General features: G+C 37.4%; 1 protein-coding gene across 1 annotated transcript; it reads left to right on the plus strand.

Moving 5' to 3' along the window:
* Positions 1-330: 330 nt before the first annotated feature.
* IL13RA2 (interleukin 13 receptor subunit alpha 2) lies at positions 331-76251 on the plus strand. The gene is made up of 11 exons (XM_065916254.1): positions 331-376; positions 3526-3575; positions 60791-60917; positions 63149-63300; positions 64336-64489; positions 65075-65195; positions 68475-68659; positions 69810-69955; positions 71098-71242; positions 75344-75459; positions 76177-76251. The coding sequence occupies exons 3-11, from the start codon at positions 60824-60826 to the stop codon at positions 76225-76227; spliced, it is 1164 nt and encodes a 387-aa protein (XP_065772326.1). The 5' UTR covers positions 331-376; positions 3526-3575; positions 60791-60823; the 3' UTR covers positions 76228-76251.
* Positions 76252-144179: the final 67928 nt, after the last annotated feature.

The raw sequence follows: 144179 nt of genomic DNA on the forward strand, positions 1-144179 counted from the left end.
AATGACAGAGGATAAAGTGTTAACTACATCCTGATAATTAAAATAAATGCCTTTTAGTGTGTTTTGCTTTTAGAATGCTGACACTTTCCTCCAGTTGTTAAAACAAATTGTTCAAATGAACATGTTGTAAATGTTACAGGGGTTTTTCTGGAAAGGAGAAAGAAGGAAATGTAGGCATTGTTTCACATTTCCAAATGCTTCCTGTAGTCCAAGTGGTGTCAGCATTCCCTTTGTTCTTGATTTAGTCAATTCTCCTTAAAAAGAAATCATTTAGAGATAAGTGGAAAGCACAAAAGGGAAGTCATTGGGACAACTTCCCCCATTTAGTTTCAGACTCATTACCAGAGAATGTGAAGGCTTATAGTCACATGAGAAGGTAAGTCTAAAGGTTACCTTTCTAATACTTAACTTTCTATAAATAAAATGTTCATTTTCCAAGATCACATGACAAAAATTTTTCTATTTAGTAATAGAAATCAGGCTGCCTTTTAATGTTGTCTATACTCCTATATTTTTCTTTTTTCATTTAGCAGATATTAATTGATCACCTACCACTGCAAAACCAAGAGCTAAATACTTATCATTTCTATTTTGTTAACTAAGGTAACCAAATACCTTTGTGTGTGGTTTTTTTTTTTTTTGAATGTGAGGAAACAACCTACAGGAGTTTAATGAAACCAGGGAGATGTAGCACCTTGGGAGAAAGGAATTTGGTATTAAAATCTCAGGTTTTTAATAGGTAGAGTTCCCAGGAGCTCCAAAAAAGTGAGGTTTATGTGGAGTGAGGCTGACCAAGTGTGCCCAATCAAAGTTAAGTTTCATGAGCAATCCAGGTGAGATATTTTCTGATTATGCTTTAATCATATTTTTTTCTGGAACATTTTAATACTCTTTTCAGCTACCCCAAAACCACTTACTATCCTCCCACTTCTCAAATCAATCTATGATTGCCTCCATTTTATTTTCACTTTTCTTGTATTATTCTCCTTTACTCCTTTTGCTTCTTCCATGTGTGCCCTAAGTGTTTACAGGTAATACATATGTGACTATGTATATGAATACATTTATCTATATAAATGATGGAGTACAACTTGTAACCACTGAATAGATATTTTAAAATAAATAAATGAAAGTAACATCCAATAATATTTTGCAATTGAATGAATAGTACTTGTCATTCCTGTTTTCAACTTCATGATTTACATTTTTATGAATTAATAATTTATTCATTCATTCATCAAGTATTGACAAATTACCTACTCTAACCCTGATGCTGGGAATATACAGCTGATCTCACAAAGCTTGCACATTTTACACAAGTATATATGTAAATAAACCAATAATATAACCTCAAGTAGTGGCAAGTATGGCCGAAAAGTTCATTTAGTTTTTTTCATAAGATGTTACAAGGTAATGAAGGAACTAAAACAGTGACTGGCATTGTGATAGTGACTGGCAATCACTTTCTCAGACTGTGTTTGTGTCTAATTGACATCAGGTGGTGAGGGAAGGACTTTCAGAGGTGGTGACAGTTTAGTTATGAATAATGAGCTGATGTGACAGAAGAGCATTCCTGACAGAGAAAATAGTGCGTTAGTACTGGGGTGGGATGATTGTGAGCTTTCAACTTAATGAGTTAACTGATGTTTGATGTCTTCAATAATATATAAAAAGCAGAGCATGTCATAGTGCCAATCTGTATACTCACTATCCCTCAAGGATTATTCAACTCATTCATTCATTTAGGACAGATTTATTGAGCACATAATGTGTGTCAGGTACTAGTTATAGGCACTTGGTCATCATGAGGAACAAAACAGACAAAAATATCTGCTGCATAGAGCTCACAGTCTAGAGGAGGGAAACAAGCAATAAATGACAATTCACTAAATGATGTTTTATATTAAAAGGAAATGCATGCTTTGAAATATAGAAATAGTAGGTGTGGTGTGTGTGCGTGCATGAGTGTGTGTGAAAGTAATTAGTACAGATTGCAAATCAAAATAGAGTGGACATAGTGTAGGTCTTACTGAGAAGATGTTTGAGAACCCAACAGAGTAAGTCAGGTACTGAACCAGACCTTAGAGAGGCATTAGTTATTGTGTAATATACAGGTAATAATAATAATGAGGTAATAATACAGCTTTTAGATTGACAATATCTTCATACACTCCAAAAATTCAAATTCCAAATATATAACATATGGCAATTAGACCATAAAAATGCATGGGATGCATTATACAATTCTCTAACTTCACAAAATGAAATGGTCTGGAAATGAGGACGAGTATTCAGTGCTAAGCCAAAATATTTCTCTGGTGACATAAGAATTAGGGAGCCAAGAACCACATCACCCATTCCAGATTTCTGGCTTCCTCCCAAGAGTCTAAACATTTGTTTCCTGAGAAAACCACTTGAATAATTTCTTGGCCTCTGGACAGGATATCACAAAGCTAAAACTATATTGCCTTATTTTGTGAGGTTAAATTAGGACTTTTACATTTTTTTAATTTATGTTTTGTGCACTGTGGTTATACAGCTATATTTTGGATAATATCGGCAATTGCTTAATATTATTCTGAGAGAGAAAATCTTAGGTAAGGAGTAGATACTATAGACTCCATGTAAATTCAAGAGTTTTAGAGTGTAAAACATAAAAAAAGAAACTCAAATCCAGGCAGGCCTTACCAAAATTCTGAAGCAAGGCATTTACTTAGAGTAACAGGTCATGGGACATAGGAGATGTGTTCTGAGGGGAATGTTGAAGGAACAGTGTTCATCAACTCAGAGAAGAGAGGCCTGAGGGATAATTTAATAATTATTTTAAAATATCAGTTACTTAGGTGCAGAGGATAGTCAATGGTCTCTTTATTCTTAGATGATTAAATAAACTTAAGAAAGCATGGCAGATTTTTGTTAGACGCTTAAGGAGGAAATGATTGTGAAATATTGGAAATGGATCCTGAGGAAAGTTGTGGAATCTTCTCTCTAAAGAGTTTTATAAATAGGAGAAAGTTTCATCTGTCTATGATTCTTTGAGTGTAGCAGGAAGACCTAGTGACTCCAAGGATTCTTCTGTAGTACTACATTTGGTGCACTAGCTCTTTTGGAATCATGTTGTCTTCAAATAATGTTGGAGTGTACTGGCATGATTTGCATTTAAACTATTGGTTAAGTGATTTTTAAAAAAAAAATCTTCTGTAAGCAAATTGAGACCTTTAATAGTTTCCTCTCATTTCAAAACATAATGATTGTCTGAATAATATTTCAGTATGTTTCCTTACAGTGTCAGTAATAATTATTTCATTGGTGGTGATTAGTATTAATATCACTCATTAGAAGGAGGGAAAATAATATGAACTATGCCAGTCCACACAAGTTCTGTTACCTTAAGCATTTTGTAAAAGCAAACAGTGTTTATTTGAATAATTTCCTTTCTACATATATCAACAAGAGGTTACCACATTTAATATCTTTTGTCTATGAGTTCATTTGCTTTTAACTCATAGTACTTTTCTTTCATAGGCCTTGTGGAAACAATTCACAAGAAGTGACTGGATCTCACATTTGAAAAGGTAAGTTTTAATTTTCTTAAAATTTATAGTAAAATTGTATAAAGTAAATGTATTTATAACAAAATAAATTTTATTTTAAAGAATTTTTGGAGAATAATTAGAGCTAAATATGACTTTGTAGGTGATCAAGCTTATTTTACTGTTGAAGAAATGGAGGTCCTGAGAAAATAAATTTGTATCCAATGTAACCAATGGTAGAATTAGGGCCAAAATTCAGGCTCCCTAACTCACGGTCTAGTGCTCTTAATACACACCACTAAATCTTTCTCTATTTTGGTGGTTGTTTGGGGAGGTCCCATGAGTGTGTGTATGTCTGTGAGTGATAAGAACCTGTAGGTCCACAGAAGTTTGACAGGCTTATGAGAGAGAGAGGATTTAGAAGAATATGTTCTCTAAAATTGAAGGACACAGGAAGAGTACCACGGCAGAGGGAGACTCATAGAGAAGATATTTCTTATAATTTTAGAAATGACCTTTTTCTTTTGGGTCTCATAATGGGCTAAGGAGGAGAAGGGAGAGATACTGATTTACTATGCATGGAAATAAAATAAAGTTGATATCATAGGAATTTGACTCATTAAATATCACAGATGATAGTTAAGAAATTAAATGTGGCATATATTGGCCACAACAAATCTCACCAAACCTTATGAAAAAGAATGTTCACAGCTACTGAAGTTATTTTCTAAGGCGTCCATAGTAAGGGAGCATCTATGTAGTGTGGAATTAGAATCTGTGTCATCAAGTATTTGGATAACATAGCAGATGAAAATTGTCAAATAGTGTGTCATTCTAAAAGATTCATGGTAATGTGGAAGGCCAATGTTAAAATGAAAGAAAAAGCATATGGCCCAAATTTACACACAGTCAAGGTGCTGCTGCTGCTGCTGCTAAGTCGCTTCAGTCGTGTCCGACTCTGTGCGACCCCATAGACGGCAACCCACCAGGATCCCCCGTCCCTGGGATTCTCCAGGCAAGAACACTGGAGTGGGCTGCCATTTCCTTCTCCAATGCACAAAAGTGAAAAGTGAAAGTGAAGTCTCTCAGTCGTGTCCGACTCAGCGAGCCCATGGACTGCAGCCTACCAGGCTCCTCAGTCCATGGGATTTTCCAGGCAAGAGTACTGGAGTGGGGTGCCATTGCCTTTTCCGACACAGTCAAGCTACTTTGTTCTAAATAAAAACTATGTTTGCTGGACCCATCTCAAGTTCTCCTGCCCTAGACAAGTCAAGTCCTCTTTCATATTTTTCTTGTGTGCCAGAGAGGGTGGGTCAGCCGAAGATAGGGAATGCTTCCAGTAATCCAAGGAGAAGATAGGGAGACTTCCTGTTTATCATTTATCTCCTATTTCTCATTTAAAACTCCATGCAGACATCATCCCCTCACTGAAACTCACTGCCTGGATGTCCATAGAGCCATATAGAAAAAACGCTTCTCTCTATCAGTTAGTGTTTAGTGGATTGCATTCCATTTGTCTTGTCACCTCTCTGCCTTTCCTGGACTAGACTATCAGCTTCTTGAGGGAAGGAAATATATCTTTATGCTTTTCTCCTAAATTAGGTTTTTCAACCTTTATGAAGAAGTGGAAATGATAGCTGCTTTTTCACACTGGCTTCCTTACAATCCTTTATTCTATCTTTTGGGTCTCAGAGATTCTGCAGTCCACTCAGGCATATGGAATTGATAAACTAAGGAAGGAATCTGGTTATTGTTATTTAATGTTTGGGAACTTATAATGATCTATGAATGTTATATCTTGAGATACTCTTTGCTACATTTTCTCCAAAGGAGGGGTCTCTTTTGTATCACTAGTGGAACTTAAAGGATTTTATTAAGCATTTGCAGAAAATTGTTCCTCTTACTTAAGAAAAAAAATACAGACAGCTTAGGCATAGTTGCCAAGTGTGGGAATGAGGTCTTTGATGGTTTAGCAATTCTTGCTCTCCAATCTCCTTCCCTTTTCATATTTTCTTGTTATGTTTATCTTCCCTCTTCTAGGATTTTTTAAAAATTTTGTTCATATGTGCATGTATATATTTATACCTTCATTCCTTACAAATCACTTTAATCAGCAGTCCTACTTTGTACTTTGCAAAATACTCAAGATAAGAATGAGTCATACTGTGCAAATGTGAAATATTTAACACATACCTGCTTCTTTCCCATATGGGACTTGTAACCCCAATAGGTTGCAAGGGGTAAATCTTGACAAGTAAATGGACAGATGGAGCTTTGTTTTATTCAACCCCTGCCCAACCTTCTATTCAAAATCTTCTATCACCCAATTCACACAGGCTTACTGTGTGCCAAGCACATAATAGATGCTTTATAAGTATTCATTTAATTCTCGCTACAATTCTGTGAAGGGCTTCCCTGATAGCTCAGTTGATAAAGAATCCACCTGCAATGCAGGAGACCCCAGTTTGATTCCTGGGTCAGGAAGATCCACTGGAGAAGGGATAGCCTATCCACTCCAGTATTCTTGGGCTTCCATCATAGCTCAGCTGGTAAAGAATCCGCCTGCAATGTGGGAGACCTGGATTCGATACCTGGGTTGGGAAGATTCTCCTGGAGAAGGGAAAGGCTACCCACTCCAGTATTCTGGCCTGGAGATCTCCATGGGCTACAGTCCATGGGGTCACAAAGAGTCAGACACAAGTGAGCGACTTTCGCTTTCACAATTCTGTGAAGCGAGACCTATTCCCATCTCCATTTTAAAGATGAGGAAAGTGAGGCATAAAGATATTTTAGTACATTCTCTAGAGTTACACAACTAGTAAATAATGGTGCTGAAATTCAAACCCGGGCAGTATGACTCCAGAATTAATGTTCTTAGATACTATATGAAGATCTGAAGCTGCTGTGATTAATTTCCTAGGTATATCTGCATTTCTCTTGGCTATTCTATGTCTTCTTCTAAATGTGTGTCACCTATATATGCTAGAGAGCAGCTCAGAACCAAGGAATATGGTATATAATTCGTTCTCAGCATTTGAATACACAAGAATTAATGGGAATCTACCAGAGAGATGAGTTGAAACTAGTACTAACAGAAAGTCAGCACAACAATCCAGTGATACAGAATGAAAGATTTAAAAAATAATTTTAACAGCTTAGTGAAGTATAATTGATATGCAAAGAACTGTACATATTTACTGTGTACAACTTGATGAATTTGGAGGATTTTTTTAAAGGTATCTTTTGAGTCCTGAAATTATGAGTCTTTGAACAACTTTCTCTTCAGGGAAATTTTAATTTTTGCCTCCTAGTTGTCACAAGAACACAAAAATTTTTAATTGGTCTGCAAACTTAAATAGAAGAGAATGAAAATGAGGTGTCTAAAAGTAAGAAAGTTTCATATTTTAATGTGGTAATACCACTAGCTAGTCAAGGAAAAGTTCTAGAAAAGAGCTTTGTAAGAACGAGTCTTATAAAATGAATAAGACTGTGGCTTTTAGAAGCTTAGTGATTAGCAGTGGAGTGCTAATAGTGCTGAAACTTTGACTATTTAAAATAGAATAAGTTAAAAGTAAGAGGACTGAATATACTTTTGTACTTGAGAATAAAGGACATAAAAATTAAAACCAGTGAACATCATTTAGTTTATCTAGTGATATTAGATAGTTGTTTCAATCACCAAATGTTTATTTTTTGCAATTGTGTGGTAATTCTCTAGAATGACCCATGCCTCAACCTGCTACACAATCCAAACATATGATCACCAGACAGTCTCATTCTCAGTCTCAGAACTTTAAGGACCATGTATATATCATTAAGGCTTCCCAGGTGGCTCAGTGGTAAAGAATCCACCTGCCAATGCAGGAGACATGGGTCCAATCCCTGGTCAGGGAAGATCCCCTGGAGAAGGAAATAGCAACTCACTCTAGCATTCTTGCCTGGGAAATCCCATGGACGGAGGAGCCTGGTGGGCTATAATCCATGGAGTTGCAAAAGAGTCAGACATAACTTAATGACTAAAACAAAAACAGCAATGTATCATTAACTCTAGTTCTGAACTCTCCCCTATACTCTAGACTTGTGTATCCAACTGTCCACTCTGTATCTCCACTTGGAAGTTTAATGAACTGCTCAAATTTACCATGTCCAAAATTGAATTCTTTATTCCTATGCCTAGCCTGCTTCTCCCCTAGTGTGCTTCCTTTCAATAAATGGCATCACCATTTACCTAATTGCTTAGATTAGAATCCTTGGTATCATTTTAGATTACCCTCTTGCTCACATACCCCACATCTAATCTTTTAGAAGATCACAGCCGACCTACCTTCAAAATATATTCAGAATATGGCACTTTCCACCATTATAGTACAAACTGCCATTATCTCTTGGCTAGAAAATTCAAAAATTTTTTGTGTAGAAAATTACTAGAAAACTATTTCCTTTTCCAGTTTATTATCTATTCAGCAGCTGGAATTATATCAAAGATAAAACTAATTTCGTGTACTCCCTGATTAAAAGCTTTCAGTGACTCCCATCTCACTCAGAACAAAAGCCAAAGTCTAAAATGACCTAGGAGGCACCACACAAACTGCACCTCTACCTCTCTGACCTTTCCTCTTCTTACTTTCTTCCTTGCTTACTCTGCTCCCAACCCACAAACACAGTCCCTCATTAGGGTCATTGCATTTGTTGTTCCATCTGCATGAAACACTCTCTACTGTTATCTTCATGACTCCCTCCACCTTTTTATTCAGATTCTTCCTCAGAGAGGCCTTCCTAATCATCCTTTCTAAAATGGCCTTGTTCATGTCAATGTATGACAAAACCCACTGAAGTGTTGTGAAGTGGTTAGCCTCCAACTAATAAAATTAAAAAAAAAAAAAAAATAGCCTTGTTCCCTCACTCCACCGATCACTATTTAGCCTCTTAACCTGCCTCTTGTGTTTTGTATGGCATTTATCATTATCTAACCTATTTTTGCTTGTTTGTTTTATGGTTTATCTCTAACACTGGAATATAAGTTCAGTGAGGGCAGAAATTTGTTCATTCATCGTTGTATCCTGCTTTCCTAACACAGAACTCAATGTTTGCTAAGTAAATGAGTGACTGAATGAATGAATGGTGGTAACCTAAGGAGACAGAGAAGGCAATGGCAACCCACTCCAGTTCTCTTGCCTGGAAAATCCCATGGATTGAGGAGCCTGGTAGGCTGCAGTTCCTGGGGTCGCTGAGAGTTGGACACGACTGAGCGACTTCACTTTCACTTTTCACTTTCCTGCGTTGAAGAAGGAAATGGCAACCCACTCCAGTGTTCTTGCCTGGAGAATCCCAGGGACGGGGGAGCCTGGTGGGTTGCCTTCTATGGGATAGCGCAGAGTCGGACACGACTGAAGTGACTTAGCAGCAGCAGCAGCAGCAGCAACCTAAGGAGAAAGTAGGTCACAGTCTGAGGAAAGAAATGAAGCATTTCTTCAAAGATATGTTGGCAATCTAAAATATAATTCACAACATCATCTCAATATTAGTTAAAATAATCTAGCTGTTCTCTTTTCAAGCGATATAACCACTTTGAAGCCAACTGTTAAATATGCAATAAATATGAACCATAAAACCTGTGGTTTTCTTCTAAGTGAAATGCAAAGATTAATAGGTGAAATGGTTTTGAAACCCAGTTTAGGAATTGTTTAAGCATTTTAAAACCCCTGTGCCAGTATTAGAATGACCACATGAGAAAGTTAATATCTATTGTTGATCTTTATTTTTTCTAAAATTATGCTGTGCCCTGGCTGTTAGGAATTTTCTGCTGGTTGTCCGGTCTCCAGCTGGGACTTAACTTCCTAATTTTATTGAGACTCCATCCAAGGATACACATGTTGTATACTCTGGTTTCCTGTTAGTAGTTCATTAACAAGTTCATCATGTGTTTATTCCTGTCTTAGCATTATCAAGAGACAAATCTGGAAAGGTCATGATTTTACGGTAAAATTCTATATGATTATTTCTCTGAACTCTTGATTGATGAACTATTTCTGTTATAATACATTTAGATGTAAAAGGGGATAAGTGGAAGAGTTGTTTTGTAACTTGTATTCTTAGGAAAAAAATTTAGGTAGCAAAGACTCATCTGGAGAATAGTCTGTTTTAGTGAATTTATGGGAAAAAGGCTTTACCATGTTTCATCAGTTATTTTGAAAAGATTCAAATAAATTAAACAGTATTTAATATTAAATAGCAGTATGATAAAGTGAAAACTGATTCTTATACCAGCTGTTGCTAACTAAATGGCTTTGACTAGGTCATCTCTATATTCAGGGCTTTGGTTTACTTGGTTGTAAAAAAGAGGGTGTTAGACCATGATTTTTAGATTAGTTTCAGCATTTCAGCAGTGTCTCTGAACATGATAGTTTCTTACCCTTGAAAGTAGGGATATCAGTTTCATGACATGATTAATAAAAATGTTATCTTGATAATTGTTGAATCTAAATAATGGGTACATGCAGCTTCATTATACTATTTTTATTTATCTTTCAATATTCTTAAACAATAGCAAATTTAGAAATATGAAAAAATGCTTGATAGCAGATAATATACTATGTTCAAACTAATATTGTGAAGTCTATTTCATGTCTATGTTTTTCCTCTTATCATTCCAGGGCATATTTTTTTTTGGAATTTATGCATTCTTTGATTTTTAGATTCCATGTACAAATACTGTTGGGAAGAGTAACACATTAATATCAATTGTATTTTGAAAAATTGAAGTATTGTTGATTTACAATATTGTATTAGTTTCAGGTGTACAGCATAGTGGTTCTTTTTTTTTTTTTCTATAGGTTATTATAAAATAAGGTTATAAAACCTTGTGCTATACAGTAAATCCTTATTGTTTATCTATTTTATGTTTAGTAGTTTGTATCTGTTAATTCCATACCCTAAATTTGTCTTTCCCTCCCTTCTTCTCCTCTTTCATAACCATAAATTTGTTTTCTATGTCTGTGAGTTTGTTTCTGTTATGTACATAGATTCATTTGTATTATTTTCCAGATTCTACATATAAGTGATTTCATATAGTGTTTGTCTTTCTCTGAGTTATTTCACTAAGCATAATATTCTCTAGATCCATCTGTGCTTCTGCAAATGGCATTATTTCACTCTTTTTTTTTTATGGCTAATATTCCATTGTTTATACATACGACATCTTCTTAAGCCAATCCTTTTGTTGATGGGCACTTGGCTTGCTCCCATGTGTTGGCTATTGTAAATAGTGCAGCTGTGAATTTAATTGTACGTTAATAAAGATTTATCCCTATGTTGTTTAGGGTTACACAGTAATTTTTGCTAATCAAAAGACATTGAAATATTATGGCTCAAGCAACAGACCAAAGGTGGGCATGCAATACTGCTGCAGGAGGTTATCCAAGCCTGAGGGTCCTTCTGCCTGTTGCTTTGCTGTCTTCTAGTATGGTGACTCTGTCTATGTGGTCAAATTGGCTCCCATTATCATGTCTGTGCTATAGCCTACTGGTTGAGTGAGGAGAGAGAAAGAAGAGGACAAGAATTTTTCTGTCAAAATATGACCAAAGATCACTCACATACATCACTGCTGCTTGCATATCATTGTCTAAATTTCTTTCATACCTAACTGCAAAGGAGTATGGAAATGTAGTCTCTGGCTCAGAAGCCTTGCGCACAGATAAAGCTCATAAGATTCTATTACTAACAGGAAGAATATGAAAATGGACACTGACAAACAGTCTTTGCTACAGTTTATCAAACAACATTATCTTGATAAGTTTCCTGAAAGGCCTAGGCCTTTGCAAATAGTGGGCTGTATGACTCAAGCTGGAAGCAAGATTGCCAGGAGAAATATCAATAACCTCAGATATACAGATGATACCACCCTTATGGCAGAAAGTGAAGAAGAACTAAAGAGCCTCTTGATGAAAGTGAAAGAGGAGAGTGAAAAAGTTGGCTTAAAGCTCAAAATTCAGAAAACTAAGAACATGGCATCTGGTCACATCACTTCATGGCAAATAGATGGGGAAACAATGGAAACAGTGACAGATTTTATTTTGGGGGGCTCCAATATCACTGCAGATGGTGATTGCAGCCATGAAATTAAAAGATGCTTACTCCTTGGAAGAAAAGTTATGACCAAGATAGACAGCATATTAAAAAGCAGAGACATTACTTTGTCCACAAAGGTCCGTCTAGTCAAGGCTATGGTTTTTCCAGTAGTCATGTATGGATGTGAGGGTTGGACTATAAAGAAAGCTGAGTGCCAGAGAATTGATGCTTTTGAACTGTGGTGTTGGAGAAGACTCTTGAGAGAGTTCGTTGGATTGCAAGGAGATACAACCAGTCCATCCTAAAGCAGATCAGTCCTGGGTGTTCATTGGAAGGACTGATGTTGAAGCTGAAACTCCAATACATTGGCCACCTGATGCGAAGAGCTGACTCATTTGAAAAGACCCTGATGCTGGGAAAGATTGAGGGCAGAAGGAGAAGGGGACGTCAGAGAATGAGATGGCTGGATGGCATCACCAACTCTATGGACATGGGTTTGCGTGGACTCCGGGAGTTGGTGATGGACAGGGAGGCCTGTCATGCTGCGGTTCATGGGGTTGCAAAGGGTCAGACACAACTGAGCGACTGAACTGAACTGAACTGATGACTCATAAAGAAATGGTTAAAAAGACAGCTGACTTGTTTGTAGTGCTTTCTAACATGAACTGATTGTTCAGTCTCAGATTCTCTGACCCCGACTGATATCCTACTTTTCAATTCAATGCTGATACTATCTATAGTTAGCAAAGACCCCACTTTGAGGGATTGAGGTCAATCCCTCAAGACTGTCCCCACTTCAGATGCCAGTCAAAAGTCCCAGTACTTCTGACCAACAAGCTGTAAATTCAGGAAGTCCTGATGACTCATTTTAGGTTTGATAGTTCATTAGAATGACTCAAGGAACTTGGGAAAACACTTTACTGTCTATTAATGGTTTATTATAAGAGCAGCCAAGTGGGAGACATGCAAAAGGGCAAGGTATTGGTGGGGGGAGGTGTACTTCAGTTCACAGAGCTTTTATTCTCTCTCCAAGCATGTCAATTTCCTTGTATCTTGATGTGCTAACCCACCTTGAAACTCTCCACACCAAGTTGTTTAAGAGTTTTTATTGAAGTCTCATTAGTTAGACATAGCTGACTAAATCTTTGGTGATGGAACTCAACTTCCAGCCCCCTCTCATCTCCCAGGAGCTCAGGTGGTGGGGATGATAGTTCCAACTTCTAATCTTAAGGTTGGTTCCTCTGACAACCAACCCTCATCCTGAGCTAAGTGGGGGCTCACCAGTCATCACCTCATTAGCATAAGCTCAAATTTGGCTGAAAGGAGATCATTAAAAATACAGAAGACACTCCTTTCACTCAGGAAATTCCAAGAGTATTAGGAACTTTGTGCCAGGAACTGGGGACAAAGAGCAAATATATCAGGAGCATCAGTCTCCCACCTACTCGCTAACCCCTCTACTCCCCACTCCCAAACCATCTCTTCTTAAAGACACTCACCTTTTCCACAACACACATAGAATGAGTTGTTCTTTCCTCTTAGCTTCCTTAGCTACCAATGATTCTGTCATAGTGTACTGTTCTTATCACACAGAACTATAATTATCAATACTTTTTAGTTTCTATGCCTCTAACGAGAATGTGAACTACATGAGATAGTATCTAACTCACATCTGTACCCTAAACATCTAGAGTAGTGCTTGACACATCATTGCTCTATGAACCATTGAATAAAGGTGAGTGACTTGAAAACAGAATCTGGTACTACTGACTTTTGGCAGTCTATGTGTCTGTGTTTAAGTGTGTTTGGTGTTAATCCAGGGACTGCATCATGATGGTGCTAATTGTATTTCCCAGCTTTTGTGGGTTTCCTGAGAATTTTAGCTCTGGTATCTTAATGTTAAGTCTGTGGTAGTCTGTAGAGGAATTCAGAGTTCATAAATTATAAATAATAGCTGGTTTTAGAGTATTAAAAACTGAATTTAAGGGAATGCAGGCAGTCTAGATGTCGTCTATCTCACAGAGTATGTTCTTTATAGCACACTGCATTTCTGTAGACATGTCAACTATACCAAATAACTTTTCAAGTCAGTTTTCTGGGGTGTTATGATTTTTTAAAAAAAATTCCCACAGAACCTGAGAAGTTTGATATTTGCCTGAAAGTTTAAAAACTGTTCTCAAATTCAAAGAATTTTTTTTAGGAAGTGTGTGTGTTTGTACATATCAACTAAATATTCAATGGTTATTTTAATTATTTTTTAAATACTTATTTTTCTTGTTCATGCTTATTTAATGTCTTTTATCATTACAAAGAAAATAATACTATGGCACATTAAATAATGTCTTTGCTAATTGCCTTATTTTATCAGCAGTTCAAGAATTCCCATTTCCTGTTTTGGTGGGAGTTGCAGAACTTTACACAATGAAAGAGATATCATGACCCCTGCCAGTAAGCTATTTTAGCTGCTGAGGTATCAGGAAGAATCCCAGCAGTAGTTTTACAGGAAAAGCCCTGGACTAGTTGTGAGGTGTACCCAAGTTTTATTTTTCTTGAATGTTGATTTCTGGAAGTAATTTAACCTATTGAAACTTGAGTGATATTAATTTTTAAAACTGAAATATTATCTCCTTAACTATCTCAGGGTGCTAATTGATAATATAAGGTAATAAATATGTTAAAGGAAATCAACCCTGAATATTCATTGGAAGGACTGATGCTGAAGCTGAAGCTCCAATACTTTGACCACCTGATGCAAAGAGCCTACTCACTAGAAAAGACCCTGATGCTGGGAAAGATTGAGGACAGGATGAGAAGGGGGTGACAGAGGATGAGATGATTGGATGGCATCACTGACTGAATGGACATGAGTTTGAGCAAACTCTGGGAGATAGTGAAGGACAGGGAAGCCTGGCATGATGCAGTCCATAGGGTTGCAAAGAGTTGAACTCAACTTAGCAACTGAACAACAACAAAAAATACATTCCTGCTAAAGAGCTCATGGATAGTACTTGTCTATCCTAGTGATATCAGCCTACGAAGTCTCAGTTCTGACATACTCTTGACTCAATAAGAACCATTCTGTTTTAGCAGGTGGAGGTTTGGAAAAACCTAATGTGTGCTATGCCGCTGAAATTGATCTGGGCCCCTGGGACACTTTGTAAGCTCATGCTTTAGATTTTCTCTCTTACCCCACAATCTGCTACTGGCTGTTTAATTGGACTTTGGTTCCGATCTGAAGTTCAGTTCTTATTCTGTGTCTCTGTTGAAATTGGGATCCAGACCTAAATCTTTGGCCTAGTTTTTGCTGACCACTTTTCAGGGATTGACTGTTGACTGCTTGCAGAATCATTTGTATCATCTTGACCAATTCTCTCAGAAGAATGACCTTACCCCAACTGTTCTTAGAAACTTCCCTGCTCTGAGGCTTTGATGTACTTCTTCATTTCATGTCCCTTGGGTTACACTGACCCTGGCCTTCATCAAATGTGGATTTATACCCTTTTTTGGTTTTGGTATAGACTAACTTTCAGCTAGTGGGGGACTGCTCCAACTAGTCTCGTTCCACATCCTTTCTCTACACCAATTAGGCTTATTCCCAAATTCTCTCTCTCTCTCTCTTTTTTTTCCCAGGAATTGTAACATGCTTTGTGTCTGGGTCAGAGTAATGAGTGTTAAAGTATAAGCATACAAAGTATCATTGGCAACTTCTATGGATGTCACTAGAAAGCCATCAAGTAGGACTTTTAGTATATTAAAATGAGTTGTAACAAACACATGAAAAGATGCTCAACATCACTCATTATAAGAGAAATGCAAATCAAAACCACAATGAGGTATCATTACATGCCAGTCAGGATGGCTACTATCCAAAAGTCTACAAGCAATAAATGCTGGAGAGGGTGTGGAGAAAAGGGAACCCTCTTACACTGTTGGTGGGCGTGCAAACTAGTACAGCCGCTATGGAGAACAGTGTGGAGATTCCTTAAAAAACTGGAAATAGAACTGCCATATGACCCAGCAATCCCACTCCTGGGCATACACACCAAGGAAACCAGGTCTGAAAGAGACATGTGCACCCCAATGTTCATCGCAGCACTGTTTATAATAGCCAGGACATGGAAGCAACCTAGATGCCCATCAGCAGATGAATGGATAAGGAAGCTATGGTACATATATACAATGGAATATTACTTAGCCATTAAAAAGAATTCATTTGAATCAGTTCTAATGAGATGGGTGAAACTGGAGCCCATTATACAGAGTGAAGTAAGCCAGAAAGATAAAGACCAATACAGTATACTATCTCATATATATGGAATTTAAAAAGATGGTAACGATAACCCTATATGCAAAACAGAAAAAGAGACACAGATGTACAGAACAGACTTTTGGACTCTATGGGAGAAGGCGAGGGTGGGATGTTCTGAGAGAATAGCATTGAAACAAGGGTGAAACAGATCACCAGCCCAGTTTGGATGCATGAGACAAATGCTCAAGGCTGGTGACTGGGAAGACCCAGAAGGATGGGATGGGGAGGGAGGCGGAGGGGGGTTTCGGGATGGTGAAGACATGTAAATCCATGGCTTATTCATGTCAATGTATGGCAAAAACCACTACAATATTGTAAAGTAATTAGCCTCCAACTAGTAAAAATAAATGAAAAAAAAATTAAAAAATAAAATAAATGTCATGAGGAAAAATAAATTAAAATGAGTTGTCTTTTTAGTGTCTTTCCCTTCACACCAAAAAGCAAAGCTAAGCCTATGCTTTCACTGACTAAGCTATCAAATCAAAGTAGAAGTTCAAATCTAATTAACTTTAATTTTGAGGCATGGTGCATTATTGTTTCCAACTTCATTTTATCAACTATACAGTCAGTCCTCCAGATATGGGTATTCTGCATCCACAGATAAGGAGGGCCAGTTGTACTATACCGTTTTATATAAGGGACTTGAACATCCATGGTTTTTGGTATCCGTGTGGGGATCATGGGACTAATCCCCCATGGGCACCAAGGTATGACATTTAATTTGTGGTTTTACCAACAAAAACACACAGTGTGAGAATTATGGGTCAACTTTTATTTCAGGCAAAATGAGGACTATAGCCTCATTTTAGCTTCAGATAGCTCTGAGAAACTGCTCCAAAGAGGTAGAGGGGAAGGTCTAAAATATGTGATTTTGATGAAGGGGAACTACATGCAATCAAGCACATATTTTTTGTGAAAGTTTCTGCTAGTCTCTTGTAGGTGACTGCTAGTCATGAGAAACAGGTGTCACCATGAAGGATTTTAGTGCTTTTCTAGATATGAGGAGATACAAGATTTGGGCTCATAAAATCAGCTCCTAAAAATATCTATCTGAAGACTTGTCCTGCCAATTTTTCCCAGAATGCAGGGTGCATAATTTCTGTTCTCCACCCTGAGCTCCTTTCAGGTGTTTTTGAAAGTGAGCAGCTGTAGTAGTGCATGATTTAATCCTTGTAGAGGTAGATGACAAGTGCCAATTTGTAGCTGACAGTTTGCTTGTCTATAAATAAATGTGCTGTGTTATTCCAAGATATTATTATACTTCTATTTCTTTAATTGTACCTCTCCATTATACTACATAATATAATAAAATATTTGCAAGGGCCAGAAGATTTGGTGGAAACAGGAAGCTTGAAAACTTTCTAGAGAGTTTTTTGTTTTAAGTAGAAGATAAATTAATTAATTGGAATTGTGATCACAGGGAAAGGAAAGAAGATTTTGAATCTAGGTCTCTATTTCCTTATCATCTTTTCAGCAAATTCTGATTATAAAATTCCTCACTTAGGCCTGATAAGTAATTTCTGACAAAAATGAGTGTGAAAGAGCCAAACCAGCTGCCATCTGAAAAGCAAATACCAAACTCCCTGAACAATTCTGTTTCTTTCCACCTTCAACTTCAATTTAAGGGGAAGCATTAACTATGCAAATGAGTAAAGAAGAAAAAAAAAAACTTAGGTAAAATAAAGCTAGTAACGGAGTGAAGGCTGTAACCCATCACCCCCTCTTCAGTCAGATTCTTTGCTTTCTATTTGTTTATTCATATATTTAATGTAAAATATATCTTTGATGTCTGAGAGAAGTTATCAAGTCTGAACCTGTGTTCCAAAGCAAGAAAGATACTTTTTATCCATTGGAATATTAGATGGTATATAAACTGAATCGAATTCCAGTTCATTCCTATTTTGGAATAAATCACTGTCACCACTTCATCTGCTTTCGAAAAACATCAAAAGTATCCAGCTTCTTATAGTTTTGCATAGTTCCTGGTCATGGAGATAAAATCAGAAGTGGATTAAAAACTGTGGAGACTTGAAGGATGAGGGACAACTTGATGGTGATCTGAGTTTCTTAATTTTATCTGGGCTAACATAAAATCTTGTTTGGTTATGTAAAGGGTTATTTGATAAACTTTCAATGGAAAAAATATACATGACACTTACTGAGTTTTAATTACAACACCAGAAATTTTAGAAATCAGGGAAAACCTTAGTCATCATCTAGTTCTAACTGCTAATTTTACATATGAGAAACTGACTGTTTCTTAGGGGGAATGCAGAGGCAATTTTTGCTTGGAATTGAAAGTTAGACTAGATGAGTTTTGAGGTTCCATTCAATAAATTATTTTTGAAACTAAGGCCAAAGAAGTTAAAGAACTTGCCCAAGATCACCTAGCTGACTGTGGGAAGGAGAGTCTAGAGTTGAATCCAGGTTTCCTGATTCTTTGTCCACTTATGACTCTTTTCATACTTAAAGATATTTGAAACTCAACACAGTAAAGTACTTTATAGATATTGCACTCTGAGGAAACAACAAAGTCCTGGCAATCACGTACTTACCTTTAGTCAGTTACTTATCTTTTAATTCCCAGTGTGGTGAGTCACATAGTAAAATAACATTGGCATACTGCAATGCCATATAAGGAACTAATTAAAAGGGAAAAAAATCATTCAGATGAACTTTATGATTTCCTCTGAATCTTTTGACAGATATAACCTTGAATGCTGACTTGTTTGAATTCATATATTCTCATGACAGTACATTTGGTGGATAAAGCAGAGCTCCTCCTCCATAAAGATTTCAGTTCTAAGGTCATTAAAAATCCGTTAAGCTAAGAAACTGTTCATTGAGACAGATTTCAGTGACATTGCAGAAGAATTCGATTATAACTGGACACATTATTCACTTGTAGTAAGTCTGGAACTTAAATTTGAGAGAGGAAGTGTGGGGATTAGAGGTAAGCTATTTTGAATAATTTTTTGTTTCACTTTCTTCACTTCTTTTAAAAGGTGCTCATAATTCTTTTTTGTGGCAAAGTTGACTTGACAATATTAATCTGGGGAAATATTGTAATATTTTGCATGAAGTTGATTTTAATTTTTATTATTAGCTTTTATTTTCTATAAAAAATCATACCTTTTATAAGCAAACCTGGTCCATTAGAAATGATAAAGATAGCTGCATTTTAAAGTTAAGAAGTTTTCTGAGATTTCTGTGATTTTTTTTCTATAAATGTAAATGTTCCACTTCACTGTAACTTTCTCTCTTAAGCTTAGAAATAACCATAGAGCTCCTTTAAAATGAATGATTTATCTTTATATGACAGTTTAATTTAATGTATGGAGCATACATACCTCTACATATGATGATTTCATTTATTTGAATATTATGATTATATATATAGTAAGTTATTAAAATAAAACTTCTGATTTTCACTGTTTTTGCTCTGAAGCCAACTAGCATTTTATGCATTTGATGCTGTCTTCCTTTGAAAGAATATATAGTTAATACTTAAATGTGACTATCACTTTTATACATTGCACTCATTTTGGGTGCTTCCAGATTATCTTTTTTTTTGAATATGTAAAAAGATATATAAAATTAGGACATGAATACAGGGTGTCTATCAGCTGTCTTTGGTCAAAATTTTATTGATACACAGAATTTTTAGAGTGTTTATGAGTTAATCTCATAGATGACTTCTTATTGTTATTAAATAATAAACAAAGAACTAAGAGATCTAGTTTTCAGTTCTAGATCCTCCCATATAGTCCTGTGACATTGGAATGGACATCCTACCACCTCTCTGTCTTTATTTCTTCATCTGTAAGATGAATCAGATGTCCTGACTCTGCCTAATGTTGTGAAAGGTAGTAGAAATTATTTGAAATGATTATTCAAACAATAAGATTAAACAAAGGAGAGACAGAACAACTATTGGATTCTTAATTTTTTTGATGCTATGATGTTACCTGTAAATGAAAAACTTGCCTTCAGGCTTTTTTTTTTTTTTTTTGACAATCGGAGAATTATCACCTATAATTTTTTAGAACTTGGAGAAGTGGGGATGAGATAGATTGCTTGTTCCCTTTGATGTATTTTTCAGAGTGTCTCCAAAGAATTGATAGGAGGTGGCTCCTAGATATGGGAGAAACTGAAGACAACTAATAGCAATTGGGTTTTTATGCTCAATATGCTGGGCTTCCCTGGTGGCTCAGACGGTAAAGAATCCACTTGCAATGAGAGATATTGGGTTTGATCCCTGAGTTGGGAAGATCCTCTGGATAAGGGAAAGGCAACCGACTCCAGTATTCTTGCCTGGAGAATTCCATGAACAGAGAAGCCTGGAAGGCTACAGTCCATGGGGTTGCAAAGAGTCAGACTTGACTGAGTGACTTTCACTTTCACTCTACTTTCATCCCATTTAAGTATTTCCTAAACCCCCAGTATTACTGCCTTCATGTTATAGGTAAAAAAATAATTAGGTACAGAAAGCTGAAGTGTGTTGTTTAGATTTGCGTGGCTTCTGTGTCTGGGTTCTTCCCATTATTTCAGGCTTCTTCTATAGTCTCATGGAGACAATATTGAGAAGATTTGGAATTATGTCTTTCATTCTGTCTGTTGGATCAAGATTTATACTGGGGAGATGGATAACATAGAGTCACAGAGTAGGTGGGCAGGTGCCTACATGATATGATTTGCAAAGCTATTGACAGGTGCCTGTCCAAAAATATCATCTTCATTGACTCGTCACATTCACTTTCCCTGAGATTTTACCACTAAATGATTACTTTGCTTGTTTTGTTTATCTTTGCCAGTGGAGATGTTGGGAGGACTTCCAGATGCACATACCCCTGGGAGAGTTCATGTATTAAGTCTTTCATCATTTAATATCTTAGCAGCAGTGTGAAATTATAGAAAGAACTCAGATTTAGGATACAGGAAGAACTGGAACTGAATTCTGATTCTGTATGCTAATTAGCTGTTTAAATTTCATGGGATAATTAATCTCTCAGAACTTCACTTTCTTCTTGAATAAAACAAAAATAATAATATATATGCATATATATTAATTATAACATATTAAACATTTGGTGTTGGTAGTTGTGGTAGAGTGGGAAAAGCACTGGAATGGAAGTCAGGAGATTTGGTGTCCTGCCATATTGGTTTTACTTGTCTAGGCAAATATTTATTGACCATCCACTGTGTCACGCACTGTGCTAGGTACTGAGGATACAACAGGGAACAATTTGAAGTTCCTGCTTTCTTATATCTGAAATTCTAGTTTGATGCTAAGCTAACTATATCTATATCATACACATGTAGAAAAGGATTAATGTTCTTCACTGTTTAGAGATGGGAAACTAAGGGTTAAATGGTAACATAGTGAGCAAAGTAAACATATTCCCTAATCCTCATTGGAAAATCTCATGGACAGAGGAGCCTGGTGGGCTGCAGTCCATGGGGTCACAAAGAGGCGGGCACGACTGAGCGACTAACACTTACTTAATCCTCATTGACTTTATTGTCTAATGAAGTAGAAGTTAATTAGATAAATATAAGGTTAAAACCATTATAAATCTTTAAAGGAAAAGTAGTCAGTGCTCTAAAAGCATGTAACAGAGGCTGCACTTCAGCTTCTCTAAGTGACATCTGAGCTGAGATCTAAAAAAATGAATAGGAGCTAACCAGGTCATTCTTCTACATGTCATTATTCAGATGGATTTCCTTCAGCTCTTTTATGCCCTCTTTGTTGTCTGTTGCAAACGGTCACTTCTCTTAAGTCTCCTATTCAGCTACTGCACATTTATTCTCAAGAGGTGGATTTGGGTCTTATTTAACATAGAAAATAAGAGCCACCAGGTGTGTCTGAACCTCTCTTCCACCTACCTTATCGTCTTTTATACATACATTGATTTGCATATTCATCCATGCTTTTGTCTGAGGAAACACTAGCCCTCTATCAATCCAAGTTCAATCTCTTTGCCTTTGTTTTAGATACCGTATCTTCCACTTGCCATTTCAGGGATCTTTTTATATAATTATCACCTTTCTCTTCTGTATTTTTAACCTTTTCCTCTCTGTGAGTTCCTTTCTTAGCGAAAGGGGGGAAAAGGCCATTTCTTGACCCTTCTTTGTACAACCAAACTTCAATAATGGGTCCACACATATAACTGCCTTTACCATGGTCGCTAATTACTTCTTATTTCCAAGTACAGCAGACCCATTTCAGTTCTTGTCTTGCTTCCCCCATGTCTTTCCTTCATTGACTTGTGAGACTCTTGGCTTTTGAATGCTTTTTCCTTGGAATCTTCTGCTTCACTAATGTCAATGATGATCAGTTTCTCCTGTCAGTACCATTTATTACCACCAGATTAAGTCCAAAATCTTAACAAGACTCAGAAGTGTGTGCTCAATTATGTCTAACTCTTTGCAAACCCATGGACTGCAGTCTGCCAGGCTCCTCTGTTCATGGAATTTCCCAGGCAAGAATACTGGAGTGGGTTGCCATTTCCTGCTCCAGGGTATCTTCCCAACCCAGGGATTGAACCCGAGTCTCTTGCATCTGCATTGGAAGGCAGATTCTTTACCACTGCACCACTTGGGAATGTACCAGTACACTGCAGCCAAGGCAAACCGCTTGTGTAATCCATGAATTCATTAAGATTTCTCACTTCCTTGCTTTTGCTTCATCAATTAGCATTGAAGAGAAATCCTTTCCTCAAATTCCCCAGGCACACACCTACTCCTTATCTATGAGGATGTTTAGATACATATTCCTCTAGGACACTTACTTGACTCCACCACTCCCAAGAGTAGATTATGTGCCATTCCTCTGTGCTTCTAAGTGCTTGCCTCTCTCTTCAAACTTACCACATCTTATTGGGGCTTCCCTGGTGGCTTAGTTGGTGAAGAATTCACCTGCAATTCAGGAGACTTAGGTTTGATCCCTTGGTTGGGAATATCCCCTGGAGAAGGGAATGGCTACCCACTGCAGTATTTTGGCCTGGAGAATCCCATGGACAGAAGAGCCTGGCAGGTTACAGTCCATGGGGTCTCAAAGAGTCAGACATGACTGAGCGACTTTAACTTCACTTCATTATAATTGAAGTTCAGTTTAGTTCAGTTCAGTCGCTCAGTCGTGTCTAACTCTTTGTGACCCCATGGCCATGGCAGGCCTTCCTCTCCATCACCAACTCCCGGAGTCTACTCAAATTCATGTCCATTGAGTCAGTGATGCCATCCAACCATCTCATCCTCTCCCTTCTCCTCCCGACTTCAATCTTTCCTGGCATCAGGGTCTTTTCCAATGAGTCAGTTCTTCCCATGAGGAGGTCAAAGTATGACAGTTTCAGCTTCAGCATCAGTCCTTCCAATGAATATTCAGAACTGATTTACTTTAGGATGGACTGGTTGGATCTCCTTGCAGTCCAAGGGACTCCCAAGAGTCTTCTCCAACACCACAGTTCAAAAGCATCAATTCTTCGGCGCTCAGCTTTCTTTATATTCCAACTCTCACATCCATGTATGACTACTGGAAAAACCATAGCTTTGACTAGACGAACCTTTGTCAGCAAAGTAATGTTTCTGCTTTTTAATATGCTGTCTAGGTTGGTCAGAACTTTTCTTCCAAGGAGCAAGCATCTTTTAATTTCATGGCAGCAGTCACCATCTGCAGTGATTTTGGAGCCCACAAAAATAAAGTCTGTCACTGTTTCCCCATCTAGTTGCCATGAAGTGATGTGGCCAAATGCCATGATCTTAGTTCTCTGAATATTGAGTTTTAAGCCAACTTTTTCACTCTCCTCTTTCACTTTCCTCAAGAGGATCCTTAGTTCTTCTTCACTTTCTGCCATAAGGGTGGTGCCATCTGCATATCTGTGGTTATTGATATTTCTCCCAGCAATCTTGAGTCCAGCTTATGCTTCCTCCAGCTCAGCATTTCTCATGATGTACTCTACATATAAGTTAAATAAGCAGGTTGACAATATACAGCCTTGACACACTCTTTTCCCAGTTATGAACCAGTCTGTTGTTCCATGTCCAGTTCTAACTGTTGCTTCCTGACCTGCATGCAGATTTCTCAGGAGGCAGGTCAAGTGATCTGGTAGTCCCATCTCTTTAAGAATTTTCCACAGTTTATTGTGATCCACACAGTCAAAGGCTTTGGCATAGTCAGTAAAGCAGAAATAAATGTGTGTCTAGAACTCTCTTGCATTTTTGATGATCCAACAGGTGTTGGCAATTTGATCTCTGGTTCCTCTGCCTTTTCTAAAGCCAACTTGAACATCTGGAAGTTCACGGTTCATGTACTGTTGCAGCCTGGCTTAGAGAATTTTGAGTATTACTTTACTAGCGTGTGAAATGAGTGCAATTGTGTGGTAGTTTGAGCATTCTTTGGCATCGCCTTTCTTTGGGACTGGAATGAAAACTGACCTTTTCCAGTCTAGTGGCCACTGCTGAGTTTCCCAAATTTGCAGGCATATTGAGTGCAGCACTTCCACAGCATCATCTTTTAGGATTTGAAATAGCTCAACTGGAATTCCATCACATCCACTAACTTAGTTCGTAGTGATGCTTCCTAAGGCCCACTTGACTTCACATTCCAGGATGTCTGGCTCTAAGGGGGTGATCACACCATCATGATTATCTGGGTAATGAAGATCTTTTTTGTACAGTTTTTCTGTGTATTCTTGCCACCTCTTCTTAATATCTTCTGCTTCTGTTAGGTCCATACCATTTCTGTCTTTTATTGAGCCCATCTTTGCATGAAAATTTCCCTTGGTATCTCTGATTTTTTTGAAGAGTTTGCTAGTCTTTCCCATTCTATTGTTTTCCTCTATTTCTTTGCATTGATCACTGAGAAATGCTTTTATGTCTCTCCTTGCTATTCTTTGGAACTCTGCATTCAAATGGGTATATCTTTACTTTTAATTGAAGTTAGCATCATGAAATAGTCCACAAATGTGGGTATGTAAGAAATTTCACATTTAAATATGTTCAGTTCCCTTGTATTCAACATTCTTCCAGAAAATAAAATATGCAAGTTCAGTCAATACTTGAACCTAGTACTGGCTCAAGCAAATATGCTGAAACCTTAGGCAACACCACACTACCAGGGAGGCCCTTTTGGTCACTGATCATTAACTTTCTGTCAATTCTATGATATAGTCTCTGGTATACCATTTTGTCTCTGTCAGGGATGTTCCTTTTTGGTTTGCTGCTGCTTCTTCTGTATCATGCTTAGGGAACTGGATGATTGCTGGGATTGAGTCCCCTGTATCTAGAGCCCAACACACTCATTATAATTTCTCTGAGCTTTTGCCCTTCCTTGGCTGCCACTATCATACGTTGAATTCTCCTGCTCTCCTTGCCACCTCTAACCCCTATCAGAGCCCTGACTTCTTTTTGTTTAAAGCGTATGTCCCTTTCTATCTTGAATATCCTAAAAGAAATTCTATCTGTCTTCCAGAGACCTGCATTGGTACCCCCAAGCATGATCTCTCCAGTGAGCTTGGGTTTTGGGAATACAGAAGCCAGGAAGGAAAGTCTGTGTGGAAAACTTCAAATTTCAGTCCTGGCAAGCGGGGAGTAGGGATCTCCTTGGGTGAGGTAAGGAAGAATAAAAAGGATCAACTGTCTTCTTGAAATGGTAGGGAGAAGTGAAAAAACTTAGACCAAAATACAAAGAATTATCCCAAAATATACTGACAATACTTGTCTGTTTATGAGATTCTCCCTTCACTAAATTGTGAGTGCCTTTCAACATACTGCAGAATTTCATTCCCTAATATTTCAGTAGAGAGTACAGTGGAGACTTACAAAATTCATTCTGGGAAGAAGGAGTGAGAAAGCTTATAGAAGTTAAGTGCTATGCATGCCTGCATATTCAGTTACTTCAGTCATGTCCGAATCTTTGCAATCCTATGGACCCCATGGAGCCCACCAGGCTCCTCTGTCCCATTGTGTTCTCCAAGCAAGAATACTGGAGTGGATTACCATGCTCTCCTCCAGGGGATCTTCCTGACCCAGGGGTCAAACCTGTATCTCCTACATTGCTGGCAGATTCTTAAACAACTGAGCCACGTGGGAAGCCCAGAAGTAAGTGCTACTTGAACTAAATCTCAGTGACTAAGGAGAATCAATGATTAGGCTAGGTAAAACAGGATTGGTATCAGGGGACCTGCATAACCAACAGCTTACAGATACAAGACTCTACTTTTCAAGATCTATAGGTAGGAGATGAGACTGAAAGTGTTAATAAGGTCCGGATAATAAGAAGTATTGATTACTATGTTAAAGAGTTTATATATTATTTTATGAGAGACAATGCTGCATAGAGATTAAGGCACAAACTCTAGAACGACACTTGCTTGCCTTTGAATCTGTCTCCATTCGTTACTACCTATGGGACCTTGGGATAATCATTTAGCTTTTCTGTGCCTCAGTTTCCTTATTGATAAAATGGGATGAAATCACTACCTATTTCATAATGCCATGGTCAGGATTAAGTGAATTAATACAGTGAAGTGCTTACAAAAGCACTTAGCACACTGTAAGTAGCATTGAATTGTGAGCTATTATAAACTGACCTGTAGAGCAAATAGGAAGCCAGTGAAGGAGTTTGAATGGATGTATTTGTGTTTTGAAAAGGTCACACTGGCTACAGCATTGAAGATTGCTTGAATCTGACTTATTGTATGGGTAAAATGTATCAGAAAGTAATTGTACTTCATCAGTCAAGGAATGATGATGGTTAGAATTAGGGTCATGACAGTGAAGATGGAGTGATATGGATGGGTCACAAAGGTATAATAATTAGAGAAGGGATCTGTGGGGGTGAAATGATGGTTGAGATAAATGAAAGAAAGGAATCTAGGATGATTCCTATGTTTCTGGTTTAGGACACTGCTTGGGAAGTCATACTGTCATTTGGTACTGGAAATAGAGGAAAGGAAATTGATGATAAGTTGCATTAGTGTTTTGAATATCTATAATCCCAGTGTGTATTCACATTCTTTGAGACAGAGACAACTGAATTACATCATCTATCTGTGTTTTGAAATCATGTACTGAAGGGTTATTTGGCTATTTTAAGAAAATCTTCATAAATGGAATTTATCAGTGTACTAGGAAAAATATACTTTCTTCTCCATGCCTTTCTTTGATAAGTACAGGTTTGTTATTTACACAAGTTAAAAATATTATTGGTGACTGTTGTAGAAGTATCAAGGCACTATGATAGAGCATGGTAACTTTGTTTTGGATCAGGAGTCTGTCAGTTTTCCAAAATGAGAGTGTCTCTGGAAATAACTAATTCATAGTCAAAGTCATATTAGTTAATTTACACATTCAGCAGACATTTATTGCCTACCATGTGACAGGCCTCATACAAATACAAAAGCAGAAGCAGTTTCTGCTCTCGTGGACTTTACAATAACCAGAGTTATGGACCCTACTCAAACAGTCACAATGATAAATGTATAATTTTAAACTCTAACTACTTTGAAGGAAAGTTTCCAGTGTCAGTGTTTTATGAATTAAAAGGATTTTTCCTAGAATCAGACTGATTAGGCTGTAATACTGCTTCTTCCTACTTAAGTAAGTAAGTGTTAGTCACTTAGTCTTGCACGATTCTTTGCAACCCCATGGACTGCAGCCCACCAGGCTCCTCTGTCCATGAGATTTTCCAGGCAAGGATACTGGAGTGGGTTGCCATTTCCTTCTCCAGGGGATCTTCCCAACCAAGGGCTTGATCCCGGGTCTCCTGCACTGCAGGCAGATTCTTTACCGACTGAGATACAAGGGAAGCCCACTTCGCTTGTACTTACTATCTTTCCTACTTACTATCTATGTAATCTTGGATCAGTAATTTAACCCTTCTGTGTCTCATTTTCTCATGTAAAATGGAGAAAATAATATGAGTAGAAGTGAACTAGTCCAAGGGGGATAGAAAGAGATATGAATATTCCAGGAAGATGGAATAACAAGTGCACAGGCCCTGTAGTGACAGCCCAGAACACAATATAGAAGAATGTTTTAAAAGGCATCTGCAAAAGTAGTCAGATGTCACAATACTTAGGACCTTGAGAATCAAGTCAAAAATTTTTATCTTTATTCCAAAAGGAAACTGTGAAGAATTTTTAGTAAGGAAATTGCATAATCATATTTACATTTGGAAAACAGAAGAAAGGCACTTAGCCTGCAGTGTGGAAATAGGGTGGTGCCACAGTAAATTCAGGGGCATGTATTAATAAGTTATTGTAAGAGTCCAAGCAAATTATGATGATGATTTGAATTAGTATGGGAGGGAGACAGATTCAAGCAATTTCACAGGATGTTTGAAAAATGGATTAAATGATAATGGGTTAGATGTGAGATATATATATATGTATATATATATATGTATATATATATATATATATATATATTAGGTGTTTATCCTTTGATTAGGTGTCTGTGCTTTGATTTCTGGTTTATAATGTTGAATAGATTCTAATGCCAATCAGTGATATGGGACCACTACGCCTTGACACTTTGAAACTACGACACCTGTGGCAAAAGGACCCCTTTTCAGTTGGAATATTGTAATTTTGATATTTTGCATTTGTGTTGTGTTTGAGACTTCTAAGTGTACAGTTTTGAGAAAATGATTAGATATACAGGTCTGGAGCTCAGAACCGGAACAGTAGCTTGAGTGAGAGAGAAATGTTTGAAAGTCATTGGCATATAGATGATAATGGAAGCTAGGGAGTGGATAAATTTTCCTAGGGAGAACATAGAGTCAAAAAAGATGAGGGCTTCAAAGAACTTTATTTAATATTAGGATAAGTAAAGTGTGAACCTTTATGAAATGAAAAGTGTAGCCAGAGAGGTAGAAGGAAAACTGGGACACTGCTGTGAGAAAAGCCAAGGGAACACTGTTTCAAGAAGGATGGTGGTTAACAGGTGAATTCCACTAAGGTTGGGCTAAAAAAGATTGATTGAATTCAGTCACATGGAGGCCACTAGTTATTCTTAGGAGGACCTGTTTCAGGAAAGTCATGGATTGGTGGAAGAAGCCGGAAGGAAATGGAGTGGTGAAGAGTGAGTGGGAGGTGTAAAAATAACAAAGATAGACAACTCTTCCTAGAAATTTGACTGTGAAGAAGATGGGAGAATTAGAGCAGTAGGTGGAGACAAATATATGGGCAAGATAGTTTTTTTTTTTTTTAAGTTTGGGGAGACATGAGGATATTCAAATGCTAATGGATATATCCAACTGATATTTATGTATCTGTACACACATCTCATATATTGAAGATATATATAGCTGCTGTTCAGCTGCTAAGTCATGTCTTGCTCTTTTGACACCATGGACTGCAGCACACCAGGCTCCTCTGTCCTCCACTATCTCCTGGAATTTGCTCAAACTCATATCCATTGAGTTGATGATGCCATCCAACCTCTGTTGCCCCCTTCTTCTCCTGCCTGCAATCTTTCCCAGCATGAGTCTTTTCCAATGAGTTAGATCTTCATGTAATGTGGCCAAAGTATTGGAGCTTCAGCTTCAGCATCAGTCCTTCCAATGAATATTCAGGGGTGGCTTTTTTAGAAATGACTGGCTGGATCACCTTCTCTTGTGGCTCAGCTGGTAAAGAATCTGCCTTCAATGGGGGAGACCTGGATTTGATACCTGGGTTGGGAAGATCCCCTAGAGAAGGCAAAGGCTACCCACTCCAGTATTCTGGCCTAGAGAATTCCATGGACTGTATAGTATATGGGATCGCAAAGAATCAGACATGACTCCTGCTGTCCAAGGGACTCTCAAGAGTCTTCTCTAGCACCACAGTTCAAAAACATTAATTCTTCAGCGCTCAATCTTCTTTATGGTCCAAACTCATACCTGTACTGGAAAAACCATAGTTTTAACTATATGGAGCTTTGTTGCCAAAGTGATGTCTCTGCTTTTAATACGCTGTCTAGGTGTGTCATAGCTTTTGTTTTAAGGAGCAAGCGTCTTTTATATTCATGGCTGCATCAAGTGTCCACAGTGATTTTGGAGCCCAGGAAAATAAAATCTGCCATTGTTTCCACTTTTCCCCCATCCATTTGCCATGAAATGATGGGACAAGCTGCCATGATCTTAGTTTTTTGAATGCTGAATTTTAAGCCAGCTTTTTCTCTCCCCTCATTCATCTTCATCAAGAGGCTCTTTAGTTCCTCTTCACTATCTGCCATTAGAGTGGTGTCATCTGCATATCTGAAGTTCTTGATATTTCTCCCAGCAATCTTGATTCCAGCTAGCGATTCATCCAGCTTGGCATTTTGCATGATGTACTCTGCATATAAGTTAAATAAGCAGGGTGGCTATATACAGCCTTGACGTATTTCTTCCCCAATTATGAACCAGTTCATTATTCTATGTCCGGTTCTTACTGCTGCTTCTTGTCTTGCATACAGGTTTCTCAGCAGACAGGTAAGATGGTCTGGTGTTCTCATTTCTTTAAGAATTTTCCACAATTTGTTGTGATCAACCCAGTCAAAGGCTTTAGTTGTCAATGAAGTAGAAGAAGATGTTTGTCTGGAATTCCCTTACTTTTTTGATGATCCACCAGCTGTTGGCAATTTGATCTCTGGTTCCTCTGCCTTTTCTAAATCCAACTTGAATATCTGAAAGTTCTCAGGTCACTGTCGAAGCCTAGCTTGAAGGATTTTGAGCATTATCTTGCTAGCATGTGAAATGAGCTCAACAGCACAATAGTTTGAACATTCTTTGGCATTGTTTTCTTTGGGATTTGAATGACCTTTTCCAGTCCTGTGGCCACTGCTGAGTTTTCCAAATTTGCTGGCATTTTGAATGCAGCACTTTCACAGCATCATCTTTTAGAATTTGAAATAGCTCAGCTGGAATTTCACCTCCACTAGCTTTGTTCATAGTGATGTTTCCTAAGATCCCCTTGACTTTGCACTCCAGGATATCTGACTCTAGGTGACTAACCAACCTATCGTGGTTAACTGGGTCATTAAGACCTTTTTTTGTACAGTTCTTCTGTGTATTCTTGTCACATCTTAATCTCTTTTTTTGTTGTTGTTCAGTCCATTCCATTTCTGTCCTTATTGTGCCCATCTTTGCATGAAATTTTCCCTTAGTGTCTCTAATTTTCTTGAAGAGATCTCTAGTCTTTCCCATTCTTTTGTTTTCCTCTATTTCCTTGCATTATTCACTTAAGAAGACTTTCTTATCTCTCCCTGCTATTCTCAAACTCTGCATTCAGTTGGGTTTGGGTTTATCTTTCCCTTTCTCCTTAGCCTTTTACTTCTCTTCTTTTCTCAGGTATTTGTAAGGCCTCCTCAGACAAACATTTTGCCTTCTTGCATTTATTTTTCTTGGGGATGGTTTTGGTCATCACCTCCTGTACAATGTTATGAACCTCTGTCCATAGTTCTTCAATCACTCTGTCTACCAGATCTAATATCTTAAATTGATTTGTCACCTCCACTGTGTAATCGTAAAGGATTTGATACCTGAATGGTTTAGTGGTTTTCCCTACTTTCTTCATTTTAAGCCTGGATTTTGCAATAAGGAGCTGATGATATGAGCCACAGTCAGCCCCAAGTCTTGCTTTTGCTGTATAGAGCTTCTCCATCTTTGACTGCAAAGGATATAATCCATTTGGTTTCGATATTGACCATCTCATGATGTCCATGTGTAGAGTGGTCTCTTGTGTTGTTGGAAGAGGGTGTTTACTATGACCAATGTGTTCTCTTGACAAAACTCTTAGCCTTTGCCCTGCTTCATTTTGTACTCCAAAGCCAAACTTGCCTGTTACTCTGGGTATCTCTTGACCTCCTACTTTTGCATTCCAGTCCTCTATGATGAAAAGGACATCTTTATTTGGTGTTAGTTCTAGAAAGTCTTGTAGATCTTCGTAGAACTACTCGACTTCAGCTTCTTTGGCATTAGTGATTGCGACATAGACTTGGATTATTGTGATGTTGAATGATTTGCCTTGAAAACTAACTGAGATCATTCTGTCGTTTTTGAGATTACCCAAGTACTGCAGTTTGGACTCTGTTGTTGACTATGAGGACTATTCCATTTCTTCTAAGGGATTCTTACCCACAGTCATAGATATAATAATCATCTTATTTAAATTCACTCACCCATCCATTTTAGTTCACTGATTCCTAAAACGTCTATGTTTACGCTTGCCATCTCTTGCTTGACCACATCAAATTCCTTTTTCATGGAGCTAACTTGTTAGGTTCCAATGCAATATTCTTCTTTACAGCATCAGACTTTACTTTCACCACCAGTTCAGTTCAGTCGCTCAGTCATATCCGACTCTTTGTGACCCCATGGACTGCAGCACACCAGGCTTCCCTGTCCCTCACCAACTTCCGGAGCTTGTTCAAATTAATGCCCGTTGAGTCTGTGATGCCATCCAACCATCTCATCCTCTGTCATCTCCTTCTCCTCCTTCCTTCAATCGCTCCCAGCAGGAGGATCTTTTCCAGTGAGTCAGTTCTTAACATCAAGTGGCAAAGTATTGGAGTTTCAGCTTCAACATCAGTCCTTCCAATGAGTATCCAGGACTAATTTCCTTTAGGATGGACTGGTTGGATTTCCTTGCTGTCCAAGAGACTCTCAAGAGTCTTCTCCAACACCACAGTTCAAAAGCATCAATTCTTCAGTGCTCAGCCTTCTTTATGGTTCAACTCTCATACCCATATATGACTACTAGAAAAGTCATAGCTTTTAACTATACAGACCTTTGTCGACAAAGTAATGCCTCTGCTTTTTAATATGTTGTCTAGGTTGGTCATCACTTCCCTGGTGGCTCAAATGGTAAAGGGTCTGCCTACAGTGTGGGAGACCTGGGAGAGGAACTGGCAACTCACTCCAGTACTCTTGCCTGGAAAATCCCATGGATGGAGGAGCCTGGTAGGCTACAGTACGTGGGGTCACAAGGAGTTGGACACGACTGAGTTACTTCACTTTCTTTCTTTCTTTCACTTTCTAGGTTGGTCATAGCTTTTCTCCAAGAAGCAAGCGTCTTTTAATTTCATGGTTGTAGTTACCATCTGCAGTGATTTTGGAGCACCCAAAATAAAGTCTTTCACTGTTTCCACTGTTCCCCATCTATTTGCCATGAAGTGATGGGACTAGTTGCTATGATTTTAGTTTTTAGAATGCTGAGTTTTAAGCCAGCTTTTTCACTCTACTCTTTCACTTTTATCAAGAGGCTCTTCAGTTCTTCTTTGCTTTCTGCCATAAGGGTGGTGTCATCCGTATATCTGAGGTTATTGATATTTCTCCCGGCAACCTTGATTCCAGCTTGTGCTTCATCCAACCCAGCATTTCTCATGATGTACACTGCATATAAGTTAAATAAGCAAGAGGACAATATACAGCCTTGACGTCCCCCTTTTCCTATTTGGAACCATTCTGTTGTTCCATGTCCAATTCTAACGTTGCTTCTTGTCCTGCATACAGGTTTCTCAGGAGACAGGTAAGGTGGTCTGGTGTTTCCATCTCTTTAAAAATTTTCCACAGTTTGTTGTGATCTACACAAAGACTTTGGCATAGTCAATAAAGCAGAAGTAGATGTTTTTCTGGAATTCTCTTGCTTTTTCTATGATCCAACAGATGTTGGCAATTTGATCTCTGGTTCCTCTGCCTTTTCTAAATCCAGCTTGAACATTTGGAAGTTCATGGTTCACGTATTGTTGAACCCTGGCTTGGAGAATTTTGAGCATTACTTTGCTAGTGTGTGAGATGAGTGCAGATGTGCAGTAGGTTGAATATTCTTTGACATTGCCTTTCTTTGAGATTGGAATGAAAACTGACCTTTTCCAGTCCTGTGGCCACTGCCGAGTGTTCCAAATTTGCTAACATATTGAGTGCAGCCCTTTCACAGCATCATCTTTTAGCATTTGAATTAGCTCAGTTGGAATTCCATCACTTCCTCTAGGTTTGTTTGTAGTGATGTTTCCTAAGGCCCCCTTGACTTCGCATTCTAGGATCTGGCTCTAGGTGAGTGATCACACCATCATTGCTATCTGGGTCATGAAGATATTTTTGTATAGTTCTTCTGTGTATTCTTATCACCTCTTCTTAATATCTTCTGCTTCTGTTAGGACCATACCATTTCTGTCCTTTATTGTGCCTGTCTTTGCATCAAATGTTCACCACCAGGCACATCTATAGCTGAGCATCATTTCTACGTTGACCCAGCCTCTTCATTATTTCTGGAGCCATTTCTCTGCTCTTCCCCAATGGCTTATTTTACACCTACCCACGTACAGTGCTCATCTTCTGGTGTCATATCCTTTTGACTTTTCATACTATTCATGGGATTCTCGAGTCAAGAATACTGAAGCTGTTTGCTATCCCTTCTCTGAAGATATAGGAGAAAAGAAAATATTAAATTATAAGGACCCTGATAATGTGATCAAAGTTGGAATTCAAAACACACATGAAAAGTTTTACCTTAGTGGGGAATATACTCCTTTTTTTATAACAGCAGGGAAGGAAGAGAGGATATGTGGGAAATGTGGAATCAAGAAAATGAGGAAATTTCTGTACAATAGTCTCAATTTTTTAAATTTATTTGTTAAAATTTTTATTAGAGTATAGTTGATTAAAAATGTTGTGTTGCGTGCACCCCAATGTTCATCGCAGCACTGTTTATAATAGCCAGGACATGGAAGCAACCTAGATGCCCATCAGCAGATGAATGGATAAGGAAGCTGTGGTACATATACACCATGGAATATTACTCAGCCGTTAAAAAGAATTCATTTGAATCAGTTCTAATGAGATGGATGAAACTGGAGCCCATTATACAGAGTGAAGTAAGTCAGAAAGATAAAGAACATTACAGTATACTAACACATATATACGGAATTTAGATAGATGGTGGCGATAACCCTATATGCAAAACAGAAAAAGAGACACAGAAATACAGAACAGACTTTTGAACTCTGGGGGAGAACGTGAGGGTGGGATGTTTTGAAAGAACAGCATGTATATTATCTATGGTGAAACGGACCACCAGCCCAGGTGGGATACATGAGTCAGGTGCTCGGGCCTGGTGCACTGGGAGGACCCTGAGGAGTCGGGTGGGGAGGGAGGTGGGAGGGGGGATCGGGATGGGGAAAACATGTAACTATATGGCTGATTCATGTCAATGTATGACAAAACCCACTGAAATGTTGTGGGGTGATTGGCCTCCAACTAATAAAATAATATTAAAAAAAAAAAAAAAAAAAAAAAAAAAAAAAAAAAATGTTGTGTTGGTTTCAGGTATACAGCAAAGTGTATCAGTTATACATATACATATATTCACTTTTTAAGATTTTTTTCCCATATAGATCATTATAGAGCATTGAGAAGGATTCCCTGTGCTATTCAATAGGTCCTTATTCAATTTTGATTTTAGAGAGATAAAGTCATGTGCTGAGATCAAGGGAGAAGAAATGAGAGGATGGAAGGTACTGGAAGAAGTTTATAATTATTGTCAAGAATGGAATAAAGCTAAACAGAGGCATATAATAGTGTTTCTGAGCTGTATTGTGGGTTCCTTTAAAATTGAATATTATAACTTTATCATGGAGCTAATCTATGTGAGACTTATTCCTTCAACACTCACCTTCTCAGGTATGGGCCCAGAGAAAGCCTGAAAGTTGGACTCATTTTATTGGTTGGGATTTTCTTAGGAAGTTAGGACAAACAAGCAGAGGGACAGTTTTAGTTTGGGAGTATGGGAGATAATCTAGATTTAACAAAGAAAGGAAGAAGGCAAAGTCTGCCAGATAGATTTGGAAAAAACAATCAAATCATTGCAAAGCTGAAAAATCATCACAGTGACAGTACTTAAAATGTAAGCTAGAGTGAAAGGGGATTATGGGAAAATCGGTTAACTTATCTGGCCTGTTTTCTCATCTGCATATAAGCCATGGTGATAGACGGTGGAAGCCAAGTATGTTTTTTTGTGATTGAATTTATTATATATATATATATATTTCTTTTGTTAGTAAGTATCTAGAGAATTGGGGCTTCCCTGGTGGTTCATTGATAAAGAATCTGTCTGCCAGTGCAAGAGACCCGGGTTCACTCCCTTGGTCAGGAAGATCCCCTGGAGTAGGAAATGACAACCCACTCCAGTATTCTTGCCTGGAGAATTCCATGGAAAGAGGAGCCTGGTGGGCTACAGTCCATGGTGTCACAAAGCATCAAATATGACTGAGCAACTAAACAACAACCAAGAGAATCAAGAGGGCCTAGGGATTCCTGAAGAGCAAACTGCCTATTTCTAAGGAATGAAACAGGGTTGGGGGGTAGAAGGAATTGGTCATTTTAGCTTTCCCGTGGATGGCCCATCAAAGGAAGGCAAAGCCATGCTTTTCTAGGTTTGATTCTACTACAAATCGTTCTTTTCTCTAGGTATGTCTGACTTTACTCATCCAGCAGTGATTACTCTCTGTCTTTGGAATCAGTCATTTTATTTATCTGGCACTTTGGCAGGAAGAACAGTGTACGTTATTACTGGAATTAGTACTGATTCATTGAGAATTTGAACTCCAGGGCATTTTGAGAATAAACAAAGCATATGGATGAGCTGTCAACATATATATGAAAAAGGTGAAACAGCACTGGATTGAAAATATGTGCATACACTATCAGAACATCATTCAGAAAACCGTGGCAACAGCAGTTCATGGTGGTGGGGAGAGGGCTGTGGTACCTGCAAGTTTCTCATAGTGGCAGAAACTCCAGATGGCCATAGAGCATTCTCTGGCACTTATTTAGAACAATAAAATCTTTGAAGGCCTCAAGGAGGAATAATGAAATGTTGTCACATTGTATTTTTTTACTGTGAAAAGTTTCTATTTCACCATTTTGTGATTATAATATTTATGGGTGGGATGGATCAGTATGATGTTTTCCCCAGATATCTGGTTGGAGACTCCAGCCAAGGGAAGTGCTACATCATTTAAACTTTGCCCTGTGCATGAATGAATTGAGTGACATCGTGGTTGCTTCCAAACCAGAAGTTTTTGCAATTGTGAATAAAGCTGCTATGCATATTTCTATGCAGGTTTTTGTGTGCACATAAATTTTTAACTCCTTTTGGTAAATAACCAAGGGGAATGACTGCTGAATCATATGGTAGTAATTTGTTTAGTTTTGTGAGAAATCGCCAAATTATCTTCCAAAGTGGCTGTACCATTTTGCATTCCTACCAGCAATGAATGAGAGTTCTTGTTGCTCCACACCCTTATCAGCATTTATTATTGTCATCAGTGTCCTGAATTTTGGCCATTCTGATAAGTGTGTTTTGACTTACTGTGTTGTTTTTCTTTTTTGCTCTCCTTCAGTAAACTTGATGGCAGGGAATTCTGTATCTAGATCATTTTCATATCTGTAGACTTGAGCACAAAGATGAATGCTCAGGAAATGTCTGTGAAATGAAGATCTGGATGGATGCCTATGACCATGTCAGCACCAATACAGCAACCAAAGGCACAGGCCATAAAAATAGACACTCTGAGGTTCTATTTTGATGAGAAGATTCTGAAGTCATTTAGGAAACATTGTCTAATCCATGCTCAAAAGCAACTATCAAAAGCAGTGAGTGGGTGAGTAGGCAGATTTACCACTTAAAATTATGAAGTGGATTTAGAGCTTTTAAGCAGATAAAGAACCAGTCCTCTTAAACCAGGAAATTCTTTTTTATGAAGGGCAGTCAGCCCAGTGAAAAGCAATAAAGGTCTGCCCACATACAAGTTAAAAAGAACTTTTTTGGTCATAAACACTTTTAAAAAGTAAACTTACAAGATTACAAAACTGGCCTAATCTTCAAGTAATGCTTGGAAATTATTCTGAAGCCAAAGAATTACAGAAAATATATTGAGAAAAGAGAATGTGCTGTGCTTAGTCACTTAGTCTGACTCTTTGCAACCAAATGGACTGTAGCCTGCCAGGCACCTCTGTCCATGGGGATTCTGCAGGCAGGAATTCTTGAGTGGGTTGCCATGCCCTCCTCCAGGGGATCTTGCCAACCCAGAGATCAAACCCAGGTCTCCTGCACTGCAGGTGGATTCTTTACCATCTGAGTCACGAGGGAAGCCCAGGAATTTTTGAGTGGGTAGCTTATCCCTTCTCCAGGGGATCTTCCTGACCCAGGGATCGAACTGGGGTCTCCTGCATTGCAGGTGGATTCTTTACCAGCTGAGCTACCAGGGAAGCCCCCCAAAGAGAAGGCTCTAGTATTATAAAAATAAGGACAGCCAGAAATAAAAAAATATATTTATTTCCACCTAATGGAAAAGAAAAACACATCAATAAGAGAGAGGAAAAGAGGGAGAAAGTAGAAAAGGAAGAATATAAGGAAAGAAGATGAGAGGTCTGTGGGAGAAGAAACAAACAGCAAGAGCGTGAATGATGAAATAGGACCCTCTATGCTGAGTTTCAAATAGACTGCCAATCTAAGCCAGAATACAAATCCTCTTGCTTAAAGATACATACTTACTGGAACCCTCTGGGAGTTTGTATAGTTATATTATTTGATCTCTTTGTTTCAAAGTTTTCAAAATACCATGTAGGTTTTATGTTCCCTAGAGCCAGAATTTCTGATATTCCTTCAGTCTGATCTTCAGTCATATTTCTAGACCAATAGTCAAACTTTTAAAGTGCCTTATAAAAATATAAAGTTGTTTCTTTTGTTGTTACTTTTGCTGCAGAAGACAAATTTAGAAGAAAAATAATGAAATCCCAGATTGCACATAGATGGAAAGTAAAGATGTTCAATAGTCTGGAAAAATTGCAGGCTTTTAAAAATAATATTTCATTGGAAATGTGAGAAGATGCAGATACCTTAGTAAAGCAATTTGAGCAGATGGGAAGTATTTGTTAAAATAATCACTGGTGAAACTATCTTCGTTTCTAATTGTCTTAGAAAAATGTTCTGCCTTGGTATGGCATGCTTTGATAACGATCAATACAATCCTAAAATACTCTGGCTTGCATCCTTCAAATAAGAACATTCACTTTTACTAAACAGGTATGATCAAAATCCAAGTAACAACAGGATCAAGCCTTTATGTAAGATGTTCTCCATTCATGTCTTCAAAGGGAAGAAATGAGTGACTTCCTCTTAGCAAGAGCACCTTATGTTCCTTCATTGCAAAAGTTTCAAGAGAATTATCCATACTTATTGTTTCTAATTTTTACCCTTCCATTTTTTTTTCCTGAACCCACTTTAATCTGTTTTGCTCCAGACATTCCACTTATTCCCTTATCAATGTTACCAGTTATCTTCAGTTTGCCAAACTTATTAGATCATTCTCTGGCCTCATCTTACTTGGCTTATTGACATCTTATTTTTTTAATTTAAATTATTTTTTTAAGGATAATTGCTTTACAATATTGTGTTGGTTTCTGCCATACATCAACATGAATCAGCCTTAGGTATACATATGTCTCCTTCCTCTTGAACCTCCCTCCCACCTCCCACCCAATTTCACCCCTCTAGGTTGTCACAGAGCACCAGATTTGAGCCCCTTGCATCATAGAGCAAATTCCCACCAGCTATCTATTTTATGTATGGTAATGTATGTTTCCACGCTACTCTCTCAATTCGTCCCACCCTCTCCTTCCCCAGCTGTGTCCACAAGTCAGACTTATTGACAGCTTTTGATATTGTCTATCACTTTGTCCTTGAAGCATTTTCCTTACTTGGTTTCTGAGACACCACAAATTTTGGGTTTCCTTCTCTTTTCCTTGGCATCCTTTTTGTGTGCTTTGTTGGTACCTTCTCATCGCTTTGGCCTCTATATACTGGAGGGTCCCATATATCTCAGTCCTTGCTCCTCCTCTCTTTATCTTATCTACACTCTATCCTGTGTGGGTGTGTGTGCTCAGTGGCTCAGTTGTGTCAGATTCTTTGTTACCTATGGGCTTTAGCCTGCCAGACTCCTTTGTCCATGAGATTTTTTTCTGGCAAAAATACTGGAATGGGCTGCAATTTTCTTCTCCAAGGTATCTTCCTAACCCGGGGACTGAACCTGCTTCTCCTACATTGGCAGGCAGATCTTTACCACTGAGCAACCAGGGAAGCCACACACTATACCTTAGGTGATTTTAATTAATCCCATGTCTTTAGATACTACATGCATACTGATGACTAGAGACCTCAAGAAAATTAGAGATACCAAGGGAAAATTTCATGCAATGATGGGCGCAATAAAGGACAGAAACGGTATGGATCAAACTGAAGCAAAAGGTAATAGGAAGAGGTGGCAAGATTACACAGAATTTTGCAAAAATGATCTTAATGACCCAGATAACCATGATGGTATAATCACTCAACTAGAGTCAGAAATCCTGGAGTGCAAGTCAAGTGGGCCTTAGGCAGCATCTCTACGAACAAAGCTAGTGGAGGTGATGTGAACAGAGCTGGTGCAGGTGTTGGAACTCCAGCTGAGCTATTTCAAATCCTAAAAGATGATGCTGTGAAAATGCTGCACTTAATATGCTAGCAGATTTGGAAAGCTCAGCAGTGGCCACAGGACTAGAAAAGGTCAGTTTTCATTCCAATCCCAAAGAAAGGTAATGCCAAAGAATGTTCAAACTGCACAATTGCACTCATCTCACATGCTAGCAAAATAATGCTCAAAATTCTCCAAGCCAGGCTCCAAGAGTACATGAACCAAGAACTTCCAGATGTGCAAGCTGGATTTAGAAAAGGCAGAGGAACCAGAGAACAAATTGCCAACATCTGTTGGATCATCTAAAAAGCAAGATAATTCCAGAAAAAAACATCTACTTATGCTTCAATGACTACTCTAAAGCCTTTGACTGTGTGGATCACAACAAACTGTGGAAAATTCTTAAGGAGATGGGAATACCAGACCACCTTACCTGCTTCCTGAGAAACCTGTATGCAGGTCAAGAAGCAACAGTTAGAACTGGACATGGAACAAAGGACTGGTTCCAAATTGGGAAAGGAGTACATCAAGACTGTATGTTGTCACCTGCTTATTTAACTTAGATGCAGAGTACATAATGCAAAATACCGGGCTGGATGAAGCACAAGCTGGAATCAAGATTGCAGGAAGAAATATCTGTAACCTCAGATATGCAGATGACACCAACCACCCTTATGGCAGAAAGCTAAGAAATAAAGAACCTCTCGATTAAGGTGAAAGAGGAGAGTGAAAAAGCTGGCTTCAAACTCAGCATTCAAAAAAGAAAGATCATGGCATCCAGTCCCATCAATTCATGGCAAATGGATGAGGAAACAATGGAAACAGTGACAGACTTTATTTTCTTGGGCTCAAAAATCACGCAGATGGTGACTTCAGCCATAAAATTAGAAAATGCTTGCTCCTTGGAAGAAAAACTATGACAAACCTAGACAGCATATTAAAAAGCAGAGACATTACTTTGTCCACAAAGGTCCATGTAGTTAAAGCTATGGTTTTTCTAGTAGTCATGTATGAGTGTGAGAGTTGAACCATAAAGAAGGCTGAGCACTGAAGAATTGATGCTTCTGAACTGTGGTGTTGGAGAAGACTCTTGAGAGTCCCTTGGACTGAAAGATCAAACCAGTCAATCCTATAGAAAGTCAGTTCTGATTATTCATTGGAAGAACTGATGCTGAAGTTGAAGCCCCAATAATTTGGCCACCTGATGCAAAGAACCTACTCATTGGAAAAGACCCTGATTCTGGGGAAAATTAAAGGCAGGAGGAAAAGGAGGAGACAGAGGACAAGGTGGTTGGATGGTATCACCAACTCAATGGACATGAGATTGAGCAAGCTCTGGGTATTGGCGATGGACAGGGAAACCTAGTGTGCTGCAGTCCATGGGGTCGTAAAGAGTTGGACACCACTGAGTGAACAACAGCAACTGATGACTCTCAAAAATATATCTATAGCTCCAATCTTTCCCCTAATTTCCAGAACCAAGTCCAACTGCCTACTCACTTTCTCCCTTTAGATGTTTAATTGATCTGGTGGTGGTGAAAGTTCCTCAGTTGTGTCCAACTCTTTGTGACTCCATGGAATTCTCCAGGCCAGAATACTGGAGTGGGTAGCCTTTCTCTTTTCCAGGAGATCTTCCCAACCCAGGGATTCAACTCAGGTCTCCCGCATTACAGGCAGATTTTTTACCAGCTGAGCCACAAGGGAAGCCCCAAAATACTGGATTGGGTAGCCTATCCCATCTCCAGCAGATCTTCTTGACCCAGGGATCAAATTGGGGTCTCCTGTATTGCAGGTGGATCTTTACCAACTGAGCTATCAGGAAGTCATACGATGTTTAGTTAGGCAGCTCAAACTGAACCATATAAAGCTGAACCTTTGTCCATCATCCCCACGCCCCATAAATAATTATCCAGTTTCCCATTACAAAAATAGAGGCATCATCTTCTGATACTCCACAGTCAATGGATCAGTAAAATCCTATCAGCTTCTCCACTGCTGGCAGGTTTGTGCAAGTCACTGTCAGCTCTAGCCTGGATTATTGCTTCTACCCTTCCCTTCCATATAGAGTAGACTTTTCAACTGTAACTGACAACTATCCAACTGCTTCCCGTTTTACTAACTATAAATAGGAAATTCAGTACCATTCCCATAGTCAGCCTATCTTTGTGAGATCGTCTAACTTTATCTGTTTCCTATCCTACCAGTCTTGCTAGAACTACTAAGCTGATTCCATCCCCAGGGCCTCTGAATGTGCTATTCCTTCAACGTGGGTTCCATCCCTGGTCTGGGAAGATTACATGGAGTAGGAAATGGCCAACCACTCCAATATTCTTGCCTGAAGAATCCCACGGACAGATGAGCCTGGTGGGCTACAATCCATGGGGTCATGGCGTCAGACACGAGTTAGTGACTAAACAATAACTTTCCTTCTCCCTGGAAATGTCCTTCCCTGTATCTTCACCTGGTTCATACCCTCACTTCACTGAGGTCCTTAATGTTATTTTTTTTTCAGAGAGGCATTTCCTGATCACCCTATCTAAAATGAACTCTCTTTCATAGTATCCTGCTTTATTTTTCTTTATGAAACTTATGATTATCTGATATGTTTATTGTCTGTCTCCCACTCCAGAAAGTTAGTTCTGAGAAAGCAGGTTCTTTGCTTTGTGCACTGCTGTAACGCAATCGGCTGGAACAGATCCTGGTATGTAGTAGGCTTCCAGAAATAATTGATGAATAATGAATACATGCTAGAAATATCTGTGTGTTCTTAATTAACATTCTTTCTGTTACTGACGGCATGATATATTACATAACACCATATTTTCATACATTTACATGCTCATGAGAAGACATGTATTTTACTGTCATGAAAGAGTATACTGATAGAATAAGCTTGAAACAATATAAAATCTGTTATTTTACATTCTCTCTAGCATTTTTACTTAGAATGGAGCAGATGGGGCATGCTCTATTACTGACATTTTTTTCCACCTTATAAAATTTAATTCAGATTTCAAATGTATTTCTAATAGTTTTTAGGTTACATTCACTTTAAATTCTTCTCCTTAAATAAGTCATCCAAATTTAACCCTTTTGAAATTGTTGACACCTCACAATTTTGTTGAAGACATGATAGTCATTTTTGCTTTATAATTATTAATACAGAATATTTTCATTTTCAGATTTAGAAATGCTAGTTAGAATGGTTAATATTTTTTGTTGTTTCCTTTTTGAAATAACATTCTTTATTGAAGGATAATTGCTTTACAGAATTAGAATAGTTAATATGTTTTAAATGTCTACACTTTTTAAAATTTTAATTGAAGGCTAATTACTTTACAATATTGCGGTGGTTTTTGCCATACATTCACATGAATCAGTCATGGGTGTACTTGTGCTCCCCATCCTGAAACCCCCTCCCACTTCCCTCCCCATCCCATCCCTCATGGTCATCCCAGTGCACCAGCCCTGAGTACCCTGTCTCATGCATTGAACCAGGGCTGACTGGTGATCTATTTCACATATGAAAATATACATGTTTCAATGTTATTCTCTCAAATCATCCCACACTCGCCTTCTCCCACAGAGTCCAAAAGTCTGTTCTTTACATTTGTGTCTCATTCACTGTCTTGCATATAGGGTCATCCTTACCATCTTTCTAAATTCCATATACATGCACTAAGATCTGATAGACAGAGTGCCTGATGAACTATAGACAGAGGTTCGTGACATTGTACAGTAGACAGGGAGCAAGACGATCCCCAAGAAAAAGAAATGCAAACAAGCAAAATGGCTGTCTGAGGAGGCCTTACAAATAGCTGTGAAAAGAAGAGAAATGAAAAGCAAAGGAGAAGAGGAAAGATATACCCATTTGAATGCAGAGTTCCAAAGAATAGCAAGGAGAGATATGAGAGACTTTCTCAGCAATCAGTGCAAAGAAATAGAGAAAAACAGTAGAATGGGAAAGACTAGAGATCACTTCAAGAAAATTAGAGATTCCAAGGGAATATTTCATGCAAAGATAGGCTCAATAAAGGGCAGAAATGGTATGGAACTAACAGAAGCGGAAGATATTAAGAAGAGGTGGCAAGAATACACAGAACCATACAAAAAAACAAAACAAAACCCTCATTACCCAGATAATCATGATGGTGTGATCACTCCCCTAGAGCCAGACATCCTGGAATGCAAAATCAAGCGGGCCTTAGAAGGATCATTATGAACAAAGATAGTGAAGGTGGTGGAATTCCAGTTGAGATATTTCAAATCCTAAAAGATGATGCTGTGAAAGTGCTGCACTCAATATGACAGAAAATTTGGAAAACTCAACAGTGGTCTCGGGATTGGAAAAGGTCAGTTTTCATTCCAATCCCAAAGAAAGGCAATGCCAAAGAATGCTCAAACCACTGCACAATTGCACTCATCTCACACGGTAGTAAACTAATGTGCAAAATTATCCAAGCCAGGCTTCAGCAATACATGAACCGTGAAGTTCCAGATGTTCAAGCTGGTTTTAGAAAAGGCAGAGGGACCAGAGATCAAATTGCTAACATTCACTGGATCATCAAAAAAGCAAGAGAGTTCCAGAAAAACATCTATTTCTGCTTTATTGACTATGCCAAAGCCTTTGACTGTGTGGATCACAACAAACTGTGGAAAATTCTGAAAGAGATGGGAATACCAGAGCACCTGATCTGCCTCTTGAGAAACCTATGTGCAGGTCAGGAAGCAACAGTTAGAACTGGACATGGGACAACAGAATGGTTCCAAATAGGAAAAGGGGGACATCAAGGCTGTATATTCTCACCCTACTTATTTAACTTATATGCAGAGTACATCATGAGAAATGCTGGGTTGGATGAAGCACAAGCTGGAATCAAGGTTGCCAGGAGAAATATCAATAACCTCAGATATACAGATGACACCACCCTTGTGGCAGAACTTGAAGAAGAACTAAAGAGCCTCTTGATGAAAGTGAAAGAGTAGAGTGAAAAAGTTGGCTTAAAGCTCAACATTCAGAAAACTAAGATCATGGCATCTGGTACCATCACTTCATGGGAAATAGATGGGGAAACAGTGGAAACAGTGGCTGACTTAATTTTTTGGGGCTCCAAAATCACTGCAGATGGGGATTGCAGCCATGAGATTAAAAGACACTTGCTCCTTGAAAGGAAAGTTATGACTAACCTAGACAGCATATTAAAAAGCAGAGACATTGCTTTGCCAACAAAGGTCCGTCTAGTCTAGGCTATGGTTCTTCCAGTGGTTATGTATGGATGTGAGAGTCCAAATATAAAGAGAGCTGAGCAAAGAAGAATCGATGCTTTTGAACTGTGGTGTTGGAGAAGACTTGAGAGAACCTTGGACTGCAAGGAGATCCAACCAGTCCATCCTAAGGGAAATCGGTCCTGGGTGTTCATTGGAAGGACTACTGTTAAACCTGAAACTCCAGTACTTTGGCCACCTGATGTGAAGAACTGAAAAAGTGAAAGTGAAGTCGCTCAGTCGTGTCCAACTCCTTGTGACCCCATGAACTGTAGCCTACCAGGCTCTAACGTTCATGGGATTTTCCAGGCAAGAATACTGGAGTGGGTTGTCATTTCCTTCTCCAGGAGATCTCCCTGACTCAGGAATCAGACCCGGGTCTCCCGCATTGTAAGCAGTCGTTTTACCATCTGAACCACCAGGGAAGTCACCTGATGCAAAGAAACTGACTCATTGGAAAAGACCCTGATGTTGGGAAAGATTGAAGGCAGGAGGAGAAGGGGACGACAGAGGATGAGATGGCTGGATGGCATCACCGACTCAATGAACATGACTTTGAGTAAGCTCCGGGAGTTGGCGATGGACAGGGAGGCCTGGTGTGCTGCGGTTCATGGAATCACAAAGAGTTGGACACGACTGAGCGACTGAACTGAACTGAATACTGTATTGGTGATTTTTTTTTCTGAATCACTTTGCTCTGTATAATAGGTTCCAGTTTCATCCACCTCATCAGAACTGATTCAAATGCATTCTTTTTAATAGCTGAGTGATATTCCATTGTGTATATGTGCCACAGCTTTCTTATCCATTTGTTTGCCAATGGACATCCTGGTTGCTTCCGTGTCCTGGCTATTGTAAACAGTGCTGTGATGAATATTGGGGTACACATGTCTCTTTCAATTCTGTTTTCCTCAGTGTGTATGCCCACCAGTGATATTGCTGGGTCATATGGCAGTTTTATTTCCAGTTTGTTAAGGAATTTACACACTGCTCTCCATAGCGGCTGTACTAGTTTGCATTCCCACCAACGGTGAAAGAGGGTTCCTTTTTCTGCACACCCTCTCCAGCATTTATTGTTTGTAGACTTTTGGATAGCAGCCATTCTGAGCAGCATGAGATGGTACCTCATTGTGGTTTTGATTTGCATTTCTCTGATAATGAGTGATGTTGAGCATCTTTTCATGTGTTTGTTAGCCATCTGTATGTCTTCTTTGGAGAAATGTCTGTTTAGTTCTTTGGCCCACTTTTTGATTGGGTCTTTTATTTTTCTGGAATTGAGCTGCAAGAGTTGCTTCTATGTTTTTGAGACTCATTCTTTGTCTGTTGCTTCACTTGCTATTATTTTCTCCCATTCTGAAGGCTGTCTTTTCACCTTGCTTATGGTTTCCTTTGTTGTCCAGAAGGTTTTAATTTTAATTAGGTCCCATTTGTTTATTTTTGCTTTTATTTCCATTATTCTGGGAGGTGGGTCATAGAGGATTCTGTTGTGGTTTATGTTGGAGAGTATTTTGCCTATGTTTTCCTCTAGGAGTTTTATAGTTTCTGGTCTTACATTTAGATGGTAGCTTGATAGGGTGTGCATTTAATCTATAGATTGCTTTGGATAGTATACTCATTTGCACTATATTGATTCTTCTGATCCATGAACACGGTATATTTCTCCATCTATGTGTCTTCTTTGATTTCTTTCATTAGTGTTTTTTAGTTTTCTATATATAGGTCTTTTGTTCCTTTAGGTAGATTTATTCCTAAGTATTTTATTATTTTCGTTGCAATGGTGAATGAAATTGTTTCCTTAATTTCTATTTCTGTTTTCTCATTGTTACTGTATAGGAATGCAAGGGATTTCTGTGTGCTAATTTATATCTTGAAACTTTACTATATTCATTGATTAGCTCTAGTAATTTTCTGGTGGAGTCTTTAGGGTTTTCTATTTAGAGGATCATGTCATCTGCAAACGGTGAGAGTTTCACTTCTTTTCCAGTCTGTATTCCTTTAATATCTTTTTCTTCTCTGATTGCTCTGGTTAAAACTTTCAAACCTATGTTGAATAGTAGTGGTGAGAGTTGGCATCCTTGTCTTGTTCCTGACTTGAGGGGAAATCCTTCCAATTTTTCACCATTGAGGATATTGTATACTGTTGGTTTATCATATATGGCTTTTATTATATTGAGGTATGTTACTTCTATGCTTGCTTTCTGGAGGATTTTTATCATAAATAGATGTTGAATTTTGTCAAAGGCTTTCTCTACATCTATTGAGATAATCATTGGATTTTATCTTTCAATTTGTTAATGTGCTGTTTCACATTGATTGATTTGCAAATATTGAAGAATCCTTGCATCCCTGGGATAAAAGCCCACTTGGCCATGATGTATGATCTTTTTAATATGTTGTTGGATTCTGTTTGCTATAATTTTGTAAAAGCTTTTTGTGTCTATGTTCATCAGTTATATTGGCCTGCAGTTTTCTTTTTTTGTGTCATCTTTGTCAGGTTTTGGTATTAGGGTGATGGTGGCCTCATAGAATGAGTTTGGAAGTTTACCTTCCTCTGAAATTTCCTGGAAGAGTTTGAGTAGCATAGGTGTTAGCTCTTCTCTAAATTTATGGTAGAATTCAGCTGTGAAGCCATCTGGTTCTGGGTTTTTGTTTGTTGGAAAATTTCTGATTACAGTTTCGATTTCTGTGCTTTGTGATGGATCTGTTAAGATTTTCTATTTCTTCCTGGTTCAGTTTTGGAAAGTTATACTTTTCTAAGAATTTTTCAATTTCTTCCGAATTGTCCATTTTATTGGCCTATACCTGCTTATAGTAGTCTCTTATGATCCTTTGTATTTCTGTGTTGTCTGTTGTGATTTCTCCAGTTTCTTTTCTAATTTTGTTGATTTGATTCTTCTCCCGTTTTTTCTTGACGAATCTGGATAATGGTTTGTCTATTTTATTTACCTTCTCAGAGAACCAGCTTTTAACTTTGTTGATTTTTGCTATGGTCTCTTTTGTTTCTTTTGCATTTATTTCTGCCCTAATTTTTATGATTTCTTTCCTTCTACTAACCCTGGGGTGATTCGTTTCTTCTTTTCTAGTTGCTTTAGGTGGAGAGTTAGATTATTTAATTGATTTTTCTCCTGTTTATTGAGGCAGGTTTGCTTTGCTATGAACCTTCACCTTAGCACTGCTTTTACAGTGTCCCATAGGTTTTGGGTTGTTTTGTTTTCATTTTTACTTGCTGTTATGCATATTTTGATTTCTTTTTTGATTTCTTCTGTGATTTGTTGGTTATTCAGAAGTTTGTTGTTTAGTCTTCATATGTTTGTATTTTTAATAATTTTTTTTCCTGTAGTTGACATCTGATCTTACTGTATTGTGATCAGAAAATATGCTTGAGATGATTTCAATTTTTTTGAATTTACCAAGGCTAGATTTATGGCCCTCCTGGAGAAGGTTCTGTGTGCACTCGAGAGAAAGGTGAAATTCATTGTTTTAGGTTGAAATGTCCTATAGATATTGACTAGATCTAACTGGTCCATTGTATCATTTTAAAGTTTGTGTTTCTTTGCTAATTTTCTGTGTAGTTGATCTATCCATAGGTGTGAGTGGGCTATTAAAATCTCCCACTATTATTGTGTTACTGTTAATTTCCTCTTTCATACTTGTTAGCATTTACCTTACATATTGTGGTGCTCCTATGTTGGGTGCATATTATTTATAATTGTTATATCTTCTTTTTGGATTGATCCTTTGATCATTATGCAGTGTCTTTCTCTGACTCTTTTCATAGCCTTTATTTCAAAGTCTATTTTATCTGATATGAGTATTGCTACTCCTGCTTTCCTTTGGTCTCCATTTGCATGAAATACCTTTTTCCAACCCTTCACGTTCAGTCTGTACTTGTCCCTTGTTTTGAGGTGGGTTTCTTGCAGACAGCATATATAGGGGTCTTTTTTTAAAAAATCCATTTAGCCAGTCTTTTTCTTTTGGTTGGGGTATTCAACCCATTTACATTTAAGGTAATTATTGATAAATATGATCCCGTTGCCATTAACTTTGTTGTTTTGGGTTTGAGTTTATAAACCTTTTCTGTGTTTCCTGTCAAGAGAAGATCCTTTAGCATTTGTTGGAGAGCTGGTTTGGTGGTGCTGAATTCTCTCAGCTTTTGCTTGTCTGTAAAGCTTTTGAATTCTCCTTCATATTTCATTGAGATCCTTGTTGGGTACAGTAATCTGGACTGTAGGTTTTTCTTTCATCACTTTAAGTTTGTCCTTCCATTCCCTTCTGGCTTGAAGAGTTTCTATTTAAAGATCAGTTGTTATCCTTATGAGACGCCCCTTCTCAGTTATTTGCTGTTTCTCCCTTGCTGCTTTTAATATTTGTTCTTTGTGTTTGACCTTTTTAATTTGATTAATGTGTGTCTTGGAGTGTATTGCCTTGGGTTTATCCTGTTTGGGACTCTCTGGGTTTTTTGGGTTTGGGCGGCTATTTCCTTCCCCATTTTAGGGCATTTTCAACTATTATCTCCTCAAGTATTTTCTCATGGCCTTTCTTTTTGTCTTCTTCTTCTGGGACTCCTATATTTGAATGTTGGGGCATTTGACATTGTCCCAAAAGTCTCTGAGGTTGTCCTCATTTCTTTTAATTCTTTTTCTCCTCTCTGCTTCATTTATTTCCACAATTTTATCTTCCACCTCACTTATCCTATCTTCTGCCTCACTTATCCAGTTATTCCACTGTTTGTTCCCTCCAGAGTGCTTTTGACCTCAGTTATTGCATTATTCATTATATTTTGACTCTTTTTTTATTTCTTCTAGGTCTTTGTTAATCTTTTATTGCATCTTCTCAATCCTTGTCTCCAGACCAGTTATCTGTAACTCCATTTTGTTTTGAAGACTTTGGATCATTTTTACTATCATTATTCTTAACTCTTTTTCAGGTAGACTCCCTGTCCCCTCCTCTTTTGTTTGGTTGCTGGGCTTTTATCATGTTCCTCTGCTGAATATTTCTCTGCCTTTTCATGTTGTTTAGGTTGCTGTGTTTGGGGTGGCCTTTCTGTATGCTGGACATTTGTGGTTCCTCTTTATTGTGGAAATTGCTCCCTATGGGTGAGGTCGGAGGAGTGGCTTGTTAAGGTTTCCTGGTTAGGGAAGCTTGCATCAGTGTTCTGGTGGGTGGAGTTGGATCCCTTCTCTCTGGAGTGCAATCAAGTGTCCAGTAGTGAATTTTGAGGTGTCTATGGGTTTGCTGTGACGTTTCATTTCCTGTGTTTTAATGCTCAGGGCTATGTTCCTGCATTGTTGGAGAATTAGCTTGGTATGTCTTGCTCTGAAACTTGTTGGCTCTTGGGTGGAGCTTGGTTTCAGTGTAGGTATGGAGGTTTTTGGATGAGCTCTTGTCAATTAATGTTCCTTGGAGTCAGGAATTTTCTGCTGTTCTCAAGTTTTGGATTTAATCCTCCTGCCTCTGGCTTTCAGTCTTATTCCTGCAGTAGCCTCAAGACTTGTCCATTCATACAGCACTGATGACAAAACATCTAGATTGATGGTGAAAAGATTCTCCACAGTGAGGGACACCCAGAGAGGTTCACAGAGTTACACGGAGAAGAGAAGAGAGAGGAGGGAGATTAGAGGTGACCAGGAGGAGAAGAGGTAGAATCAAGAAGAGAGAGACCAATCTAGCCAGTGATCAGTTCTCTAAGTGTTCTCCGCAGCCTGGAACACCCAAATAGATTCACAGAGTTAGATGGAGAAGAGAAAGGGGAGGGAAGAGATAGAGGTAACCTGGGAGAGAAAAAGGAGGGTCAAAAGGGGAGAGAGCAATCAAGTCAGTAATCACACTGCTAAGTAAAAATGGGTACTTAAAATTGGATTCTTAAATGTAAAAAATTGATAACAAATGCCAAAAATCAAATATTAAAAATCTAGAGTAGAGGTTAAACTCTCAAAAATACAATATTAAGAAAACAAAGCAAAATCACAAAAGTTATAAAAAATATATGAAATTTGCTTTAAAAATAGGGTCTTTTTTGCAAGTTAATAATAGGTTTTAAAAAGGAACATTAAAAGACTAATAAAAAACTTAAAAATTAAAAAAATGATAATAGTTAAATATATCTAGGAATTTCTCTGGAGATGTTGAGGGGAGTGTTGGGTCAGTTCAGTTTCAGATAGTTCCTTGTTACAGCTAATATGTCTTCTCAAGGTCTATAGGTCCCTTCCAATGTAGTCAATGCTAGCTACAGTGTTTTAATCTGTTACACCTGTCACTTCCAAAGTGGTTCCCTCTTCTTTGTATATTTTGGCTTCCTCTATTTTCAAGTCCCTTCAGTATCTAACTTCTGCCCTGACACAAGGGGTTGAAGGTGGTCATTTATTTAGGCTCACTAAAGGTGTGGCTCTAAAGGTGTGGCTAATGGATGTTCTTAGTCAGCTCTGTTCCCTATACAGTAAGTAACCTAGATGGGAGAACTAGGTGGCCCAACTCCATGATCACCATGGAGAGAGGACCAGGATTATGATCACTTTTTTTTGCATCCCTGATAACTTTTTATTGAATGCCACATGCTGTTTATGAAAAATTGTGGAGATAAACTGAGGCTATGGGTATTATCTTCTTTCAAATATAATTTCCTTTTGTTTCTGAAGACCAAGTAGGATAAAAGTAGGGACAAATAAACTTTTATTTTCCCACTTACGTAATTACTTGTAGTTTATTCTTTTCCTCTTTTCTCTGTGCATTTTTAAAAAATTATTTATTTATTTTATGTTTTTATTTACAATATTGTGGTGGTTTTTGCCATACATTGACATGAATCAGCCATGGGTGTACATGTGTCCCACCCATCCTGAACCCCCGACCCTCCTTCCTCCCCACCCCATCCCACCAGCTTTTGGTGCCCTGCTTCATACAACAAATTTGCACTGATCATCTATTTTACATATGGTAATATGCACGTTTCAATGCTATTCTCTCATAACGTCCCACCCCTGCCTTCTCCCACATAGTCCAAAAGTCTATTCTTTACATATGTGTCTCTTTTGCTGCCTTGCATATAGGATCATTGTTACCATTTTTCTAAATTCCATATATATACTGTATTGGTGTTTCTCTTTCTGGCTTACTTCACTCTGTATAATAGGTTCCAGCTTCATCCACCTCATTAGAACTGACTCAAATGAGTTTTTTTTTTAATAGCTGAGTAATATTCCATTGTGTATATCTACCACAACTTTCTTATCCATTCATCTGCCGATGGACAGCTATGTTGATTCTATGTCCTAGCTATTGTAAACAGTGCTGCAATGATCATTGGGGTACATTTGTCTCTTTCAATTCTGGTTTCCTTGGTATGTATGCCCAGCAGTGGGATTGCTGGGTCACATGGCAGTTCTATTTCCAGTTTTTTAAGGAATGACTTTTAAAGTTGTTATTCCAAAGTTGTTACTCGAAGTGAATGTTTTGGGTACACAGAGTTTGTTCGCTAACAAGTATTTGGGAGCATTTGGGGGTGAGAAGAAGGGTGTTAAACAAACAGAAGAGTTTTTTTGCTAGTTCCAGAGCAGTGATGCTTTTCAAGATACTGCATTGCTCTTCAGCTGTGACTTTATTTGAATAGAACGTAAGGTGTACTTAATAAGAATTTGACTTATTTTAAGAAAGTGGTGACCTGGAAGATTTTTTTTAAAGAGTTGTAAAAGCCTGTTGTTGGTTTATTGGATATAATTATAAAGTAAAAGGCTCTGATCTGCCCAGATTAGGAACAGATTCTGAAATGTGTAAGCTGCTTCATGAATTAACACTATAAACCTGTCAGTTGCCATGGTGTAATAGCTTAAAACTGAATTCTGTAGCTTTGATAGTATTTCAGGAAACTTGTCAGTTGGATGAACTCAAGATGTTATACAGGAAACCATCTATAAAAAGAATTAGGGAATAAGATGACTACTTATGTTTTACAAGATTTCTTGAACATATTTCATAAATGCCAAGAAACAATGTTAGTATGTAATGCTGACAGGGACACAAATATAATCATGTTATGTATAACTGGATGCTAAAGTGATATTTGTTAAAAAGAGATCCTACCTGTACTTCATTCGTCTGCAGTGACTTTCATTATTCATCATGTGCCTAACTTTTTTCACATTTTTGTGGGAAATGACAGTTGAGTAAAGGCAAGCATGATGAATCTGTCTGATTCAAAGGCCTTTTATATTTGAAAGTACACTAAGTCATCTTCGGCATTCTTTAAAAGCTACTCCACTGCAGGAAATAATAATTGCCACTTATTATCTAAATCAGAATCGGCTCATCAACAGTTCATAGGCTGATTGTACTATTATTGAGCTATGTATTGATCTCAAAATGTTGTTAGGCCTCAGGATCTGGCAGGTTCCAGAGGTGCTGATTATGATGCTGAGTCATGGCTATACTCCAGAAACTATGAATAAATATTTGTACATGTTGGATGGTCTTCTTGAAACAAGATTACTTATTCAGGAAGCCGGCACTTTTGAGTCACATCCTGAAGCCATAGATGGATACACACCAGATCAACTGATGAAACAGAATGATGTCCCAGGGATAATTCCTATGAGAGGAAATTGAGTTTCACTAAAGTGAGATGGAAAGACACTATTATATGTTAAAAGGAGCATAGTCTTTAACTAGATTTGGACATACTTTTTGCTTAAATTGTATGACCTTGAATAATTTACTTAACCTTTCTGAGCCTCAAACAACTCATTTGTAATATTGGGTTATTGTAATAATAATAGCAACTAGCAACATTTGTGAGATTTAAATGAGTTAATCCATATCAAACATCTGTAACAGAGCTTGACACCTGGTAAGAGCTTAAGAAACTATAGTCCCTATTATTATCATTTTCTAAATCCCCTGCTAACATTGGTGCTACAGCCCAGATCTTCTAGTCGATGCCTTCTCACGTAAGACCATATAAACTTATCATTTCACGCAAAGACAACATTTAAGCCTTTGCAATCACCTTGAGGCAGGAAAGACAGGCCAGCACAAGGGTGGGCTCCTCATCTATAGGCATTAGGCAGAAGGCAAAGTCACCTCCTTGTTTGCACTTAATGAGACCATGATGCAGAGAAGAAAGGCGTCTAGAACAAACACTTTGTAGCATCTGAGCAAGAAACTCTACCTTGAAAACAATGGAACATGTGCAAATAAAAAAGCACAGTTTGCTGATACCTTGTGAGCACACATGTGGTGCTCAACTAGTAAGGGAAAATTTAAGGAAAACAGCTCTTAGAGAGCACACACAGTGGCTTCAGGAGACAAATGCACAAGCCCGAAAGCTGGTGCTACCTGCTACCTGCCAAACCTCAACCTTCCCTTCAATAAATATTCCACCCCTCATCAAAAAGACCCCACCCATTCACAGAGCTGAAAATGAGATTAAAAGGGGGGTATCAACACCCTGTGGGTATTCCTCACTCAGGAGGATGCCCACACCCTTTGCTTCTGTCCTGAATAAAGTGCTTCTTCGTTCTCTTTGTCCCTCAGTCTCAGTGTGAGTTTGTGTGTGTGTATATATGTTTATTTTTCCTTGGTTTCTTGTGTTCCTTACCCAGATTCTTTTGGACAAGTTGAAAAAGAGCTTGGACTTTGGTAAAGCTTTTCCTGTATCAACCTTACTTTTCCATTTCTCTCTACCTGGTAACTAAGATGGTAAAAAATCTACCTGCATTTTGGGAGATCCGAGTTCGATCCCTGGGTTGGGAAATTCCCTTTAAGAAGGAAATGGCAACCCACTCCAGTATTCTTACCTGGAGAATTCTATGGACAGAGGAACCTGGGGAACTTCAGTCCACGGGCTCGAAAAGAGTCATACACGACTGAGTGACTAACACTCTCCTCAAGCATTAGTTCTCTTCTATTTTTCCCATTTTCTTGTTCTCCTAACCCTATTCCAACTGCTTTGGCTGATATTTTTAGATATTTTAAATAATGTGAACAGAAAGTATCAAATTTCATAACACTAATTTTTTTTCTAAACGGCAATAGAAATAACACGACCATAATTCCCTTTAGGTGGTTTTTATAAGCCACATTAGTGACATTGCAAAACTTCATTCATCATTTCCAATAGATAATATTTATCTTTGTAACTTAGTAATTGCCTTTAAAATGAACCTGTGGCCATTTCAGATACTTTGGAAGAATCTTTTTTTCTTCTTTGTCAAGGTAGAGAAGGAACTTTTCTACAAAACCATATTGTGTAAGTGATTGCATTATTAGCCTTACAACATATTTCTGTTCCTTACTTCTTTTACCTTTCATTTCAGTGTGGATTTTGCCAGCAGTGGGATCTTTTTCAAGTCACATCATTTCTCTAAACCCCAGTCTTAATGACTGTAAATATATGATACAAACTTTTATACCTACAGATTTGTTAAAATAATTCAATAAATTTTTTGTAAACTATAAAACACTTAACAAATGCAATAAATTATTATTACTAAGACAAAGATCAATAAAGAGAGCTAATGGGTCAAAAAGGGTGGTAGAAGGTAGAGGTTAAAAATAAATGCCTTTTTATCAACTGTGCACAATCCGATTTTGCTGAAGTAGTAGGAGGAAACGTGTGGATTTGGAGCAAGTTGTTTTCAAGCTTTTTCTTACTAATAAGATGCTCAGAAGCAAACCCCTTGCAATTATATAGGGCAATTTACTATTCTCTTTCACATACATTATCTCGTTTAATCTTAAACACAAAACTGCCAGGCTGGTGTCATTACCTCCACTTTATAGATGGAAATTGAGTTATAATTTGCCTCTAAGCACATTAGTGGTTGAGGCAGGGCTGAAATCCAGGTTGATATTTATACTATTGTGTTTGTATTATATTTTATGTTGTATTATATTTATATATATATAAATATATATAAATTATATATTTATATTGTATTATATATTTCATGTTTATATTATATATGTTTGTATATGATTATATTTGTATTATATATAATATAAATATAAATATTATACAATATAATATAAATATAAATATTATACAATATAATATAAATATAAATAAATATATAATATATTTATATTATATAAATGTATATATAATATAAATATAAATATAAATATTATACAATATAATATAAATATAAATATATATAAATATATAATATATTTATATTATATAAATGTATATATAATATAAATATAAATATTATACAATATAATATAAATATAAATATTATACAATATAATATAAATATAAATATTATACAATATAATATAAATATAAATATTATACAATATGTTTATATTATATAACAAGTTCCTTTGCTATATATCTATTAGTTTATTCAAAGATTAGTCAGTCTTGTCAGCTTTTACAATACTGTATGGTATACAGTATTGTATATACTATACAATATTGTATATACTATACAATATTGTATATACAGTATTGTATATACTATATGATATAATATAAATATAAATATATATAATGTAAATATAAATATTATATGATATAATATAAATATAAATATATATAATATAAATATAAATATCATGCAATATAATATAAATATAAATATTATACAATATGTTTATATTATATAACAATTTCCTTTGCTATATATCTATTAGTTTATTCAAAGATTAGTCAGTCTTGTCAGCTTTTACAATACTGTGCTGTGATTTTAAATTTGCTTTAGATGGTTTTTAGCCCCACCTATAAACTCACCTATCTTGTGACTTATAGAATCTGTGTCCTGGCCCCCTGGCTGTTTCAGGAATACCTATTTTTATTCAGTGTGCTTGATTATCAGGCAGGAAGGAAAGTATTAGAGATTCAATAAATGCCTCTAAGTTGGAAAGGGGGGAAAAGGAGGGCTATGATAATTGTTTATGATAATCCATTTCTTGAGAAACAGTATTATTGGTAAGTACCTGGAGTTTTTCCAATAATGCAAGCATTGTCCCAGCCAACACTTAGAACAAAGGGTTTATCTAGCATGACTTTCAAGAGGTGGGGAAGGGAGGCTGAAACCAGGAACTAGCTTTAGGCTTGCCTTTCCAAAGATGATTCTTAGTGTAAAGCTGTCTGTGAAACAGTGTTGTGTAAAACTGAGTGGACAGAAACAAGCAGTTGTTTGCCACATTGATCTTAGGCCTGGAAACTGCCTAGTGTAGTGGTTATCAAGGAGTCTGACACTAGGCTCTCTAGGTTCAAATCCAAGCTTCACCATTTATGGCCTGTAGTAACTTGTAGGCAGTTTAATTTCTCCTCTTCTCAGTTTCTGGTCTTTAACATGGGAATAAAAATAGTGTATACATCTAAGGCTGACTGAATATTAAATGAGATTTGCATATAAAGGGCTTAGCACAGGTCAGTGCCTGAGATGCTGGGAATGCTGAATCAATAGTAGGAGATATTATTATCATTATTATAGATGTTATGATTCATCACTTGCACCTTGTGTCTTTAAACAAGATTTACCTGGAATAGTATTTGGCAAAAAAAAAAAAAAAAAAAAAAAAAAAAAGAAGACGCAGCAGCACAATCAAAGTTTGTTGAATTATTACTCTGCTAAAAATGTCATGATGATAAAACTGTGTGGTGGGGTTGATGGTTTGGGTGGCAACTCTAGGTTGAGGAAGGTTTGCAGGGAGACTTCTGGAAAGATAGGTGCAGGATAGAGTCCTTATAACAACAAAATTTATTTAGTGGAAAGGGCTCAAGAGAGCTGTTTTTCAGTCCTAGCTCTGCTCCCAGTAAGTTGTGTAAGCTAGGATCACTCACTTTCCTCTTTGGGTATTTCCTCATTTTTAAAAATAAAATGACCAGATGAGTGGTTATTAGCTGTGGGATGGGAGTGGGGAGTATATCTGAAACTGTTTCAAATTTTGTATCTCTGCATTTCTATCCCCCATCTTTTATTTGCCTTCAGATCCCTTGTGAAAAACTGTCATTCTGCTAACTATATATATAACACCTCATTGCACTAGTGACACTCTTGTAACCCAGAAGCTGAGGAAAGAATTGTCTTCACATTCACTTGGGTAAGAAAGTCTAGGTGGGACACTGTTATTCAGGAATTCCTTTTGTGGATTTCTAGATAATTGATTCAGGAAGCCAGCTATCCTATTTCCTATTTTTGCTTAAATGTGTTTAGCTGATCCAGGAAATGCTATTTGATGGCCTGAGTTTAATTTCAGTAGCCTATAAATAGAATAGAAGCAAGTTATTTCTAACTTTTTAGTTAGTTTTTATGCTGTAGATGAGCAGGGGCTAATAAAATATTTAAGGACAGATTGATAGGGTAGAGAGAACTTTAAGCTCTCTCTGAGAGCATTTTAAGGCAAGCATGATTGTCTTCATCCTTATAGGTAATATGAAAGAATTTGTCAGACCTATTGCCTTGGATCCAAAAGTAACCAGTCTTTTTATCTCAATCTGTAAGAGCATCTCTATGGCAGAAATGTGGCCTTCTGTTCACCAAACCCACTTACTACTTACACATGCCTTAGGAGGCAGCAATGGGCTGGTGATGGGGAGGAAGGAATTGTGGAGAGAGATTCATTGGACCTCAGTAAGAGAAATGGCATCTTCTTATGATTGTATGAGACATAAAAAAAGAAATAGCATGATGTTGCTTCAGCCTGGCTAGCTAACTTAAGGAAGACTTAAATGCTGGAGTCCCAAGGGAAAAGCTTTCATAATACTGAGCCAAACATGTGGAATCCAGCATAGAAGGGTGGAAGGGCACTAGATTGGGAATCACATCTCTGTTCTACTTCCAGCTTTGTTACTAATTTACTGTGTAATCTTGGGCAAGTCTGAGTTTTACTTCCCAATATATAAAGGAGGATTGGACTAGCATTGCCTCCAATATACTTGCTGGCTCTAACAGTCTGATTCCAAGATTGCATTATGTAATAATGGAAGCCTAGCAACATGAGAACATTACAACTGGAGCAGGTAAGATTAAGAGGGTGGGGAGGGGGAAAAGGGTCTGTCCTGCATAATTAACTTAAGTAGGGGAAAAGAAAGGCAGTCTCTGACTGTTGGGGTAATTGACCTTTAATACTTCCTGTGAAATTGTTGGTTTTAAGAATATAGACTCAAAGAGAAGTGTAGAACTGGAAGTAATGATTTTTCATGGAAAGGAGAGTATTTTTTGATTGAATAGATGTGTGGAGACATGAATCCTTTTAGTTTTGATCATAAAACTAGTGTTCTTCAGTAATAAAAAGATGATTAAATTGTATTCTGTGGCAGTATATTTTGCTCTCTGTTTTAAGAGAAGTGATAAATTCAGATTTGTCCTTACTGTATGCTGTGTGAAATGGTTTGGAGGCAAGAAAGACTGGATAAGGAGATCCCTGACGATGAGATCCTCAGTAGTGATAATGGAGAAATTGGACGGGAGAGGGAGGCATTCAGGAAGACTCAGGTTTCTGGTTTGGACAACTGCGAAGATTATGGTGCCACTTACTGATATAAGAAATACAGGGAAGAGTAGAACACACAGGAGAGTGGATGATGAGGATTTAATGTTTATGAAGAAATGAAGCAAAGTTCTGAGTTATCTGAGGCTTTGGTATATTTGGTATAGATTCTGAGCTTTTATCAGTATTCAGTTAACTTTCAAATAATTTTTGTCTCAGAAAAGAGTGTGAGTATGTATTAATGTGTCTTATTGGTGGCTAGTGGAGAGTATCACTATGGAGACTAATGATATAATTCCCCCTGCAAATGGATAAGAACACTCAGGTGGGCCTGGTTCAGTCTTCAGGCTGAAGGCTATTTGAGGTCATCATATCTTGGTCATAGCATGTGATGTATAAGGGGTGTGTGTGTGTGTGTGTGTGTGTGTGTGTGTGTGTGTGTGTGTGTGAAAGCCGGGGTTTGAAGGGATATGTTTGTGTTGCCTTGTTTTTGCTTTCATAAGAAGGATGAGATGAAAATCTTCCTTTCCAATTATTTTGGTCCCAAGCTTGATTTTTCTTTTTTTTCTGTTTAAATGGTTCAAAGGGGCACTGTTTTCCCAGTTCTTGGTGGAAAGCCCACAAAGAGTTCCCCACTGTATTTTTAATCACATTTAGTACATATTGAAGTGTGATAATGTTAAAATTTTATATTTTTCCTTCTTAGAGTGGAAATTTCAAGGTATTAAATCTTAGAGAAATGGCTTTCATTCATTTGGATATCAGATGTCTATATACCCTTCTTATTTGCACAGCTTTTGGCTCTACTTTGTCTTCAAATGCTGAGATAAAAGGTAAATCAAGAATGCAATAATTTTAAAATCAGAGATATTAACTACCTTGTCAACCTACCATATGAAAGTGCATAAATAGATGGATTATTGTTGCAAATATTTCAGGGATCCCATACACAAAAGATACGTTCTTACTAGTCAGCCTCATGTATAAGGTAACTGATGATAACAACCATTTTGTGGGATAAAAGACAAACTAAAATATACTTTCTACACCTTTTCACATAATCTTTTCTAATAAAGAGGCTATTTACCCAAAACGTCATTGCCTGGTACCCAATTAACTGAAAACTTTCCTTAATTACTCTGTTCAGTTCAGTTTAGTCGCTCAGTTGTGTCTGATTCTTTGTGACTCCATGGACTGCAGCACATCAGGCTTCCTTGTCTATCACCAACTCCCGGAGCTTGCTCAAACTCATGTCCATTGAGTCGGTGATGCCATCCAACCATCTCATTCTCCATCGTCCCCTTCTCCTCCCACCTTCAATCTTTCCCAGCATCAGGGTCTTTTCCAATGAGTTGGTTCTTCGCATCAGGTGGCCAAAGTACTGGCGTTTCAGCTTCAGCATCAGTCCTTCCAATGAATATTCAGGACCGATTTCCTTTAGGATGGACTGGTTGGATCTCCTTGCAGTCCAAGGGACACTCAAGAGTCTTCTCCAATGCCACAGTTCAAAAGCATCAATTCTTTGGCACTCAGCTTTCTTTATAGTCCAACTCTCTCATCCATACATGACTACTGGGAAAACCATAGCTACCTTAACTTTTAAGACAATTAGATAAGTTTTAAAAGTACATAAGTTTAAAATGAATTTTAAAAATAATTACACAATTGTTAAGTCATATCTAATGAACTTTTCATTACAGAAGGTAATTAGAAGAATGTAGTTTACAAAAATTTCTAATCATGAGTTGAAACAATAGGATTGTCCTTTCATTCTCAATAGAGACCTTCTTTATTTGGTTCATGGGGCTCTCATTTCAAATCATTATTTGTGGCATCATTTTTTTCTGTTGATTCATTTACTTACCTCAATAAGTAATATGAGGTAAAGTATTAAAATGAAAAGCAGAGCAAAAATGAGAAGAAATTATTAGCAGAAAGGCAACATGAGGGCAGTACTATGTACTAGATTTGCTAGTAGGTTTAGTAAGTTTATGGGACTTCCCTTGTAGTTCAGCCAGTACAGAGTCTGCCTACAATATAGGAGGCCCAGGTTTGATCCCTGAGTCCAGACGATCCCCTGGAGTAGGGCGTGGCTAACCACTCCAGTATTCTTGCCTGAAGAATTCCGTGGACCAGAGGAGCCTGGCAAACTACAGTCCATGGAGTTGCAAAGAGTTGGACATGACTGAACGACTAACACTTAGTATGTTTAGCTCTCCTAATTCTTAAGGCACTTAGCCAGAGTAGTCATATTTTATATTTTCTATCCCTTTTTGTGTGCCATATTTGCTGTTTTCTCTCCTCTTTTGTGTGTGTGCCATGAATGATATGATGTTATACATACAGTAAACACTAGATTAATACTGACTGATTCTTGCTATGAGAGAGATTTATATAATAAAATATTCCCACCCAAGACCAAACTGAGGTCTATATGACTGCAGAGATAACTCCATGTTGAATTTCTTATTTCTATGAAAACAATATCTAGCTAGGCTAAGTCACATTTACACACACAATTTCTTAAAGAAGGGACAACTATGTAGTAGCAATCTAGATTTTTAAAAACAGCTTTTCTGAGATTCAATTCACAAGACACAAAACTTATTCTTTTAAAGTATAATGTACAGTGGTTTTTAGTATATTCACAAAGTTGTATAACAGCCACAATTATCAAATCCCAGGATAGTTACATCACCCCAAAAAGAAACTTCATATCCATTCAGTAGTTACATATCATTCACCCCTCCCTCCAGCACCTGGCAACCACTAATTGATTTTCCTTCTCTATGAACTTGCCTATTTCAATATCTCACATAAATAAAATCATGTAATATGTGGGCTTCTTTCACTTAGCTTAAGGTTTTCAAGGTTCATTCATGTTCTAGCATATATCAGTATTTCATTCTTTCTTATGGCTGGATAATATTCCATTTTATGAGTGTATCATAGTTTATTTTTTTTCATTCATCAGTTGATGGACATATGAAAGTAACCTAGATTTGGAGATCTTTCTCATAATATACAGGATAAAAATTAAAATATTTTATTGATTTTATTTCAGTTAATCCTCCTCAGGATTTTGAAATAGTGGACCCTGGATATTTAGGTTATCTCTATTTGCAATGGCAACCTCCAGTGTCTCTGGATAATTTTAACAAATGCACAGTAGAATATGAATTAAAATATCGAAATGTTGATAGTGAAAGCTGGAGGGTAAGTAAAGCATGCACTTAAAATACTAGAGTGCTTATTAGTTTTCTTGTGATTCCTGATGTCTGTGTCTGCTCTTATTTCTGTATCTCAATAGCTATTATTAAGATATAAGTTGCATGCCTGCTGCTGTCTCCTGTGCATCCTGCAATATCTGTTTTCACCCCACCCACTATTAAGACTACCATTGGAAGTACAGGAAAGGAAAATCTGATCTCATGGAATATGGACTTATAGAGTACTTGTACATTTTACCATATTTCAGGGCTACTTAAGGCCTGTGTATGGGTCTTACCTATGCTACCAGATGATGTGAGCTTTTTCTCTGTAGGAATTAAGCCTTATTTATCTTTGTACTACAGAACACAGCATGGTTCTTTGCGTATATTGTAGTAAGTGCTCAGTGAAAGTTTATTGAATTATTAACTATTTACATAGTCAACAAGCATGTTCTTTGAAAGATTTTGATTGTACAAGGAATTCTGTTATCTTCTTAATTCAGCTAGGTAGTTTCAAAGAACAATCAAAATCAAACATTCACTGAGCAACTTTTTTCTGCCAGCTACTTTGCTAACTAGGTATCAGGAATAGAAGGATAAATGATATATGATTTTAGTCCTCCAAATAGTCACACTTTGTCTGGCTCCCTCCAGTTACCACCAAGATTTTATATGATTCCTATTTCATATGATATTTGAAAGGTGATAAATTGTCATGTAGTAGGCATATGGCACATGAAAATTATCCCTTGATTTCAAGTTGGTTATAGCTCAAGTTCCTGCCACAGAGCTTTTTTTGTCTTCCAGAATTTATTTTAAATGAGGTGTTAAGAGTCAAATGATCTCATCAAATGACATAATATGCAGAAGGTGAACTCTGCCAAAAATATATCTGGGACACTTTATCAAATAATCTTCTGGAATTTCCTAGCTATTGAGGACTCTCCAGAATATTAATGACTTTTTAGCCTTATTAATGTGGTTCATGATAACATTATTGTTTCTAAGCTTGACTTTGTCTCATCTTTTTGTCAAACAGACGATCATCACTAAGAATCTACTTTACAAAGATGGGTTTGATCTTAACAAAGGTGTTGAAGCAAAGATACACACACTTTTGCCAAGGCAATGCACAAATGGATCAGAAGTTCAAAGTTCATGGTCAGAAGCTACTTATTGGATATCATCACAAGGTTAAAAAAAAGCTCTCTTTTCATAGTTAATACTGTTAGAAAAATCTATATGGGAAGTAAGCTCCTTAACACTTATACAGAAGATTATATGTACAGTTGAGAATGTGGCACAAAATAGAATCCTTCTGAGGAGTGGGTGACTGGTGTTTTAAATTCCTCAAATCAGAAAATATATGTGGCAAAACCTACATCTTATTTCAGGCATGCATGCTTAGTCATGTGCAACTCTTTGTGGCCCCATAGACTATAGCCTTTATTAGGTTAATATATATCCCAGTTTTGGGCTCATATCAGTGAATATACATGCAACTATGCAGCTTCTCAGAGCATCCTAGAATTATTAATTTGGCACTTCTGCATATGCTTACACTAGCATCAATAAATGAGCCCTCAAAAGTTTTTGATTTTGCATGTTCCACTTAAAGTGAAGTGATTTCCAACAACTTCCTTTTGGGATTTTCCTGATTATGGTGATTGCTAAAATGAAGTGGAGAGGTCAAAGGAAATGAAATAAAATTGCTTAGTGATTTCCCAAGTGATTCATTACCATGTCTTTCAAGCATTCACAGTTTATTCCTTTCTTAGGAAATCTGGACACTAAAATTCAGGATATGGATTGTGTATATTACAACTGGAAATATTTACTCTGCTCTTGGAAACCTGGCATGGGTGCCCATTTGGATAGCAATTACAGCTTATATTACTGGTAAGTATTTTTATAATAAGAATTCCATATCAGGAAGATGTCTATCAAAATTAATCCACAGTATGAGTAACTGTATTTTCATTAGGGCTTCCCAGATAGTTCAGATGGTAAAGAATCTACCTGCAATGCAAGAGACCCAGGTTCAATCCCTGGGTTGGGAAGATCCCCTGGGAAAGGGAATGGCAACCCACTCCAGTATTCCTGCCTGGAGAATTCCATGGACAGAGAAACCTGAGTTGGACAGGACTGAGCGATTAGCACATAAATACATACCTAATTCAAACTCTAAAAATACAAACAAGGCAAACAAAACAAATACTTGGGCCTCTAGATGGGCTTCCCTGGTATCTCAGCTGGTAAAGAATCCGTCTGCAATGTGGGAGACCTGGGTTTGATCCCTGGGTTGGGAAGATCCCCTGGAGAAGAGAATGGCTAGCACTTCAGTATTCTGGCTTGGAAAAGTCCATGGATTGTATAGTCCATGCAGTCACAGAGTCGAACATGACTGAGCAAATTTCATTTTCATTAAACTCAATTCATTATACTTTTTCAGAGCTGGATTTATGATGAAGTTTATTTACAATTATTTAGGGTTTTCAATGGGAATAAGTAGGTTTAGGCTGTAGCTACTAGAAGGCACTCTATGGGTGATATAAAGAATGCAATCACTGTTTCTGTACTGAGTTAAATTTTGCATCTTCTAGATAGATGGAATTATAACCTAAAAATTTTGGACATATTTCATATTCTTGCTTTTTAAAAAGCCATCTAGCTATTAAAATAGGATCCTTTTTCTGACTTCCCTGCCTTTGTTAACTCTCACTAAGGGTTTAAAGTGTTGTCACTGCTTTTAATACACCATTTAGATTTGTTGTAGCTTTTCTTCCAAGAAGCAAGCATCTTTTAATTTCGTGGCCACTTGGCCAACAACAATATAGTCAAAGCTATGGTTTTTCCTGTAGTCATGTACAGATGTAAGAGTTGGACCATGAAGAAGGCTAAGTGCCAAAGAATTGACACTTTCAAACTGTGGTGCTGGATAAGACTCTTGAGAGTCCCTCAAACAGCAAGGAGATCAAACCAGTCAATCCTAAAGGAAATCAATTCTGAATATTCATTGGAAGGACTGATCCAGAAGCTGAAGACCCAATATTTTGGCTACTTGATGTGAAGAGCCAACTCGTTGGAAAGACTCTGATTCTGGGAAAGGTTGAGGACAGGAGGAGAAGGGGGCAACAGAGGATGAATAGTTGGATGGCATCATTGACTCAATGGACACGATTTTGAGCAAATTCTGGGAGATACTAAAGGACAGGGAAACCTTGCAGTCCATGGGTTTACAAAGACTCAGACATGACTTAGCGAAATATTTGGCATAAAGTGAATTCAATGGAGTCCAGATATTTGTACCAGTACCATATCAGCTGCTAGGCTGATATTTTGGCTGCTTTTATAGATAAAGTAAATTTTTCATTACAGGTTATTTAGGAAAATAAATTGGGCATTTATTCCTTTGAAAATCAGTAGGGAAATCCCCCCTAATTCCCACTAGCTTTATTACTGGAAAGAGGTTAAATTTCAATGATACAGCAACATTTCTTATCTAGGAGAATGGAAAACTATATATTTACTTGCCAAACAGCTCCTCTTTCTCTTTTTGAGCCCCTGTTGGCTTTTTTGAGATTTATCTCTATGTGTATTATGTCCTCAGGGGATTTTCATCCATTTTATTAAACATAACAATATTTTATGTTTGCTTTTATTTTTTAAATCTTTTAATTTAATTTTCTCTTCAATTTTTATATTTTATATACTTTGAAATTTAATTTTTATTTTATATTAGAATACAGTTGGTTTACAATGTTGTTAGTTTCAAGTGTACAGCAAAGTGGTTCAGTTAGTTATACATATACATATATCTATTCTTTTTCAGTTTCTTTTCCCAAATAGTATGTATATTTTAATCCAAACTCCTAATTTGCTCCACCACCACCTTTCCCCTTTAGTAACCATGTTTGTTTTTGAAGTCTGTGAGACTGTTTCTGTTTTGTAAATAAGTTCATTTGTATCATTTTTTATATTTAGATATAAGTGATATCATGTGATATTTTTATTTCTCTTTCTGATTTAGTTCACTTCGTATGATAATATCTAGGTCCATCCATGTTGCTGCAGAGAGCATGATCTCATTCATTTTTATGGCTGAGTAGTATTCCATTTTGTATATGTACCACATCTACTTTATCCATTCATCTATCAATGGACATTTAGATTGCTTCCATGTCTTGGCTACTGTAAACAGTGCCGCTATGAATATTGAAATGCATATATCTTTCCTAGTTAGTTTTCTCCAGCTATATGCCCAGGAGTGGGATTGCTGGATCATATGGTAGTTTTATTTTTAGTTTTTTAAGGAACTTCCATACTGTTCTTTATAATGGTTATACCAATTTATATTCCCACTGACAGTGTAGGAGGGCACCCTTTACTTCACACCAGCTCAAGCATTATTTTTCTTTCTTTTTTTTTCCATTGAAGTGAGGTTGATTTGCAGTGTTGCTCCAATCTCTGCTGTACAGCAAAATGACTCAGTTATATACATATATACATTCTTTTCCATTGTGGTTTATCACAGGATATTGAATATAGTTCCCTGTGCTATACCTTAGGGGCTTGCTGTTTATCCATTCTAAATGTAATAGTTAGCATCTACCAACCCCATTTCCAGCATTGATTATTTGTAGAATTGTTGATGAAGGCCATTCTGACTGGTGTAAAGTGACACCTCACTGTAGTTTTGATTTGCCTTTCTCTAATAATTAGTGATGTTGAACATCTTTTCCTGTGCTTCTTGGCCACCTTGTAAATCTGCTTTTAAATCCACTTTCTTCCAGTAAATTCTCCAGTACTGTATTTTAAAAAGCAGTACCATTCAGGATTATCAATATAAATCCCATGTTTTCTTAATAAGAATCTTATTCTTTGATTCACAACCCTGTTGGTCAATCAACATAACCTAAATACATGAGGAAGAATTCTTGCCTTATAGCTGAGATTTTATAAAATGTAAGCTCTGTAAAATAATGGCCTATGTCTACTTTCCTTACTGCTGTACCCCTAGCACTTTCATAGGATCTGGCACATAGTTGGTATTCAGTAAATATTGTATGTTATTAAATGATTTTTTATTTACCTGGTGTTTTAAAATAATTGAAAATTGGGCACCATACTACTAGAAGATATTGATAAGCACAATTCTTACCACACTTCTTTTTATAGGTATGAGGGCTTGGACCATGCGTTAGAGTGTATTGATTACATCCAGGCTAAAGGAAAAAATATTGGATGCAGGTTTCCCTACTTGGAGTCATCAGACTATAAAGATTTCTACATCTGTGTTAATGGATCATCAGAATTCCAATTAATCAGACCCAGCTATTTCATTTTTCAGCTTCAAAATATAGGTGAGGTAAACAACTTCAAAATGTTTCTAGTTTAGACCCTTTACAACCAACCACGTGGAAGAGAAGAGATAGATAAATAGATATCTACCAGAATGCAAAGCCAGAAAACTGGAAGCCAACAAAGTACAAGGAAGAACTAATTAAATATAAAAATATGGAAGATACGGAATTGAATGAGTGTAAAGCATAGTTTTCATTTAGAACTCATAATTTGTTTCCCAGCTTCAAAGTTTGTCTGCTATAAAGTATTTTTGTCTAGTGTTAATAATGGAATAATTATGGAATCACTCATTCCCAATGCTCAATAGACCCTGGGATTAGGTTGGATATTGTCTGAGTCTGTGTTCTCATTTCTAACAGTAACAAGAATGACAGGTTCTATAGCCAGCCATAAATTTTGAATTTACTACATTCTAGCTATATGACTTTGGGTGAGTTACTCTTAATATGTTTCAATTTCCTTATCAATAAAGTGAAGATAATAGAGGACCACTTTGTAGATTTATTGTGAGATGTGAATTAGTTTATGATGTAACATTTCTGGTTTACTTCCTGGCACATCATAAGCTCTAAATAAGAATTAGCTATTAATAAAAATAAAAATACTAGTAGTAATTTGTTGTGGTAGTTGTTTTTAATGCCATAAAATGGAAAAATGACTGTAATGATTTGGATCTTCTAGCTTTTCTCTTGGATTTAAGTATTTGTGAATATGTGGCTTAACAAAATTCAGTTTCCCAAATAACCAAGTTTCTTAAACTGATCTTGGTTAACAAGTGGCTTTGATTTTAATTCACATTGGGGCTTCCCTTGTAGCTCAGTCGGTAAAGGATCTGCCTGCAGTGCAGGAGACCTGGGTTTGATTCCTGGGTTGGGAAGGTCCCCTCGAGAAGGAAATGGCAACCCACTCCAGTGTCCTTGCCTGGAAAATCTCATGGACAGAGGAGGCTGGTGGGCTGAAGTCCATGGGGTCGCAGAGTCGGACACGATTGAGCGACTAACACTTATTTATTTACTTACTTATAGAGCATAGTCTTGAGCCACCTGATTTATCCTGGATGCTCTATTAATAGGTACCCCTAGCTTTTGATAAAGGTTACTGCTAAACTTCAATAACTTTCATGTTGAAACTGTTTCCTTTCGTTTTCAGTTAAACCTTTGCCACCAGACTACCTTAGTCTTACTATGAAGAATTCAAAAGAAGTGAATCTGAAATGGAGCATTCCCAGAGGACCTATTCCAGCAAAATGTCTCATTTATGAAATTGAGTTCACAGAAGATGATACTGCCTGGGTGGTATGGACATTGCATTTCTTTGGGGAAATCATAAACACAGTCTTTTAAATAAAATAGTAAACATAAGAACCAAAGTCAGTTGCTATTCACGTAAGGATGGAACATAACATGCACCTTAGTTTAACTTCCAGAAAATCAAACAATCTTGAGGACAAAAGAAAGATGTTTGCAGTCTGAAAGTATAATCAGTTAATTATACCAACTTTAAAACTACATAGGTCCTTAGAGATAATCTAGTCACTTGTTTCCAAAATTGTTATATATTAATTTTATTCATTGGTTTCCAACTTAGGAAGTGGTGGAGATGAGTGGGTGAAACATTAGTTCTATCAATTCATTTCGCATACACATTAAAAAAACCTGATTTTTCTACTCGAAAAGATAGATTTACAAGTACCAAGGAGGTGAATTGACTTACAATAAAATTATGTAGCTAGAACTAGAATCCAGACCTTATTCCCAGTCTACTTTAATTTACATTACATTATGCTAGTTCCCAAGAAAAGTTACAACAAATGAAAAGCTGTTGTTTTGGATGAGAAACACTCTTCAGCTCTTTTAAATACAAAATTGAAGTAATCACTTTAGTGACTTTTTTTTCTTTTGAGATCATCCAGCTGTGTGTATTCTCATATTGGAAGGGGTGGTTTCATGCCAGGCCCTGAGCACTGTTATACTGGTCTTATGATTAAACAAAATAAGAATAAGGGAAAAAAGAAGCTTTGTGTCTATGAACTCTACAGTATCCATAGAAACAGACTTCCCATGATGACTCTTTTTGCTAACTCAGTATATGTAGCATTTTCTAATTTATGGAATCTGGACAATTTGAAACTAATCCAAAATGGGTGTCATAAGCACCAAAACTACAGAGGAATTTTGCCCTGTCATATATGCCCTTTACTACCAGTAATCCATTATCACTACAGGAAAAATTTTAAATATAAATAAGGAAGAAAGAATGAAAAGTAGAACACCATACAAAGAGATGGCCACTGTTAGGATTTTGGTATATACCTTTCTAGGCATTTGATGAATTTATCTCATGTAACAAAACTCACTTTAAAAATGACAAATCAAATGGAGTATGGCTAGCTGCAGTTAGATCAAATAATGATATCTTATTTTTTCTTGGCTTTCAGACTACCACAATTGAAAATGAAATATACATCACAAGAACATCAAATGAAAGTCTCCAATTATGCTTTTTAGTAAGAAGCAAAATGAATATTTATTGTGCAGATGATGGAATATGGAGTGAGTGGAGTGATGAACAGTGCTGGAAAGGTATGGGATAAAATAACAGTAGAGTATTTCTAGCACTGTTTGAGGAAGAAGATGCCTTATTGGATGTCATAGGTCACTACAATTCAGTGACACGGGTTATCAATATAATAGGGTCAACCTTTCTTCATCATTTTTTTTTATTGAAGTGCAGTTCCTTGAGATATGAGTTACAGGTGTACAATAAAGTGATTCACAATTTAAAAGGCTTTACTCCATTTGGAGTTATTATAAAATATTGGCTATATTACCTACTTTTATAGATTCTATAATATTAATTGAGCTGTATCTTTTCTACACTGCAAGGTTTAATAAATTCTGTTTGATTCTTCCTGCTTTCATTTGACAAGCTAATTTTACCTGTTTTGCTTTGATTTTGCAGGTGGATTACCTTCCAATGGTACTCTTAGCTCCAAAATTTGGTGGTACTATTCTTGAGTTTCTTATATACTTACCAGATGTTAACCAAATCTGTATTAGTACCAACTGGAGTTGTAATAGTACATTTACTCTGAAGTTTTACTTACAAGCATATATGTATTTTATCAGACCCTTGACTATATTATGTCTTCTTTATTTGGTTTTGAAAAATTCTATGCTCATTATTCAAGATTTTTATAGTCTATGCCTCTTCCCCATTGAAATTCACATTATCCATTTAAATGTTCAAAAGAGGGAACAATCATAAAATATGTTGATATAGTTATTGAAGAAAATGTATTTTAGAAAGAACAGTTGCTAAACTATTTGCTCTTTGCTAGCAAAATTAATTTTCTCTCAGTGTATTTTGTATTTATGAAAGTCCAAATGCTCTTGAAGATAGTCTATAAACAGAAAAGATAAATTAGCAAGCACCTCAATTGAACATAAATTTATAGGAAGTCTAATGTTTGGTTTTAGCTAGTTTAAGTTGTTATAGTTTAGAGTCTTGTTATAGTTCAGTCATCAACATTCTTGTTTTTCTGTCAGAAAAGAGAATGTGTTAGTTCTTTTGTGGGGAAGACTATTTTAATCAATATTTTCCTATGCTTTTGATTTTCAAGAGAACAGAAATCTTAAACAAGACACTTGTTTTCGAGTGTCTGGTACCATGCCTAATTAATATTTTTCTAATTAATATGTTATCATTAGTAAAATGTACATTCTGTTTACTTCCAATACTGATTTAAAGTGACTTATGGTAAAAGATATATTTCAATTAATTATGTTTGGGACTGATATGTACACACTGCTATATTTAAAATGGATAAACAACAAGGAACTACTATATAGTACAGGGAAATCTGCTGAATACTCTATAATAACCTAAATGGGAAAAGAATTTGAAAAAGAATATATATATATATATATATAAACTGAATCACTTTGCTGTATACCTGAAGCTAACACAACATTGTTAACCAATTATACTCCAAGGATGCATGAGACAAGAGCTTGGGGCTGGTGCACTGTGATGACCCAGAGGGAGGGGATGGGGAGGGAGGTGGGAGGGGGGCTCAGGATGGGGAACACATGTAAATCCATGGCTGATTCATGTCAATGTATGGCAAAAACCACTACAATATTGTAAAGCAATTAGCCTCCAAGTAATAAAAATAAATGAAAACAAAATAAAAAATTAAATAAAAATAAACTTTCATGGAAGACAAAAATAGCAATATAAACAACATTGAGAAAGAAGCAAAACATTATTGTGCTTCACAGTATACTAGCTTTATCAATATAAATGTTAGTAATTATTTTAAATTGAAGGAAATTAACTCAGCCTTGCTCTTTCACATGAAGACATATAAATACATATGCAGATACAGATGCAAATATATAATGGCATTTTTATCGATCATCCATCTCCTTTTATGTTGTTCCATTATAATAGAATCTGTGTTTGTTATCTTGCTATTAGTATCCTGGTATCATTCTCTTTCATATATCAGATATTTGTTAAGCACCTACTATGTGTCAAAGTTTTTCAGGTACTGGAGATACAGTGGTAAAAAAAAAATCCTTGTCCTCATTGAATTTATATTTTATTCCCAAGTTAGATAGGGATAGACATAAGCAAAGAAGCCAAATATATCATATAATCACTAAGGGCTGTGGAGGAAAAACAGGCAGAGAGAGAGAAAGAACTCAATTAACTAAAGATACATGGAATCAGAAAGAACACTTACCTGTACTATGGTTTTTTTTTCATTTTTGTCACTAATATAAGAACTCTGAGACTCTGTGGAACTGACTCTGAGAAAGTCATGCCCTGAATTATATCTTGTTTCGACTTCTGGGTTGGGAAGATCCCCTGGAGAAGGGAAGGCTACCCACTCCAGTATTCTGGCCTGGAGAATTCCATGTATGGTCTATGGGGCCTCAAAGAGTCAGACAGGACTGAGTGACTTTCACTTTCACTTTCATTAGTCAATGCAGGGTTTAAAGAAGACATGGTGAGTTTTTAGCCACATCCTCAAAATAACATCCTTTTATATATTTTACATATAATCTTTTTTAAAGTTTGAGTATAATTGATTTACAATGTTATTTTGTTTTGTTTTTGTTTTTTAAACTTTTTGTATGTTATCTTAACCATGTTTTTGATGACAGACTTCTTTTGCCCTGATGGTTATCTCTTGGTAGAATCTTAATAAGTTTGAGATTAGAAACAAAGACTTTTCTGAGATGCATGTGATCTTATTTCTTTTGCACATTTCTTATTGGATGTTTTAAGTTATAGAAAAATCGCACATAATCTTTTGAAAATGTCTATCTTATTCAGGATTTAATCTGGAACTTCACAAAAGAAGTCTAGTTCTCGCTGTTAATTTTGTATGCCAGAAGCTCATATCATTAGTCATTTCTCTGGATTATATCCTTGCAATTCTTAACTGGGCCTATGAATTTGGTAATTTTCTAGTAGAAAATAAGATCCTAAATGAATAAGACACCAAGAAAAAAGTGGGGCTGGAGATAGTTTTGAGTATAGATATAGGCCTAGGATTCAAGATTTTCCATAGTATTTCAAAAATGTGGGAGATACTGGTTTTGGAAGGACAAACCTTGCATACATTTTCAATTTGTCTAGTGATTGCTCATTTCTTGCTATGTAGTGAAAGTGTCAGTTATTCAGTTGTGTCCGACTCTTTGTGACCCCATGGACTGTAGCCTACCAGGCTCCTCTGTCCATGGAATTCTTTAGGCAAGAATACCGGAGTGGGTTGCCATTTCCTTCTCCAGAGGATCTTCCCAACCCAGGGATCGAACTTGGCTCTCCTTCATTGCAGGCAAACACTTTACTTTACCAACTGAGCCACCAGGGAAGCCCTTGCTATGCAAAAGAATCATTAAAATTTCATCCGTTAAAAAAAAAAAAAAAGAAAGAATGATAAGAAAAAGCTCATTTCTTTAGTCTCCAGAATGTGAGACAGTTTCAAAAACATGACTTTTAAAGACTAACTCCATTATTCGCACTGAGACTTATTGAAGACCAACTTTCACTCACTACTGCATTGTATGATATAAACATTTGACTTATTGAGAGTTAAGAGATACATATGGTATGTTTATCTAATCACTCTGTTAATATTTTGCCACTGTGTTATTTGAAAAATTCACAAGAACAAATTTGAAAACAAAATCATGTAAGAAAATAAAAGTGGAGGGAAGAAATTCCCTGGTGGTATAATGGCTAATACTCTGTGCTTCCAATGCAGGGGGCCTGGGTTCTAACTCCGGTCAGGTAGTGAGATCCCACATGCCTCAACTTAGAGTTTGAATGCTGAAACTAAAGATCTTGTATGACGCAACTAAGACCCGGTACAGCCAAATAAATAAATAAATATTTTAAAAAGAAAATAGAATGGGGCTTTAGGTAGTTACTTCTCTAAGCAAAATGAAGAGCTGTCACAGTTCAGTAAAGTAGTTGTTCTATAAAAAAAAAAAAGTGCACGAATGAAAGGAATGACATACTCAAACCTCACTTACTGGGATATATGGCAGAAGTTGATAAGTTTAACTCACTTCTTGTCCATTTACCAGTTTATTTATAAATAATTTCATTTTCAAAATAATTGTACACATCTAACCCTTCCCTTTTTTGTGTGATTTTAATCCTAGGTGGCATATGGAAGGAAATCTTACTATTTTTCTTGATACCGTTTGTTCTTGTCTCATTATTTGTTTTGGTAGTTACTTGTCTACTTTTATATAAGCAAAGAAATTTATTGAAAATGGTAAGTTGTATAGCATTACCATGTTTAGTCTGAGGTAATGGATAAAAAATATTTTGCTTTAGAACTGATGAACCTACATTTTATAACTGCCTGTACACTGTGAGTGTACAATGATGTTGTGTAAACTATGATGATGTGTTCAGAATGAACAGTAATTTAAAAAATTAACCCTAAAAAGCTACATTTTGGGGTGGACTTACTTTTGACGATAGATAAGAATAATGCTTCAGAACATGAAATACTACCTTTAGATTAGAGAAAACCTGATAATTACAGGAGAAAAGCAGGATGGGGAAAAGGAAAGACTGACTTAAAATGTACGCAGCCTGATATATATTACTAGTGTGCCACAAAAATTTTAAAAATCTTGGTGCGTAACCTCTAAGACCTCACATTCCAGTTCTGTTAGCTGTATAGTAGAATCTATACAAAAACATAACCTGCATTATGAGCTGATTTTAGCTATTTGAGTTATACAGATAAAGCTATAGAGTGACCACTGTGTCTTTGGTGAGTTTTAAGAAGAAAATGTGACTTAGAGAAAAAATACCATAATGCCAAGTCTTTTAAAGATAAAGAGAAATGTGAATGTGTATGAAATGTTTTGCTTTATTCCTTGCTGAATGCTTTTTTTCCTATGTCTCTGAGTTTTTAATCTAAGTGAAATAGTTTGTGTCATTAATGACTGTTAATAATGGAGCTCTTTCTTAATTTCAGGTTTTTCATACAAAAAAAGAAGCCCTTTCTAATCAAGATTCACTTTGCTGACTCAATAAATCCCAGTCTTATGGCCAAATGTTAGATATGAGTCTTATCAAACTGAATTTTTTCCTAAATGTTGAATAAATTTTATTTTGAAAACATTGTTGTCTTTAAATAGGCTTTTGATTATTAAAATCCTCAATTAGTAGGGAATTTTATGGATTCTATTAACAGATTTTTTTTTCTTATTAAAACACAAAGTTCAGAGACTTCCCTGGAAGTCAAGTGGTTATGACTCTGTTCTTCCACTTCGGGGTTCTATCCCTGGTCAGGGAACTAAGATCCCTCATGCTGGGCAGTGAGGTCAAAAACAAAAACAAAGTTCAACCAATTAAATTGAAGATCTAATTGCCTTTATTTAGTGATTCATGAATCAGACTGCATCCTACCTAGCAACTAGAAGGGTGCTCTGAGGGGTTGTACAAAACAGAAGGTTTTATAGAACGAAGGATAGGGCAAGGAAGCTATTAGCAAAAGGAAAAAAATAGATTATTTTTAGGCCAACACATCTTCTTTTTTGAGGGGGGAAGGGAAAGGAAGGGGTTTTAGCATGCAGACTGCCTCTTCTTCTCTGAGGGGATATAGAGAGCCCATGTAGCAGGTGACCTCATTGGTGCTGACCAGAAAATTCCAGACTGGTTGATTAAGATTATTTTTCTGGTGAAGGTCAAAACTGCAATTAGGTTAGTTGTTTAATCTACATTTGTTATCATGGGCTTTAGCACAAGTTGTGCCATTTTGGGCCTGTGGTTTTCTCTTTAACATTCCTCAATCCAAGATGAGAGTGCTACATATAGAAAAGTCAAGGGATGGGTAAGAATCTAATCTGTGATGTATTTGTAAAACAATGTGATTTTGAGAATGGCACTAAGTCATAGAGATATTGTCAAATATTCCATATGAGATTCTAATTTTTTTATTAATTGCACTTGGGATGAAAGTATTCACCATGAATGAGGTTGCTTGGCTTTAAAATAAGCTGTGGAGAGGATTAATAAGAAGCAAGAAATTTTGAATACGTTCATAGTCTAAATGTGTGCTTCCCATTTCATGAAAAAGTGGGAAGCATGCAGTGCTTCAGGTCAGTTCAGTTCAGGCATTCAGTCATGTCTTACTTCAACCCTATGGAAGGCAGCACGTCAGGCTTCCCTGTCCATCACCAACTCCCTGAGCTTGCTCAAACTCATATCCATTGATGAGTGATGCCATACAATTATCTCATCCCCTGTGATCCCCTTCTCCTCCTGCCTTCAATCTTTTCCAGCATCAGGGTCTTTTCCAATGAGTCACTTCTTTGCATAGGGTGACCAAAATATTGGTGCTTCAGCTTCAGCATTAGTCCTTCCAAAGAACATTCAAGACTGATTTCTTTTAGGATGGACAGGTTGGACCTCCTTGCAGTCCAAGGGACTCTCAAGTGTCTTCTCCAGCACCACAGTGCAAAAGCATCAATTCTTTGGCACTTAGCTTTCTTTATGGTCGAACTCTCACATCCCTACATGACTACTGAAAAAACCATAGCTTTGACTAGATGGATCTTTGTCAGTAAAGTAATGTCTCTGCTTTTTGATATGCTGTCTAGGTTGGTCATAACTTTTCTTCCAAGGAACAAGCATCTTAATTTCATGGCAGCAGTCACTGTCTGCAGTGATTTTGGAACCCCCCAAAATAAAGTCTGTCACTGTTTCCATTGTTTCCCCCATCTATTTGCCATGAAGTGATGGGACCAGATGCTATGATCTTAGTTTTCTGAATGTTGAGTTTTAAGCCAACTTTTTCACTCTCCTTTTTCACTTTCATCAAGAGGCTCTTTAGTTCTTCATTTTCTGTCATAAGGGTAGTGTCATTTGCCTATCTGAGGTTATTGATACTTCTCCTGGCAATCTTGATTCCAGCTTGTACTTCATTTCACGTGATGTACTCTGTATATAGGTTAAATAAGCAAGGTGACAATATACAGCCTTGATGTACTCCTTTCCAAATTTTGAACAAGTCCCTTGTTCCATGTCCAGTTCTGACTGTTACTTCTTGACCTGCATACAGATTTCTCAGGAGGCAGGTCAGGTGGTCTGGTATTCTGATCTCTTTCAGAATTTTCCACAGTTTATTGTGATTCACACAGTCAAAGGCTTTAGCATAGTCAATGCTGCAGAAGTAGATGTTTTCCTGGAATTCTTTTGCTCTTGCTATGATCCAACGGATGTCGGCAATTTGATCTCTGGTTCCTCTACCTTTTCTAAATCCAGCTTGAACATCTGGAGATTCTCGGTATATGTACTGTTGAAGCCTAACTTGCAGGGCTTAGAAGGCTGAAAATAATGAGATGAAATGACGAGAGGTCATATTTGAAATATTCAGATGTTGCAAACTATGTAATACAAGCTTGAGAGTTTCCTATGCTAGTTGGCAGGCAACATTTCCTATTTTCTGATGGTGTGGTTTTTTTTTTTTTTTTTTTTTAATTTGTTCAGAGACCAAAAAGCTCAAGCCTCTGAAGTCAGTAAGAAGCCTTTTAAAGTTACATGCAAACTTCAGACCAATTGACAGTTAACTCCTAGTAGAAGATGTGGCAACCGAGCCATAGACAGTTACTTCAAAATTTAGAGATTAATGACCTATAGATTACAATCAAGTTTTAGATCAATATCTAATATTGTTCAGAATGGTTCTGCTCTGTGGTCCACAGACCAATAGAGTGGGCATTTCCTGGGAAGTTATTAGAAGAAATGCAGAATCTCAGACTTCAACCCAGAACTACTCAATTAGCAGTCTGCACTTTAACAACATCTCCAAGTGATTCAATTGCACATTCAGTTTGAAAAAACACGAATATATTGCAATATTCTAGAATGAAAGACACTAAAATAATATAATGGAAAGATTAGACCATGGGCAGATTAACTGCAGCTTTGACTATCATTGTCACTGATCATCTGTCTCTAAAAGGAGAAAAAAGATCTAAAATTGAGATATAAACTAGGATACCATCCTCTACTACCATTTGTATTCAATGATAGGTTGCACCACCATTTCCTTAAGTAGACTTATACTTGTGAAACATTAAAACCCCCATGGTAGGACTTCCCTGGTGGTCTAGTGTTTAAGACTGTGTTTCTACTGCAGGGGGCATGACTTTGATCCCTGATCAGGGAACTAAGATCCTGAATGCCATGTGATTCAGTCAAATAATAATTACAAAATTTAAAATTAGAAAATGAAAAGCAGACTACAAAATTAAAAAAAAAACAAAACAACAACCCATAGTTTTGCTGAGCCTATGAATTGATAAAATATGTTTGGCACATTACTCTCAAGTCAGAGCTTTCTAAAGTTGTTCTTAGTGTATTGAGGGATTTGGGGGATGGAGGAGAAATGAAAAGGGGAGAGGTCAAGACTAGACAGAGAAATGGTAGGCAACCCCATCCTTGGAGGCTGAGTGGGTCGTGGGAACCTAGTGTTTCCATTCCTTGGTTCAGAAAATGCATAACAAGCTCTTCTAATCAAAGACTTATGGATTTTCCTCAAAGATTTACATCATAGCTTCTTTCAGGTTTTGGGAGTATCATTTATTTTAGACCCTTTCAGCTAATAGAACAAAGAAATATATGTATGTATATTCATGTGCCATCTATTTACTTATTCAAGTATACACATATAACAGGATCAGGATTTTTAACCTATACTCCTATGAGAAAGAACACTATCAACTAGATTACAGTGCCTTTTTCTTTTGCCTTTAGTCTTGCAAACTCCATTCATTTCCAAAGTTACTTAAGTCAGGGGATCTTAGTGAGGTGGTTTCATATATTTGTAATATGCTTAGATTGTTTAGTCAAATTCTGCATTCTATTCTTCATGTCAACAAGTGTTTTTTAAAATATGGATACATTGATTCACTTTTTGCGCTGTAACATTCTACTGGTTTTGACAAATACGGTGTCATGTATTTACCATAGCATCATACAGAAGAGTTTCACTGTCCTAAATAATCCTCTATGCCTGGAAAAGAAAATGGCAACCCACTCCAGTAGTCTTACCTGGGAAATCCCAGGGACAGAGGAGCCTGGTGGGCTACAGAGTCAGACACAACTTAGTGACTGAGCACAGTCATTTTTTTCCCCTAATATCTAGTGAAGTTTTAAAAATTTATTTACTTATTTTAATTGGAGGATAATTTCTTTACAATATTGTGGCGGTTTTTGCTATACATCTACATGAATCACCCATGGTGCACATGTGTCCCCCATCCTGAACACCCTCCCACCTACCTCCCCACCCCACCCCTCTGGGTTGTCCCAGAGCACTGGCTTTGACTGCCCTGTTTCATGCATGGAAATTGAACTGGTCATCTATTTCACCTGTGGTAATATACATGTTTCAATGCTATTTCTCCAAATCATCCCACCCTCGCCTTCTCCCACACAGTCCAAAAGTCTGCTCTTTACATCTGTGTCTCTTTGCTGCCTTGCATACAACATCATTGTTACCTTCTTTCTAAATTCCATATATATGCGTTAATATACTGTATTGGAATTTCTCTTTCTGACTTACTTCACTCTGTATAATAGGCTCCAGTTTCATTCACCTCATTAGAACTGACTCAAATGTGTTCTTTTTTATAGCTGAGTAATAATCCATTGTGTATATGTACCACAACTCTCTTATCCATTCCTTTGAGCACAGTCATTTTTAGGAAAAGTATAGGTCACACAAAACACATCAGTGCTCCTAGTTTGTGAACTCTGGTTTAATATCTTTTTTCCCACTTGACTCTCTGCTCCACAGGGGCACATGCCTGCTATTCTCCTCACCCAGTGTCTGGATTCAACAAATGGAAAACTAAAAATAGAAGATGGACCCACCATCCCAGTAGAGCAACAGGTTCAGAAAGAAAACACTGGCAAGGAGATGACATTCTGTCATTCCCCACCTCTTTTTCAATTGCCTGCTGGAAATGTCGCCTTGTCCCTTTAAGCCCTACTCCCAGTTGACCCCTGCAAGCTTCCTTATCCTCTGCCCTGAAGTCATCACAATGGCCACATGGGTTCTGGCCAGAGAGGGCCCTCTGCAACATCACAAAGAGTCCAGCCTTGCCTGGTCCTCAGTCTCCAGGTGCCAGGGCAGACCAGCACACCAGGAGCCACTTCCTCTCTGCTCACCAGGTGGTCCCTGAAATGGCTCCTGTTCTTATCTATGTGTGTCTCCTGTTTCTATGATTTAATGTTTTCTTCTCTGAGAGAGAAAGCCGAAGAGCTCCAGGGGAAGATGCTCTTTGGAGGGCACTTTCTAATTCAGCAGAATTACCAGAGCATGCCCAAGACTGGCTTCAGATCACGTCACTCTGGCTTTTCTTCGTTGTTCTGATGTACATGATAGTGAAGGTAGCAGGAGAGAGTGGGTGAGAGTAATGTGCACTCCTGCCCGTTAGGGCAGTTCATTTGGCTCTCCAGGAAAGAAAAAAAGGCTTCCCTTGACAGGCTATACCTTTGATACCTTAATCCAGCTCAAGATGGACCTTGTGAAGTTTGCGTCCAGGGTGCAGAATCTGAAACTCGCCAGGGCAACCTGCGGTAAACTCAATCTCCCCAAATTCAAGGTGCCTGCAGATGCACACAATAACATTAAAATATATGAGCTATGGGGTGAGAAAGGCCCCCAATCAAGTGGATTTGTGTGTCAAAGTAGGAGAGGAAAAGCTGAGTGTTGACAAACTGCATCTAAACTAATAAAATTATTTTGAAGCAAAAGAAAAAAAACCTCTGAGATTTTTTTATTCACTCTACAGTTTTACGTTTTCCAGAATGTCCTATAATTGGCATCAGGCAGTGTATAACCTTTTCCAGACTAGTATTTTACTTAGTAACATCCATTCAGATTTCATCCATTTCTTTTTGTGATTTGATAGCTTATTTCTTTTTGTTCTTGAATAGTATTCTGTCATGTTGATGTACCATAGTTTGTTTATCCATTCATCAATTAACACTCTGGTTGCTTCCAATTTGTGTGTACGTGTGAGAGAGAGTATGAAATTCATGTGCATGTTTTTGTGTGGGCATTAGCTTTCAAATCATTTGGTTAACTATCTAGGAGCATAATTGCTAGATCATATGGTATGACAATGTTGAGCTATGTAAGAAATGGCTTCCAAAGTAACTGTACCATTTTGAGTTCCCACTAACAACGAATGAGAGTTTCTGTTGTTCCTCATCTTTGCCAGTAATTGACTTTGTCAGATTTTTGTATTTGACCATTCCAATTAGTGTGTAGTGGTATGTCATTATTTTCATTTCACCAGTCTACTCTAAAAAGTTATTTCCATATTTCCACTGTGTTTTATTACCATAAACTCTTCAGGTGTTTTTATCTTTAATCTGAAGTTTATTTATTTATTTAATTTATTTATTTATTATTTTTTTCATTTATTTTTAATAATTGGAGGCTAATTACCTTACAATATTGTAGTGGTTTTTGTCATACATTGACATGAATCAGTCATGGATTTACATGTATTCCCCATCCCGATCCTCCCTCCCACCTCCCTCTCTACCCAATCCTTCTGGGTCTTTGCAATGCACCAGGCCCGAGCACTTGTCTCATGCATCCAACCTGGGCTGGTGATCTGTTTCACTATAGATAATATACATGTTTCGATGCTGTTCTCTCTAAACATCCCACCCTTGCCTTCTCCCACAGAGTCCAAAAGTCTGTTCTGTACATCTGTTCTGCTCAGCAAAACTTCTGCTGCTGTTTATACCATCATTACTACTTTGTGTAATTAGTCCTCTAATATTTTTTTCATGAAGGACTGATAACTTGAAATCATGTATATTGGAAAATATTTATCTTTAATTGAATGACACTGACCACATTTTCTTTTCCTGAGTATTGCTTTGTCCACAAATGTTGAGTGCCTCCACACAAAAGTTTAAGTTCAGCATGAACTTCTCCCCTTTTTGTTGGTTTGTTTTGATTTTCTTATATACTTATTAGATGTTCACCAAATCTGTATTAGTACCAGTTGCAGTTGTACATTGACCCTAAAGTTTTACTTAGAAGCATATATGTATTTTATCAGAATCTTGACTTTATTATGTCTTCTTCATATGGTTTTGAAAAACTATATGCTCATTATTTAGACTTTTTATAGTCTGTGCCTCTTCTCCATTAAGATTCAAATTAATCCATTTATATACTGTTAGAAACTGAGAAAAATAATAAAATATGTTGTTATAGTTATTGAAGAAAATGTATTTTCTAAATAAGAGTGACTAAACTATTTGCGATTTGCTAGCAAAATTAATTTTCTCTAAGTGTATTTTGTATTTATGAAAGTTCAAATGCTCTTGTATATAGTCTGTAAACAGAGAAGATAGTTGAGCAAGCAGCTCAATTGAACATAGATTTATAGGAAATCTAATGTTTGGTTTTAACTTGTTTAACAGAGTTTTGTTATAATTCAGGTATCGGCAATCTTGTTTTACTGTCAGTAAGTAAAATGTGCTAGTTCTCTTGGGGGAAAGACTATTTTAATCTGTATTTTCCTATGCTTTTGATTTTCAAGAGAATAGAAATCTTAAACAAGACACTTATTTTTGAGTGTCTAGTACCATGCCTAATGAATATTTCTCTAACTAATATGTTATCATTAGTAAAATGTACATTCTGTTTACTTCCAATACTGATTTAAAGTGACTTATGGTAAAAGATATATTTCAATTAAATATGTTTGGGACTGATATGTACACACTGCTATATTTAAAATGGATAACCAACAAGGAACTACTATATAGTACAGGGAACTCTGCTGAATACTCTGTAATAACCTAAATGGGAAAAGAATTTGAAAAAGAACACATGTATCCATATATAAACTGAATCACTTTGCTGTACACCTGAAGCTAACACAACATTGTTAACCAATTATACTCCAAGGATGCATGAGACAAGTGCTTGGGGCTGGTGCACTGTGATGACCCAGAGGGAGGGGATGGGGAGGGAGGTGGGAGGGGGGCTCAGGATGGGGAACATATGTAAATCCATGGCTGATTCATGTCAATGTATGGCAAAAACCACTACAATATTGTAAGATAATTAGCCTCCAAGTAATAAAAATAAATGAAAACAAAATAAAAAAATAAAAAAATTAAAGAAAATAAACTTTCATGGAAGACAAAAATAGCAATATAAACAACATTGAGAAAGAGGCAAAACATTATTGTGCTTCACAGTATACTAGCTTTATCAATATAAATGTTAGTAATTATTTTAAATTGAAGGAAATTAACTCAGCCTTGCTCTTTCACATGAAGACATATAAATACATATGCAGATACAGATGCAAATATATAATGGCATTTTTATCGATCATCCATCTCCTTTTATGTTGTTCCATTATAATAGAATCTGTGTTTGTTTTCTCGCTATTAGTATACTGGCATCATTCTCTTTCATATATCAGATATTTGTTAAGCACCTGCTATGTGTTACAGTGTTTCAGCCTCTGGAGGTACAGAGGTAAAAAAATAAAAAAAAATCCTTGTCCTCATTGAATTTATATTTTATTCCCAAGTTAAGTAGAGATAGACAATAAGCAAAGAAGCCAAATATTTCATATAATCACTTAGGGCTCTGGAGAAAACACAGGCAGAAAGATAGAGAGTTCAATTAACTAAAGATACATTGAATCATAAAGAACATTTACTAGTTCTAATGTTTTCCATTTTTGTCTCTAATATAAGAAATCTGAGACTCTGTGGAACTGACATTGAAAATGTCATGCCGTGAATTATATCTGTCACAGTCAATGCAGTGTTTAAAGTAGATATGGCGAGTTTTTAGCCACATCCTCAAAATATATATGATTTTATGCATTTAAAATACCATCTTCTTTTTTATTTTTCTTTTTTTAAAACTATTTATTTATTTTAATTGGAGGCTAATTACTTTACAATATTTTGGTGTTTTTTGCCATACATTCACATGAATCAGCCACTGAAGTACAGTCCATGGGGTCTCAAAGAGTCAGACATGACTGAGCAACTAAGCACAGCACATAGTTGGTTGACAATGTTGTTTTTTTTGTTTTTGCTTTTTTAGCTTTTTATATGCAATCTTAACTGTGTTATTGTTATTGAAAGCAGATTTCTTTTGCCTTGATGGCTATCTCTTGGTAGAATCTTAATAAGTTTGATATTAGAAACAAAGACTTTCCTGAGATGCATGTGGTCTGTAGATATACACAATAACATTATAATGTATGAACTATGGGGTGACAAAGGCTCTGATTGAGTGGATTTGTGTGTCAAAGTAGAAGAGGAAAACTGAGCATTAACATACCGTATCCAAGTTAATACAACTATTCTGAAGCAAAAGAAAAAACTGATATTTTTAATTTGCTCTACGGTTTTACGTTTTCCAGAATGTCCTGTAATTGGCATGATTCAGTGTATAACCTTTTCCAAACTAGCTTGTTTTACTTAATAGCATCCATTCAGGTTTCATCCATTTCTTTTTGTGATTTGATAGCTTATTTCTTTTTATTCTTGAATAAAATTCTGTCGTGTTGATAGACCATAGTTTGTTTATCCACTCATCAATTAAAGGACACTCTGGTTGCTTCCAATTTGTGTGTGTGTGTGTGTGTGTGTGTGTGTGTGTGTGTGTGTGTGTGTGTGCATGCGTGTCTGAGAGAGAGAATAAATTAAGCTGTTAGAAAATTCACATGCATGTTTTTGTGTGTGCATTAGCTTTCACATCATTTGGTTAACTATCTAGGAGCATAGTTGCCAGATCATATGGTATGACAACGTTGAACTATGTAAGAAATTGCTTCCAAAGTGACTGAACCATTTTACATTCCCACTAACGATGAGTGAGAATTCCTGTTGTTCCTCATCTTTACCAGTAATTGACTTTGTCAGATTTTGTTTTGAACATTCTAGTAAGTGTAGTGGTATCTCATTGTTTTCATTTCACTGGTTTACTTTAAAAGGTTATCTTATTTCCATTATGTTTTATTACCATAAATTCCTCAGGTATTTTATCTTTAATCTGAGATTTAAATAGATCTGCTCAGCTAAACTTCTGCTGTTATTTATACCATCAGTTATTATTTCACTAAATTAGCCCTCTAATAATTTTTTTCATGAAGGACTCATAATTTGAGATCATGTATATTGGAAAATATTTATTTTTAATTGAACAACACTAGCCACATTTTTTTTTCTTGAGTGTTGCTTTGTCCACGAATGTTGAGTGCCTCCACACCAAAGTTTAATTTCAGCATGAACTCCGCTCCCACCTTTTTTTGTTTGTTTTGATTTTTGTCTGAGTCTTCCTATTTCTGAAATCCAGGAGCTTTACTAGGATAATGTCTTGATGTCCATTATTCTTGGAATGTCATCTGTTCTTTAATATATAAATTCAAATATTTCTTTGATTTTAAGGAAATTTCCTTCTATAAAGCTCTTGAACAATTTTTTCTCTTCTAATTTGTTCTCTTTTCCTTGGAAACCAGGAGAAGGCAATGGCACCCCACTCTAGTACTCTTGCCTGGAAAATCCCATGGATGGAGGAGCCTGGCAGGCTGCTGTCCATGGGGTCGCTAAGAGTTGGACACAACAGAGCAACTTCACTATCACTTTTCACTTTCATGCATTGGAGAAGGAAATGGCAACCCACTCCAGTGTTCTTCCCTGGAGAGTCCCAGGGATAGGGGAGCCTGGTGGGCTGCCATCTATGGGGTTGCACAGAGTCAGACACGACTGAAGTGACTTAGCAGCAGCAGCCTTGGAAACCAACTGTGTATGTGTTAGATCTCCCATTTATGTCTTATAAATTCAACAGTTTCTAATTCTTTTAAGTGCTTTTACATTTTTAAAAATCACGTTTCTCGTCCTATTTATTTCAGTGATTTTAATGATGTCTTTCCCCTTATTGCTGCTTTGAAAATGGTCTTAATTTCTGTAATAGTGTAACAGAAGGGAAAGGGGCAGGGCACAACTATTGAAAGAATGACATAGCCCAGGAACACAGCATAAACAGATTAGTATCAAATTGGCCAAGATGGCAGACAAGTTGACTTTGATTAGACCTTGATCCTCAATCAGCAAGCTTAGTGACACACCCAAAGCTTCCATGACAGTTTCAAGGCACTGTCAAAACACCAAGGAGTGGGCAGTGGCCCAATTCCTGGAAATCTCCATCCTTTCCCAAATATAGTTGGAATAATCCTCCCTTTATATATCATGTGAAATTACCCAGCCTAAAAATCTAACCAGGCCACATTTCAAGGCTGCACTCTGTCTGTGAAGTGTGCTTTTCTCTGAGTCTGAATAAATCCACTTCTTCATTTTAGTTTAGTCACTCAGTTGTGTCCAACTCTTTGCCACCCCATGGACAGCAGACTTCCCTGCCCATCACCATCTCCCAGTGCTTACTCAAACTCATGTCCATCCAGTTGGTGATGTCTTCCAACCATTTCATACTATGTTACCCCCTTCTCCTCCTGTCTTCAATCTTTCCCAACATCTGGGTCTTTTCCATTGAGTCACTTCTTCACATCAGGTGGCCAAAGAATTGGAACTTAAGCTTCAGCATCTGTCCTTTCAATGAATATTCAGGACTGATTTCCTTGAAGACTGACTGGTTGGATCTCCTTGATGCCCAAGGAACTCTCAAGGATCTTCTCCAACACCACAGTTCAAGAGCATTAATTCCTTAGCAATCAACTTTCTTTATGGTCCAACTCTCACATCCATACATGACTACTGGAGAAACCACAGCTTTGCCTAGACAAGCCTTTGTTGGCAAAGTAATGTCTCTGCTTTTTAATATGCTGTCTAGGTTTGTTATAGCCTTTCTTCAAGGAACAAGTGTCTTTTAATTTCATGGCTGCAGTCACCATCTGCAGTGACTTTGGAGCCCAAGAAAATAAAGTCTGTCACTGTTTCCATTGTTTCCCCATCTATTTGTCATGAAGTGATGGGACTGGATGCCAAGATCTTAGTTTTTAGATTGTTGAGTTTTAAGCCAGCTTTTTTTACTCTCCTCTTTCTCTTTCCTCAAGGGGTTCTTTAGTTCCTCTTTGCTTTCTGCCATAACGGTGTTGTCATCTGAATGTCTGAGGTTCTTGACATTTCTCCCAGAAATCTTGATTCTGGTGTGTGCTTCTTCCAGTCCGGCATTTCGCATGAAGTACTCTGCATATAAATTAAACAAGCAGGGTGACAATATACAGCCTTGATGTACTCCTTTCCAAATTTTGAACCAGCCCTTTGTTCCATGTCCAGTTCTGACTGTTACTTCTTGACCTGCATACAGATTTCTCAGGAGGCAGGTCATGTTGTCTGGTATTCCCATCTCTTTAAGAATTTTCCACAGTTTGTTGTGATCCACATAGTCAAAGGCTTTAGAGTAGTCAGTGAAGCAGAAATAGATGTCCTTCGGGAATTCTTGCTTTTTTTATGATCCAACAGATGTTCGCAATTTGATCTCTGGTTCCTCTGCCTTTTCTAAATCTAGCTTGAACATCTGGAATTTCTCAGTTCAGTTTCTGTTGAAGCATAACTTGGAGAATTTTGAGCATTACTTTGCTAGCATGTGAGATGAGTGCCATTGTATGGTAGTTTGAACACTCTTTGGTATTGCCTTTCTTTGGAATTAGAATGAAAAGTGACCTTTTCCAGTCCTGTGTTCACTGCTGAGTTTTACAGATTTGCTGGTGCATTGAGTGAGGCACTGTAACAGCAATATCTTTTAAGATTTGAAATAGCTCACCTAGAATTCCATCACCTCTACTAGCTTTGTTTGTAGTGGTGCTTCCTAAGGGACACTTGACTTCACACTCCAGGATGTCTGGCTCTAGGGGAGTGATCATACCATCGTGCTTATCTGGTTCATTAAGATCATTTTTGTGTAGTTCTTGCACCTCTTCTTAATATCTTCCATTAGGTCCATACCGTTTCTGTCCTTTATTATGCCCATATTTGCATGAAATGTTCCCTTGGTATCTCTAATTTTCTTGAAGTGATCTCTAGTCTTTCCCATTCTATTGTTTTCCTCTATTTCTTTGCAGTGATTATTTAGGAAGGCTTTCTTATCTTTCCTTGCTATTCTTTGGAACTCTGCATTTAGATGGATATATCTTTCCTTTTCTGTTTTGCCTTTCACTTCTCTTTTTTCTTAGCTATTTGTAAGGCCTCCTCAGACAACCATTTTGCTTGTTTGCATTTCTACTTCTTGGGAATGATTTTGATTACTGCCTCCTGTACAATGTCATGAACCTCTTTCCATAGTTCATCAGGCACTCTATCAGATCTAACCCCTTGAATCTATTTGTAACTTCCACTGTGTAATTTTATAAATCCACTTCTTACCGATCACTTTGTCTCTCACTGAATTCTTTCTGGGATGAGACATCAAGAACCTGAGCATCATTAGGTCCTGAAACCAGGTACCATGTGTTTTGGCTGAGTTTGAGTCCCAGCCATTTGGGTTCAAGTCCCAAGCAGGATTTTGGCTGGGTCCAAGTTCTGACCACATGCATTCGAGTCCCAAACTGGTTTTTGACTGGGTTTCAGTCCCAGTCATGCAGAGTTTTGGCTGGGTTCGATTCCAGCACTTGGGTTCATGTCCCAAACTGAGGTAAACGGTTTCAATAGTGTTACTTTTTTCTTCTACTTTCCTGAAATTTTCCAACTCCTTTCAATCTTCTTCTGTCATCTTAATGTTTCTTTCTTGAGAACTTTATTTGGTGTTCCTTCTTTTTTAAAAGACAGGGTATTTTTCCCTTTCACTTCCTTGAATTCTTAACTACATGTTTGGTCATACTTGGCCCTATTTCATGGACATATTTTAGTCAGTGCTCTTCATCTACTGTTTGTTTACTTTTTTCTTCTTTTTTTTTCTTGTAACATATTTGCTCCATATAGGGTTCCTTAAAATTATTTGCTTCATTTTGAATTCTTCTTTTTAAATAATGTAATTCTTGGACCATCTATTTGTGAGAATATAAAAGGCACAGGGGCCAGGGAAGAGTTGTAAGTCAGCATTATTCAAGCCTCAGAAGAAGACTTGTGAGGTACGTGATTTTGTGGTCACAGTGAGGTTTTCTCTTTTTCTTTTAGTACTCAACACGTTTCTTGTCCTATTTGAAGAGCTCTTCTATATTGTAGGAACTGGAAGCTTGGGAATGGCTTTTGCCACCTGCTTAATATTTTGCAATAAAAGGCACTCACAAGAGATGAACGAGATGAAAAGGAAGTGTTATTCCTTCTTGGTAGTGGTTATAATATTTTGGCCTTTGGGAGAAGTATGGTTTAAATTCTCACCCAAATCATCCATCTTGATGATGCAGCCCACTGGGACTAGTGGTAATGTTTTCTACAGTTTCTCATATGAATTATACTAGCAATTTCTGATTTCCTGAGAAATAGTGGTAAACTGGGAGCTAGGGCTGCCTTCCTTGACCTTTGCTCCTCTGGTTCTCACCTATAGTTTTAATCACTTAACTATAAGCATGTTTTCTTCTTTCTTAACCAAACTATATGCATATTGTGATCCAGTTGAAGCTTTGTTTACCTTTATCACTGAGATCAGCATTTTAAATGCTTATTTCTTATCACTCCCGAATTTACTTCACCCTGCATTACAATTGTAAATATCATGTGTTTTCATATTTTCTTATTTAGTCTTGTCTTTTTTGCTACTTTACAGTGTTTGTATAATTTAAGGAAGGCTCCAGTTACTGCACAGTCTACATACTCCAGACTGATTATAAGCAAGGTCTGTAGATGGTTTTGTCTTTCAGGGTATGCCACTGACTTTGGAGACCTACTTATTCTATTGTCTTTGCATGTGATCTGCAGCACAAATATGCTCTGAGCATTTTTGCCATCACCATGGTCAAATACTCAGTGCTCAGGGAAACATTTTCTTGGATTAATTGTGTATATATAATGTGTCCTACAACTTTACTCAAGTCTTTACTTTTCAAAAAGTTTTATGATTTTCCTTATTTGCTTGCTTGTTATTCATATGTTTAAGAATCTTTTTGGACGGCAAGGAGATCAAACCAGTCATTCTTCAAGGAAATCAGTCTTGAATATTCATTGGAAGGACTGATACTGAAGCTGAAACTCCAATATTTTGGTCACTTGATGCAAAGAACTGATTCCTTAAAAAAGACCCTAATGCTGGGAAAGATTGAAGGCGGGAGGAGAAGGGGATGACAGAGGATGAAATGGTTGGAAGGCATCACCGACTTGATGGACATGAGTTTGAGCAAGCTCCAGGAGTTGGTGATGGACAGGGAAGCCTGGTGTGCTGCAGTCCATGATGTTGCAAACACTCGGACATTACTGAGTGACTGGACTTATCTGAACTGAAGAATCGTTTTGATTTATTAAAATATTTTAAACAATCTTATTTCATATTTTGTATCTTATACTTCCAATGTATGATGTTCTACTCTTTCTCACTATTGTTTTTGCTACCTATTGATCATGATGCTTTATTGCCAAAATTATTTAATATGTTTTGCATGCATGATCAGCTTGTTTTCCTCAGAAATTTTTTCTGTGGAAAATTTTTGAGAACTGGGATGAAGGGGATTTCTCAAAAAAAAAAAAAAAAAGTTTTTTCTTTTGTCAGGCTGAAACCACTATAAACTAAATTCTTGGTTTGGAAGTTTGAGAGACAAATCAGTTAATGTGAGCTGAAGCTATTGACCCGTATGAGGGCTGGTCATGGTTGTGAATTTTTAGGGAATTTTCTCCTTATACTCATTGTCAAAATTCAAGATAGGTAATCTAATTTGTAGTCCTCCTTCTCATCTTTCTGTGTATTGAGAAGTTGGGGTGAGTTTAATTCTAGTTTACCCTTACAATGGGGTAAACTTTGTTCTCTCAGTTTTATACGGGGTCTTCTATTGGATTTTTAGCACTTGAATTTTGCTTCATTTGAAATTCCCATATTCTGCAAATAAACATGATCTCATTAAATTCCCTTGAGAGTAAAGCCAGCTTTAGTGCTCTGGGTTTCTACCCTCACTCATTTCTTGGCCTGAATATTCTTTCATTTTCGGTAAGCTTATGACACTTATTTGGTAATACTTACTAACACTTAATTTTATTTCAGTAATTTTACTTGTTTTTATTTGAAGCTTTAGTCAGGTCATCTAATTCCCTGTGCTCATGAACTCCTCGTCTCTGAATTCTCTCATTCTCTCTTTCTACTTACATACAGTGAAATCCATATATTTTGAGTGTTTAGCTTGCATTAATCTTTGAAAATAGAAATACCTTTAAGAAAATTGCCTGGATATCTTGCCTTTATCAGTCTTTGATATCTTAGTATTAACCATTTATTAATTTTCTTCTTTCCTGAGCTGAGCGTTCTGTACTGAGGAAAAGGGAAATTCAACTGGTGGATGTTAAGTGTAGGCTACAGTAGAGCACCGAATCAGGTATTTCTGAATATTTAGAAGGTAATGTGTGGATCTTAATGCTTGTAGAGGGAGTGGTTAGAAAGAGGAATTAGGATTCCTTGACTCTACATTTTGTTTGCTTAGTGATTTTGAAAAAAAAACTTCACTTCTTAACAAATTGAAGCTTCCCTGGTGGCTCAGATGGTAAAAGAATCTGCCTGTAATTCAGGAGATCTGGATTTGATCCGTCAGTCAGGAAGATCCCCTGAAGAAGGGAATGGCAACCCACTCTAGTATTCTTCCCTGGAGAATTCCATGGACAGAGAAGCCTGGCAGGCTACAGTCCATTGGGTTGCAAAGAGTTGGATACAACTGAGCAACTAACACTTTACTTTTTTCTTAACAAAGAAAAAAGAACAGGTGACTGGTGGCAGCTTAAAGGATATATTCACTAACAGCTTCATTCAACTACACAAAAGTAGAAATCAATAGTTCCAGTCCCTAAATCTTCCCAGACAGACTGCACAGCAGGCCATAGGAATTGTTTGTTCTCATGGAAACCTAGGGCCAGAGAGTCAAGAAATGGGGCGATTGCCATTGTTTTCTGTTATAATGATAACCAATAATGATAATAAAAGCTGGACAATTAAGTGATTTCTATTATCTAAGAGCAATAAGGACTACTGTTTTTTATATGCTCAAGATATTTTGAGGTGATGTCATACATATTAGATTTAGACCATTACTGTCTCTTCTAATTAATAAGTGCATTTACTTCATGAGAAGTAAGGCCATCTTACCAAAAGTCTCTTTCCCACAAATACATCAAAATATTTTCTTTTCTTCAAGGGAAAGTCCTCTTTGAAGAGACATGTGTTTTCATTGTGTTAACCCATTCTGTTCACTGGCAAGAGCAATGCAATAGTTTGCTGCATATTGATGAATATTGGTTTATCTGATGAACAACCTAGTATCAGATACTAGCACATGGCAGAGAAAAGGGTCATATTGGAATAAAGCAAAGCAAACTTCTTCTAGACTCATACACATGCACAAATATTAGATTTCAAAGTCTTTTTAGTGATTTAATTCCAATCCTATTCTTGTATATTACAGATGGGAAAACTGAGCCTCAAATATTGAAAAGAAATCAGTCAAAGTTTACCTGGTAAGTGAAAATATTGGGACTAGACTCAGATTTCTGGGTTCCTACTCCATTATTCTTTATACTACTTCAAACTATTTTTATTTCAGGAGGATAGAGAAAGTTGAGACATCATTGGACACAATTTGGGATCATAAGCAGCCAGAAAGCAGCATGAGGAAGCAGTTTCTGAGAGTTATAGGTGGAGGTGGGGGGATATAACAATAAGAAATTGAAAATCATGTGAATTGCAAATCAAGTCTTAGTCCTTGGGATAACAATATCATAGGCTTGCTATAAGAACATGTTTGGCTGTCTCTTTGAAAGCCTAATAAAAGGAAATATTAAATGTTATTTTTTTCTGGGTTGTGGCCCAGAAGCAATGAAGCAATGTGGCTTCTCTACATGATTTAGTGTTCAATTATAAAATTTGCTTCAAATAATAAAGACTCCAGGTCTGTTTGTTCACTAAATAGTTGTTCCCTGCGTACCAGGGATGCTTGTAATATGTAATGGCTGATTGGTATTTGTGTATATTTGGCATAAAGTTTTAGAGCTCCCATAAAATTGACTAAGTCAGACTGCTATGTGTATTGTCCCACCCCCCCAAAAAAAACCCCAAAACCCTGTGATAGCAATGATGGGGGTGCTGCTGGGCACTGTTATGGTTTTTTATGCATTTCGCAGTATGTTCATAAACACGCCTCTAATTGTTTCTTACAACAAACCTATAAGGTATGTGTATGCGTGTTCAGCCATGTCCGACTCTTTGCAACCCCATGGACTATAGACTGCCAAGCTCCTCTGTCCGTAGAATTCTCCAGGCAAAAATACTGGAGAATTTCCTCCTCCAGGGGATCTTCTCCACTTCGGGATCAAACCCATGTCTCCTGCATTGGTAGGTGGATTCTTTACCATAGGGCCACCTGGGAAGCCCCATAAGATATGTTAGGATTAATCATAATGAGATTAAAAGACACACAAAAAATTAAAATTTGGCTGTGGTTTTGTATCCCCAAATATAGTAAGTTCTTGAAAGCACAAAGAAGACACTGTGTAAAGGAGAACAGTATATTTGTAAATTACGCTTTTTGTATCTCTACCACCAAGCTAAACTGGTGAAATTTGTTCATTCGCTTTTTCAACAACATTTAATGAGTGCCTTCAATGTGTTAATTTCTGGGGATACAAAGTGACTAAAAATAAATAGGACTTTTCTCCATGGAAACTGAAATCTAGTGAGACAGAGAAGCATAAATAATTAAACAAATAGCATAAGTTGTGAGGAGTATTTTTAAGGAAATAGTGTGCTATGAAATTGTATACATGGTTGTGTTTAGTAGTATTTTGAATAAAGTGCTCAAGAAAGCTCTCCCTGATGAAATCTGAAAAATGAAAAGGAGTAAGCCACAGAAGGAATGGCGGAAAATACGTACAGTCCACAATTAAATGACTGAATTATCTGCACTTTGTTTACTGCTCAGGAAGCTATGACAAGACCAAGTCTCTACTTTCGTTTGGCACTCCAGAACTAGCCTCACTTTGTCCTCTGTTATGCCAGAGTCATTTAAGCAGTGCACCCTCCTCAGAGTTCTGAGACCTGACCTGGGCCTCTTTGTTGCCTCAGTGTTCCCTTTTTGCTTTTACTGCTTATTTAACTAATTCCTTGTATTAGACTCTGTTGAAATACCTAATATAGTTTCTATTTTTCTATGGAAATATTTTTTATTCAGTGTCTTGATTGATTCGGTCATCAGATTTTTTGCATTTCCCTTAATTTTTAAGATTTTTGACACTGATCCAAATTCTATGCAACAAAAGAGGCCAAAAGAAGACTAAAAGAGCAAAAAAAAAAAAAAATTAAGTCTTTTAAGCCTTCATTTAATTTAATCTCCTGAAATTGGTCTTTTTTTTTTTTAAAAAAAAACATGACTTAATTAATTTTAATTGGAGGCTAATTACTTTACAGTATTGTAGTGGTTTTTGCCATACATTGACATGAATCAGCCATGGGTGTACATGTGTTCCAGAAAGAGAAATATACGAAGGCCATTTTTGGGTGTGTTTTGGTCTATTCACAGCTTCTGTGAACTGTAGGTATACATATCAGAGGATTACAGAAGTGTTGAGATAGCAATCCTCTCAAATGCCTGACTCCCTGGGAAGTACTTTCTGGCTACAAGGAACCTCAGCTGCTTACTTTTTGTGTCAAAAATATTAACAATTTCTTCCTAGGTGTGCATTTACAGAAAGTAATTGGGAAGCATTGGTCTATTGCATTTCATGCAAATCCTCCTAAAACCTTTACATTTGGTGTTCCCTGAAACATATTCTGAGGAATAATGATCTCTCATGAGGTTATCAGGTGTTCCAATGAGGAAAAAAAATATTCTTTGGAGAAATAAATTTGGAAAGTTCTAGGTTAAATAGCAAACTAACCATAGATCCTGATTTGCCCAGGACATTTCCAGTATGTGCTTTTGACTCTGTGTAGTTATTAGCAAATCCCCTTTAGCTCTCAAAAGTGGCCTAGTTTGTATGATTAATTACAGGTCATCCTATTTTTGGGTCACAGAGCTTATGTAGCATTTTCAACACTTATTTGACTCTGGACCCTTTGTTTTCAATAAGTGTTTTATGGACTCCATGGAGAATACTTAGGAAAGAAACATTGTATTTGGATCTTTTCAATCTCTATGACTGTAATTATCTTTTGGCAAAGTAAGAAGTATTTAATTTCATGAGGCCCATCTCCCTGTTTCTTGGCAGAACAGAGGAAATGTGACCTTATAATTCATAAGACTGGTCCAGGACAGGCTTTCATAGCTTGGAGTCTGAAGCTGACTTATATGGGGGAACTCGAAGATGCTGTTAGTTTTAGGATAACATTCCCTTCTTTCTGTATTCTTGAAATTAGAAATTGGAACCATCAAAGGAGGAGAAAGAGAAGAAAAAGATGCTTCACATACAATCCCCATTCCCAGGATTTTCCTCCTGGATTCTGTGTGTGTGTGTGTGTGTGTGTGTGTGTGTGTGTGTGTGTGTGCGCGCGCGCGCTTACTTGTATCCAACTCTTTGCCACCCCATAGACTATAGCCCACCAGGCTCCTCTGTCTATGAAGTTCTCCAGGCAAGAATACTGGAGTGGGTTGCCATTTGCTACTCAGGGCATCTTTCTGATCCAGGGATCAAACCCATGTCTCTTGCATCTCCTGTGGATTCTTTACCACTGTGCCACCTGGGAAAACCTGGATTCTATACTGAGTCTTTAATTGAAGTATAGTTGATATATAATATTGTGTATTATAAGTGTACAATATAGTAATTTGCAAATTTAATGGTTATGCTCCATTTATAGTTATATAAAATATTAGCTATATTCCCTGTGTTATGTGATAAATCTTTGTAGCTTATCTTATATGTAGTAATTTGTATCTTTTAATTCCCTACCCTATCTTGCCTCTCCTCTCTTACCTCACCCCACTGGTAACCACTAGTTTGTTCTTTGTATCTGTGAGTCTGTTTCTTTTTTATTATACAACTAGTTTGTTGTATTCTTTAGATTCCACATATAAGTGATATCATATAGTATTTGTCCTTCTCTGTCTGATTAATTTCACTTAGCGTACCACCCTCCAAGTACATCCATATTGTTGCAAATGGCAAAATTGTATTCTTTCATGGCTGAGTAATATTCTGTTGTATATGTATATGTCACATCTTTATCCATTCATCTGTTGATGGACACTTGGGTTGTTTCTACATGTTGCCTATTGTAAATAATGTGTCTATGAACATTGGGGTGCTTGTGTCTTTTCAATTAGTGTTTCTGTTTTTTTGCTATTTACCCAGGCATGAAATTTTTGGTCATATGGTAGTTCTATTTTTAGTCTTTTGTGAAACCTCCATACCATTTTCCATAGTAGCTATACCAAGTTACATTCCCACCAACAGTGTACAAGGGTGCCCTTTTCTCCATGTCCTCACCAGCATTTATTGTTTGTATTATTTTTGATGATAGCCATTCTGGCAGGTGTGAGATGATAAATCATTGTGATTTTGATTTGCTTTTCCCTGGTGATTAGTGATGTGGAGCATCTTTTCGTGTGCTTTTCAGCCATCCGTATGTCTTTGGAGAAATGTTTATTCAGGTTTTCTGCCCATTTTTATTTTATTTTGTTTTTTCAATTATTTTTATTAGTTGGAGGCTAATTACTTCACAACATTGCAGTGGGTTCTGTCATACATTGACATGAATCAGCCATGGAGTTACATGTATTCCCCATCCTGATCCCCCCTCCCACCTCCCCCACCCACCCGAATCCCCTGGGTCCTCCCAGTGCACCTGGCCTGAGCACCTGTCTCATGCATCCCACCTGGGCCGGTGGTCTGTTTCACCATAGATAATATACATGCTGTTCTCTCGAAACATCCCACCTTCGCCTTTTCCCACAGAGTCCAAAAGTCTGTTCTGTACATCTGTGTCTCTTTTTCTGTTTTGCATATAGGGTTATCATAAATTAGGTTTCTTTTTTTTTATATATTGAATTGTATGAGCTGTATATATATCTGGGATATTTACCCCTTATGAGCCATAGTGTTGAAAGTGAAAGTGTTAGTCACTCAGTTGTGTCCGACTTTTTGCCACCCCATGGACTGTAGCCCACCAGGCTCCTCTACCCATGGAATTTTCCAGGCAAGAGTACTGGAGTGGGTTTCCATTTCCTTCTCCAGGGGATCTTCCAGATCCAGGGATTGAACCTGGGTTTTCCACATTGCAGGCAGATGCTTTACCGTCTGAGCCACCAAGGAAGCCCAGTACTTACTTATGAGCTATATCATTTGCAAATATACAGAAAACGCTTTTAACAAAACTCAGTATTTATGATAAAACTTTCCAAAAAGTAGGCATAGAGGGAATATACCTCTCAGCCTCCCTGCTGCTCCCTTTGCCAAATCCTTCTACCACTCATGGTGAACCTTGATCCAAATATTCAAAGCCATGGAGCTGTATGTGGAATAGAGAACTACTAGTTTATGTACTCATACTCTGAAGTGAAGTGAAATGAAAGTTGCTCGGTTGTGCCCAACTCTTTGTGATCCCATTGACTGTAGCCTGCCAGGCTCTTCTGTCCATGGGATTCTCCAGGCAAGAATACTGGAACGAATTGCCGTTCCTTTCTCCAGGGGATCTTCCCAACCCAGGGATCGAACCCAGGTCTCCTACATTGCAAGCGGGTTCTTTACTGTCTGAGCCACCAGAGAAGGTATAGATTGTAGTTAAACACACAAAATTAGGATCAGAAAAATGTAGATCTGAATTTTGCCTTTGCTTCTTTCTACCTGTTTGCATGCATACTAAGTTGTTTCAGTTGTGTGCAACTCTTTGTGACCCTTTGGACTGTAGCCCACCAGGCTCCTCTGTCCCTGGGATTCTCCAGGCAAAAATACTGAAGTGGGTTGCTATGCTTTCCTCCAAGGTATCCCAACCCAGGGATCAAACCCATGTCTCTGGTCTCCTGCATCAGCAGGCAGCTTCTTTACCACTAGCGCCACCTGGGAAGACTTTCTACCTGAATAATAGTAATTTAAATAAACGTTTTGAGCATTGGTTTTTTCATCTATAAAATATGGGTAAGATTACCTTTTGGTAGGTTAGTTTGCAGGTTAGATTACATTGTGCTTATAAATTGACTGGCCTAGTTCCAAGCAAGTACCATATGACAGGTAACCAAAAATATTAGAAAGAAGTATAAGGTGAAGAGCTAGGTTTTGCAGTCATACAGACGTGGATTTAATTCTGATTTTGACCACAAGCTGTATGACTCTGAGAAGTTTACTTAATCTCTTTAGGAAATACTTTCCTCATCTGTCAAAGTAGAATATTAATTGTTATAGGATTTTGTACAAGTATGAGATAAAGCCTGTCTAGCACATTGCATAGGAGTTAGAAAGTACTGCATTAATAGTATTATTTTTGTTTCTATTATTATTTATGCTTCTAATATAATTGATATTTGTGCTTCTACAGGGATTTGAAGATGACAAAGAATTTAAGACACCAAAGAATGGTTGTACGGCATTGGAATTATGTAGGTCCCATGACAGGTAAGTGGGATAAGAGGCCCTAACATAATTGGGCACTTTCATTGAAATAATTTCTTGTAAAATGAATGCTGTACAGGTGCATTGGTCATGAGGATCACCATAATGCAGTTGTGGTCAAAAATGTGGAACAAACTTCTTCAGTCTAAGTCCTGGGGTGGTGGTGGACAATTGACTTCAAAACAATAGTGAATTAGAGTAATATATGAAATGAATTAAAAAATTTTATTTTTCCATTAGAATATTAAAAATTATTAAAATATCAAAAAATAAAAATATTAAAAACAAAAGTAAACACATGGGACCTAATTAAATTTAAAAACTTTTGCACAATGAAGGAAACTACAAGCAAGATGAAAAGGCAGCCTTCAGAATGGGAGAAAATAATATCAAACGAAGCAACTGGCAAAGAATTAATCTCAAAAATATACAAGCAGCTCAATACCAGAAAAGTAAACAACCCAATCAAAAAATGGGCCAAAGAACTAAACAGACATTTCTCCAAAGAAGACATACAGATGGCTAACAAACACATGAAAAGATGCTCAACATCACTCATTATCATAGAAATGCAAATCAAAACCACATTGAGGTGCTATCTCATGCTGGTCAGAATGGCTGCCATCAAAAATTCTACAAACAATATATGCTGAAGAGGGTGTGAAGAAAAGGGGACCCTCTTACACTGTTGGTGGGAATGCGAACTAGTACAGTCACTATGGAGAACAGTGTGGAGATTCCTTAAAAAACTGAAAATAGAACTGCCATATGACCCAGCAATCCCACTGCTGGGCTTACACACCAAGTAAACCAGAATTGAAAGGGATATATGTACACATGTATCCCAATGTTCATTGCAGCACTGTTTGCAATAGCTAGGACATGGAAGCAACCTAGATGTCCACTGGCAGATGAATGGATAAGGAAGTTCTGGTACATATACAGAATGGAATATTAACTCAGCTATGAAAAGAACATGTTTGAGTAAGTTCTAATGAGGTGGATGAAATTTGAGCCTACTATAGAGAGTGAAGTAAGCCAGAAAGGGAAACACTAATACAGTATATTAATGAATATATATGGAATTTAGAAAGATGGCAACAACGACCCTATATGCAAGGAAGCAAAAGAGACACAGATGTAAAGAACAGACTTTTGGACTATGTGGGAGAAGGCCGGGGTGGGACGATAAGAGAGAATAGCACTGAAGCATGTATATTACCATATGTAAAATAGATGACCAGTGCAAGTTCGATGCATGAAGCAGGGCACTCAAAGCTAGTGCTCTGGGACAACACAGAGAGGGGATTGGGTAGGGAGGGAGATGGGAGGGTGTTCAGGATGGTGGGACACATGTGCATCTGTCAGGGGAGTTTGTAATTTCCTTGGTTCTGTCTCATTGCAACAAAAATTTGAAATGATGGATCAGCATTACAGCCCTCAGATGGACCAGTGTACAGCCCTGGAACAGACCAGTGTTACAGCTCCATATTACAATTCAGTTCTATTTAGAAAGCAAAGGAAAATACATCCTTGAGGCGTGAGGGCATGGCAACCCGAAAGATGTGAAGAGAAGAGAGGCCCCAGCCCAATTTTGGCTCTTTTTATGTTTTTCTTCTCCTTCTGGGCCTCCCCTATGTAAATTGGGCTAGCCAAGAGTGCTGTTTGTTTCACCTGAGGTTCTCATTCCAGTCCATTCCTTTGTTCTATTTTCGCGGACTTTTCCCTTCCTTGTCTTTTAGCCACCACCATTCTGGACTCCCTTTTCCTATTATAACTACCTAATATTCCCTGCTCAAGAGATGGGAGGTCCAGTTCTTTGAGTATAGGGGCCTCCCCCTCTTGCTAGTCTCAGGCCTCAGAGTCCTTATAGCAGTGTCCATCTAAGGGTGAGTGATATTTTCTGTGGTTGGCTGTAGTTTTATATATCCTTGTTGAGCTGGCACTGCATGTTGTAGCTTGTTGACCTGGGCAGAGAGAAAATGGGTTAGACAATTAATAATACATGGAGCAATCATAAGCAGCATCAATATGGTGATAACAGGGATTAGTAGGTGCATTAGCCAACTCCAAATTTATCATCACCAGAAGGATCACCCAAAGAGAGATTGTAGCTACCTCGAGAACTCTCCAGCTCATTCTTTGAGATTCTGTAGGGCCTGAATGTTTTTCTTGAGGACTGTGAGACTTTCTTTAACTTAGCTAGAGTTATTTACCCAGAAACAACATGTCTCATTCAAGATGGCTCAAGTCCCTCCTTGTTCAAGCATCAGGAGATCTATCTCCTGTCTGTTTTGGAGTACAACCCCTGCCAAGCTGTGTTGGCTCTTTAGAGCAGTCCTGAGAAATCTTATCCCCAGAAGTTTAATTTTGGGGATGTTCATTAGAATGGCACTCATGTATAGTTCTGAATAGGTATCTGAGATCTCCCAGGGGCTCACAGGTGTATTAAGTGTCCTCTTCTCTTTTCTTCCATGGCTTTACTCATGAGTAGTGAATCCAGGAGTCATGTTCTGGTACCTTGACTGCTGTAGGTGTAGAAAGTATTACAGGGTAGGGACCCTTATATGTGGGCTGAACTTGAGCCTTTGGGGACCCATCTTTCCAGACTTTAATTAGGACTTGAGTCCCTGGGGCATATTAAGGTGACTCTTTAGAATCTTTTGGGTCCTGGTTGACACCCCACAAGCATATATACTGCTGGAATTGCCTGATGACCATGATATAAAACTAGAGGGTCTGAGGCTCTGGATCTAGGAAGAGGTCATTGACATAAACAAAAGGTCTCCCATATTTTAATCTCATAAGAATTAAAACCAACCTGTTCCTTAAGGGCAATATGGGAGCTATTGGTAAAGCCTCCTTCCATCCCAGGGAGGTCTTCTGGGTTATCTTTTTTATCGCTGATTTTAAGAATTGGTTGGCTCTTTCTACTTTTCCTGAAGACTGAGGCCTCCAGGTACAATGGAGATAATAAGTAATATCCAATTCTTTAGAGACCCCTTGAGTGACCTTAGAAGTAAATGATGTCCGATTGTCACTTTGTAATGACCTGGGCAGACCAAATCTTGGAATGATTTCATGGAGCAGTTTTTTTTTTTTTTTACCACCTCCTCAGCCTCCTTAGTCCAGGTGGAAAACCTTCAATCCATCCTGTAAATGTATCTATCATGACTAATAGGTATTTATACCCTTGAGAAACTGGCATCTGGGTTAAGTCCATCTGCCAGTCCTCTCTTGGGTAAGTCCCACATCATTGGACAGGCTGGGCCAGCTGGGGTCTTTGAACTCCTAGGGGGTTGTTTAATTGGCAAGTGGGACAAGAGGAGACCACTTGCTTTATAGTTTTTTGGAGGCCTGTTCCTCTGAAAGATCTATCTAGTAATCTTTGGAGGCCTTTTCCTCCTAAATGAGTGGTGGCATGTAAGGAGTTAACCAACTTCCTTTGGAGGTTCCCAGGCAGAAAAAGGAGTCCCTCCTTTTGGAACCAACTCATATGATCTTCTTGAAAACCCTCACTGTTAGCTTTAAGAGTCTCACCTTTGGTATATGAAGGAATTTCTGGCAAATTAGGCTGTGGAACTAAGGTGGCACTCCCTGTTAGGTCATTGTTCTGTAATGCTGCTCTCTTAACTGCCTGATCGGCTGCTTGGTTCCCTTGTGCCACTTCTGTGCTCCCTTTTTGGTGTCATTTACACTGGGAGACTGAAACCTCAGCGGGTAGATGAACTGCCTCCAAGAGCCTAAGAATTTGGTCACCATATTTGATTGGGGACCCTCGGGTGGTCAAGTGGCCTCTTTCTTTCCAAATAGCAGCATGTGCATGTAGCACCAGAAAGGTATACTTGGAGTCAGTGTAAATGGCTACTCTTTTTCCTTTCCCTAGCTCTAAAGCTCGAGTCATGGCTATGAGCTCAGCTGACTGGGCTGAAGTACCTGGTGGCAAAGGTTTAGCCTTTATGGTCTGAAAATTGGAGAGTACTACATATCTGGCTCTTCTTTTTCCACCCAAGACAAAGCTGCTTCCATCAGTGTACCAGATTTCCTCAGGATTGGTCAGAGGATCTTCTGACAATCCCTCTCGGGGTTTTGTCCAGTGCTCCAAGGTTTAGGCAAGAGTGAAGGGGGAGAGAGCCCTGGGAGGTAGGCAGGATGGTGTCTGGGTTAAGAACCTCACAAAGGGATATAGTGAGGCCTGGATTTTTCATCAGCGCTACTTGATATCTGAGGATTCTTTGATCAGACATCCATAAATGGCCTCTCCCATTTAGGAGTTGTTTCACTTGGTGACTGGTAAAAAATAGTTTGCTCCAAAAAGAGAGTTTTAAAGCATCTTCTATCAGGATTGCAATAGCTTCAAGATTTCAAAGGCAGGGAGGCCAGCCTTGGGCAGTTGGGTTGAGCCTCTTGGATATATAAGCTACAGGCTATGGCTTGGGTTCCAAATCTTTGAGTTAACACTCTAAAGGCCATTCCTTCTTTTTGGTGGACATAAAGAATGGAATGCTTTTTCTGGGTCTGGCTATCTCAAGGCAGGTGCTTGAGTTAAGGCTTGTTTTAGTGTAGCCTCTGCCTTCTTTTGAGGAGTTCCCTACATCAGTGGGATTGAATCATCCCGTCCCTTCAAGCTTTCATATAAGGGCTGGGCAATTAGACCATAGTTGGATATCCAGATTCTACAATACCCAGTTAGCCCCGGGAAAGCTCGCAATTATTTTCGAGTCATGGGGGAGGGCAACTGGAAGATTCCTTGTACCCAAACAGAAGAGAGCCTCATGGACCTGTGTGTAATCTGAACTCCCAGGTAAGTGACCTTTGTCTTGACCATCTATGCCTTAGCACAGATTTTATATCCCCTCTCTGCCAAAAAGTTTAGAACCTGAATCGCATGTTGTTCGGCATTTTTCTCATCTGGAGAGCAGATTAGTAGGTCATCTACATATTGTAATATTTTTGTATTAGGTCTCAGGTTCAGATCTAGGCTAAGAGCCTGCCCAATCAGGTGGGGGTATCTCTGAACCCCTGAAGTAATACTGTCCAAGTCATCTGTTGGTGTTTTTCTCCTGGAGCCTCCTACTCGAAAGCAAAAAGATATTGGGATTCTTTAGCCAGTGGTATGCAAAATAATGCATCTTTGAGATCCAAGACTGTTAACCACTTGGCACTGGCTGGGATTTCTCCCAAGATTACATAGGGATTGGGTACTATGGGGTGGAGGGGCACTACAGCTTCATTTATGATCTAGAGATCTTGAACCATTCACCAAGTCCCGTCCTTTTTATTTACAGGGAGGATTGGGGTATTACATGGCAAATTGATGGGGACCAATAGCCCAAGGCAAGTAATTTATTTATTAGAGGCTGTAGTCCTTCCCAAGCTTCTCTTCTGAGGGGATATTGTTTTTGGTTAGGAAACCGAGTGGGATCTTGGAGGACAATGATGACTGGTTCAGCTTGGTGGGCTTGTCCAAGAGTCCCCAGGTCCCACACCTGGGGGTTAATTTTGTTCTCCCATAGTTTTTGATCTTGCCCTATTGGAGAGTGTGTGATGGGTTCCTCAGTAGTAACCAAAAGCTGTAGGGCTCTAGGGGCTGAAAAGTTTCCCACCACAAGGGAGGTCCCTAGTTTAGTGAGTATATCTCTTCCCAATAAGGGAGTAGGGCACACCAGAAACCGGTGGGAAAATATTTGTCCATCCCAGCAAAAAAAGAAGTGCTTGGGTGAATGTCTTAGTAATTGTTTTTTTTTGAAGCACCCAAAATGGTACATATTTGGGAGGAAAAGGCTCTGGAGTAGGAGTTCAGGACAGAGTAGGTAGCCCCTGTGTCAACCAAGAAATTTTCAGACCTACCTGTCACACCCAGTTGCACCCATGGCTCCAACCCCGTGATGGTTATCTGTGACAGGTGGGCTGGCTGGAATAGGGCTGCTTCAGTCCTGTTGAACCATTGTGAGGGAAGGCTTGGTGCTTGAACTTGAGGTTCTTAGGTCCTGAGGGCAGAGTGCTGCCCAATGTCCCAACTGATGGCATTTGTAGCAAACTGTTTTAGGAAACTTGTCACAGTTTGAACATTCTTTGTCCCAATGTACCGCCTGTCTACAGATTAGGCACTTGCCTCATGCCTTGTCCTTCAAGGACTCAAGGTGTGCCATAGGCCTTCCCAGGAGGGTGGCCAACATCTGGGCATGCCTTATCTCTTTCCTTTTCTCCCTTTCCTAGGCCTTGACCTCCCTCTCCTGTTTTCTGTTACAAAAGGTATTGGTGGCTGTCTGGATCATCTCATCTAAAGAGGCATCAGGGTCCTGCTTCTGTAGCTGCTATAACTATATCCTGATGTCTGATGCACATTGGGACAGGAATTTGTCCTTTAAAATCACCTGTCCTAGAGGCGGTCCTAAGATGGCAGAGGAATAGGATGGGGAGACCACTTTCTCCCACACAAATTCATCAAAAGAACATTTGAACGCCAAATTCCACAGAACAACTTCTGATTGCTGGCAGAGGACATCAGGCACCCAGAAAGGCAGCCCATGGTCTTCAAAAGGACGGAGGACAGAATATAAAAGATAAAAAGACAGACAAAAGAGGTAGGGACAGAGATCCATCCAGGGAAGGGGTCTTAAAAAAGAGAGAAGTTTCCAAACACCAGGAAACACTCTCTCTGGCAGGTCTGTGGCGAGCCTTGGAATCTCAGAGGGCAAAATAATTGGGAGGAAAAATAAATAAATAATTAAAACCCACAGATTACGTATCTAACAGCAACTCCCAGGGGAGCAGCAGCCCAGACGCTCGCATCCCCCACTAGCAAGCAGGGGAAGGACAGCGAGGAGCAAGCTTCATTGCTTAGGGTAAGGACCAGGCCTGAATGCCCTGAGGGTAATCTGAGGGAACTAGCTTGCGATAGCAACCCAGACTGTGGGATAGCTATCCTGCGTCACGCGAAAAGCCCTAACCTAAGACACCGCCAGGCACACTCAGAGAACAAAGGACTGAGCAGACCTAGCCAGCTGCGGACCGGCCCATCCCTCCGCCAGAGACAGGCAGGCAAGGGCAGCCAGAGCCGGAAGGGGGCATTTGGCCCCAGAGAGGCATCTGATACCAAACTGCAAGCAGACTTCTCTGCTAACCAAGACTTCTTGGGACTCTGGATGAGCAACATCCGCCGGGAGGGTCGCAGCCAGAGACCAGCCCCTCAAAATAGACCCACAGCACACTTAAGAAGGTGCGCTCATTGTACACCCAGAAAACCAAGCGGCTGGAATGGGGTAGGGGATAAGCCACAGCCTCCAACTGGGGGCAAATTCGCGTGCCAAGCACCTGGCCACCCGAGCTGCTCGGGCCTGGGATGGGCGCAAAACGCAGGCCCAAACAAGTCTGCGCCTTTGTGGAGTACCTGAGAACCTGAACCCAAGTGGCATAGACCTTGGAAGTGCATGTAAACCAGAGCCTGAATCAGACAGTTCCTGGCAGAGCAACCTAGAGTCGGAACAGTGTAGACTGGAAAGCATACACGCCATGAGCGGGGCAAACCCGTGTGGCTGAATCACTGTGAACACACGCCAGTGATATTTGTTCACAGTGTTCATCCCTCCCCAAAGCACGACTGAACGAGCGAGCCTTAAAAAAAAAAAAGCGAACACCACCGCGCCCCTTGTGGCAGGGCGGAAATTAGACACTGAAGAGACCAGCAAGCTAAAATAAACAGAGGGAACCGCTTTGGAAGTGACAGGTGCAATAGATTAAAACCCTAGAGATAGCACCGACTGCATAGAAAGGGGTTTATAGACCTTGAGAAGTACAAGCCTGACCAAGGAACTGACCCCACACTGTCCGCAACAGCTCCAGAGAAAGTCTCAGATATATTTTTACTACTATCATTTTTTAAAATTAATAATAATAATAATAAATTTTTTAATTTTTTACTTTGTTTTATTTTTATTTTTTCTAAGTCCCCATTACTCCTTTAATTTTCATTTTTATAACCTACTATTACCTTGCAAAAAAAAAAAAAAGGAAAGACCCTATTTTTAAAACAAACTTCATATATACACATTTTATAATTTCTGTGACTTTGTTTTCTTTTGTTTGCTTGTTTGGTTTGATTTTTTTTCTGATTTTTGCTTGTTTTCATTTTTTTTTAATCTTGTATTTTTGGGAATTCAACCTCTACTCTGGATTATTAATCTTTGCCTTTTGGTATTTGTTATCAACTTTGTAACTTTAAGAACCTAATCTTCAGTATCCATTTTTACTTGGGAGCAGGATCACTGGCCTGATTGCTCTCTCCCCCTTTTGACTCTCATTTTTCTCCACCAGGTCGCCTCTATCTCCCCCCGCCCCTTTTTCTTCTCTACCCAACTCTGTGAATCTCTTTGTATGTTCCAGGCTGTGGAGAACACTTAGGGAACTGATTACTGGCTGGATCTGTCTCTCTCCTTTTGATTCCCCCTTTTATCCTCCTGGCCACCTCTGTCTCCTTCCTCCCTTTTTTCCTCTCTGTGTAACTCCGTGAGCATCTCTGAGGGGTCCAGACTGTGGAGAGCACATAGGGAAGCAATTACTGGCTAGCTTGCTCTCTCCCCTTTTGATACCCCCTCTGCTCCTCCTGGTCACCTCTAACTCCTTCTACCCTCTTCTCTTCTTCATGTAACTCTGTGTATCTCTCCAGGTGTCCCTCACTGTGGAGAAACTTTCCATCTTTAACCTAGATGTTTTATCATCAGTGCTGTATAGATGGAGAAGTCTTGATGCTACTGTAAGAATAAGACTGAAAACCAAAGGCAGGAGTCTTAAGTCCAAATCCTGAGAATAACAGAGAACTCCTAAATCAAGGGAACATTAAATGATAGGAGCTCATCAAATGCCTCCATACCTACACTGAAACCTAGCACCACCCAAGGGCCAACAAGCTCCAGAGCAAGACATATCATGCAAATTCTCCAGCAACACAGGAACATAAACCTGAGCCTCAATATACAGGCTGACCAAAGTCACACCAAACACACTGACATCTCAAAACTTATTACTGGACACTACATTGCACTCCAGAGAGAAGAAATCCAGCTCTACCCACCAGAACACCAACACAAGCCTCCCTAACCAGAAAAACTTGACAAGCCACCTGTCCAACCCCACCCACAGTGAGGAACCTCCAAAATAAAGAGGAGAAAGCAATTGCCAGAATACAGAAAAGCCACCCCAAACACAGCAATATAAATAAGATGAAAAGGCAGAGAAATATCCAGCAGGTAAAGGAACAGGATAAATGCCCACCAAACCAAAGAGAAGAAATAGGGAATCTACCTGATAAAGAATTCCGAATAATAATAATGGAAATGATCCAAAATCTTGAAAGCAAATTGGAGTTACAGATAAATAGCCTGGAGACAAGGATCAAGAAGACGCAAGAAAGGTTAAACAAAGACTTAGAAAAAATAAAAAAAGAGTCAATATATAATGAATAATGCAATAAATGAGATCAAAAATACTCTGGAGGGAACCAACAGTAGAATAATGGAGGCAGAAGATAGGATAAGTGAGGTAGAAGATAGAATGGTGGAAATAAATGAAACAGAGAGGAAAAAAGAAAAAAAAGAATGAAAAGAAATGAGGAAAACCTCAGAGACCTCTGGGACAATGTTAAACACCCCAACATTTGAATCATAGGAGTCCCAGAATAAGAGGACAAAAAGACCATGAGAAAATATTTGAGGAGATAATAGTTGAAAACTTCCCTAAAATGAAGAAGGACATAATCACCCAAGTCCAAGAAACCCAAAGAGTCCTAAACAGGATAAACCCAAGGCGAAACACCCCAAGACACATAATAATCAAATTAACAAAGATCAAACACAAAGAACAAATATTAAAAGCAGCAAGGGAAAAACAACAAATAACACACAAGGGGATTCCCACAAGGATAACAGCTGATCGATCAATAGAAACGCTTCAGGCCAGAAGGGAATGACAGGACATACTTAAAGTAATGAACGAGAATAACCTACAGCCCAGATTACTGTATCCAGCAAGGATCTCATTCAAATATGAAGGAGAAATCAAAAGCTTTACAGACAAGCAAAAGCTGAGAGAATTCAGCACCAACAAATCAGCTCTCCAACAAATACTGAAGGATCTTCTCTTTACAGGAAACACAGAAAGGATGTATAAACTCGAACCCAAAACAACAAAGAAAATGGCAACGGGATCATACTTATCAATAATTACCTTAAATATAAATAGGTCGATTGGCCCAACGAAAAGACAAAGACTGGCTGAATGGATAAAAAAACAAGACCACTATAAATGTTGTCTACAAGAGACCCACCTCAAAACAGAGGGACACATACAGACTGAAAGTGAAGGGCTGGAAAAAAATATTTCATGCAAACAGAGACCAAAAGAAAGCAGGAGTCGCAGTACTCATATCAGATAAAATAGACTTTAAAATAAAAGCTGTGAAAAGGGGCAAAGAAGGACACTACATAATGATCAAAGGATCAATCCAAGAAGAAGGTATAACAATCATAAATATATATGCACCCAACATAGGAGCACCACAATATGTAAGACAAATGCTAAAAAGTATGAAAGGGGAAATTAACAATAGCAATAATAATGGGAAATTTTAATACTACACTCACACCTATGGATAGATCAACTAAATGGAAAATTAACAAGGAAACACAAACTTTAAATGATACAACAGACCAGTTAGACCTAATTGATATCTATAGGACATTTCACCCCAAAGCAATCAATTTCACCTTTTTCTCAAGTGCACATGGAACCTTCTCCAGGGTAGATCACATCCAGGGCCATAAATCTAGCCTTGGTAAATTAAAAAAAATTGAAATCATTCCAAGCTTCTTTTCTGACCACAATGCAGTAAGATTAGATGTCAATTACAGGAGAAAAACTTAAAAATTCCAACAGATGGAGACTGAAGAAAACGCTGCTGAACAACCAACAAATCACAGAAGAAATAAAAAAGAAATTGAAATGTGCATAAAAACGAATGAAAATGAAAACACAACAACCCAAATCCTATGGGACACTGTAAAAGCAGTGCTAAGGGGAAGGTTCATAGCAATAGAGGCATACCTCAAGAAACAAGAAAAAAGTTAAATAAAAAACCTAACTCTACACATAAAGCAATTTGAAAAGGAAGAAATTATGAACCCCAGGGTTAGTAAAAGGAAAGAAATCTTAAAAATTAGGGCAGAAATAAATGCAAAAGAAGCAAAAGAGACCATAGCAAAAACTAAAAAAACCAAAAGCTGGTTCTATGAGAAGATAAATAAAATTGACAAACCATTAGCCAGACTCATCAAGAAACAAAGGGAGAAAAATCAAATCAACAAAATTAGAAATGAAAATGGAGAGATCACAACAGAAAACACAGAAATACAAAGGAACATAAGAGACTATTATCAGCATCTATATGCAAATAAAATGGACAACTTGGAAGAAAAGGACAGATTCTTAGAAAAGTAAAACTTTTCAAAATTGAACCAGGAAGAAATAGAAAAATCTCAACAGACCCATCACAAGCACGGAAACTGAAAGTGTAATCAGAAATCTTCCAACAAACAAAAGTCCAGGACTAGATGGCTTCACAGCTGAATTCTACCAAAAATTTATAGAACTAAGACTTAGCTTACTCAAACTCTTCCAGAAAATTGCAGCGCAAGGTAAACTTCCAAACTCATTCTATGAGGCCACCATCACCTTAATACCAAAAGCTGAAAAGGATACCACAAAAAAAGAAAACTATAGGTCAATAACACTGATGAACATATATGCAAAAATCCTTAACAAAATTGGAGCAAACAGAACCCAACAACATATTAAAAGCATCATACATCATGATCAAGTGGGCTTTTTCTCAGGGATGCAAGGATTCTTCAATATCCGCAAATCAATCAATGTAATACACCACATTAACAAATTGAAAGATAAAAACCATATGATTATCTCAATAGATGCAGAGAAAGCCTTTGACAAAATTCAACATCCATTTATGATAAAAACCCTCCAGAAAGTAGGAATAGAAGGACCGTATCTCAACATAATAAAAGCTATATATGACAAACCCTCAGCAAGCATTATCCTCAATGGTGAAAAATTGAAAGCACTTCCCCTAAAGCCAGGTACAAGACAAGGGTGCCCACTCTCACTACTACTATTCAGTATAGTTGTGGAAGTTTTGACCACAGCAATCAGAGCAGAAAAAGAAATAAAAGGAATCCAGACTGGAAAAGAAGAAGTAAAACTCTCACTGTTTGCAGATGACATGATCCTCTACATAGAAAACCCTAAAGACTCCACCAGAAAAGTTCTAGAGCTAATCAATGAATATAGTAAAGTTGCAGGATATAAAATTAACACACAGAAATCCCTTGCATTCCTATACACTAATAATGAGAAAACAGAAAGAGAAATTAAGGAAACAATACCATTCACCATTGCAACGAAAAGAATAAAATACTTAGGAGCATATCTACCTAAAGAAACGAAAGACCTATATATAGAAAACTATAAAACACTGATGAAAGAAATCAAAGAGGACACAAATAGATGGAGAAATATACCGTGTTCATGGATCGGAAGAATCAATATTGTGAAAATGAATATAATACCCAAAGCAATCTATAGATTCAATGCAATCCTTATCAAGCTATCAACGATATTTTTCAGAGAACTAGAACAAATAATTTCACAATTTGTATGGAAATACAAAAAACCTTGATTAGCCAAAGCAATCTTGAGAAAGAAGAATGAAACTGGAGGAATCAACATGCCCGACTTGAGTCTCTACTACAAAGCCACAGTCATCAAGACAGTATGGTACTGGCATAAAGACAGAAATATAGATCAGTGGAACAAAATAGAAAGCCCAGAGATAAATCCACGTACCTATGGACACCTTATCTTCAACAAAGGAGGTAAGAATATACAATGGAGAAAAGATAATCTCTTTAACAAGTCGTGCTGGAAATACTGGTCAACCACTTGTAAAAGAATGAAACTCAAACACTTTCTAACACCATACACAAAAATAAACTCAAAATGGATTAAAGATCTAAATGTAAGACCAGAAGCTATAAATCTCCTAGAGGAAAACATAGGCAAAACACTCTCCAACATAAACCACAACAGGATCCTCTATGACCCACCTCCCAGAATATTGGAAATAAAAGCAAAAATAAGCAAATGGGACCTAATTAAAATTAAAAGCTTCTGCATAAGAAAGGAAACTATAAGCAAGGGGAAAAGACAGCCTTCAGAATGGGAGAAAATAATAGCAAACAAAGCAACTGACAAAGAATTAATCTCAAAAATATACAAGCATCTCCTGCAGCTCAATTCCAGAAAAATAAACGACCCAATCAAAAAGTGGGCCAAAGAACTAAACAGACATTTCTCCAAAGAAGACATACAGATGGCTAACAAACACATGAAAAGATGCTCAACATCACTCACTATCAGAGAAATGCAAATCAAAACCACAGTGAGGTACCACTTCACGCCAATCAGAATGGCTACCACCCAAAAGTCTACAAACAATAAATGCTGGAGAGTGTGTGGAGAAAAGGGAACCCTCTAACAATGTTGGTGGAAATGCAAACTAGCACAGCCACTATGGAGAACTGTGTGGAGATTCCTTAACAAACTGGAAATAGAACTGTCATATGACCCAGCAATCCCACTGGTGGGCATACACACTGAGGAAACCAGAATTGAAAGAGACACATGTACCCCAATGTTCATCACAGCGCTGTTTATCACAGCCAGGACATGGAAGCAACCTAGATGCCCATCAGCAGATGAATGGATAAGAAAGCGGTGGTACATATAAACAATGGAAAGTTACTCAACCATTAAAAAGAATACATTTGAATCAGTTCTAATGAAGTGGATGAAACTGGAGCCCATTATACAGAGTGAAGTAAGCCAGGAAGATAAACACCAATAAAGTATACTAACGCATGTATATGGAATTTAGAAAGATGGTAATGAAAACCCTATATGCAAGACAGCAAAAGAGACACAGATGTATTGAACAGTCATTTGGACTCTGTGGGAGAGGGCGAGGGTGGGATGATATGGGAGAATGACATTGAAACATGTAAATTATCATATATGAAACGAATCACCAGTCTAGTCTCAATGCATGAGACAGGGTGCTCAGGGTTGGTGCACTGGGATGACCCAGAGTGATAGGATGGGGAGGAAGGTGGGAGGGGGGTTCAGGATGGGGAACACATGTACAGCCATGGAGGATTCAAGTCAATGTATGGCAAAACCATTACAATATTTTAAAGTAAAATAAATAAACAAAAACAAACAAACAAAAAGAACAGGTTAAGTTGATTGGCTATGGGAAGTAAGAGAACAAGTCTAAAATAATCCTCAGACTTCTTTTGGGGTATATGGGAGATGCTGTTACTTTGAGAACACACTTGAGAAACAAAAGTGTAGGAGGAGGGGATAATGAAAATGAGAGAAAGCTGATGAGTGTAATCTTGGTGAGATGGCATTTGAAATATACATACCCAATATTCATCTCAATACAGCTTAAGCTAGAGATCTGGATAGATAATCCAATAGAAATAAATACAAGTATTTGTTTGAGATTCATCAGTAGATAGATTTTAAGATATTTCTGTGGATGAAGTAAGCCAGGAAATGTGTATTAGTGGTTGGAATGGACAGAATGTTAGGAAGAGTGAGAGCAAAGTAGAAAGTGAATGGAAAAGAGCAGACAGAAAGATGGAAGAAAACCAAAGAAAACTGACGTAGCATGCAAAGGATGAGAGAATTAGGAAAGCATCTTCCATTGCTTCAAATGACACAGGGAGAGCTAGAGTTGGAAACATAGTTCTTAAAATTTGGTCCATGGGTACCTCAGTGTCTAAGAATAACAGTGGCTTTATGAAGTCAAAACTATTCCCATAATAATACTAATATTTTATTTGCTGTTTTCACCGTGTGGTTACATGCTGCAAAATAATGGTGAGTAAAACTGCTGATTTGTTGTTGTTGTTCAGTCACTCAGTGGTGTCTGACTCTTTGCGGACCCATGGACTACAGAACACCAGGCTGATACCTTAGCATGAAGTCAAACTAGTGATACTGAATTGTAAAAGTAGTCCTTGCATTGCTTACCACCACATACTTTCAGGGGGAAAAAAGAGTTAATTTTACTTAAGAATGTCTTTGATGAAGCAGTAGAAACAAATATTAATTTTATGAAATTTTGGCCCTTTTAATAATCCTTGCGATGAAATGGAAGTATGCATAGAGCACTTCTGCTGCATATTGACATAAGATGGTTGCTTTGTGGAAAAGCACTTCAGCAATTGTTAGAATTGGAAGATAAACTAACTTTTTTCCCATGGAATAACATTTTTATTTGAAAGAATGACTGCAAGACACACCAGGGTTATTCATACTTGGATAATTGGCAGATATTTTCTCAAAGATGGATGAGTTGAATCTGTTGTGTCAAGCAAAAAAGAAATGGTATTTGCTACCATGATAAAACTTGAGCTTTCAGGTGAATATTGGAACTTTAGGGAACTTGTATCTGTAGGAAAGCGTGATACTTTCTCTATGTTCAGAGTGCTTTCTGATACGATTGGTAGGGATTATTTATGCATGTGATTTTTGGTATTGTATTAACATTTGAAAACTCTGCACAACTCAGTGAAATAATATTTTCCAAAATAACTACACTTGATGTTATTAAAGAAAGCATGGATAAAATATTCTTCAAAATGCAAGACAGATTAGTGGATTTTAATGTAACAGCATATGAAAAGTTCAGTGATATGGCTTCCGATTCCACATTGCAACTAAACGTAAGAAACTACCACTTACTGAATTTTAGTGTAGAGTTAAAAAAAAAAAAAATAGTGTCCACTATTATCTGATATAATAGCCAGGACATGGAACCTACCTAGATGCTCATCAACAAACAAGTGGATTAGAAAGCTGTGGTGCATATACACAATGGAGTATTACTCAGCCATTAAAAAGAATACATTTGAGTCAGTTCTAATGAGGTGGATGAAACTGGAGCCTATTATACAGAGTGAGTTAAGCCAGAAAGAAAAACACCAATACAGTATACTAACACATATGGGATTTAGAAAGATGGTAATGATAACCCTGTATGTGAGATAGCAAGAGAGACACAGATGTATTGAACAGTCTTTTGGACTCTGTGGGAGAGGGCGAGGGTGGGATGATATGGGAGAATGACCCTGAAATATGTCAATTATCATATGTGATACGAATCGCCAGTCCAGGTTCAATGCATGATACAGGATGCTCGTGGCTGTTGCACTGGGATGACCCAGAGGGATGGGATGGGGAGGGAGTTGGGAGGGGGGTACAGGATAGGGAACACATGTACACCCATAGCAGATACAAGTTAATGTATGGCAAAACCAATATAATGTTGTAAAGTAAAATAAATAAATAATTTTTTTAAAAAAAAGCAGAAACATTAAAAAAAATAATAAAAAAATAAAATAAAATAAAACCACCTGTCCCTTGTAAGAGTCTAAGTCCAGATTGGTAATCTTTTGGAGGGCCTCTTTTAGCCTTTCCAGAAAGGCAATGGGGTTCTCATTGATCTTCTGAGTTATTACTTAGACACAGGTATAGCTGATTAATTTTTGCTGGGCTGCTTTCAGTCCTGCCTTCACACAGATCAGGAAATGATCCCTTTCCCAGATGCATTCAGGGTCATTATAATTCCAATTAGGATCTGAGGAGGGGACTGCAGTTTCCCCTATTGGGTATTTATTGCTTGACATATGAAGCCCTGTAGCATATCTTCAGGCTTCCTTTAAGACCCCAGCATGCTCAGGGTCAGATAAAGTTTGACTAAATATGACCTTGATGTCCTTCCACATCAAGTCAAAGGCCAAGGTAATGTGTTGGAATGTATCTATATATTTGCCTGGGTCATCTGTATAACTTCCCAGGTCTTGTTTGATCTTAGTTCTAAGAGGGAGAAGGGTTTATGGACCTGGGTTGGTCTGAATTCTCTTCCAGTTTCTACTAAGGGACATACTCAAGTTGGCTTTTGTGGAGGAGGTGCTCCTGGAAGTGGGGGCACGTTTGGATACAAAGAAGGTGCACCAGGCAGCTCAGGAGTCATGGGAGGTGAACCCTCATGATGGGAAGCTCCTTCTCTTGGATGTCTGTGCCTAACACCCTTTGCCTAGTAGGCTCACTTTTAAGGCATACAACAATCCCATAAAGACAGAGTTCCTTCATATCTCTTAGAAGAAAATCTGGAAATAGGGAATCTCTGTCCATTTCCCTTGTCTTTTGCAGAATAATTCTAGCTGCAGGACAGTATTGTAATTTAAACTCCCATCCTTGGGTCAGTGTTCCTTGTCCCCCAGAGGATACTGTGGCCACACAGTGGCACTAAAGAATTTTAAGTGACTTCTCCTTAGAGTTAGAGGATTGAACAACTTTCAGTTATCAAGGATGCATCTAAAGGGTGTCTGTTGGGAAGTGGATTGGTTATTTCCCTTCTGAAAGACAGTGATAACAGTGAGGAAAAGAAAAAAAAAAAACACTAATAGGCCTCCTTCAATTTCCGTGGGTAAACTTCCTTAGGGGTGAGTCTTTTTGAAGCTTATCCTACCCAGTACTGTTGCAAACTGAGAGCCACACATCCCCGTGTCAGGGTGTAGATACCCAGGCAAGCTGAGGTGTGACAGCCTCCTGGAGATCAATCCCAGGCAGGTCGAGGCATGTTGACCTCCTGGGACCCCCAGACTGGAGTTGGGTGTCCCCAAGGTCTCCAGCGTGACCAGTGCTGTGTAGGATTAAGGGATTGTAATCTTAACTCATTGCTTGTATTTTCACCACAGATGGGAATATGATGTAAAGCAATCCAAGCCTGTTCCCTGAGACTAGGAACCCGGTGAAGCAGCCATAAGCCTTATCCTCTTACTGCTCTAAGGGAATGTAAGTCACTGATTTCCTACCCTAGTCCTCCATAAGAGTAGGTTACGGTGTCTCCAATGTAAACATTTCATTGTCATAGTCCCACTTTAGGTAATAGCAGAAGTAATGACAAAGGAGTGGGTTATCTAGTCCTGTTAGTGGCATTAAGAGTATTTTACTAATTGGGGTGGAGCAATGTTGCCTACAAGGGGGCAGGGTCCTGGTTGTAGGAGTTAGTAAGTGGCTTAAGAACAAATTAATAAGAAGCAATAGACCAGATGTTCCATAAAAGTGGAGTGGAAATTTGATCCAACAGTATGTTTTTAACTTTAGGAGAAGGGTGGCAAGGGTTTGGGCCCAAATGGCCTGCAGGGCTAACTCCCAAAGTGGCAAACATTATCCCTGGAAGCCCAATTTCCCTTGAAGGGATGCCAACAGATGAACTTCTAGCAGTCATTGTGTGTGCCTGTCATCTGCCTTAGCAGGTTCACTGAGAGAAACTGTTGTTGCACATGTTGTAGGAAACATGGAAGATGAATATCTAGAGGGACTGGATATTATACAGTATTTCCCTCCCAAGGGCCAACTATTTTCTGGTTGTCCCTCCAGAAGATTGTAGAGGCAACATTGTGGGTCCGGATGGGGCTCAGAAAAAGAGCATGAAACAGGAGGGAAGGGGGCAGGGCACAACTTTTGAAGGAATGACATAGCCCAAGAACATAACATGAACTGATTAAAATCAAATGGATTGAAGATGACAAGTCAAATTCAACTAAACCTTGATCCCCAATCTGTAAACTAAATGACACACCCAGAGTTGGCAGGACAGTTCCAAGGCATTGTCAAAAGACAGAGGAGTGTGTGGTTCCCCAATGGTTGGGATGATCCTCCCATTCATTAACATATGAATTCACCCAGCTCACAAAAACTAGCCACACCACATTCCATGGCTGAAGCACTTGCCCTCTGTGATGGCCCACAACCTGTGGAGTGTGCTTCTCTCTGAATCCAAACAAATCCACCTCTTACCTATCACTGTGTCTCTAACTGAATTTTTGCAATGAGACATCAGAGCCTGAGCTTCATTAGGTCCTGGAGCTAGGCACCATGTGTTTTGGCCAGGCTCAAGTCCCAGGAGATTTGATTTAGGTCATACCTGAATGGTCTAGTGGTTTTCCCTACTTTCTTCAATTTAAGTCGGAATTTGGCAATAAGGAGTCCATGATCTGAGCTACAGTCAGCTCCCGATCTTGTTTATGCTGACTGTATAGAGTTTCTCCATCTTTGGCTACAAAGAATATAATCAATCTGATTTCGGTGTTGACCATCTGGTGATGTCCATGTGTAGAGTCTTCTCTTGTGTTGTTGGAAGAGGGTGTTTGCTATGACCAGTGCGTTCTCTTGGCAAAACTCTATTAGCCTTTGCCTTGCTTCATTCCGTACTCCAAGGCTAAATTTGCCTGTTACTTCAGGTGTTTCTTGACTTCCTACTTTTCCATTCCAGTCCCCTATAATGAAAAGGACATCTTTTTGGAGGGTGTTAGTTCTAAAAGGTCTTGTAGGTCTTCATAAAACCGTTCAACTTCAGCTTCTTCAGTGTTACTGGTTCGGGCATAGGCTTGGATTACCGTGATATTGAATGCTTTGCCTTAGAAATGAACAGAGATCATTCTGTCATTTTTGAGATCGCATCCAAGTACTGCATTTCAGACTCTTTTGTTTCCTATGATGGCTACTCCATTTCTTCTAAGGGATGCCTGCCCACAGTAGTAGATATAATAGTCACCTGAGTTAAATTCACCCATTCCAGTCCATTTTAGTTTGCTGATTCCTAGAATGTCGACATTCACTCTTGCCATCTCCTGTTTGACCACTTCCAATTTGCCTTGATTCATGGACCTAACATTCCAGGTTCCTATGCAATATTGCTCTTTATAGCAGCGGACCTTGCTTCTATCACCAGTCACATCCACAACTGGGTCCTGTTTTTACTTTGGCTCCATCCCTTCATTTCTGCTTTCTTGACTATGCCAAAGCATTTGACTATATGGATCACAATAAACCGTGGAAAATTCTGAAAGAGATGGGATACCAGACCACCTGACCTGCCTCTTGAGAAATCAATATGCAGGTCAGGAAGCAACAGTTAGAACTGGACATGGGACAACAGACTGGTTCCAAATAGGAAAAGGAGTACGTCAAGGCTGTATAGTGTCACCCTGCTTATTTAACTTGTATGCAGAGTACATCATGAGAAATGCTGGGCTGGAGGAAGCCCAAGCTGGAATCAAGGTTGCCGGGAGAAATATCAATAACCTCAGATATGCAGATGACACCACCCTTATGGCAGAAAGTGAAGAGGAACTAAAAAGCCTGTTGATGAAAGTGAAAGAGGAGAGTAAAAAGTTGGCTTAAAGGTCAACATTCAGAAAAGTAAGATCATGGCATCTGGTCCCATCACTTCATGGGAAACAGATAGGGAGACAGTGGAAACAGTGTCAGACTTTATTTTGGGGGGGCTCCAAAATCACTGCAGATGGTGAGTGCAGCCATGAAATTAAAAGACGCTTACTCCTTGAAAGGAAAGCTATGACCAACCTAGACAGCATATTAAAAAGCAGAGACATTACTTTGCCAGCAAAGGTCCGTCTAGTCAAAGCTATGTCTTTTCCAGTGGTCATGTATGGATGTGAGAGTTGGACTGTGAAGAAAACTGAGTGCCAAAAAAACTAATTTTTTTTTTTTAGATTCCTCAAAGAATTTATTTTTTTCCATTTATTTTTATTAGTTGGAGGTTAATTACTTTACAATATTGTAGTGGTTTTTGCCATACATTGACATGAAAAAATGATGCTTTTGAACTGTGGTGTTTGAGAAGACTCTTGAGAGTCCCTTGGACTGTAGGGAGATCCAACCAGTCCATCCTAAAGAAAATCAGTCCTGTGTGTTCATTGGAAGGACTGATGCTGAAGCTGAAACACCAATACTTTGGCCACCTCTTGCGAAGAGTTGATTCATTGGAGAAGACCCTGATGCTGGGAGGGATTGGGGGCAGGAGGAGAAGGGGACGACAGAGGATGAGATGGCTGGATGGCATCACTGACTTGATGGACATGAGTTTGAGTAAACTCTGGGAGTTGGTGATGGACAGGGAGACCTGGCATGCTGCGTTTCATGGGGTTGCAAAGAGTTGGATACGACTGAGCGACTGAACTGAACTGAACTGAAGTCCCAGGATAGAGGAGCTGAAGGACCAGAGGAAAAAGGAGTGGACAAAACATACTGCAGAATCCGTTTCATAATCTGCTGGAAAATCTGCTAAATACCTGACCTGTGAACAGTTTCCATTGGCCTGATCCTTGGCACAAAGAAGATAAAGGACAAAATAAAACCCACCAGCTTCGGTAACAGCTACTACAGCACAGAGCATAGTGGAGCCTCCAGGACACACTGGGGAGTAGCCTCTCAGGAGTCCCTCAGTTGCACCCACTGCCAACCGCCTGTCTGCAGGGGTTTCAAGGAAACAAGAAATGAGAGATTGTAAAGGAATTAAGATTTTGTTAGCCTTATGGGCTTCAACTCATAGAAATGAGGACCTCCTACCTTAACCAGAGGTTTTCTGGAATCTGAGACTGAGCTGCGTGAGGTTCTGCTGAGTTTGTTTGTTGCTGTCCCAGTTTCCAGTGTGCTGGGCGTCTTGTCACTTCCCCTGTGCTGGGTTTTCTTTGTATTCAGCTTCCACCATGGGAGCTTTCACTGAGTTGGGCTCTTGCTGTGCTTGGCCTCCTCCTTGTGGGGGCTGAGCCAAGATTCTTTCAGCCAGGTTATAACCGAGTCACACGACCATAGATGTCCGGGGAGTTTGTAATTTTCTCGGTTCTGTTTTGTCACAACAAAAATTTGAAGCGACGGACCAGTATTACAGCCCTTGAATGGACCAGTGTTACAGCTCAGTTTTATTTAGAAAGTAAAGGAAGATCTTCTATTTCTTCCTGGTTCAGTTTTGGAAAGTTATACTTTTCTAAGAATTTGTCCATTTCATCCAAGTTATCCATTTTATTGGCATAGAGCTGCTGGTAGTAGTCTCTTATGATCCTTTGGATTTCAGTGTTGTCTGTTGTGATCTCACCCTTTTCATTTCTAATTTTGTTAATTTGGTTCTTCTCTCTTTGTTTCTTAATGAGTCTTGCTAATGGTTTGTCAATTTTGTTTATTTTTTCAAAAAACCAGCTTTTAGCTTTGTTGATTTTTGCTATGGTCTCTTTAGTTTCTTTTGCATTTATTTCTGCCCTAATTTTTAAGATTTCTTTCCTTCTGCTAACCCTGGGGTTCTTCATTTCTTCCTTCTCTAATTGCTTTAGGTGTAGAGTTAGGTTATTTATTTGGCTTTTTTCTTGTTTCTTGATGTAAGCCTGTAATGCTATGAACCTTCCCCTTAGCACTGCTTTTACAGTGTCCCATAGGTTTGGGGTTGTTGTGTTTTCATTTTCATTCATTTCTATACATATTTTGATTTCTTCTATGATTTGTTGGTTATTCAGAAGCGTGTTATTTAGCCTCCATATGTTTGAATTTTTAGCAATTTTTTTCCTGTAATTGAGATCTAATCTTACTGCACTGTGGTCAGAAAAGATGACTGGAAGAATTTCAATTTTTCTGAATTTTCCAAGACCAGATTTATGGCCCAGGATGTGATCTATTCTGGAGAAGGTTCCGTGTGCAGTTGAGAAAAAGGTGAAGTTGATTGTTTTGGGTGAAATGTCCTATAGATATCAATTAGGTCTAGCTGGTCCATTGTGTCATTTAAGGTTTGTGCTTCTTTGTTAATTTTCTGTTTAGTTGATCTATCCATAGTGGTGAGTGGGGTATTAAAGTCTCCCACTATTATTGTGTTACTATTAATTTCCTCTTTCATACTTGTTAGCGTTTGCCATACATATTGCGGTGCTCCTATGTTGGGTGCATATATATTTATAATTGTTATATCTTCTTCTTGGATTAATCCTTTGATCATTACGTAGTGTCCTTCTTTGTCTCTTTTCACATCCTTTATTTGAAAGCCTATTTTATCTGATATGAGTATTGCGACTCCTGCTTTCTTTTGGTCTCCATTTGCGTGATCTTAACAGACCCATCACAAGCAAGGAAATCAAAACTGTAATCAAAAATCTTCCAGCAAACAAAAGCCCAGGACCAGATGGCTTCACAGCTGAATTCTACCAAAAATTGAGAGAAGAGCTAACACCTATCTTACTCAAACTCTTCCAGAAAATTGCAGATGAAGGTAAACTTCCAAACTCATTCTATGAGGCCACCATCACCCTATTCCAAAACCAGACAAAGATGCCACAAAAAAAGAAAACTACAGGCCAATATCACTGATGAACATAGATGCAAAAATCCTTAACAAAATTCTAGCAAACAGAATCCAACGACATATTAAAAAAATCATACACCATGACCAAGTGGGCTTTATCCCAGGAATGCAAGGATTCTTTAATATCTGCAAGTCAGTCAATGTAATACACCACATTAACAAATTGAAAGATAAAAACCATATGATTATTTCAATAGATGCAGAGAAAGCCTTTGACAAAATTCAGCACTCATTTATGATTAAAACTCTCCAGAAAGCAGGAATAGAAGGAACATACCTCAACATAATAAAAGCTATATATGACAAACCCACAGCAAGCATCACCCTCAATGGTGAAAAATTGAAAGCATTTCCCCTGAAATCAGGAACAAGACAAGGGTGCCCACTCTCACCACTACTATTCAACATAGTCTTGGAAGTTTTGGCCACAGCAATCAGAGCAGAAAAAGAAGTAAAAGGAATCCAGATAGGAAAAGAAGAAGTGAAACTCTCACTGTTTGCAGATGACATGATCCTCTACATAGAAAACCTTAAAGACTCTTCCAGAAAATTACTAGAGCTAATCAATGAATATAGTAAAGTTGCAGGATATAAAATTAACACACAGAAATCCCTTGCATTCCTATATACTAACAATGAGAAATCAGAAAGAGAAATTAAGGAAACAATACCATTCACCATTGCAACAAAAAGAATAAAATACTTAGGAGTATATCTACCTAAAGAAACAAAAGACCTATACATAGAATACTATAAAACACTGATGAAAGAAATCAAAGAGGACACAAACAGATGGAGAAACATACCGTGTTCATGGATTCGAAGAATCAGTATTGTCAAAATGGCTATTCTACCCAAAGCAATCTATAGATTCAATGCAATCTCTATCAAGGTACCAACGGTATTTTTCAGAGAACTAGAACAAATAATTTCACAATTTGTATGGAAATACAAAAACCTCGAATAGCCAAAGTAATCTTAAAAAAGAAGAATGGAACTGGAGGAATCAACCTGCCTGACTTCAGACTGTACTACAAAGCCGCAGTCATCAAGACAGAATGGTACTGGCACAAAGACAGAAATATAGATCAATGGAACAGAATAGAAAGCCCAGAGATAAATCCACGAACCTATGGACACCTTATCTTTAACAAAGGAGGCAAGAGTATACAATGGAAAAAAGACAACCTCTTTAGCAAGTGGTGCTGGGAAGACTGGTCAACCACTTGTAAAAGAATGAAACTCGAACACTTTCTAACACCATACACAAAAATAAACTCAAAATGGATTAAAGATCTAAATGTAAGACCAGAAACTATAAATCTCCTAGAGGAGAACATAGGCAAAACACTCTCTGACATAAATCTCAGCAGGATCCTCTATGACCCACCTCCCAGAATATTGGAAGTAAAAGCAAAACTAAACAAATGGAACCTAATGAAACTTAAAAGCTTCTGCACTACAAAGGAAGCTATAAGTAAGGTGAAAAGACAGCCCTCAGATTGGGAGAAAATAATAGCAAATGAAGCAACAGACAAAGGATTAATCTCAAAAATATACAAGCAACTCCTGAGCTCAATTCCAGAAAAATAAATGACCCAATCAAAAAATGGGCCAAAGAACTAAACAGACATTTCTCCAAAGAAGACATACAGATGGCTAACAAACACATGAAAAGATGCTCAACATCACTCATTATCAGAGAAATGCACATCAAAACCACAATGAGGTACCATTACACACCAGCCAGGATGGCTGCTATCCAAAAATCTACAAACAATAAATGCTGGAGAGGGTGTGGAGAAAAGGGAACCCTCTTACACTGTTGGTGGGAATGCAAACTAGTACAGCCACTATGGAAAACAGTGTGGAGATTTCTTAAAAAACTGGAAATAGAACTGCCATATGACCCAGCAATACCACTTCTGGGTATACACACTGAGGAAACCAAATCTGAAAGAGACACGTGCACCCCAATGTTCATTGCAGCACCGTTTATAATAGTCAGGACATGGAAGCAACCTAGATGCCCATCAGCAGATGAATGGATAAGGAAGCTGTGGTACATATACACCATGGAATATTACTCATCTGTTAAAAAGAATTCATTTGAATCAGTTCTAATGAAATGGATGAAACTGGAGCTCATTATACAGAGTGAAGTAAGCCAGAAAGATAACGAACATTACAGCATACTAACACATATATATGGAATTTAGAAAGATGGTAACGATAACCTTATATGCAAAACAGAAAAAGAGTCACAGAAGTACAGAACAGACTTTTGAACTCTGTGGGAGAAGGTGAGGGTGGGATGTTTTGAAAGAACAGCATGTATATTATCTATGGTGAAACAGATCACTAGCCCAGGTGGGATGCATGAGACAAGTGCTTGGGCCTGGTGCACTGGGAGGACCCAGAGGAGTCGGGTGGAAAGGGAGGTGGGAGGGGGGATCGGGATGGGGAATACGTGTAACTCTATGACTGATTCATGTCAATGTATGACAAAACCCACTGAAATGTTGTGAAGTAATTAGCCTCCAACTAATAAAAAAAAATTAAAAAAAAAAGAAAGTAAAGGAAAATACGTCCTCGAGGCATGAGGGTATGACGACACAAAAGATGCAAAGAGAAGAGAGTCCCCAGCCCAATTTTGGCTCCTTTTTCAATGTTTTTTCTCCCCACCCCCGTCCTGCTCTATGTAAATTGGGCTAGCCAGGAGTGCTGTTTGTTTTACCTGAGGTTCTCACTCCAGTCCTCGGACCTTTGTTCTATTTTCCTTTTTTCTATTTTCTTGGGCTTTTCCCTTCCTTGTCTTTTAGCCACCGTCATTCTGGACTCCTTTTTCCTATTCTAATTAACTAACACACCCATGGCTGATTCATGTTGATGTGTGGCAACTATCACCACAATATTGTAAAGTAATTAGCCTCTAATTAAAATCAATCAATTAATTTAAAAATAATATGTAAGGCCTGAGGTTAGCCCCAACTGACAGTTTATTATCTCGGAACATTTTTTAATTTCACTAATAACACTAATAGACACTAATAATACTACAGTCACTAATAGACACTCATTGGAAAAAAAAAAAAGTGGAACAATCTCTTTCAATCTAAGTCTTGGGGTGAGGGTGGACAACTGATTCCAAGACAATAATGAATTTATGAAAATTCAAATTTTTTGTTTTCTCAATTAGAATATTAAAAATTATGACACAAAAATAAACTGTTTCCATTGAATTCACTATCTTCTATAAACAGAGTGTGAGTTTCCTTGTGAACTATACTCTTGGTGACCCCAACTGAAATACTTACTGACTTGGACAATTTTTGTTACTTCATATGAGCCAATTGTGTCCTTTTGGCGAACTGACTCTTGCACCTCAATTCCTGAGTGGTTTGAGCTGTTAGAATCTCTCCTTAACCCTGTAAATTAGTCATTCAGCACTCGGGACAAAGGCAACACTGGTTAAGAAAATGGAAATTAACTGCCAGAAAAATTTGATCACATTGAAAACTTACTTCTGTGAGAAATTATGGACTTTTCCCCTGAATGATTTTTCTGTAATTTAATCTGATTATGTAACTCTCCTGCTTAAACTTTTTAATGTGTTACTATTGCTGTCATGATAAAGATCAATTCCCTTGCATAAGGTACAAGACACTTAGTGATCTGGCCTCTCATTAGTTCTTTACTGTGTTGCTTATGTCTAAGTACATACCTTTTTTTCACCCCACCCCCACCCTCCCATTCCTTTGGTTCTTCCTGCCTCCAAAAACAGCCTTCTCTCTTTGTCTTTCAACCACACTAAACTATTTGTAGTTTCTAAATCATGACATGTTCTCTCTTGCCTCTAGTCCTTACAATTTACTATCCTCTGCCTGCCACACCCTTTAACTACTCCTGGTTTGGCTGGACTGGTTGATTACTACTTGTTCTTTATGAGACTAAATGTCATTTCCTACAAAAAGCCTTACATAAGGAAAGAAAATATCCTTCTTTTCCCAAATAAAAAAGTATACTTTAGCATTTAATATGCTTTTAGAAATGCTTCTCTTCCCCTACCGATTCTAACACTTCTTCCCTGTTTCTCTTAGCGTGACCCATCTGGTTGCAAATCACTGGTATAGGTAATACAATTTTCCTTAAAGAAGAAATCAAGGAGATTGCCAAGAAACCAATTTGTGGTTAAATGGCATCCTTCCCTAGGGATTTAGAAAGAATAAAGGCAGAAGAGAAGAATGCTCCACACTTACAAGCTGCCATGCCTGAGTTGCATTCCTGGCTCCTCAAATAAGTAGCTTTGTTGATTTAGGCATTTCAGAAACTTTTCTGGGTCTTTTCCCCTCATTTTTAAAGTGAGAAGATTCAACTAGGCTAACTTTCTTGGTGTGTATTGCAGTAATATTTTGCTAGTTGTTACAAAAAACTGTTGGTTGAAGCTAGATATATTTGGGATGCTCTGAGCAAAGTTATGGAGAAGGAAATGGCAACCCACTCCAGTGTTCTTGCCTGGAAAATCTCAGGGACGGGGGAGCCTGGTGGGCTGCCGTCTATGGGGTCGCAAAGAGTCAGACACGACTGAAGCGACTTAGCAGCAGCAGCAGCAACAAGCAAAGTTAAATAGGTTTCTATGGATTATCAAATCCTGTAACATGTTAATGTCCTCTAGGGTTCTCTGGAGAGGACTTTAGTTTGAACTGTTTTATTTTACATGTATTATGCAAGAAATCCTTTTGATTGAAAATCTGTTGTAGAATTCATATTTCTGTATAATACAGCTGGACTAAATGATCCCTCAGAGGCCTTTTCTGTTCTTATATATTTTGATTCTTTGAATGAAATTGACATTTTCCCTGTATGTCTTGTTTATACTCTTTTTCAAAGCAGCCTTAAGCATTCATCTCTGATTCATTGATAATCTGACTATTGACACACCCTATGGAGCTGGTGGTGTATGACTGTGATTCAATTTTTTGTGCCTTTTCAAATGACTCTATATTGCTGGAAGGCACGATTTAGAGAATGGTGACTAGCTTCAACTAGTTGCTTTTCTATGTAAAAAAGGCTTTGGGGCATTCTGTGTTTGTCATTAGTTATGCAATCTAAGGGGTCATGTTGAACAACTTTCTGGAGAATATATCTTGGGAAAACACCTACAGAAATATGGAAATTTTGACAATGCTCCTTTTACATCAAGGTTGTATGTTCCTTTTCTGAATTTAGAATGATTAGTTAGGACAGAACAACATGGGACAGATTTTCCTCTCAAACAGTGGGCTTCTTGTGTTCTGTTGAAGGATTACAGCTGAGGTAGCTCTTGAAATGTCAAGAATGTGAAAGAAGACATTCTCATGTTTGAAGGGGAATTAGACCTTGGGAGGGTCTCTTACAGATTTAAGATGGGACCTGCAGTGATGTAGTCTGCTCATTCTGAATTTTAATCGCATCTTTAGAATCTCTTTTCTGGAGATTAACCTCCAGAGATCTAATTTAGAACTGAACAAATAATACTTGGGTTTTTTTCCCTTTAGTCATTAATAGACCTTTATTTTTCACTTTATTGTGCCCTTCAAAAGCCAAGAAATTGAGTCCATGAAGAAATGAGATATTGGACTAAAATTTTACAAATAAGGTAGATGACTGAGAGTAGGTAATGAAAAACATGGCTTGGATGTGGATGGTAATATACATGTGTGACACTTCATATACCTAGCAAAGAGAGAAAAACTTGGCTAATTGCTAGGAAGGGAAAAGCACTTGAAATACCAAATCAGGGAAAAAGTAAAAGCTACTCTTTTCCCCTGAAACTCTCTCTTCTCTTCTATCATAGGGATACAACTAACACCTACCAGGGTTGAGGGGAAAGATAAAATTAATAGAATACAGTCCCTATCCTTAAGTGGCTGTTAGTTCAGTGGAGTAGACAAGTAAGTAAGTAATTACAATTCCCTGTAAAATTAAATATAATAGAATTGTAGAAATAAGGACTAGGTACTATAGAATGTTTTCCTGGTTAGTTCTTTGATTTCTTGTTTCAGAAATCATTTCTTTTTCTAAGGTAATATAAATATTCTTTATATATTTCCTTCAAAAAGTTTTAAAGTTTTCTCTTTCATATTTAAGCCTGAATCCATCTTGAATTAAGTATTCTGTATGATGTAATATAGGACTTCAGCTTCATTTTTTTCTAAATGGGTAACAAGTTTATCTCAGTATATCTTACTGAACCATCAGTCCTTTCCCCACTAATTTACAATGAGCTATGACATATATTGCTTCCATATCTGAATGATTATTTTCGGTCTCCCTATTTTGTCCTGCAGTACATTGTTGAATGGAAGCAGTAATAGTGGATATCATTGTTTTCTTCTTAATTTTAAAGAAATGACAAATTTCAAATTTTTAACTATTAAGAATGATATTTACTTTTTTTTGGTTTTACTCTTTATCAGGTTAATAAAATTTCATATTATCCCTCACTGATTAAGATTTTAAAATTTGAATATATATTGAATTTTGTTAAAAACTTTGTGCCCATTGAGATCATTATGTATATTTTCTCTTTTACTCCGCTAGAAGTTGAATTAGGCCTATGGATTTGATCATGTTAAATCAACCTTATTCTCCTGAGACCAACCTAATTTTAATAATGCATTACTTTTATGCACCACTAGTTTCAGTTTGCTTTCTAAAATATATATATTTTTGCATCTATGATCATGAGTGAGATTTGCCTATAGATTCTCTTACTCATCTCTTACTAATATTGTTATTTTAAAATCTAAAATAAAGCAATACTTTGTTCTCTTTTTTCTAGTCTCTGAAAGATTTTAACTAATCTTCCACTTCTAAGGCTGCTGTTTTTGTAGATATCCACCTCTTTAATTATTTTTAACCAAGTTTTAAACATGTCTGAACATTTAAAATATACTAATATAATCTATAGAAGATTTATGTATGCCCATTAAAGGGTGTAATTCAGTTATTTTTAGTATATTTACACAGAATGTAAGTAACATATAATCTAATTTTAGCACATTCAATCACTCCAAAAATAACCTTGTAACTATTAGTAATCATTCCCCTTTCTCTCTTCAACCTCTTCTTCAGCTCCAAGCAACCAGTGATTTATATTCTGTATCTCTATAGGTTTGCTTATCGTAGGCATTTCATAAGAATGAAATCATCCAATATGTGGCCTTTGGTCTCTGGCTTCTTTTACTTTGCATAACACTTCCAAGGTTCATCAATGTTGTGGCATGAATCTGTACTTCATTACTTTTTATGGATGAATAGTATTCCATTGTGTGAATATATCACATTTTGTTTATCCATTCATTCATTGATGGACGTTTGTTTTTTTTCCCACACTTTATTTTGAATAATGTTTGTTATGTTAATAATATGTTTATTAGCTTATTATGAATAATAATGCTATGAACATTTATGAGCAAGCTTTTGTTTTAAAGCCTGTTTTTGGTTCTCTTGACTATACACTTAGTAGTAAAATTGCTCCCTCATATAGTAATGCTGTGTCTAAATTTTAACAAGTTAGAGGGGTGGGACATGGGAAGAAGGTTCAAGGGGAAGGGGACACATGTACAGCTATGGCTGATTCATGTTGATGTATGCAGAAACCAGAACAATACTGTAAAGCAATTATCCTTCAAATAAATATAATGCATTTATATAAACATGAGACAAAATAACTAAATTTGAGGGGAAAAAAGAAACTGCCAAACTCTATTCCAAAGTAGCTGCACCACTTTATGTTCTCCCAGCAATGGATGAGGATTTTATACTCTTCATATTCTCACCAGCAATTGTTGGTCTTTTTGATTCTAACAATCTGTCTTTCAGATTCTAACTATGTTAGTGGTTGTGGAGTGGTTTGCTTTCAAGTGTTTTACATATTAAAATGTTTAAATAGCATGTATCAAGTGAAAAATGCAAACCATTTTAAGTTGAAATGACTCAGTGTACATTATTACTTTAGTTTCTGGGCACTGAAACTTGTACAATGCTATAAGCAAACAAGGGGAAAAACCTACCTAAATAAAGTACAGTAAATGTGTGTTTTTAAAACCCCCCTCATCTTCTGTCTGAAGTGACATCACCCAACATTTTGTACTTTAAGGAGTCATGGTTCTCTTTTTTAAATGAGTTATTTGAGCATTTTTTTCACTGCTGTCTGAAGATTTTGTAATTGAGTAGCAGTGAATATATACAATATGCACAATGCTTTAATTGCAAACTGAACAGTTGATTATGTAAAAACTGCTTAATAAAACCTGTTTTTCAAATACAAAAAAAAAGAAAAAAAAGACATTTCCTTAATGTCTAATGATGTTGAACATGTCTTCAAGTCTTGCTGACCATTTGTATATCTTTTTGGAGAAATGTCTATCTGAGTATTTTGCTCAAGTTTATATTTAATTATTTATTTTACAGGAAGTATAAAATACATATTTTACATATTTTTACATATTCTTTACATATTTTCCTATATACTGATAAGTATATAACCAAGAGAGTTGAAAATAGGTGTTAAAAAACCATCTATTTGTCTCATCTTTGATTTCTTTCATCAGTGTTTTATAGTTTTCTATATATAGGTCTTCTGTTTCTTTAGGTAGATTTATTCCTAAGTATTATATCTTTTTCATTGAAATGGTGAATGGAATTGTTTCCTTAAATTCTCTTTCTGTTTTCTCATTATTAGTGTATAGAAATGCAAGATGACACACATAGATGAAATACCATGTTCATGGATCAAAAGAATCCATATAGTGAAAATGAGTATACTACCCAAAGCAATCTACAGATTCAATGCAATTCCTATCAAGCTACCAATGGTATTTTTCAGAGAACTAGAACAAATAATTTCACAATTTGTATGGAAATACAAAAATCCTCGATTAGCCAAAACAATCTTGAGAAAGAAGAATGGAATTAGAGGAATCAACCTGCCTGACTTCAGGCTATACTACAAAGCTACAGTCATCAAGAGAGTATGGTACTGGCACAAAGACAGAAATATAGATTAATGGAACAAAATAGAAAGCCCAGAGATAAATCCATACACCTTATCTTTGACAAAGGATGCAAGAATAAAGAATATACAGGGAAAGAATAAAAATAAAAAAAACAAAAAAAATTTAAAAAAAAGAATATACAGTGGAGCAAAGATCATCTCTTTAACAAGTGATGCTGGGAAAACTGGTCAACCACTTGTAAAAGAATGAAACTAGAACACTTTCTAACACTGTACAAAAAAATAAACTCAAAATGGATTAGAGATCTAAACATAAGACCAGAAACTATGAAACTCCTAGAGGAAAATATAGGCAAAACACTCTCCGACATAAATCACAGGAGGATCCTCTATGATCCACCTTCCATAATAGTGGAAATAAAAGCAAAAATTAACAAATGGGTCCTAATGAAACTTAAAAGCTTTTGCACAATGAAGGAAACTATAAACAAGGTGAAAAGACAGCCTTCAAAATGGGAGAAAATAATAGCAAACAAAGCAACTGACAAAGAATTAATCTCAAAAATATACAAGCAGCTCCTGAGCTCAATTCCAGAAAAATAAATGACCCAATCAAAAAATGGGCCAAAGAACCGAACAGACATTTCTCCAAAGAAGACATACAGATGACAAACAAACACATGAAAAGATGCTCAACATCACTCATTATTAGAGAAATGCAAATCAAATCCACAATGAAGTACCATCTCACACCAGTCAGAATGGCTGCCATCAAAAAGTCTACAAACAATAAATGCTGGAGAGGGTTTGGAGAAAAGGGAACCCTCTTACACTGTTGGTGGGAAGGCAAACTAGTACAGCCACTATGAACAGTGTAGAGATTCCTTAAAAAAAATGGAAATAGAACAGTCATATGACCTAGAAATCCCACTGCTGGACATACACAATGAGGAAACGAGAATTGAATGAGACACATGTACTCCAATGTTCATTGCAACACTTTACAATAGCTAGGACATGGAAGTAACCTAGATGTCCATCAGGAGACGACTGGATAAGAAAGCTGTGGTACATATACACAATGGAATATTACTCAACTATTATAAAGAATGTATTTGAATCAGTTCTAACGAGGTGGATGAAATTGGAGCCTATTAAACAGATTGAAGTAAGTCATAAAGAAAAATACCAATATAGTATATTAACACATCTTTATGGAATTTAGAAAGATGGCAATGATGACCTTATATGTGAGACAACAAAGGAGACACAGATGTAAAGAACAGACTTTTGGACTCTGTGGGAGAAGGCGAGGGTGGGATGATTTGAGAGAATAGTATTGAAACATATATATTACCATATGTGAAATAGATCACCAGTCCAAGTTCGAAGCATGAAACAGGATGCTCAGGCCCAGTGTCCTGGAATGACCCTGAGGGATGGAATGGGGAGGGAGGTGGGATGGGGTCAGGATGGGGAACACATGTACAACCATGGCTGATTCATATGAATGTATGGCAAAAACCACTTCAATATTGTAAAATAATTTGCCTCCAATTAAAATAAATAAATTTTAAAGAATGCCTATAAAAAAAGCACTTATAAGGTGTATGATTTGTAATAATTTCTTCCTAATCTATAGGCTGTCTTTTCACTGTCTAGACAGTCCTTTGAAGCACAAATGATTTTAATGTTGATGAAGTCAAATTATCATTCACTTAACACTTGTGATTTTGGTGTCATATCTAAGGTCATGAAGATTCACTCCAGTGTTTCATTCTAAGAAACTGAAAACTTTTTATTAGAAATGGCATCACAGGTGGCTCTGTTGTAAAAGAATCTAATTCAGGAGATGCAGTTTCAATCCCTGGGTTGGGAAGATCCCCTGGAGAAGGAAATGGCAATCCACTCCAGTATTCTTGCCTGGGAAACCCAGTCAACAGAGGAGCCTGTTTATCCCATAGTCCATGGGGTAAAAGTAGAGTTGGACATGACTTAGCAACTAAACAATAACTACTTTTTGTAATATTAATTTTACTATAGCAATTTTCTTTTTATTGATGCATTTACCTGCTATATCTGATTCCATCTTTTTACTTTTACTTACCTATATTTTTAAAATGATTTTCCAAAAAGCAACATGTAGGTGTTGGAAATACTTATCTTTTAATTGTAACTTGTACTGTATTTTTGTGGAATATATTTACTGATATATTTTAGCTTGAATTTAATACCTTGCTATTTGCTTTCTTTTCATGCCACAGTTTATGTCTCCTTTTCATTCTTTTGTGCATTATTTTGTATTGATTACTTAGCTTTTTGATGAAAGTGAAAAAGGAGAGCGAAAAAGTTGACTTAAAGCTCAACATTCGGAAAACTAAGATCATGGCATCTAGTCCCATCACTTCATGGCAAATAGATGGGGAAACTGTGGAAATAGTAGCCGACCTTATTTTTCTGGGCTCCAAAATCACTGCAGATGGTGATTGCAGCCATGAAATTAAAAGACGCTTATTCCTTGGAAGGAAAGTTATGACCAACCTAGACAACATATTAAAAAGCAGAGACATTACTTTGTCCACAAAGTTAGTCTAGTCAAGGCTATGGTTTTTCAAGTAGTCATGTATGGATGTGAGAGTTGGACTATAAAGAAAGATGAGCACCAAAGAATTGATGCTTTTGAACTGTGGAGTTGGAGAAGACTCTTGAGAATCCCTTGGACTGCAGGGAGATCCAACCAGTTCCTCCTAAAGGAAATCAGTCCTGGGTGTTCATTGGAAGGACTGATGTTGAAGCTGAAACTCTAATACTTTGGCCACCTGATGCGAAAAGCTGACTCATTTGAAAAGATCCTGATGCTGGGAAAGATTGTGGGCAGGAGGAAAGGGGGATGATAGAGGATGAGATGGTTGGATGGCATCACTGACTCAATGGACATGGGTTTGGGTGGATTCCGGGAGTTGGTGATGGACGGAGGACTGGCATGCTGAGGTTCATGGGGTCACAAAGAATTGGACATGACTGAGCAACTGAACTGAACTGAACTGATCATATCACATTTTCCCATATTAACTTTGCACTTAAATATTCTTGCAATATTCAGAGTGATTACCATAGGTGTTGTAAGGTATATCTCTGATATCAATATGCTATATAAATTAGTACTATTACCTCTTATTGGACAATTCAATGACCATATAATTTTATTTTACCATCATTTTACCATCTCTCTGTTTTATATGTTATTTTTGTCATGAATATTAATCTCTGTATTTTTAAACTACTCAATACATTATTAATAATAATCAGTACTAATTTTGATGTGGCCACATATTTTTCCTTTTGTTATTCCATATTCTTTCATTCATCTTCAAATTTCATCTTTTTTTTTTTCTGCCTGAATATCCTCCTTTAGTAGTTTTTCAACTCTATGTCTGCTGTTGACAGACTTTCTTAGTTTTGTTTTCTTTCTTTTTTTTTTTTTTTTTGCTCTAAAAATGTGTCTCCTTCAAAATGAATACTTTTGTTAAGGTATAGTGCTATAATCTTCTCATTTTCTTTTTTGGTAGTTAGAAATTATGTCACTGTTTTCTAACTTTAATTTTTAATATAAGAAGTAATTTTTGAATTTTTTTTGTTGCTTTGTGAAAAATGAAATCATTGTTTCCCCTAGCTGCTTTTAAGTTTTTCTTCATCTTTTTTTTTAGGCATTTTACTATGATGTACCTAGGAGAGATACCTAGTACCTAGAAGTGGTGATGTTATTACTTATCCCGACTGAAGTTTGTAGGTTATGAATCTGTAGCTTGATGTTTTTCTTAAGTTTTGGGAAATTATCTGCCATTATCTCTACCAATAGTGTGTTTTTTCCATTCTCTCTCTTAGCATCTTTGGAGATTCCAGTAATATACACAGTCTTTTCACTGCATCCTTAATGGGCATGTAGAATACAGAGTTGTCTTATACTAAATTCCTCTGAACTACTTTAATTGACAGTCAATTTCTAAGACTACAGTTATCACTCTTATGGTTAATGTAGAAGATGGCCATGAAGCACAGAGTGGAGATAAAGTGTATAGTTATAAAACTATAACTAATCCTATTTTTGATGATTTTTACCGTCAAATGTTTTTGAAAATTATTTTTGAAATTTATTCTTTTCCTGACTTCCTTTTCTCCTCTCACTTTACAAATATGGGTATTCCCCAAAGTTCTATTTTTTATTTTAATCTTCTTTTCTTCTTATACTTTTATTGATTCAAGTTACCTCTGCATAGTTGTCTGTGTGATGTGTGTGTGTGCGTGCTAAGTCGCTTGAGTCGTGTCTGACTCTTTGCGACCCTATCGACTGTAACCCTCCAGGCTCATCTGTCCATGGGATTCTCCAGGAAAGAATACTGGAGTGGGTTGCCATGCCCTCCTCCAGGGGATCTTCCTGACCCAGGGATCAAATCCGCATCTGGTAAGTCTCCTGCATTGGCAGACAAGTTCTTTACCACTGGCGCCACCTGGAAAGTCCATCAATGAGAAATCTATTTCTCCAATTTTCATTCCCTTTCCCAAAAATCAGTGCTGCATTTGAAACTGCTCATTGTATGTTTACCTACACATAACACAAAGGTCATTAAAACAAATATTTTCTTCCAAATTTTATTTTCATGCTCTGATTTGTAGTTTCTGTTAATGGCATGATCATATATTCATCCACTTGGGCTCATAGCTCTCATCTTTGGCTCCTTCGTCTTTCTTTTAAAAAAAAAAAATTATTGAAGTATAGTTGAATTCCAATGTTGTGTTTCTTTCCTCTCTCTCTTTTTTTTTTTTGTTTTTTTAATTTTTATTTTTCAGTGGGTTTTGTCATACATTGATATGAATCTCTTGAGTTCAATGTTCCATAAGTTACAAGACATCTAGCATTTTTATCCACATTATTTCCTCCATCCTTCTCTATTATCAAGACCCAATGTCAGCTCTCATCTCCTGTAATATTTTAAGTTTTCTAGCTAGTCACTCTATTCAGTCTCTGTCAACTTTGTGCATGCGTGCTCAGTCACTCAGTTGTGTGTGACTCTTTGCAACCCCATGAACTGTAGCCCAACAGGCTCCTCTGTCCATGGGGATTCTCCAGGCAAGAATACTGGAGTGGATTGCCATTTCCTCCTCCAGGGTATCTTCCTGACCTAGGGATTGAATCCATGTCTCCTGCATCTTCTGATTTGGCAGGTGGATTCTTTATGACTAAGCCACCTGGGATGCCCCTTCTAGCTAGTAAAAAGTTTCCAGGGTAAGTTTCGTAAAGGCTCACTATATGTTATTTGCCTGCTCAAAGCATTCAGTGGCTCTTTGCTGCTTACTGAATAACATAGAATACTTCAGCTTAGCTTACAGCCCTCCACAATAAGACCCCAACCCAATCTTCATATTTATCTACCATTATATTTCAACAGAGACATTTGCTTTAGTCAAACTGGACTAATTGTCATTCTCTACACCAGTCCTGTGCATTCATTCCTTGGCGTCTTGGTTTGGGATTTTCACCTTTGTCACAAAAGCATGTAACACTGAATTGTATCTCTTTCATTAGTAGGATGACAGCTATCCTTAGAGACATGCAAGGCAGTCTGTCCTTAAGACAGATCACATCTTGTACTCTTTTCACTTTCATCCACCAAATGGCTTATTTTTTAAATTAGGTCAAAATGTTGGATCAAAAATCATCTAATAATGATTTGAAATTTGGCAGAGAAATGTAACAAAGAAGAGGGGTGATTATGCTTAGAGTCAAACAAATTTTTTATAATCTCAAAGTAGAAAACTTTGTCCTCTGAGATGGAAACATGTCCAAAAACAATTTGCAGCCAAGTCTGGATTAAAAGAGTGTTCAGATTTGTTAACAGCAAAATTGAATTGTTGTTCCCAGGCAATTTAAAGAATTTGTGTCTTTGGTTAACAAGTTCTGACGACAATTCTAAAAGAGTAGTTCCAATCATATCTTAAGCAATAGGGTCATTTCAAAATTAAGGTGTATACTCTTAAAAAAAAAGAAGAAGAAAGAAAAAGCAACCCTTCTTTTATTTTAAACCTAGTGTAGATTTGTTGAGCTTTGTCTCTCTCCTAAGTTTAAAAGTTGATTTCCTTGGTCTCTTTACTCTGATACCAATCTAATTTTGGCCCTGAAGATCTTATTGCTCTTATAAGAATTATTACTACCATATATTGAGCACTTAGAAGCTTACATCTTGAATAGTTTAAATAACCTGCTGTGGTTACATGACTTAGCAAGAAGTAGAGTTTTGTTTTAGACTCCAAAGCCTTGATTTCTAAAGTTATCGGAAGGTAACTCCAATGCAATGTGTTCGTATCAAACATCAGAGCTTTCCTGAGTCTAAAACAGAGCTTATTTAAGCTATCCACTCTAAATTCCTTTCCTTGGATTTCTCTCTGATCCGCTTAGGTTTCTCAAGTGCATCTTTCTTCCAAAAGGGAGGAAGACTTAGGCCCATCTTATTGTACCAGTTTTACAGAGTTTTAGGAGAAACTGTTTAGAGAGAAAATCTTAGAGAGAAACCTTAAGGGATTCAAATGGATATTCATTCCACATGGAAAAAAAAGTTCTTAACCTCACTGCTCATCATATTGAGATTCCCACTCTGTAGCACTATTGAATAATAATAAACTCATGCTAATACTCTTTCTTGACATTGGAGGCTTCATGGAGTTTGAAATGTGCAACTAATATGCCACATACCTGTGTATGTTGCTTACATTTATCTCCATCATTAGCAAATTGATTCTGATAATTACAAACCATAAAATGAGTAGAAATAATATATTAAATGGTTTATCCCTCTTTAATTAAAAATCTTTATTATGTGATAATATGTAAATGATATAGTCAGACATTTAAGGTTATACAAATTTGTACTGGATAGAAATATACTGAAAAGATCTGAAATTAATCTAATAGTATAGTGTAAACTTTGTGAAAACTTTACTAAGGAGAATGTTAGATTTCTTTTGTGAACAGGGTTAATTGCTTCATTTTATATGTCAACTCCATGGCACTAGTTACTAACTTCTTTACTCTTATTGTAAGTCCATAAGCTTTCTTCCCAAGTAGAAATAATAAGGGCATGGATATTAAGAGCATAGAGTGAGTTGGTAATAATACTTTCAGTTCAGGTCAGTTCAGTCATTCAGTCGTGTCCGACTCTGTGCGACCCCATGAACCACAGCACGCCAGGCCTCCCTGTCCATCACCAACTCCTGGAGCCTACCCAGACTCATGTCTATTGAGTCGGTGACGCCATCCAACCATCTCATCTTCCCAGCAGTGGATCCTAAATTCTGCTTGGAGAATGACTGCTTCAGAATCTCTGCAAATATTGGATTGGCCAAACAGTTCATTTGTGGAAAACCTGAATGAACTGTTTGGCCAATCAAATACTTTTCAAAGATGCCCAGGCTCTGTTCCTGGAAATAATGATTTAGTATACTTTATAAAATTCTATTTTTTTATAAAGCCAGTTGCTGTAAGATTTGGAACCACTAATTTAGAAAACAATATTCATATTTCCTGGCACAGCATTCAAGACTTTACATGATCTAGCTCTTTCCTGCCTTTACAATCTAAGCTTCTGCTATAGTAATAGAGGATATTTTCAAAATTGGGACCCCCACATGGTGTCTGTAGAAGAGAAGAGGTGTAACTGGCAGAAAAAATTCTTCCAGTCACTACAAAGTTTCCAGTACTCTATAGCAGAGATTTCAAACCTGAATACACACACACAAAAATCACTTGTGGGCATTTTTTAAATATATACCCCTAGATTTCTCTGGACTTTCTGGTGGAGCAAATTTGAGATGGGCTTTGGGAATACAAATTTTTCAAAAAGCTCTCTAGGTGATTTCAATCAGGAAGCAGACTCGGAAACCACAGCATAGTTTTCTCTAGGTCTGCATTTATTGAGAGCAAGACCAGATGCTTTTTACTTTTTAATATTTTCCAAAATCAATAGCCCAACATCTGCACAAAGTAAATGCTCATTTGTTGATCCAAGTAAGGGAGAAAGAGTAATTAGGAATAGGAGATAACTTCTTGCTAGGTCACCAAAATGACTTAATTTGTACCATGCATATCATCCTCTGGAATGAAGGAGAAATAAAGACACTGGCCATTTTATTCCTAATTCCCTGAAATCACTTTTAAGGTCACTGGTGGTGCAGATATTTGCACTCTTTGATAAAAAATTCAAATGCAACCAACTTGTACAAACAGTACTCAATTCAAACTTAATTAATTTTTTCTGTTTCTTGTCTTTTATTTATGAAAGCAATGAAGATAAGATATTCAAATCCAAAGTTACAGAATTTTGGCTAACAGTTCAGGCTTTGGACTCATGTTCTTTGTGTTCAAATATTTTCTTCACCCTTTGCCAGCTATAAAACCTTAGGAAGGTTACTTAAACTTTTTGTGTCCCAGTTTTGTTAAACAAAATATGGGCATATTATTAGTACCTATTTAAAATGTTTGTGGTGAGAATTAAAGACGATAATAAATATAACCCATTTAGGTGTTGACACTTAAGAATTAAATATTAAGTGTTAGATATTTCTTTATTTATATATATTATTATAACTGGTTCAAAATTGGGAAAGGAGCATGACAAGGCTGTATATTCAGTTCAGTTCAATCTTTCAGTCGTGTCTGACTCTTTGTGACCCCATGGACTGCAGTATACTAGGCTGCCCTGTCCATCACCAACTCCTAGAGCCTACTCAAACTCATGTCCATCGAGTTGGTGATAGCATCCAACCATCTCATCCTCTGTCATCCCTTTCTCCTTCTGCCTTCAATCTTTCCCAGTATCAGGGTCTTTTCCAATGAGTTGGTTCTTCGCATCAGGTAGCCAAAGTATTGGAGTTTCAGCTTCAGCATCAGTCCTTCTAATGAATATTCAGGACTGATTTCCTTTAGGATTGACTGGTTGGATCTTATTGCAGTCCAAGGGACTCTCAAGAATCTTCTCCATCACCACAGTTCAAAAGCATCAATTCTTTGGTGCTCAGCTTTTCTTTATAGCCCAACTTTCACATCCATAAATGACTACTGGAAAAACCATAGCTTTGACAAGACGGGCCTTTGTTAGCAAAGTAATGTCTCTGCTTCTTAATATGCTGTCTAGGTTGGTCATAGCTTTTCTTCCAAGGAGCAAGCGTCTTTTAATTTCATGACTACAGTCAACATCTGCAGAGATTTTTTGTTGTTGTTGTTGTTTTTCTGCAGTGATTTTGGAACCCCAAAAATTTAAGTCTCTCACCATATATTATCACCTTGCTTATTTAAATTATATGCAGAAAACATCATGTAAAATGCCAGGCCGGATGAATCACAAGCTGGAATCAAGTTTGCTGGGAGAAATATCAACAACCTCGAATATGCAGATGACACTACACTAATGGCAGAATGTGAAGAGGAACTAAAGAGCCTCTTGATGAAGGTAAAAGAGGAAAGTGAAAAAGGTGCCTTGAAACTTAACATTCAAAAAACTAAAACCATGGCATCTGGTCCCATCACTTCATGGCAAATAAAAGGGGTAAAATTGGAAGCAGTGACAGATTTTAATTTCTTGGGGTCCAAAATCACTGTGGACAGTAACTGCAGCCACAAAATTAAGATATGCCTGCTCCTTGGAAGAAAAGCCATGACAAACCTAGACAGCATATTAAAGAGCAGAGACATCACTTCACAGACAAACATCCATGTAGTCAAAGCTACGATTTTTCCAGTAGTCATGCACAGATGTAAGAGTTGGACCATAAAGAAGGCTGAGTGCTGAAGAATTGATGTTTTTGATCTGTGGCACTAGAGAAGACTCTTGAGAGTTCCTTGGACTGCAAGGAGGTCAAACCAGTCAATCCTAAAGGAAATCAACTCTGAATATTAATTGGAAGGGCTAATGCTGAAGCTGAATCTCCAGTACTTTGGTTACTTGATGGAAAGAACCAACTCTTTAGATAAGACCCTGATGCTGGAAAAACTTGAGGGCAGGAAGAGAAGAGGGCAACAGAGGATGAGATGGTTGAATAACATCACTGACTCAATGGACATGAGTTTGCGCAAACTCTGGGAGATAGTGAAGGACAGGGAAGCCTAGCATGTTACAGTCCATGGGGTTGCAAAGAGACATGACTTAGCAACTGAAAAACAACAACTAACTAATTCTTCCACAAACATATAATCAGAATTTTCATAGAATTCTAATCCCATTCCCTAAAATACACACTTCTGTGAATTAATCTCTCACATGGAAAGGGCATTTTCCAATTAGTGACATAGGGTAAAATTTAATAGTATTCTGGAGGTCAGTTTCCAGTTATTGGTACTTGATCATGTTTTCACTAGTCTGTGAAAAGCAAGGAAGATAAAATGGTATAATTTTCAAAAGTCATTTCTTTACAAGAGTTGCTCTTTAGACACAGATTTATTTCATTTCTACTTTTTTTGGTGACTAAAGTACCCTCTTTTAAATTCTTATACTTGAAAAAAAAAGTTTAATGACAGACCTATGTCAGATCTTCATTTTTTAAAATTTACAGGTCTGTGAGATAAAATAATTTAAGAACCCCTACACTGAAACCTATGATCACTGTGAGACTCTTAAAGCTGAAGCATCAAAGCATATGTTCTCACTTCCTTTGGGTGTCTACTAGCACAAATAACCCATTTCTTGCAGCTGTCTTTGAATGTGGTTTTGATTTTCAGTTGACAGTTTCTCAGAGCAGCTGTTATTTGATATTAAACACAGCAATAGACTTTGTTCGGACCTTAGATAAGAGACAAGATTCATAACAATGGTGTCAATGATCTCTAGTTGTCACTTAAAGATTATTTTTATACTTCACAGTTGCCAAAATGACTTAACTATCTTTATCAACTAAACAATTAAAACATGATACATGGAGGGGACAGTTGATTCTTTTATTTAAAGCTTTAACACTAATTCTATCAAAAAAGGAGATAACTTCTTAAGATGCACTGAGGTATCTATCATATAAGGCATTTAAAATGCTTTGCAAAGGTTAAAACACAAGAGAAATACAAAATACTATTAGATGGCACCCGCTTGAAAACTGTTTCCTCTATTTTCTTATTTGCACTCTCACAGATTTATGAGATTATGTGTTTGGATACTTCTAAACACGTTTATTTTGGACCACAGTTATAATTAAAATGCCATTAAAAGCATTAGAGTTGTTGTTCTTGATGATATGCTAATAAACAATAGTCTTTAAAATTTTTGTACTTCCCAAAATTAAAGAAAAATAATGTGTGTATAAAAATAAAATATAAATGTAAAATAAAGAATAAAACCATTCAGTGTAGTAATTGGAAATGAAAATCGTTAAATGAACTAAACTTGCTTTAAGTTTGATTACCACTGGGTGTCACTGTATGACTTTCAACCTATAATCTCTAGAAGTTGCATAGTATTTCTGGTTTATTTTGTATGTATCTGATTGAATACTTATTTTCATTTGATATTCTTATTATTGAACCAATCTATGGCTATATATTTATGATAATTTTGTTCACTGGCTGATAATGCTTCATAATACCCACAACATTAATTTGAGTTAGCTAAAAAGTTCATTCAGGTTTTTCCCTATGATGTTACCAGAAAAGCAGAATGAACTTTTTGGCCAACCCAATAGAACACATAATAAATGACAGCGTAATTCAATAACAATAAATTGAGGACTTCTAGAAAGTAAACAGAATGCAACAAGTTGTTAGCTTACAGTTTTTCTAAAGTTTTACTGAAGTATAGTTGATTTACAATATTGTGTTAATTTCTGCTGTAGAGCAAAGTAACTCAGTTATACACACACACACACACACACACACACACACACACACATTCTTTTT

Source organism: Muntiacus reevesi, chromosome X (assembly GCF_963930625.1).
Source record: "Muntiacus reevesi chromosome X, mMunRee1.1, whole genome shotgun sequence".
Lineage (NCBI taxonomy): Eukaryota > Metazoa > Chordata > Mammalia > Artiodactyla > Cervidae > Muntiacus > Muntiacus reevesi.

Excerpts from the sequence above, each read along its gene's own strand:
- IL13RA2 (XM_065916254.1), top strand. The coding sequence starts at position 60,824 with ATGGCTTTCATTCATTTGGATATCAGATGTCTATATACCCTTCTTATT. Across the intron at positions 68,660-69,809 it reads TTTTCAGCTTCAAAATATAG|TTAAACCTTTGCCACCAGAC; the intron begins GTGAGGTAAACA and ends TTTCGTTTTCAG. Across the intron at positions 69,956-71,097 it reads AAGATGATACTGCCTGGGTG|ACTACCACAATTGAAAATGA; the intron begins GTATGGACATTG and ends CTTGGCTTTCAG.